This window comes from Delphinapterus leucas, chromosome 1, assembly GCF_059928025.1.
Source record: "Delphinapterus leucas isolate spDelLeu-1000000601 "Yukka" chromosome 1, BTC_Dleu_Yukka2, whole genome shotgun sequence".
NCBI lineage: Eukaryota > Metazoa > Chordata > Mammalia > Artiodactyla > Monodontidae > Delphinapterus > Delphinapterus leucas.
Window position 1 is genome coordinate 92,479,209 of NC_143129.1, and position 144,179 is coordinate 92,623,387.

At 40.5% G+C, this 144,179-nt stretch overlaps 2 protein-coding genes and 2 pseudogenes across 4 annotated transcripts in view; 2 read left to right on the forward strand and 2 right to left on the reverse strand.

The window, feature by feature from the left end:
* The window catches only part of INKA2 (inka box actin regulator 2), a 14,102-nt gene extending 6,578 nt beyond the window's left edge, over positions 1 to 7,524 (forward strand). Inside the window, exon 2 of the mRNA XM_022584077.3 lies at positions 4,065 to 7,524. Coding sequence (XP_022439785.1) covers positions 4,065 to 4,907 — 843 coding nt within the window. The 3' untranslated portion in view covers positions 4,908 to 7,524. The remainder of the gene's footprint in view (positions 1 to 4,064) is intronic.
* Positions 7,525 to 17,323: 9,799 nt separating this feature from the next.
* On the reverse strand, positions 17,324 to 91,141 carry RAP1A (RAP1A, member of RAS oncogene family). Of its 3 annotated transcripts, none has more exons than XM_089917980.1 (8): positions 91,041 to 91,141; positions 39,461 to 39,544; positions 36,135 to 36,203; positions 34,066 to 34,122; positions 30,976 to 31,116; positions 29,375 to 29,518; positions 24,262 to 24,377; positions 17,324 to 18,017 (listed from the first exon to the last, which is right to left on the reverse strand). In XM_089917980.1, the coding sequence occupies exons 2-7, from the start codon at positions 39,515 to 39,517 to the stop codon at positions 24,291 to 24,293; spliced, it is 555 nt and encodes a 184-aa protein (XP_089774106.1). In that variant the 5' UTR covers positions 39,518 to 39,544; positions 91,041 to 91,141; the 3' UTR covers positions 17,324 to 18,017; positions 24,262 to 24,290. The 3 variants fall into 3 exon arrangements, with proteins under 3 accessions (XP_089774106.1, XP_089774114.1, XP_022439786.1); XM_089917988.1 differs by lacking the exon at positions 91,041 to 91,141 and adding an exon at positions 82,757 to 82,840; XM_022584078.2 differs by lacking the exon at positions 91,041 to 91,141 and adding an exon at positions 51,695 to 51,715.
* On the forward strand, positions 90,325 to 91,286 carry LOC149750681 (uncharacterized; annotated as a pseudogene).
* Positions 91,287 to 129,086: 37,800 nt separating this feature from the next.
* On the reverse strand, positions 129,087 to 129,460 carry LOC111179883 (thioredoxin pseudogene; annotated as a pseudogene).
* Between the last annotated feature and the right edge of the window lie 14,719 nt (positions 129,461 to 144,179).

Consider the following 144,179-nt stretch of genomic DNA (forward strand, 5'->3'; position numbering starts at 1 on the left):
TACAAACCGTAGGAGGGTGCCCGGGGGGCATCCAGCTCCACCACAGGGAGGAAGCCAGGGGCTGGTTTAGATTGCAGTGGGAGGATTAAAGTTTGACAGGAAGAAAATGTTTAGAATGAGACATTTGGAGGCCCAGAAGATGCTGGGGGTGGGAGATGGGCTGTGGGGTGGGGTGGATGCAAGGAGGGTGGTGAGACCTTTCTCAGAAAGGGTTCGCACAGCCGTCTCTAGGATATGCTTATCACGGGTGTTGTGCTTGGCGGTGGAGCAGGCTAGCTCTGTGCCTGTGTGCACACGTGTGTGTACAAGCGTGTGTGAGTGTGTGTGAGCTGGGGTGGAGAAAGACGGTAGTGCCTGTTAGAGCCATTCCCACTCAAACGAATCAGAACTAATTAGGCCTTCTTGTGACTTTTCCACCTGAGCCCTGAGGGCAAGTTGGGTATGACTTGGCACCATCCTGAGGCACTGGGAGGCCAGAGAGGAACTCATCACCTACAGCATGGGATTTAGTGTTCGTTTGTAGCTCGGGACTTTCTCAGGTTTGGCGCCTCTCCTTTACGCCCACCCCACGTTGCTCTCTCTTCTCCCTCTCGGCCAGAGAAACCTTGGGATCTGAGCGGGTCCCACGCTCTGGGGAAGACAGCAGCCTGCCCTCTGGCTCTTTCTCCTTGGGTGACATCACTCCCCCGGGGCTGGGAAAGGCAGCTCCCTTCTCCATCAGGCGCCCCAGCCGATGCTCCTGCCTCCCCACTCCCTGGCCTCCCCGTTTCCCACACTTGGGCTTCCTTCTTCCATCCTCAGCCCCCTCACGGCTGCCTCTTGCGCTCCAAGGTCAGCGCTCTGTGGCCGGCTGACCGAATCTGGCTGGACTGTGGGCAGGAGGATGCGAGGCTTCCCTTTTCCTTCCTCTGTGTGGTGCCAGGGTGGGAAAAGGGACCAGACGAGACGTTTCTCCTCAATCAGACCAGACAGGTGAACGCAATCCTATCACTACTGCGTGTTCAGGTTCACTGAGGAAGAAATGTTCTGGAAGTTCTCAGGAAGTCTTAAGATAACAGCCAAAATCCACCTGTAGGCCACGCATAAACACACATTACCTCATCTCGTCTGTCCAAAGTTGGACCAGGCAGGAACTCTTATTCCCATTTTAAAGAATGGAGAAATTGGAGTTCCCTGGCGGTCTAGTGGTTCGTAGGAGGCAGCACGTTCACTGAAGTGGCCCAGATTCAATCCCTGGTGGGGGAACTAAGATCCCGCAAGCCGTGCAGGGCGGCCAAAAAAAGCAAGAATGGAGAAATTAAAAAACAATTTAAATAGCTTGCTCAGATCACACAGCTATTACATGGCAGAGCTGGGATTTGAACCCTGTTCCGTTTGTCTCCAGAACCCAAGATCTTAACCAATGCACTATCATTTTCCATAGGGCTGCAACTTCAGCTCTTATTTACTTAAATGGGGCCTCTGTTTTATGGGCATCCCTGAATTCATACATACCCACACATTCATTCTCACTTTAAAAAGGTAGAAAATGTCAGCATTATTTCTTAAGGATTTTTCCATACTGGAAGGGATTGAATGGGGTCATTTCATTCCTCCCACCGCTTCTGACCTGGACTGTGTTTAGCCTTCTGGAAGGAAGCTGGCACGCTCCGACTCTGTGCCTCTTGGTGAAATGAAACCTTGAGAAAGGTTCCTGACCCTTCCTCCCTGGGTAGTGGCTTACTGAGGGCAGCAAGCAATTTGGGGTGCTCAGTGGTACTCAGTGTATGTTTTATGGATATGTAGTAAGTGCAGAGGTGCTAGCTGGGTTCTGGGGCAACACAATGATGTGTAGATCTCAGTCCCTGCCCCCAAGAGGTAGATGCTCAATGAATGTTTCATCAGTGACCCAGCACTTAAATGCACAGAGGAGCTGTGAGTAGCAGGACGACAGGGAAGAGCGTTTTAAGTATCACAGAAGAGGTTCTGATGGGAGTGTGGGGTGTATACGGGAGTAGATTATGCTTCTGAGTGGCGAGTGACAGGGTCGGAGGTGTGTGTCGGGAAGCCTGATTTGGTGGCCTGCAAGGAGGCTTCTGCAGCATTGCAGGGGGTAGAAGGGCAGATGTGCAGCATCTGGGGACAAGAACGGCCAGTGGGGTGGGAAAGCCAAATATGACCCTGAGGTTCCAGGTTGGGGTGAGTGGTATGAGGCAGGGGGCAGAAATAGGAGAGTCGGTGCAGCAGTTTGCCGGGAAGGGACCTTGAGGAGTTTGGTTTGGGGCTCAGAGTCTCCTGACTCTGCTCTGGGTCTTCCAGTTGTGGCTGAGCTGCCTCCAGAAGGAAGGGGTCAGGAAGGTAGAAGCCAAAGAGGCCAGAGCAGGGGGCCGTCAGCAAGCGTGGCCACGCCACAGGCTGTGTCTCCTGCTGCTGCTGCTGCCACTCAAATGGAGCATGCTTGCCCAGCAGCCTGGCAAACCCCAGGCCGTGAGGCCCCGAACCACCACTTCTTGCAGAGCGGGGGCAATCCTACACTCAGCAACGGCTTCCTTGCCCTCAGCGACAGTCAGTCCTCCACTGTCTGTTAGCACTGCTGGCTCAGGAGAGCCTGGGCTGGCCCCTAACCCCTACCAAAGCCCGAGTTGGCAGGGGAGGGTGTGACCCTAAAGCCTGAGAGGGTCAGCTGCCAGCACAGCGCTGCAGAGCCTCTGCGCCTGCCCTCCCAGGCCCTGCACCCCTCCACGCTGTGGGCTTAGCTCTGTGCGTTAGGACAAGGCTGGGAGGTAAGATGATCCCGGTGGGTCTCTGGGGGGCTTAAGAAACAGATGGTCCCCTTGCCTGAGGTTTGCCGTTGTAACATGAGCAGATCTGGGGAGGGAGCTGGCGGAACCAAGGCAGCTTGGGCCCGGGGACGGGAACCTCGTGAATGTTATCAGACAAAGCATCCCCTGCCCAGCCTCCAAACTCGGCCCTCACCCAAGTCAATCTCTTAGCCCCTTCCAGCTGGCGCCTGGGACTCGGGCCTTAGACACCCACAGAGGGGCTGGGGAACTGGCCCCCAGTGTCCCCACTCTTGGCTAGGACAGCAGAGCCAATTGGGCCAAGAAGGCAGGAAGAGCACTGGAGCCAAGTTTGAGAGCAGCTGAGAGGGGACAGGTGTTGGGAAGGGAGAGAAGGGCTGGGCAGAGCTGGGCAGGGGTCTCAGCAAACAGGAGCTTCATGGCTCCTTATCTGTCTCCTGACCTGCCAGATGTGAACAGCAGTGAAAGGAAACCCCAGGCCTACCCTCCCTTTCTCTTAGGGAATCTGAGCCCCTCCTCTTCCCTAGCGTCCCTCTCAGCCCTCCTCCACTGCCCAGCCATCCTGAGGCAGTGCTTGGTGGTTAGGACTCTAGCATTTGGAGTGAGACGTCCTGTGTTTGAGTCCCAGCAGCGTGAGCCATGTGACCTTAGGCAAGTTACTTCACCCTCACCGTGGTTAACTCATATGTTAACGTGAGAATTATAGTACCAGCCTCCTAGGGTTTATATAAAGATGCAATGAGGTGATGTGCACGGGGTACTTAGCTCAACTCCTGTTACATGGCAACTGCCCACAAATCGTTGTTGTCTTCATCATCCTCATCTCAGGGAGGCTCAGGAGGAGAGGGCACAGACACAGAGGACACAGGTGGCCACTGGAACTTTCTGTACCGTCAGACTGATCTCAGTGCCACCTCTTACCGTCTGTGTAATCTTGAGCTAGTTACTTACGTGCCTCAGTTTCCTCACCTGTAAAATAGGAACAATAATACTACCTCACAGAGTAGTTGGGGAGATTAAATATAGATTAGTTATACATATGCATATATGTATACATATATGCAGCTCAGGATGGTGCTTGTCTTAGCAAGCCAGCTGCCGTTTATAGTATTTCCTTTATCCAGCCATATCCGTGTCAAAATTCCTCCCCTCCCAGCCCTGATCTGCAGTGTACTAGGCTGTACAGAGATGGGGTCAGTGGCAGGCTGGAATGACCCTGGAGGTGTGTGTTTGGGGAACAGCCCTTCCCCCTGGCTCACAGGCCCTGTGCTCTCTCCCCTGCAGATGTCCATGAAGGAAGTGGGCGATGGCTTGCAGGATCAGATGAACTGCATGATGGGGGCGCTGCAAGAACTGAAGCTCCTGCAGGTGCAGACAGCACTGGAGCAGCTGGAGATCTCTGGAGGGGGTCCTGCCCCAGGCTGCCCTGAAAGCCCCCGGACGCAGCTCGAGCCCCCTCAGTGGGAGGGTGGCAGCGGTCCTGCCAGGCCTGCGGGCTGCTCCCCCTCCAGCCAACCCGCTCTGGGCAGCAGCGCCAAGCTTCCATCTCCTAGGAGTGTGTGTGGGAGGGATCTGGCTCCCCCGCCCAGGACACGGCTGCCAGAGCACCAAAGCTGTGCCCAGCGGGGGCCAGAGCTGGTGGAACCGGATGACTGGACCTCCACGTTGATGTCCCGGGGCCGGAATCGACAGCCTCTGGTGTTAGGTGACAACGTTTTTGCGGACCTGGTGGGCAACTGGCTGGACTTGCCGGAACTGGAGAAGGGTGGGGAGAAGGGTGAGACCCGGGAGGCAGGAGCCCCCAAAGGAGGTAGGGGCCCGCCGCGGGAGCTGGGCCGCAGGTTTGCCCTAACAGCAAACATCTTTAGGAAGTTCTTGCGTAGTGTGCGGCCTGACCGTGACCGGCTGCTGAAGGAGAAACCAGGCTGGGTGACACCCACGGCCTCTGAGCCCAGAGCCGGACGCTTGCAGAAGGGCAAGAAGCGGGGCCATTCCAAGGGCTCTGGACATTGCCCCTTCCCAGGTACCTCGGAGCCCAGACGAGGGGAGAATCCTTCCACCAGCTGCCCCAAGGCCCTGGAATCCTCACCCTCTGGCTTTGATGTTAACACAGCAGTTTGGGTCTGAATCCTAGAGGTAGAAATTTGACTGACCCAAAAGGGCCAGGTCCCAGTGCTGGGCCCCTGGGAAAGAGGCCAGGTGGTATGGCTTTCAAAAGCCTAACTCCAAGTCCCTTCCGCCGAGAAGGGAGGGAGAAGCAGCAGAAGGTCTGGAGCAGAGCTGACAGGCCTGTAGTTGGGCGAGGCTGTGCTAGGGGCTGGCTGGTGGGGGAGGCAAGAGTCCCTGGACAGAGAGAGAGAGAGAGAGAATGTGTGTGTATGTTGCTTTGGGGCTGGAGGTGACAGCAGGAGAGGGGCAGGGGGAGAAGACCAGGAAATCCTTCTGACATTCCTTCACTGCCCCCAAAGGCCTCAGTGTAACATTCTGCATGGATCGGGCACTGGGGCCACAGGTTCCCCAGAGACATCGCCAATAAAGACCTTGTTTCTCGTGTCCCCAGCCTCATAACTGTTCGCTTCCTTGGCAAAGCGCTGCTCCAGGCACAGGTAGTAAAGCCTGGCCCTCCTGGGAGTGGGAGCAGAGAGGCAAATTCCCACCCCCTTCTGTTGCCCTCGAGATTTCAGCCCATCCCTGGACCCTGAGAAACGGCTGACTAAGGAGTGTGTATAAGGAGTGCTTGGGGAAGCCCCAAGCCTTTCCGGAAGCACAGGAAAGGAAAGCTACTATTTGTATAGCACGTTAAATGTCTGAAAGCCTTTTCATATCCATTATCTCCTTCGTAAATGGGCGAGAAAGGCAGGTATTATCCCCATTTTCCAGATGAGGAAGTAAGCCTGGATGTGCTACCTGTCCAAGTACAGGCCGCAGGCAGGGGCTGACTGAAGAACAGACGCCGGGCCCTGGAATCACACACACTCCTTCCCCAACACCCTGTCTCCAGCTCAGAACCTCCACCCAGGGCACAAGAACATGTGAATTCACCAGTGAGGCAAGGTGAGCCAAGAAGAAATACGCACTCATTTTAAAATGCCTTTGGCCTCATCTTCCCACCTTGTCCAGGATAACCCAGGGTGGAGGGGCAGCAGCTCAGCTCCGGCACCCGTGGCTACACCTAAAGCCGTGCTGGGCACGTGGCCGGAGAGCAACGCTGCCAGATCCAGGGCCCGCCTGCCTGTCCCTCCCACCCTGGCAGGGAACGCCCACTGGCTGGGAAAAGACAATGTGGGTCCCTGTTTGGGCCGAGCCTGACCAGCAGGGCAATCCGTTTCTCCTCCCTCACCTCTTCCTGGCTGAACTCCCCTCTGCCTGATGGGGAGTGACAGCTGCAATTAGAGGCAAGCCGCCTTCCCGCCCTCAGAGCATTTAATACCAAATTGTAGAGGAAAAAAATAACAAGAGAGGCTCTTCCTGAATCCTGGACCCCTGGGGGCAGAGATGGAGGGAGGGGGCTTAGAGCGAACAGCCCCACAGCTCTAGTTGGGAAGTGATTAGGGTCACCCTCAAATTCCCACGCAATCAAATGGTAGATGTGTAGTTTTCGGTGGCAGAAGCTACGAGAGGAAAGGTGCTTATTAATTTTTGTGTGTGTGTGTGCGCGCGCAATGGCTATCGGCCAGGCAGTGTGCACGCGTCTTTCAAACTTCAAAATGACCCTAGAAGGTATTGTTAATACCTGGTAATTCAGTGGAGGCTCTTAGGGGTCCTGTAAGCTGCCCATATGAGGTTACTAGCAAATGAAAGAACCAGGATCTGAAACAGAGGGATGTCTGGCTCCAAAGCCTGTTCTTTCCTCGTGTCTCCCTGGAGTTTACCAACCGAGCTAGCCCTTTCTGGAGGAGGAAGCCCCTGCCCATCCTTCCTGTCTCCCCACAGAAATCTGAAATCCATCCTGGGTGAAGGCCCATTGGCTGTGGCTGCCTTGGGTGGTGGAGTGATGTGTGTGTGTGTGTGCACACGTGTAGAATGTGTGTGTGTGAAGATTCCACCTACTGAATCGCTGAGTCCGGAGAGGAGGGAGCCATGGGCTGCTGGATGGGGGAGAAGTTATCCAGCAGTTATTAAAGAAGGCACCAGCTCCGAGTCAGGAATGATCCTACAGGAAACCAGGTCACCTCTTGGCCATTCATCTGTGACGCATCAGTTTTGTGGACAGTCATTGCGATTCAGACCAACTGAACAAAACTTTCTGAACACTTCCCAGTGCCAGGCATTGTGATAGGAACTAAGAACAGAGCAATGACAAGGACCCAGTTCCTGACTCAAGGGGTCCAGTAGGAAGAAAGAAGAAACTCTTAACCCAAAGGTTAGCCAGAAGGGATCCAAGGGAATGAAAACTCACTGTAACGTGGGCCAGAACTAAACAATGAGTGACACATGCTGCCACAAAATCCGCAGGTGTTGGGCACTGCCTGCTTCGTGCTCTTATTTCCTTACCACATTCTGGAAATAGCTGCTGTTACTCCTATTTCACATGGAGAGGCTCAGAGAAGTTTAGCAACTTGCAGAGGGTCCCAGTGCCAGAGCTGGGATTGAAATAGTTCCAGCTGACTTGCAGGCTTGCGCTTTTCACACCGCCCCACAAACTGTCCATATTTACTCCAAAGCCAAGTCAAGAGGAACAACAACAAAACCCATCCTCCCCGCATTATCCACGCATGGAGAATAAATGGAATGCTGGCTGCCAGTGGCGGAATTTTGACCGGGTCTTGACAGGGCTGATGTAGTGCCCCGTCCCGTGCTTTGACGATGAAAGATTAGGGCCGATTCATGTGTGTCCCCCCACCCCCATTATTTTGCCTTCTCCGTCCCCTTTTGGGCTCCTGCCTGGAAAATGATGGAGACTATTTTACTGACGCTGAGGGGAGAGGTGAATGGGAATGCGTGTGGCCTAAGTGATACAGGAATGTGGGGGGGGGGAGCCATGTGTGAGGGGAAGTAGTGGAAGGAAGCTGAGAGAAATTGACAGCTTAATGCTGCCCTTGGGGCTCATTTTATGGTTAATTAGGACATGCAAATAAGCTGGAAGTTCATTTGATACCCTCCCTGGCATGGGGTCTGCCTCACACCTGGCCCACTTCCCTGGCAGGTACCGGGGTCCCCTGATTGGCTCAGGCATCTGCTCAGGACCCCACCTGCTTCTCTGTGGCCCTGAGACCAGAGTGTGTCTGTAGATGATCCCTGGCCACAAGCAGGAGCTAGAAGAGTCCCTGTGGCTGGAGGGCCTGCCTAGTCCCTTTCTCTTCCCATCCCTTCAGCCCTGGGACCCCTCTTTCCCAGAGGGTCCCTCTTCCTCAAGCACTTCCGCTGCACCACCCCTCAGGTGGAGAGCCGAACTCAAACTTGCCCCGAGGACCAGAGACCTGACTCAGCTCTGTCCCCGCCACGTGGCCCTGTTCCGCAGAGTGCTGTTGCAAGCGGGGCGCCCCCATCTTTCCCGAGTCACAGCAACACTTCCTACAGGGCCTCCATAAAGCGGGAGCACAGCCTGTCTCTCGGTGGGTATCTGGCTTTCAGCGCCCACCAGGTGCCTTCCCCAGCCAGGGCAGTCACGGCACTCCTGCCGGTACCCGGGCATGGGCACTGGATTCCGGAGTCAAACAGGATAGGAGACCCACTTGCCCGTCACTGTGTAAGCTTGAGTGGGTGGCTTAACCTCCCTGAGCCTCACTGTTCTTGGTGTGAAATGGCGAAAACACAGGGCTGCTGTGAGATGTGAAGGACGTGAGGCACCTCGGGCTCTAGAACCCAGCAGAAGCTCAGTATGTATCAGATGAGCAACCGTCACTTCAGGCGCGGACCAAGTGACCCAGGGCAAAAAACACTGAAAGATCAAGAACAGCTTTCTCAGAGCCTTGGTCTCCTCTTCTGGCCCTATTACCTCACAAAACTGTAACAAGGATCAGAGAAGACAATAAGTGTGAACATGTTTTTGTACATTGTAAAAATATTACCCGGATGGGCTATTTGCCAAACGGCAAACAATTTACACTTTTCCGTGGAAGGATATGTGTGTGCACGTGTGTAGGGGGCTGGGTACGGAGGGGCAGCAGCATAGGCTGAGCTCAGGAATGGTGCTTGAAGACCCCCCACTGCCTGAGGATGTGCTCTAGGGAGGACCCCCCCCACCCCCCCCACCCCCCCACCCCCCCCACCCCCCCCCCCCCTCACAGTAAACCCTCAGGGCCCGCGCATTCCTGGCAAGGACTAGAGAGGTGGACGAGCCAAGTTCTGATGGTTTTGAGGAGTCAGTGTCGCCACCCCACACTCTCACCCACATCGCTCTCTGAAAGCGTCTTTGTGTTACTGGTCAGAGAGAGGCCTCCAAGGAACAAAGAGGGAGGGAGCCCTTCTCGGGCACCTAATCCTCAACACAACACTTGGGGCAAAAATAATCTGGCAGGGAGCCATGACTGCACCTCACACTCCTCCGCCTTCTCCCTGCATCTTGGCCAGGCTGGGCCCTGGGTCGGGGAGGGAGCAGGGTCTCTGACTCTCCACCAGGTCTCAGGCCACAGCTGCCGCGCTTCCGCTCCCTGGCTTCCACTCCACTGAATCCATTCCCTGTACGCCCCTCTGGACCCATCCCTCAAGACAGCCGCCCTGTTCCGGGGGCATAGGAATCACTGCCAAAAATGCCCTCCTGTGTGCTCTGCACCTCCGGCAGAAGCCCACCACGACCCAGCTCTGGGCTCTCCGCCCTGCCCCCTAGTTCTTCCCACTGGCGGGGGTTGGGGGGGGCGGGGGGCAGGTTCAGGCACAGCAGATGCCACCTGGTTTTTGGGGGAGGTGCCCCCATCCAAGGGAAGAATCAGGTTTTGTTTCCCTGTTTCCCCCGCTCTGCACATGTTACTCCCCTGGCTGCTTTCCCTTTCCTCCTGTGCCTCCCCCTCAGGCCCCTTCCTCACCTCCCCCTGCCGACCGGAGGCTGGAGCCCGCAGCTGCAAGGAAATGCTGCCTGGGCTCTGGGAGGACAGAGGAGGTGAAGGAAGTGTCTTCAAGATCCTGTGACTTCATCCTCATTGGGCCTGTCTTCCGTGGGTGTCTGGAGGCCCAGTCCTTCCCAACAGACCCCAATGGACTTTCTCAGCCTTACTTCTGGGCACATCCCACCCCCCAACTTGACGCTCCAGGGAGGTGAGCACTTTGCTCCAAGCTTGGGGTTTTTATGCCTCTAGGTCTTTGCATTGCTGTTTCCCCACTGCCTCTGACCCGCTGACCTGTTAACGTACCTTTCAGTCTGCAGTTTAGAGGGCATCTCCTCTGCGAAGCCCTCCCCAGGGGCTTTATCTGAGCCTGTACCCAACCACAGGACTTACTTTGTAAGTCACCCTAGCAACTCCTCTCCCACCACTCCTGTACCTCCAGCACCGTGGAGCACAGGGCTCTCGACGTGACCTCCACTCCTCAGAGTGAACCCTCTGCTGAGCCCGGCTCCTGCATCTCCTGCTTTAGGCAAGACCAGCAGTCAAGGCCCCTCAGCTGCCTCCCCAGGCCCACTTCTCACTCCACTCCCCAGGAGAGGGGAGCTGGGGCCAACATCACTTTCAAGAGAGTAAACTCCCCATCCTGAGCCCCCCTCCCCAAACTGTTGTGTGGTGCCCTCTGTCCCTGGCCCGTTGCTTTGGCGTCTCCACCCTAGCTTTCCAGGCCAATTCTACCGTAACACGGGCTGTCTGAGGAGCCCTGGCCCTCCCCCTCCCCCTCCCACCCAGCTCCCTGCCCCTGGCATGCTGTCATCCAGCCGCCCAGAGCTCAGGTCCTGCAGATGACCGCAGCCACTTCTCTTCCATGCCTGCTCAATCCCAGTGGCTCCCTCTTTCCATCCTGGAGGACATCGCTTTTACCCCAGCCTCCAAGTTTTATCCCCTTCTACTTGCTCCCTCTCAACAGGTCGTCCTGACCTGGCTCATCTCCTTGTCCTTTCTGGCAACAACATCTGGCCCCAGACTTACCCTACCGTAGTTTTTCTTAACCTGCTTTGCCAGGGATCCCCGCCCCTGCTGGGGACATCGAGTCTGCTAGATTCTGCTTGCCCCATTGTAATTGTGGAGGGTCAGGGTGGGGCAAGGGGGAAGGAAGTTGAGAGCTGGGTGCTCAGCGCCTTCCCTCCCTCCAGCCCCACTACTGGCCACACTCCAGACATTGTCTCCCAGCAAGGCAGCATGCGTATCAGTCGTTTGTGTAGAAGTGGTGGGAAAGGGGAGGGTATCAGGCATAAAAAGTTTTCTAAAAGCAAGAAGTAGCAACATTTGGAGGTTCCTCCAAATGGTGTTCAAGTACAGCAACTGAAATCCCTGCATAGACTCTGCTCCTCAGGCAGAGGTGCCAAGGCTGGTGACTTCATCCCGGACGGCCACCAAGTAGTCACTCAAAGCCTCCTACGTGCACTGCTTAGGGACAGGCCTAGGGAGCTTCCTCCTCATCACAGGGAGCACCGGGCAGACTGACTCAAGCAGGTGTTAGAATCCCCGATCTGAGGTTCCAAGCATCTGTTCAAATAAGTCAATTTATATTCCAGAAAATAAGGGGTTAGGGGACTGTATCAGTGATTTCAAAGGCCCGAAGAATTCCAAAGCTCCTGGTCTTGGCTTCGGGACCCTACAGGGAACATAGGGATCAAATATCTTCTTTAAACTTCTCCATTAAATGTATCCCCTCCCAGGGAAGGCAGGCAGGGCCCAGTGCCTAGTCCCACAATTCCAAATCCTACTCTCCATAATGGGAAGACTGCATGCTTAGCATCACTTAATGCCGGTGGCTCCTTCAAACTCCCCAACCCACCCAACTAGAGAGATACTAGTGATGCAAAGGGCAAGGGAGACGGGGGCTACAGAAGTGCGGCTTGTGGCTTTGCTTTCACCCGCAAGGGAAGGCCTGAATGATAGGGTCTTGGTGGGAAAGTTGGCACCTACCCAATAGGAGTGGATTAAGGAAAAGAGCCTTCTTAATCAAAATGGTAGATCCCCAGGGAAAGGAAGGGTCTGAAGGGCCAGAGGGGCTGCTGTCTCCTGCTGTGAAGTAACAGTAAAGAAAGGAAAACTTGGGAGGGTGTGAAGGTGGGAACTAATTACCCACCCTGTAGGTACCAAAGGGTCTGAGGGGAGAATTATGTCAAGTGAAGCAGAGGAATACAGAGCCAAAAAATGACTTTTCTCTTCAATCCTCCCTAACATCTTTGAGTGCCAAAGTGTTAATGCGGGTTCCCTTCTAAACGGAGCTTTTGTTTGGGAATGATCAAAACTATAAGTCTCAGAGATCATCGTCATTAGAGAAAGAGGGAAAAATGAAGTGCGATACGAAGCCTGGGAAGACCACTAGAATCCGTGGGGAGTAGGCCTCATAACCTCGTAATTGCCAATCCTCTTCACTTCTGAAATCCTCCCATCCCTGTCCTCTCCAAGTCACCCAGATGATGCTATGCGCTTGTTGTTTGCTTAGCTCAACCTACTAGTTGCTGTTTCAAGGCCTGTCATGATAGGGCTCCAGCCTCTTCTCTCCACATTAACACCAACTGAAACCAGATCACTCCTGGTTCCTGTTTCCTGCGCTTGCTTTTTCCTGCAATCTGCCTGTAACACCTGTTGAAAATTCCACCCTTTAAAGCCTGGTTCAACTCCCCTCTCTGGAAGCATTTCAGATCTCCCAGAACAGAAAGCATCTGTCTCTTCTGTCTCATGCTACTTTGCTTAAAACTTCTTCATGGTACCTTTTATTAGTTCTTTGTAACCTACCAGTTTCTATCCCACATTCTGTTTGCCTTCTGCCACTGTAGCCGCCCATGCCCCTATCTGGGTCAGCTTCTTCCCTTACATGCCTCCTCAGTGGACCACTCCTATTAGCACACAAACCTGCACTGTTTCATCCAGCTCAACAGTAATCCATGCCTGACATCTCCACTGTCTTTCTTTCCATTTTCTCCTACACCTACTCCAGACACTGTCCCCTACCACTCCACTGACAGCCCGTCAAGGTCACCAGTGACCTCCGCGTTCTCCTTTGCTAATTCTTCATCTCCCAACCTCATGACAGAATCCTTGGATCGCTTCTGTCTATACTCAACCCTGGTGATCCTATTCAGCTTCATGTTCTTAAATATTAAATGTAAGCCTCCTGTCCAGACCTCTTCCTCTGAATTCCAGACTCATATCCAACCACCTATCGTACAACTCTAGAATGTGACACACTTTTCACACTTAGTATGTTCAAAATCGAACTCCTGGCCCCCTCCCTCTGCCCCTTCCAAACCCGCTCCTGTCATAATCTTCACTACCTTACTGGCCAAAAATCTTGGACTCATCTTTGACTCTCTCTCTCTCTCTCACACACACACACTCTCTCTCTCTCTCTCTCTCTCTCTCTCCATGTGTCAGCATTTCCTGTTGGCTCCACTTTCCTACTTGATTATTCAGTACCCTAACTGGCCCCTCTGCTTCCATCCTGGGCCCTCTGTAGGCTATTCTCAAATAGTATTCCTCATGGTAGGCCGAGTCAGACCATGTTTTATCCTCTGCCAAAAGCTCTTCTGTGGATTCCACTTAGTAAATGCGGAAGGATGTGTCTTCCCCCATCCCACTACCTCTCTGTTACCTCCTATTACTCTCCTCCTTGATCCCTCTGCTCCAGACACACTGGCCTCCTTGCTGATCCTTCAACACACCAGGCATATGTCCACCTTATGGCATCTGCAGACCCTTCCCACTGCATGGAAGGCTGTGCTTTCCCCCAGGCAGGTGTATGGGCTACATATTTCCAATATTTATGCAAGAGCAACTTCAGTGAAACCTAAACCTGTGACCCACTACCACCACATTCCTTCTGCCCAGCACTCCTGCCCCTTTACACTGCTTAACTCTTCTGCATAGTACTCATCTCACACACACACACACACACACACACACACACACACACACACAGATTTTGGTTTGTATTATTCCCCGGTGTAGCCCCAACACGCAGACCAGCACCTGGCATACAGTAGAGGCACAATTAACTATTTGCTGGTAGGCCTATAAGGATCATGCCTTGTTCTGCTCTGTAAGCCTTACAAGAACTTTTACATGGTTAAAAGTAGGCACAAGAACTTGCATTTGGTTAAGTTTAAAAAAATGCACTGAAAACAACAGCTCAAAATAAGAGTCACATCACTGCTTAAAATGGGAAGGTTTATTAAGGTTTTTCCTCCAAACGAACAGCCAAGCCCATGCTTCTTAAGAGAAGCGATTAGCAGGAAATGTATGTCACACCTTGGGCCCAGAACCACAGGAAGCTTCTTAACAAGCCAAAGAACTTGCATCCCCAATTCACTTTTAAAGCTCTTGTTGATGTCTGCAAAACACAATCCATGTTGCCTCCCAGAAAACAGAACTAGGCACCCAGTTCAAAGTCTCCAGCTGTTCTCAACAAGAATATTTAAGCAAGGTATGGCATTAAATAAGTGCACTACACATTCAACACATTCAACAAACCCAAGATGAAGTTATAGTAAGAAAAATCCATGTTCAATGCAATGTCTATGCTACATTTTCAAGAATAACTTGCATGTTTTTACATTTTTGGGGAATAGAAATGCTAAAAGCTGGGTGGTTAGACTGCCTCAAAGCTCACATTCATTTCCTCCCCGGCAAGATGGGCTCCTTCCAGATCCCGGACAAGCACCCAAACCACTCTGCCCTTTTAAGTTTGGAGCTGAGTCAAGAGGGGCTATTTTAACACACATTTAAGTAGCACCTTAAATAAGTACAAGACCCAAACAAACAAAAGGTTATTTTACAAGTTATTTTCCTCCTCCGAATACCTGACAATTTCTTCACACTTTGGTTTCACTACACACATATTTATGAGTGTATTTTACGCCCTCTAACATTCTACTATGATTGCTTACAAAGGAAAATACTGAGGTAATCTTTGTATCTTTCTGTCCCTCAGTCCTGAAAACAAAAATCGGATACGTGAACTGACAAATATATGTGTACCTATGAGGATAATGAGGCAAACTATTTGAAACTGGGCAGGTCCAGAAAATGCAGAATGTTCATATGTGGAGAAAAACAGCCTCAGACCAAGTAACCTATGTTCATAAAGTTGGTAATAAAGATCAGTATCTTCCCAAGGATTGACTTTTTCCAAGTACATTCTAACTCCAAAGACGCACACGGTTTCACCAAGGAGTAAAAGGCAGCCAGCTATGATGGCAAACCAAGCTGCCAAATACAGGTTCGTTCAAAGTTGTAGGGGAAGAGAAAAACACACCAATATCCATCTCTCTCTAAACATTCCTAAGAGAATTTGCCCTGTGGCCACAGTTCAATGAATTACAATGCTATACATATCTCTGGCGAATTTCTTATATCTTCTCTGCCCAATTAAATTGCAAACTCTTGAGGGAGGGCCTTCACACCTCTTTGTGAGGCACACAGTATTTATAGAATAGATGGCTTGAATATCTACTTTTAATTCAAAGGTAGAAGTGTTAACTGATACTGAAGCTCCCCCTGGTGGAGGGTAAAATTATAGATTATGTATTAACTTAGTTTCTAAAACTAAGATTGTTTGGGGACACTATGAAGCCATTAAAGTTGTTCGTATTCTAGTGGAAAAATGCAAACTACCGACTGTGACATCAAGCCTCCTTTAAATTAGATATTACTCATATAACCAAAGTTAATACATTTTAAATAGCCATAAATACTGATATGGTGTCAGTTCTTGAATATTCACCATATGAGATTCATATAATATCCTTGAGGACTTTTTGATTTTTCTGCTATAAAAATATATCGTATTTTCAGGCACCCTCCCCTCTGGAACCAAGACTAAGGACTTCACATAGGGACAATATAAAAGCACACCTATCTCACTTTCTGACAGGATACCTTTCCATCTTGCTCAGCAATGGCAGACTTCTTTGAGATAACAATGCATGTCTCTGAATTCAGCTGGTCCTGCTCTGCACACTGTGTGCCACAAGGGCATTTTTCTTCACAGTTCTACCTTTATCCCAAGTAGACTGTGTAAGATGTAACAAAGAAATCCAGTACCTGTCGTCTTTTCCTACCATGTCCTAAAACAGAGGACATCGAGTTATGCTCCTAGTCAAGCAGACTTTAACTTGGGAGTTATTCTTACTTAAAATATTTCCTACTTAATCTGGCAAATAACGACACAATCTATGTAACAGGTAATATTTAGAAATGTTTGCTCGCTTATGAGATGTTTATCTATGATTTTAAGTCCAAAGGAATGTTTGAGAGGTGACTTTCAAAGCAGAATGACTTTAGAGGACCTTAAAATATGCTACACTGACCTGGACAGACTGGCCCTAATGCTTCACTTATTTTTTTTTTTAATTTATTGCATTTATGAGATTTTTGGCCCCTCAGTCCCAGACATATGTATAACTGAATCAGTAGAAGGTAAGTATTAGGTAACTAAGTTTATTAGAAACTTAAAAGAATACAATTTCCAAATTTTCTGTTTACAATATTTTAACATTTTCTCAGGTTGGTCAGAGATTACATTTGAAATCTGATCTTTAAATTTCAACTAAGTAACTGATGGGGCTGACCACACTCCTAGGAAGTCTCAACAAGGCATGAACACTACTTCACACCTAGTTGCCACGAGACAGCATCTAGATCCCTGAGCAATGATTTAGACTTTCTAGGACTGGTTTCCTCCTCAACATTCAGGGACAAGGCACAGGGTTTCCTAAGCTTGTTTATTTCCTTCTCTAGCACTTAAGTGGCTAACAAGCTGTTTTGCTCTACCTCTATGGTGTACATAAGTCATATCACCCTAGGTCCATGTCCTACTTAAGCCCCACTTTTTGTAAAAAACAGAAAAAAAAACTGGGAAGGAAAGGAAAAGCACCACTATATAGCCAGCTAAAAATTTAACTTAGCAATCTTTTCCATATGACTACCAACCACTATACTACTTCATATACAGTTGAAGAAAAAGCAACTGACACATCCTTTATATGCTTTTTCACTTTTACCCACTTCTCTTAGATTCTTCGATCTATTATAAAGCAAACTTGAAAATATTTACATAACATTTCATTGGTGGACTTATACTCAACAAATTAACAATGGCAAAATGATTCCCTTGAAATTACAACCTGTGGAAGATCTGAAGTAGTAAAAGTTAAACCCTGATACAGTATTAAACTTATCTTTTTACATATAAAAATAATACACAGTGGGATATTTTATTCAATAAGATACAATCTTTAAGATCAAGAGAGAATATACAAAACTATTGTATGTAGTCTGATGTATTTTACTGTATAATAGGAATAAATATATATAGAACAGAAAGTGCGAGGTCTGTTTGTAGAGAAATCACCATTTACTTAGGGGTTTAAAGCCAAGTGTTCTGCAGGTACCAGCCAGGAAGGAGCTACTGCTGCATTTAAAACAATGTGATCATTATAAAATAAAGGCCTTAAATCTATAAACAATAACAAAAACACACAAACCAAATGAAAATGTACTAAAATTTAATCATCCATAAAAGCTGTAATTTAATCTGACAGTAAAACACAAGAAGCAATATTAGAGGTGGTTTAGTATATTATATATTTTAGCTTTGAAAGCCATAGAAATCAGTTATCCCAGTTTTTTTCTCTATAAAAGACCCATTTTTCCAAAGCATTATGCACAAACAATTTTAATTAGAATATAATGACAGAATGATATTTCATAATTTTTTAAATATAAAATGAAGTCAATGACTCAAAAAAGTTATCTGCTGCAATGAGTCTGAGGGGAAATTTTCATAATCTATATCATTACAGATATAAAGTATAATGGTTCAACTTTTTAGTGCTTGACAGGGAGGAAACATGATAAAAAGGTCAATATGAAATCATTTGATTATAGTAGCAATATCTAACATTTGAAATGCATCCATGCTCTTTTGTATAATCATATTAGAGTCAAGTATATTTATTTTCACATCTGTTATAACTGCTATTGCAAAGGAGAAATACTATTGTCTTATTTTCCAAGAGATATACACAGAGCAATTCTTTTCTCCAGGGAACTTGTGCAAACCAATATAAGATCTAAATTCTTCACATAATATATAAAACAGGAGAAGCCTCTTCAGATTTATTTTTTGAAGTCTGGAATGCTGGCACTTTCCAATTAGGCAACAGTTCTTCATTCCTGTAATCTAGAACATTGAACAGATACAGATATATATATACTGATATATATGGTTAACCTTGATGTCAGAAGATGATAGTAAATAAGTAGATATCTAATAATACAGAGAGAAATAATGATTTTGGCTGATCATTATTAGATAACTAAATTATATTAAACATATATAGTAACAAGGCTATTTTAAACTCCCTTTAAAAATGTTTAAAAAATAGTTTTATTGTACTTAGTGTTTCACAATATATCTGGCAGTCCTGTCTGTAAAGAGGAAAACAGTGATTATTTCATTTCTACTCCATTATCATCTTATTTTTAAAGGTTCCTTTTCCACTAAGGAAACAACTCATGCCTGCATCAAATTCCCAATGGAAATTCTTTATTCAACCATTTTATGATTATTTATATTAGGGTTACCTATTCCAATTCAGGCTAGGACAAGAAGAAATGATACAGAAAGAGCTGATGCCCATTTTCAAGGGCAGAAGACTCAAAGTTAGGTTTACTGCTCAGCGGAAAAGAATTAGGTTAAAGGAATAATTTCCTGAAGATGAATTTCTTTCCTCAGTTTTCAAAAGTAGGACATATTAGAAAGAGACTAACACGCTTCAGTATGATTTTGCCTAATGGCTAGGGCTAGGTAAGCTGCCCTTAAGGTTCACATACTCTTACTAAAAACATTTATAGTGGCTATTTAAATTTATTCCGTATCTCAGTACTTCTTAAATGGGATCAACATGGCACTTCAAGTCTATAAACACAGCAAAATGCTCTGCAAAGTATTCTGATTACTAAGTGATCTATTATTTGGTATTATCAAAAATATGCACAGAGATCTCAGGTAACATTAAATAAACTGTAAGCTGAATTACCTATCAGAGCCTAAGAATTTATGCAACCAGGATGAAAGTCTTATTTCTAGATTTAGGTCAAGATTTCTTTCCTCTAAGGTAAAACTCATAGTAGGACACTGTAGGGTGTACGTGAATGAATTTTCCCAACAGGCCAGGAGATGGCACCTCTTCCTTTAGACATAAGCTAAAAGGACATTTTCTGAGAACTGGACATTAAACGAGGGTCAGCTAAGATAAGGATAAAAATGAGCCAGTCAGGGGCTTCCCTGGTAGTGCAGTGGTTAAGAATCCACCTGCCAATGCAGGGGACACGGGTTCAAGCCCTGGTCCGGGAAGATCCTACATGCCATGGAGCAACGAAGCCTGTGTGCCACAACTACTGAGCCCCGCACTCTAGAGCCTGCAAGCCACAACTACTGAGCCCATGTGCCACAACTACTGAAGCCCACACGCCTAGAGCCCATGCTCCACAACAAGAGAAGCCACCACAATGAGAAGCCCGCACACCGCAATGAAGAGTAGCCCCCACTCGCCGCAAGTAGAGAAAGCCCATGCACAGCAACGAAGAACCAAAGCAGCCAAAAAAAAAAGAAAAAAAAAGCCAGACAACTAACTGTAGAAGAGTTAAATACATTTCAGAACAGGAACTGGAGTTCTCATTTTTTTCTACCTTTGTACCCTTACCTAAAGAAACACAAATACTATCAACTTTAACAATAATCACCTTCAAGGAGCTGATGATTTATAGTTACTGACTCAAGGTTTCACTAAAAGCCTAAGCAAGCATTTGGCCAGAAGCTGTTTTTCCAAAATCTCACTATCCAGAGGCAATCTGTGACCTTTACTCCTTTCTGTCTATTTTCCCTCTACTTCATTTCAAAAAGGGGTACAATTACTCAGTTGTTTCCCCTAAGAGAGTTTCATTCATATCTCTAAGGAAGCACATATTAGTTAATTTGATGCTCCAGAAGATGTAATCTACTAAACAGACCCAAGAGACTTACAAGAGTTTTAGCACAACCAACTTTCCTCTAAGCGGACCCAGTTTAGTAACAGTCCCATAATTAGCATCAAATTACACCATAAATCCACTCCATGAAAGTATTCTTTTATGGTAATGTTTACAGAGTTGATGAACATAAGTAAAAACTGTTCAGGGGATTTAAATATATAATTAAAGGAAAACAAATGGTCCTACATGGCCTGGCTGCTTACGTGATAGGCAGCTTCAATGCAGCCACTAATTTCTCTCCAATGGGTTCACTTAATGAAAACTTAAGTGGTACTTAAAGTTGACTACTACCTACAGACCTACAGAAGAAACATTTGAAAGAAGTCAACCCACACCTGGGAGGAAATGACTTCTAAAACTACACTGACATACCAACACACATCCAGCAGAATGTCTCAAGTTACAAAGACTGACAATACCAAATTTGGGGAGGATGTGGAACTCGTAAACTGCTAGTAGGTGTGTAAACTGGTACAACTACTTGGAAAAATTTCTTAGCAGTATCCACCAAAGCTACCACATATATAGTGTATAGTCTGGCCATTTCATTCATACACACACACGCACACACACACACACACACACACACACACCAAACAGAAATGCATGCACATGTACATAAAGACTTGTACAAGAAAGTGCACGGGACAGCTTCATCTACCACAGGGCAGACAGCAGAAGCAAGAAGAACTACAACCCTGAAGCCTGTGGAACAAAAACCACATTCACAGAAAGATAGACAGGATGAATAGGCAGAGGGCTATGTACCGGATGAAGGAACAAGATAAAACCCCAGAAAAACAACTAAATGAAGTGGAGATAGGCAACCTTCCAGAAAAAGAATTCAGAATAATGATAGTGAAGATGATCCAGGACCTCGGCAAAAGAATGGAGGCAAAGATCGAGAAGATGCAAGAAATGTTTAACAAAGACCTAGAAGAATTAAAGAACAAACAAACAGAGACGAACAATACAATAACTGAAACGAAAACTACACTAGAAGGAATCAATAACTGAGGCAGAAGAACGGTAAGTGCCTGGAAGACAGAATGGTGGAATTCACTGCTGTGGAACAGAATAAAGAAAAAAGAATGAAAAGAAATGAAGACAGCCTAAGAGGCCTCTGGGACAACATTAAACGCAACAACATTTGCTTTATAGGGAGGGGTCCCAGAAGGAGAAGAGAGAGAGAAAGGACCAGAGAAAATATTTGAAGAGATTATAGTCAAAAACTTCCCTAACATGGGAAAGGAAATAGCCAACCAAGTCCAGAAAGCACAGCGACTCCCATACAGGATAAACCCAAGGAGAAACATGCCGAGACACACAGTAATCAAATTGGCAAAAATTAAAGACAAAGAAAAATTACTGAAAGCAGCAGGGGAAAAATGACAAATAACATACAAGGGAACTCCCATAAAGTTCACAGCTGATTTCTCAGCAGAAACTCTACAAGCCAGAAGGGAGTGGCATGATATACTTAAAGTGATGAAAGGGAAGAACCTACAACCAAGATTACTCTACCCGGCAAGGATCTCATTCAAATTCGACAGAGAAATCAAAAGCTTTACAGACAAGCAAAAGCTAAGAGAATTCAGCACCACCAAACCAGCTCTACAACAAATGCTAAAGGAACTTCTGTAAGTGGGAAACACAAGAGAAGAAAAGGACCTACAAAAACAAACCCAAAACAATTAAGAAAATGGTCATAGGAACATACATATTGATAATTACCTTAAATGTGAATGGATTAAACGCTCCAGCCAAAAGACACAAGCTTGCTGAATAGATACAAAAACAAGACCCATATATATGCTGTCTACAAGAGACCCACTTCAGACCTAGGGACTGAAAGTGAGGGGATGGAAAAAGATATTCCATGCAAATGGAAATCAAAAGAAAGCTGGAGTAGCAACACTCATTATCAGATAAAATAGACTTTAAAATAAAGAATGTTCCAAGAGACAAGGAAGGACACTACATAATGATCAAGGGATCAGTCTAAGAAGAATCTATAACAATTATAAATATATATGCACCCAACATAGAGCACCTCAATACATAAGGCAACTGCTAACAGCTATAAAAGAGGAAATTGACAGTAACACAATAATAGTGGGGGACTTTAACACCTCACTTACACCAATGGACAGATCATTCAAACAGAAAATTAATAAGGAAACAGAAGCTTTAAATGACACAACAGACCATAGAGATTTAATTGATATTTATAGGACATTCCATCCCAAAACAGCAGATTACACTTTCTTCTCAAGTGTGCATGGAACATTCTCCAGGGTAGATCACATCTTGGCTCACAAAATCAAGCCTCAGTAAATTTAAGAAAACTGAAATCATATCAAGCATCTTTTCTGACCACAACACTATGAGGTTAGAAATCAATTACAGGGAAAAAAACGTAAAAAATACAAACACACGGAGGCTAAACAATACATTACTAAATAACCAAGAGTTCACTGAAGAAATCAAAGAGGAAATCAAAAAATACCTAGAAACAAATGATAATGAAAATACGACGATCCAAAACCTATGGGATGCAGCAAAAGCAGTTCTAAGAGGGAAGTTTATAGCTATACAAGCCTACCTCAAGAAACAAGAGGAGTCTCAAATAAACAATCTTACCTTACACCTATCTAACCTTACATCTAAAGGAACTAGAGAAACAAGAACAAACAGAACCCAAAGTTAGCAGAAGGAAAGAAATCATAAAGATTCAGAGCAGAAATAAATGAAATAGAAACAAAGAAAAAAATAGCAAAGATCAATAAAACTAAAAGCTGGTTCTCTGAGAAGATAAACAAAATTGATAAGCCATTAGCCAGACTCATCAAGAAAAAGAGGGAGAGGACTCAAGTCAATAAAATTAGAAATGAAAAAGAAGTTACAACAGACACCACAGAAATACAAAGCATCCTAAGGGACTACTTACTACAAGCAACTCTATGCCAATAAAATGGACAACCTGGAAGAAATGGACAAATTCTTAGAAAGCAATAGAAAATATGAACAGACCAATCACAAGTAGTGAAATTGAAACTGTGATTAAAAATATTCCAACAAGGGCTTCCCTGGTGGCGCAGTGGTTGAGAGTCCGCCTGCCGATGCAGGGGACACGGGTTCGTGCCCCGGTCCGGGAAGATTCCACATGCCGTGGAGCGGCTAGGCCCGTGAGCCATGGCTGCTGAGCCTGCACATCCGGAGCCTGTGTTCCGCAATGGGAGAAGCCACAACAGTAAGAGGCCCGCGAACCGTGCAAAAAAAAAAAAAAAAAATTCCCACAAACAAAAGCTCAGGACCAGATGGCTTCACAGGTGAATTCTATCAAACATTTAAAGAAGAGCTAAAACACCCATCCTTCTCAAACTCTCCCAAAACATTGCAGAGGAAGGCACACTCCCAAACTCATTCTATGAGGCCACCATCACCCTGATACCAAAACCAGACAAAGATACTACAAAAAGAGAAAATTACAGACCAATATCACTGATGAATATAGATGCAAAAATCCTCAACAAAATACTAGCAAACAGAATCCAACAGCACATTAAAAGGATCATACACCAGGATCAAGTGGGATTTATCCCAGGGATGCAAGGATTCTTCAATATATGCAAATAAATCAATGTGATACACCATATTAACAAATTGAAGAATAAAAACCATATGACCATCTCAAAAAAAAAGAAAAAATAAAAAGTGCACAGGCACCATACTTGTTCCTGGAAAGAACCCAAATGTCCATCAACAGCAGAATACATAAATATATTGCTAGTATAGTCATACAATAAAAATAAACTACTGCTGTATGCAACGAGGATTATTCTCAAAAACATTTCTGAGTGAAAGAAGCCACACATAAAATAACACATTAAGTGTTTTTGTTTCTGTTAAGTTCAAAGAGAGGCAAAACTAATCCATTGTGTCAGGAATCAGGGCTGGGATTACATCTGAGGAGGAATGACTATTACTGATATATATGTGTGCTCACTTTGAAATATTTCATCAAAAAAAAAATTTATTTTCAGATAAACCACTGTTCCACTTCAATTCAGCTTGAACTTCGGTGTGACCTTGGAAGGCTTTCTATTCATTGAACCACTATTGTTTGAACACCCATTCTGTACCAGGTACTGGGGATGTACTGGTGAGTAAAACAGACATGATCCTTGCCCTCCCTCAGACAGCTTAGAATCTCATGGAGAAAAAGACAAATTATCCAGTAGATGAACATATCTATAAATTATATAAAACATTTACAAATTACAGAAGCCTGGAAATACCCTAAGAGGTGAAATGGGAAGTGGTTAATGTTGGGGAAAGCCCCAAATAAGAGGATGAGAAAGGTATCTGCTCTGCTTTTAGCATCTTACCTGGCTCAGAGCTGCTGCTTATTGTGGGTCTAAAGCAGCAGACATGATTTCTTTTTAGGCTTCTTCTTTTCCACTGGTGTTTTTCTATTTATCTGTCTGACCAGGTCATAAAATATCTAAATAAAAACAAGAAAAAGTACTTATTTAACCAATATTTGAGACCTTGTTCCACAAAACAATCTTGATTCTGTGAAATACTATTCTGCTCTTGGATCTCTATTTTGCTGCTTTGTTTTAACAGCAGGTTTCTAAGAAGCCTCAGTTGATTTTCAGTCAGGGTAAAGCACAACTTATGTACTTACAATGAGGGAAATACACTTGCTTTTAGAGATATTCAATAACAAATTAGTAAAAAGAATTAGTAGTTAAAAAAACAAGATAGTGAAGTGGAATCTTTGATGCTTCAAAAACCTAATTATTAAGAGAATAGTTAATGCTTCACTTATATCTTTATACTTGCTTTATTTTTTAAAAAGTTCAAACTTACAGAAAAGTTGCAGGTACCAAGAACTTATGTATTTTCTTCACCCATATTCACCAGTTAGTAATATTTTGCCAAATGTACATTTTTCCAAAGAAGAAATGCAGATGGCCAACAGGCACATAAAAAGATGCTCAACATCGCTCATCATCAGGGAAATGCAAATCAAAACCACAATGAGGTATCACCTCACACCTGTTAGAATGGCAATTATCAAAAAGAACACAAATAACAAATGTTGATGAAGATGTGAAGAAAAGGGAACCCTCCTACACTGTTGGTGGGAATGTAAATTGGTGCAGCCACTGTGGGAAACAGTATGGAGGTTTCTCAAGAAAACGAAAAATAGAGCTACCATATGACCCAGCAATTCCACTCCTGGGTATATATCCAAAAAAACCCAAAAACACTAATTTGAAAAGATACATGCATCCCATGGGACTTCCCTGGTGGTCCAGTGGGTAACACTCCATGCTCCCAATTCAGGGGGCCCGGGTTCGATCCCTAGTCAGGAACTAGATCCCACATGCATGCTGCAACTAAGAGGTCCGCATGACGCAACTAAAAAAAAAGATCCCTAGTGCCATAACTAAGACCTGGCGCAGCCAAAGTAAGTAAGTAAGTAAGTAAAGAAGTAAATAAATAAATATTGTTTAAAAAGATACATGCACCCCAATGTTCATAGCAGCATTATTTGCAACTGCCAAGATATGGAACTGTCCATCAACAGATGAATGAATAAAGAAGATGTGGTGTATATATACAATGGAATACTACTCTGCTATAAAGAAAGAAATTTTGCCATTTGCAGCAACATGGATGGACTTAGAAGGCATTATGCTAAGTGAAATAAGTCAAAGACAAATATTGTGTGATATCATTTATATGTGCAATCTAAAAAATACAACAAACTAGTGAATATAATAAAAAAGAAGCAGACTCACAGATACAGAGAACAAACTAGTGGTTACCAGTGGGGACAGGAAGAGGGGAGGGGCAATATAGGGGTAGGGGTTAAGAGGTACAAACTATTAGGTATAAAATAAGCTACAACGATATATTGTACAACATGGGGAATATAGCCAATATTTTATAATAACTATAAATGGAGTTAAAACCTTTAAAAATTATGAATCACTACACTGTACACCTATAACATATAATATTGTACAGCAAACTATACTTCAATTTAAAAAATAATGGTCCTAAGATTACAAGCCTAAATTAACTGTTGAAGGGAGGACCCCTTCATTTACCCCCCTTTGGGATAAACAGATTTATCCCAAAGCTATTGATTCATTTATATTCTTTTCTTTCTGGTCCATCCTACACACTCTCCCATTTTCTTTCAACCATTTAATTATATTATCTTATTTCGAAGAAAGTTGAAAACATAAGAGTTTATGAACAAAATGGTAGTTTCTGTTTCACAGCTCCAAAGCCCTTCAAGAACTTAATGTTCATAAGCCATAAACAAAATCTCATTAGTTCCCCAGCCTCAGTGCATAATCTATAAGTGAAAAATAACAAAAGGATAAACTAAAATAGTAAATTAATCAAAACAGCATGTTTCTTCATGGTAGCCATGGGTTTCTGGTACTAAACAAAACGGTAACTGGTTTTGTGGTATTACCCTTAAGGATTTCCTTGGCAAACGGTGCCTACCTCACAGCAGCAGTGATGAGGGCAAGTTCGAACTATAGTTATTTGGTTAGATATGGTGAAAGCCCTCGGTCTAGGTTCTTCCTCATCCTTCTTAACTACAGAAAAATCTAAAGGGAACACAGAATAATTTCTCAATCCCTCTATCATTCCTTAATTGGGATGTTTTGATTACAATTATTATTCCAGCATCAGCAAAGAACAATTAATTCTTGATTAAGACTGATGTGATTCTGATACAACTATGTACTACTTTCAAAACACAACAAAAATGATGAGTTTTTTAAAAAAATATTTATTTTTACTTATTTATTTTGGCTGTGCCGTGTCTTAGCTGTGGCACGTGGGATCTTCGTTGCAGCATGTGGGAACTTTTTTTTAAGTTGAGGCATGCGGACTTCTTACTTGCGGCGTGCATGCGGGATCTAGTTCCCCGACCAGGAATCAAACCTGGGCCCCCTGCATTGGGAGAATGGAGTCTTACCCACTGGACCTCCAGCGAAGTCCCAAGAGTTTTTTTAAAAAAATTATATATTCTCTGATATAGATAGTAGAGAATTAGAGGGCAATTTAGTTAAGCAGGATGTCCCTGTATGATTTCAAACTTGAGTCCAAGAGTTCAATCATGTGAAAGTATGATCTCTCTATCTTCAGGCACTCAGAAATCACACACATATTTTCAAGGCATTAGCTGTCTGAGGAACTATTAACTACCCCCAAAACTCCATAGTTGGATTATTAGGCTATCAAGAGAGAAATATTAAAAGAAAGAAATTATTACACTCTCAAGAATTTCTAGCATAAAGTTTGTATCTTTTCCAAAAGAGTAAAGAACCTTAAGTAGCTAATGTATTTCATTTTGTTGTATTTTTTTCTATTTTTGTTTTATAAACCTTCATGTCAATGGTTGATTTCAACGAGGCTACTGTGAAAAAGTACCTCTGCTGCATGGGAAACTGAAACCCAGAGGAGGGAGATCTAGTAGCATGTAAGTTCCCACAAACAGGTAATGCTTGAAAGGTAAGGAATACCTCCGGTCCACTGTGCTCACTGGACCCTGGCCCAACTCAACCTCAGCCGAGCCCTATGAACTTGGTGGTCGGGTACCAGTGAGGGTGATCACAGGACAGCAGGAACTATATCTCTAAGGCCAATCATCCTGCAGATGGTGACCGTGCACTACTACTCCCCTAGCCAAGCTCATCGTTTTACCTCATGTGTTTATGTGTTTTACCTTAAAGTTCTCTCTCTTTTCTTTTTTGGTGGTGGTATGGGGGAGACTAAACCAAAAATCAACATTTTATGATCAGCCATGTTTTTCAGGATAACATCTATGAAACTGTAATTCCACAACAGAGGAAGTTGAAACTGGAAGCATTTCATACTTCCTTTCATTTACTTGGCAGTGAATTACAAATAACTGTTGTTGAAGATCTCAGCAGGACTTGTTCCCCATTAGGATGTAAACTTCTTGAGGGCAAGAATAGTGTCTGTCTAAATGACTGTTACCCTGGTGCCTAACACAGTGGAACATAAGAACACAATGAATATTTGCTGAATAAATAAAATTTATGAATTTCTTATTTTTATGTATTTATTAAAACTGGTTTTACCTGAAAGACAAGCTTTGACTTATTATTTGTAAAACTTATTCATTTATTTATGGCTGCGTTGGGTCTTCATTGTGGTGCGCGGGCTTCTCATTGCGGTGGCTTCTCTTTGCTGTGGAGCACGGGCTCTAGGGCGTGGGCGCGTGGGCTCAGCTGCTCCGCGGCATGTGGGATCTTCCCGGACTGGGGCTCGAACCCGTGTCCCCTGCATTGGCCGGCGGATTCTTAACCACCTCGCCACCAGTGAAGTCCCACAACCTTAAATTTTCTTCGTGCCACACGTTCAAAGTAATTTGGTCATTTAAAAAGTCAAATAATAGTCTACAACCATAATATCAGTGAAGGAAAAGTGACCAAAAGAACCAAAGGCCAGAGAGGAATTATAAGCAAAAACACACCAGAGGACTCTGATAACCTAAACCAGTCTTAACTCTCATCTATGTTGTAAGTGTGCTGAACTCTGACTGATTACCTGTGATGCTACAAATGGCAAGCACACTGGCAAATGAAGACTTTTGTACTACTGGGAAAGGAAAGCCTATTCTGCTTTTTTCTTTTTTTTTTTAAGAAAAAAAAAAAGGCTTATGTTAAAATAAACAAAAAGCAAAGGAAACTCTTAAGATTTTGTTTGGATGTAGTGGTCGCAGTTGGGGATTGCACTAATCTTTTAGGGATCCGGTAAACTATTGGCCCTTTACATCCAGGCAGGCAAGCTTACTTGTTAAGCATTCCTGTCCCCAGCTATGTTCTCAGGATAGTGGAGTAGTTAAGTCACGGACAAAAAAAGCCTTGTGCAACCTGCTGTATCAGGCCTAAAAGACCGAGTGAATTATAGTTCTGTATCCATCCACACTCACACAGATTCTTCCCTTTGAGTCATGCACCAAAGGGAAGCAGGACTCAAAACACCAAATTCCATGATATCTTTCTGTACAATATAAGTTCATTACAGTAACTACTTCTATTTTTTTATTTTTCTACTTGACTTTACAACCTTTTTACACACATCTGTATAGGTAATTGTTATAATACAAGGGTGATGTGACAATTTTCACACACCACTTTCTGGCTTATCATTTAGAGGCTTAGCAGGACTTTAAAAAACATATTCTTTAACTTAAACCACCTCTTTGCCAACAAGGTAAATATAAGTGTCCTCATCACAGCCAACAAAGTGATTTCATATAAGAGAAGGAATATGGTTTCTAGGAATTACTTAGTGTTTTCCATAAATTGATAGATAAAAGACTACTTAAAAGAACACCACTTTTTCTTTTTAAAAAAATGTTTTTGGCTGTTAACTTGAAAGAAAGGAAACTAAAAAGGCACTTATTTGTGCTGCCTAGCAGCTGTAGTTTACCTCATTAACGTTGATCTTCGACTTTGCAGAAGATTCTAAAAAGGCACAGTTACACCACTGTCTTGCTAAATTCTGACCCTGTTCTTTGCCAACTACTCGCTCATCTTCCAGGTCACATTTATTACCAACCAAAATCATTGGAACCTGCGAGAAGGAAAAAATCATATAATAAGCCCTAACAAACTTGTTACTCAGACTTTTATAAGTAAGCAACTACCAGCCACCAACTGAAATGTCTTAATTAGGACTATAATCTTCATCAAGTGCTTAAAAAAAGGTGTACGTACGTGCGTTGGGGGGAAAATGGAGGGGGAAGAGACAGAAAAAATATGGACAAGATTCTACAACACTGATCTGCTAAATTATTTTAAGACTATAATCCCAAAATGCTCAGGTGGACTAATGCTAATGGCTGAATTCCAAGTAGAAAAATCTGAAGGAAAAGGAACCTCCTGCAATACTCATTGTCTTGGTGTGTTTTAAGTGCCTCATTTCACAGGACCAAAAAATGCCAATAGCAGCGGCAAGACCAACACGTTAATAAGTTTTACTTCTACAACTGACATCTAGATCTGAAGACTAGCTTAGGTGAGATATTAAGGAAAAGAATAGAAATACAGCCACTGAGTAGCTATGTCTTCATCTACAACTCAATCTTTAGTTTATTACATGGGATAAAGAGATTAACATTACCAGAATTCAGTGATTTGCATGTAATTGCCTATGAAAAGAGAGCTCTCTTAGATGAATCAGTCATGGGAAGAAAGAGAACTATTCATTAGGTTATGGTTGGTCATGAGTCATATGGTGCAAATTCCTCCCGCCTACAGTATTACCCAAAGTTGAGGTCTTAAGCAGGTGCCTATGTTCCCATTAATAATGAGAGAGAACACACAAAAACAGAAAAGAAGGTACAAATGAAATTTTATATCCTAATTTATACAACTTTTGAAAAAGGAACTTTCTGTAGCTCAAAACTGAGACAAACGTAAAATATACATTTAATCTTTGCAAAAAGGCAAAACAACAAGGATGCTATTCATCAAATAAGACAAGAATTCTAAAACAGTATATTTTACAATAAAAAATTAACATTAAAATAAGAATTCTAAAACAAAAACAAAAAAAATATAAAAATGTAAGTTAATTAAAATCTTTAACATAATTCAAAGGAAAAAACTAAGTAAAAACTGTACCAACAGAATTTTAGAGATAGGAACACAGCATTATGGTTCTTAATAATGTTCTCTGAACACTGTTTCTGACATAACTACCAACTTTCCAAGCCCAACTGGAGTCCCCCTTCTTCTACCAAGTACTCTTTGATTCTTCTTTCTCCACTCCACTTATGACCCACATAGCACCATGTAGGTCATAAGTGCAGTAGAGAAAGAAGAACTTTACATACGTGTCCTTCTTTTCTAATCATCTCAGCGTATTATCTGTAGGTAAATTTAGAAAGCTTAAAAACGTTTTTGGTCACCAGGGCTCTTAGGCGCATGGTAAATACCCTCTAAATCCTCTACTGATAGAGAAAATGGACACTTATTATTTGGCCACAGAGAGATGGCAGTATGCTATATATAGAGAGAAATACTTACATCTTCTGTGTCCTTAACCCGTAAAATCTGTTCCCTCAGGTCTTGTAAGTCATTAAATGTGGACTGAGCTGTAATAGAATATACTAGTGCAAACCCTTGGCCATTCTTCATATACAAATCTCTCATCGCTGTAAACTGCTCCTATAATAAAAAATATGCAATTATAAATATGACTTCTTAAATGTATATTGAAACAATTTAAATCAGAATAATCACAAGTGAGCTACTGAATTTTTTTTTAATGTATGTATGTATGTATATATAAATATTTTTTGGCTGCATTGGGTCTTCGTTGCTGCACGCGGGCTTTCTCTTGTTGCGGTGAGCGGGGGCTACTCTTTGTTGTGGTGCGTGGGCTTCTTATTGCAGTGGCTTCTCTTGTTGCGGAGCACGGGCTCTAGGCACACGGGCTTCAGTAGCTGCAGTACGCAGGCTCAGTAGTTGTGGCTCGCGGGCTCCAGAAAGCAGGCTCAGTGGTTGTAGTGCACGGGCTTAGTTGCTCCGCGGCATGTGGGATCTTCCTGGACCAGGGCTCAAACCTGTGTCCCCTGCACTGGCAGGCAGATTCGTAACCACTGCGCCACCAGGGAAGCCCTGAATTCTTTATTACATGTTATCATGACAGGAAACATAAGACGTGATACACGGTTTCTGGAAAATTTGACATGAATGTTCCTGTCCCCTACGTACATGACTAGAAACAACTACAGAATTAGAACGGAAATCTTAACCACTTTAATTTGTTTCTGTGTGATTTAGAAAAACTGCATATAGTTCCTTTTTATATACAGATTTTAATTATTTTGGTGCTACAAAAGATGATGTCCAAGGTAGTGGTTTTGGAAAAGAGAAGTCCAAGTACTGAACCCTGAGGCCCTCCAACATTAAGAGGTTGGGGAAATGAAGACAAATCAGGAAAGGAGACTTAGGAGTAACGAATCATACAGGGAGAAAAGCAAGCAAGTGTTGTTTCCTAGAAGTCAAATGAATAAAATTTTTACAGATAAGGATAATGATCTACTGAGTCAAAGGTTGCTGAAAAGTCAAGAAGGTTGAGGATATATCCGAGGGATTGATTATGAATGACAGACCATGGACTTGAAGCTGTATAAAGAGGGGGTTGAGGATATGATAGATAATCAAAGATGTTAGATTTAACAGACTGCAGATTACAGTCAGGTTGAAAGGTATGAAAGGAAGTGAGATGGAGAAACAAGAGATGGTTAGTAGAGAGTAGGACACTTGAAAATGAGATTTAAGATGGTATTATGTTACTGGTAATCATATAGTCTAGGGTAAAGAACACGGGCATGAATGACTGAAGCAGGGTGGAGGTCAAGGAACTGAGAGGCCAAGCTACTGGATCATCTATATTACCCGTAAAGATTCTATTTGGATACTAAAATCACCAAGAATTCGGACTAAAGCAGTGTTGGAGAAAGTAAGCAAAAATCCTCAAGGAGTAAGGAGTGATCTAGAACAAGATCAAAGAGCATCAACTACTTTCCAGACGTTATGCAAGGCACTGGGGACAGAGAAGTAAACAGAAAATTACAACACAGCATGCTGAGTGCTAGGATGGTAGAAATACAAGATATTTGAGAGCACAAGCCGAAGATCTCTGCAGAAGGGGAAAATTTTAATTTGGACAAGAGGAGGAAGAAACAATGCCCTCACACTTGTGGAGGCTGTGAAAGGAAGAAATAGAAAGTTTTTTTTTTTTAACTGTTGGGGTCTTTGGGAACAAAGGAGAATTATTGCTGATTCAGAAGCTACGAAATTTGGGGGTTGGACGAAGTGGCAAGAGGGGGAGGTCTCAATTCAGCTGATATAAGAAAGAAGGCGTTCCAGTGATCCAAAGCTTCCTGTTGGAATCAAGATCCATTTTCCCACAAAAGAATAGAAAAATATGGTATAATTCATACTCTAATTGCTCCAGTCTGCTTAAGTTTTTTTTTTGATCTGAAGCTTTCTTACCATTTATAAAATTATAGTGGGAATATTTGTGCTGAATTTTAAAACAACTTAAAACATTTAAGAATACCATCCAGGGCTTCCCTGGTGGCGCAGTGGTTGAGAGTCTGCCTGCCGATGCAGGTGACACGGGTTCGTGCCCCGGTCCGGGAAGATCCCACATGCCGTGGAGCAGCTAGGCCCGTGAGCCATGGCCGTTGAGCCTGCGCGTCCGGAGCCTGTGCTCCACAACGGGAGAGGCCACAACAGTGAGAGGCCCGCGTACCACAAAAAAAAAAAAAAAAAAAAGAATAAGAATACCATCCATTTTAAAGCTAGGAATTGCCTAATAGGTAAAGTCTACGTATATGGAGAAAAAAAAAGAAAAGAAAATCATTTAATGTGTGCATTTTTTGTGGTAGTATAATTGTGGCAGAATAAAACCATCATTAATTAAACAATTAAAAAGGTGAGGACAAATGAAGACAATGAAAATAAAAGCAAATACACAGAGCTCATACTATATAAAAGACATTTTGTGCCAAGTGATTTATAATCACTATCTCATTTGATCATTATAAGCACCCTATAATGTACTAAACGTCATTATACTCATTTAAGCATGTGAAAAATGAGGCTCAAAATAATCCTAAAGATTTTTGTCAGAACACACGTATCTGTCACCAGTCCCTTGAGATGTTAAAATGCTAATAAAAAGCAAAAAAAGTTTTTTAAATAAATGAATGACCATGGTGTCAAGAGTTAGTCCTATTTAAACCCAGAGAAATACCTATTTTAACTAAAATTCTGTATTTAAAATACTTTCCTTTTGTTTGTTCGTTTAAAGCACTAAGAGCATAATCCTTACCTCAATACAGGGAAAAGAAACTCAACACACAGATTCTGTAGGTGAGCGCAACATACAATTTAATAGTGATATGTGGGCATTAAGTACATCATAGATAGTTTCACACACATAAGAAAATTTAGGAGGCCCTACGTTTAGAGACTTAACATTCTTAATCAGAACAAATGCTTTTACTCACAGAAATCATTCAGGTGACCATACACTGTTCACAAATGAAAATCTGTCCACCCACCCCACCCCCGCCAAAAAAAAAGAGAAAACTTCCTTACTGTTCCTGCTGTATCCAGGATTTCGAGCATACACTGTTGGCAGTCTACTTCAACTTGCTGTTAGGGTCAGGGCAGGGGGGTGGGGGGTGGAGGGGGATGAAAAAGTAACATCAAAATGTCAGTCTGTTTTCCTCCCACCTCTTCACTCAAAGTCCCTATTAACAACTACAAAGCCTTTCTCTAGCAGTTTGCTGTATTGGTGGAGACTAAGTTGGTACTACAGTAAAGAACAGGAGGTCTCAAACACATTCTATTAATAATACAGAAGCTAGGACTGCTAATCCTGAGTTTGGATATTTTTCTGACCACTATAAACTCTGAGTAATGATTGCTGTTATTATTAGAAGCCAATGGTCATATTCTGCAATTTAAGGAAAAGCTGCAACAAACAGGTATAGTTCTAACAGTGAAAAAAAATGTATAAAGTATGTATATTTATATTATCTTCAAAACAAAGCACAAAAGCAGCTCAAAACAGCCAATATCTGGGGGGTAAAGAAAACTTTGCCAACTTACCAGATTCAAGTTGTCAAAGTTTTACTAAAATATGCCCAAATTTAATACAAAGGAAATTCTTAAGAGATAAAGGGAACACAATAACACTGAACCTATAGAGTTCTCAAGACTTTAAAAAAAGGTACTTCTTTGGAAAAGCTGTGTGTATAAGGTGAAATTTCATATACTGAATTCTACTTTCCCAGGGCTTTATAGAAGAGAAGGTTGTCCTAAAGAAAGTATCAACTATTAGCTGTGAGGAAAATGTTTAATAAAGAAGGGATTAAGAAAAGTGCTTCAGCATTCAAGGTACAGATCTCCGTTTGTAGTTAAAGCTTTAACCAGCAACTTATTTGGGGGAAATTTCAGTAATGCAACATGGTCTTCTAAAAATAAACATATTAACCCAAGGACTATTTTAAACTCTGCTTCTCTGTCAGATCAGGAATTGATGAGGAGCACCACAGGTGGATCTACAAACTCACTATCTACCACTTACGGGACAAGTATGATAACAACCTGCACAATCTGTGAATGGGCATGTTCAATGAACAATGAGTCAGGTCTGTAGTTTCTCAATATATATCACAATTTTGTTTCCAATTTACAGATAATGAAACTGCTCTGCCAGTAGGCTTGATGAACTTAATTCAGCAAAAGTTATAGCACTATTTAAAGGTAAATTCTAAAACATCTACCAAAGCAACCCTTTCTTATTTGTTGAAAGGCAAGTTAATCTTTTTGGGGGGCAGTGGGGTACATCGTTGGTTACTAGGCTTTCTTACAACACTGTCTCTTCCCCCCCATAACATACTTGGGAAATAAAATCATGAAAATTCTCCACAATTCTAGCTAGTCTTATAGTTAAATAAAATAGTATTTTTTGTCAAGACCAACTATTAAAATTTTTTTTCCTTTTAAATAAGCTTTATTTTTTAGAAAGCAGCTTTTGGTTCACAGCAACACTGAGCAGAAAGTACAGAGTTCCCATACACCCTTTTCCTGCTCCCTGCTAGCCTCCCCCACTATCAGCATCCTGCATCAGAGCGGTACACTTGTGAGAATCAATGAACCTTCCTGTATCAACACACCATTAGCATGCAAAGTCCACAGTTAGCAATTTTACTCTTGGTGTTCTGGTGTTACAGAATCCAACTCTTTAACTTTTTACAGTTTAAAGGAGAAATATTTTTTAAGTTATTATACAACTAAACAAAAATAACTTTCAGTTACTGTATAACTTCAAGCATAAAGTGTTCTTAATTTTAGTTCACAAAAAGAGTAATCAAAAATATACCTATTTATATGCAATTTTTCTACATTAAAAGAATTCCCACCAGGAAAATGTGTACATTAAAGAACAGATTACTGATCAGTAACAGAACATGGAGCTCTCTATAGCTAATAAGCAGTGTTCCACGAAAAGTATTTTGTCTTGGTGAAACTTTTAAAAACAAATACAGAACATCTGTATCATTTCTCAAAACTATTTTCAAAAAAGCAATTCCATGGATCAAGTTTTAAAGTCATAAGAAACTACTTGTAAGCATGTGTATACAAGTTTCATATTTTACCTTTCTGTAGGAATCTTCTATCGTTGGGTCATATTTTTCAACAAAAATTCCCTGAACAAATTGAACTGTCTAGAAATTTAAAAAAAGCAGACAAAAGTTAAGGACTTAAAAGAAAAATCAGCCCCTCTTAAATGTTACTTAACTTAGCAAAGTGGTAAAGGTTAAATGTAATTATATGAAAACTCTGTGTAAACATGCAAATGTGAAGTGTCATTATTTTTCAATATAAGGATACATTCATAATTAAGAGTACACTTATGAAAGGAGGTGGTCATGTTAAAAACTGTCATCAATGCTGCTGCTGACATTACACTGTTAAATAATTACTATATTAAGTTTTAAAATACTACCAGGATACAAATAAGGACATGGATTCTAATTTACTAAAACGTGAAAATTTATCAGTATTTAAACTCCTATTACACCTCTATGTATCTATAGCAAGTTTTATCTCATACCCTCAAAGGAGAGAGACAAAAGGTTGTAAATTTTAAAAAGTCTTGAACAGTCTTTCTAATTGTGAGGGAAAACAGAAGAGGGAATTAAAATTTATTGAGTTTATTAAATTTATAATCACATTCAAATTTCATATTCACCCCAGAAGTAGTTATTTTTCTGATTTGCCAGCTGAGATTCAAACATATGCCTTCCTGATTCCAAAGCCTTACTCTTTGCATAGGAAAACATTACCTACTCATCTTTTTCAGATTATCTACTTTTATCTCTAAAATTTCTATAAGCAAAGATGGGAAACTAGGTATTTTACCATTCAGTAAACGAAAAGAAGTACAGAAGATGGTTGTGAAATATTTCCTAGATAGCTTTAGAACAGGGTCTGGTACATCACTGCCTAAAAGCAAGGGTAAGAATGTGGACTGAGGTCATTCACACTTCAATTAGCCAGAGGAATATTTTATACACTATTTTAGCTTGAATTAAATAGATTAATTTGAATATAGTAAACTTCCTCAGCTATCTATAATGGTGGTTCCATTTCCTCAGCTCTCATTTACTCTTCAACCCACCCCAGGATGGTTATGGCATCATCACCTTACTGTAGCTGCTTTTATCACATCCAGCTACTATGCTATGACTTCTGAGCAGTCAAGTAAAGGTACATTATTTACATTCAAGTACAAGATACATTCTTCTATGCTGGATCCTCCAATCCTACCTACTCTTTAAATGTTGAGAGGTACTCAGAGCCCAGTCCTGAGTACTCTTCTCTCTCTAGTCTCTCCCTAGACAACCTCATTAATTCCTATGGATTTTAAATTAATTTATTTATTTTAAAAAGGTAATTCATGGACGTAGGACAAAATGCAAAAGACACAAAAACATATGTAATGGTAACTAATTCTATTTACCATCTTTTCCAATTCCACTCCCAAGGAAGTAATTGATATGTTATCTGCAGCTTATTGAACCTTGCAAAAATAGCCTCTGTTCTTTTATAATATCTCCCCCCTCATTCTTCCTTTCTTATAAAACACATATGGTACTCTACACTGCTTAGTATCTTTTTCCTCCTAAGTAATACAGCTTAGATATCATTAATTATCAGTATATACAGAGCTGCTGCATTCTTTTTAATGGTTTATAGGATTCTACTCAAAATACATATTAAAAACTTATTTAGCCCCTACTGGTAGACATTTAGGTTGTTTCCAAACTCTTGCCACTGTAAAGAATGTTGTAATAGACATCCTTGACCATGTCATTTTGTATATGTGAACTTATGTGTGGGATACATTTCCAGAAAGGGACTTGCTGAATTGAAAGTTACATGCATTTAAAATAACGGATACCAAGAGGGAGAAGATATGGGGACATATGTATATGTATAACTGATTCACTTTGTTATAAAGCAGAAACTGACACACCATTGTAAAGCAATTATACTTTAATAAAGATGTAAAAAATTTTTAAAAACTAAAAAAATAATAAAATAACAGATACTCGCAAACATTCACCACAGAGGTACTAAATTACACTCCTAACAGTAACATAATTCCCATAAAATAAATACCATAGATATATTCATGGCAACCCAAATCATACCACAAGTCTCTCTTTTAAGCTATTGTCTTGAGGATGTGATGTTTATTTGATGTATTTACTTGAACATCTCACAAGCACATGACATTTGATATGACTCTTGATTTTCACTCTCAAATCTGCTCATTCTCCAGTGCTTTCCTTCTACTTCTTTAATGGTCCATTCATAAAATCAGTAGCTTGACTGTGAAATTTGGGAGCCACCCTCGACAGCTCCTTCTCTCCTAGTCCCCATATCAATCTAGCACTAAGTTAATTGTCAATTCTACCTCCTATTTAACTCTCAAAACATCTACTTTTCTCTTCTTCACTGCTAATATAAGCTTCCACAAACAACAATGTGGTGTATTGCATTAACTCCCAACTTTTTTCCCACATCTTCTCTGCCTGTCTTCTAAATTACTCTTGATAGAACAAAGTGCTCTCTTTAAAACATATATCCAATTCTGTCACCACCACCACCCTCCAAAAACCCTACCTTCAACAGCTTCTCATTGTCATTAGGAATAAATTCCAAGTTCTTACATGGTCTTCAAGTCATGATCTGGCCCCTGCTTATCTCTCACCTCATTTCCCTCTACTTTCTTCCCGGTTCACTCCTATCCCAGCAACTGTGACCCTTCTCAGTTGTTCAAATGCTAATTTAGGTTCCCTTGTCATAGAGGTCTCTTAACAATATATACTTTTCTTTCAAAGTATCTCTCTCACAATTATAATCAAGTAGTTCTTTGATTAATTGTGTATCTATTACATCTCCTCCACTATAATGTAAGCTCTGTGAGGGAGACTGTGACTGTTTTTGTTCACTGTTGTAACTTTAGAGTCTGACGTTATAGAAGCTCAACGAACACTTCCTAAATAAATACAGCATGTGTACAAAACAATGACCTTTATTCCACTTAAGTCTGGGATGGGGGTAGGGTAGGATTTACTCCACTGGTACTTGTAATAATCAGTCTCCCACACTAGAATGTAAGTTCCTTAACAATGAAAACAATTTTTATTCCTCTTTGAATCACAAACACTAGTGCTTAACATAAAATAGGTAGCCAATAAATATTTGATAAATGAAAGAATGAATGAGTCACCATTATAAAACTACACATCCATGGTTACTGAATGAGTCCTTGTACCCTGGTAGGCCAGATATTAGGCATATAAAACATACTGCCACCTTTTCTCTTGAGCGACTAGAAGTTGTAAAGCAAGAAAATATCACCGTTCTTCTTGTATTATATTAATTAATTATAGTTAGGTGGCTAACTTACCAGAGCAGACTTCCCCACGCCTCCTGAACCAAGGACCACTAGCTTGTACTCACGCATGATGTGGTCTTTTTAAATACTGACAATCTGGGGGGAAAAAAAATCAAAGATTAATAAACATGCTAAGAATAGCCTAAGAATGTACAACTGTTACATGAAATAACATGACATTTTGTTTTTTCCCTTAAAACTATCAAGAGGAAGACAGAGGCTATACAACAAAACCATGAATATTTTAATATAAATTTATAGGACCACTGCCAGGCATTTTAGTTCATTACAGATTATCTTTGACTAGTCATCAATCATTAGCCTGTTCATGTTACTTCGTATTTGGTCAGAAAATAAGATGATTAAAACTAGTAGTTATAGCTACAATCACGAGCCCAACTCTTTACGAAGCTATCACTTAAACTTACATACTTTTTTGAAAAGTTCACTCATGAGCCTGAATATAATGAAAATGCTATTTTATTTGCTTAAAATAGCATATGTAATTCTATACTGTTTTGTTCATTATTGTATTATTGGTGAACCACATAAACTGTTACCTCAAATATTATTATGATACAAATGGGAAAATGTAGATGAAATTTTTGAAACTCTGTAGGTAGGTACTGCTGGTTTATTTCATAAGGCCCAAATTGCTGGGACGGGGGGGGGAATAAATATAAACTTTATTTTTTATCTCCATGATTATCTTAAAAAGATACAAAAGAATTTCCAATGACCATGATGGTGTAAATAGGAATGAACTTTCCATCCCACAATAAACAGCTAAAACACCAAACAAAATATATGAAACAACTGTTTGCAAGACATGGTTGGACAATAAGCAGTATAGCACTGTGATCTCTGAGAGGTGGGAAGGAAATGAAGTGAGACCTACACCTGCCCTGGCTTTCTGCCTAGAGGTACTTTTCAGATTGTGATGCAGGGAGAAAAAACTCAAGCAGAGAAGTTACCAGAGAAGTGGGAGTTATGCACAGAAAACTCCAGAAATCTGCACAGGGGTCCACCTGAGTCTGCGGCCAAACACTAAGCCAGGCATGCAGGATGAAACTCCATGAGGTAAGGCAAAGAATAAATAGGAATCTGTAAGCTGAGCAATTCCCAGAGTGCTGGGAAATATTGACATTCTGACCAGAAGAGTCTTCTTTGTTGAAAAATAGGCAATTCACTTGAAACCCCAGAATATTCATACTTAGTACAGGAGTAAACAAACCCTAGAGTAAAAAATACTCTACATACTTCCTAAAAAGGCCTAAAAATAAGCCTCAAAAGGATTGAGTCAATCCATAGATAACAACTGCCTGTCAGAACAAGTCCAAGATTTTTTTAAAGAAAAAAAAATTCCACCATTCAACAATATAAAATTTTCAATGTCCACAGCATCCAATAAAAATTAATAGACACATAAGAAAGAAAGAAAATATGACCTGAAACTAGGGTGGAATGAGTCAACTGAAACAGACCCAGAAGTGAGATAATGGAATTAGCCAATGAGGACTCTAAAACTGCTATGATAAATATGCTCAAGGATTTAATGAAAATGAGGAGAGAAACGGTAGACATAAAAGAACCAAAATGAACTTCTAGTGTTCAATAACAGTATCTGAAATGGAAATATAACCAGATGGGATTAACATTATATTAAATACTGCAGAAGGAAATTTCAGAGGAACGAGATGAAGATAGAAAAAAGTTGATGAGGAGGGTAAAGAGTGGGGAGATGGAAGGAGAGGGAGAGAGAAAAGAAAAGGAAGAAGAAAAATAAAAGAAGAAAGAGGAAAACCACAGCTATCAAGTATATGTGTGTAACTGGAATGGGGTGGGGGTGGGGTTGAATAATAAAATACTTTCAAAATTTGATAAAAACTATAAATCCACAGATCCAAGAAACTCAATGAGCCCTCTCCTTAGTATAAATACAAAGAAAAGCACAAGGCACAATAATCAAATTCCTGAAAAACTGTCAAAGAGAGAAAATCTTACAAGAAGCTAAAGGAAAAAGTTTAGCCACAGAGGAACAAAGTTAAGAAAATATATAGACTTTCTCGAGAAGCTATGCAAGACAGAAGAAAATACATCTTCCAAATGCTTAAAGAAAAATATGGTCAACCTAGAATGCTAAATACAATGAATGTATCCTTCAAAAATGAAAGTGAAATAATTTTTTTTTTCAGATCCAAAAGAAGAAAGAAAAGCTGGGAGAAGAAATAAGTTCACCAACCTGCACTTAAAAAAAAGCAAAAAAAATTCTTCAGGTGGAAGAAAATGATAACAGATGGAAATGTGGATCTACATAAAGAAATGACAATTGGGGCTTCCCTGGTGGCACAGCGGTTAAGAATCCACCTGCCTATGCAGGGGACATGGGTTTGAGCTCTGGTCCGGGAAGACCCCACATGCCGCGGAGCAACTAAGCCCGTGCACCACAACTACTGAGCCTGTGTGCCACAACTACTGAAGCCCGCGTGCCTAGAGCCTGTGCTCCACACAAGAGAAGCCACCACAATGAGAAGTCAGTATACAACAAAGAGTAGCCCCCGCATGCCACAACTAGAGAAAGCCCGTGCGCAGCAACAAACACCCAATGCAGCCAAAAATAAATAAATAATTAATTAATTTAAAAAAAGAAAAAGAAATGACATTACTAAAGAAATAAAAAGTACCAGAAATGGTGAGAGTAAATCTACAAGACTTTTTTGGCCTCTTAAAGCAAAAATAACAATGTACCACAGGGTTTACAACATACATAGAAGTAAAATATATCACAATAATAGCACAAGAAAGGGAAGGGAACTGGAAGTATAACGTTCAAGGTTCTTTCAACCAGACAGATCCCCATATCCTTAACCCCCTTTCGAGGCCCCCAGTGATTCTTAGTCTGAGGATTGCTGTCATTTTAACAAGATATGAATTCATCACCTCTCTCATCCAAAAATGTGTACCTTTCGAGAGGGAATCCTAATATAGTAAGGCTTATTTATGCTCCCCAAATTGCCTCCTAGGGCAATAGAATTTGGGGAAAAGCACTCAGAGATTGCCAAATTATTTTGGGTACCCTGTAAGAACAAGATATTTGTCCCCTGTTACTCAACTCGAGGGGTAAGAGAGTCGACTTCCAAAATCATTTTTCATACATACTGTATGCATAGAAAATTATTTTCTTTACACCTAACAAGTACCACGGATTATAGATGTATATACATATGCACAAATGCAGATACAAGAATAATATAGCTCAGATAAGAAAACACATACAAATACCCAATGAGGAATAATGTAGATTAATATTTTCTTTTTAAAGGGGGTTAGTTCTAACTCATTACTGCCAAGTTAGAAAACTACTATGTTCTTCCAAGCAAATCCCATGCCTTTTTATGGAAATCTCTTGTGCCGTGCACTCCCAACACAGCACCAGAAAATTTCTCACTCTGGTTAAGATTCCCTGACAAATAAGGAGGACAAGAATAAACATTACACTATGTTTACATTTTAAGTCAATCTTGAATCCCTAACACTATGGTCTAAGTTATAACATTTTTTCACTCTTCGAACTTCAGCAAAACTACTTCTAAATTTCATAAAGTAACAACTTGATTTCTTTGTGATGCAAATAGACCCCAACTTTGTTGTTTCTGTTTTTAAATATTTAAACTAATTAAAAGATGAAATAGTTTCTCCTGCACAACTGAACCTATGAAACAAAATTCATTAAAGGAAATTTAGTTGTGACAAGAAATTTTGGAGAAAAAATTTTTTACATTAAGGAACACTGAAGCTTAACAAGCAGTTATACTGCTGGTTATATTTAAATATTTACAGAAGCTGTGAATATTTTAAATGTGACAACTGACCACAACATGTTGGGGATGGGTGGGGATGGTGGTGAATAAATATGGAAATGATGGTAAGACTTAAGTTTCTAAAATAAAGAACAACGTTCCTCATAGTACATCATAGTGCAACATCAACTGTTTTTGTAACATAAAATCACATTATCTCACTGAGAGAATATCTTCCTTGATACCTTTTCCTCTTATTCTTCTCAAGATTAGTATTTTGGGGAGAGGATGTACATAGGGATAAAGTGATCAGACATAATGTACTTATAAATGAAGTTTATAAATTAGTCTTCACACTCTAAAACCAGGTATACTCAGCCCAATAGCACTTCCTACCCCTTCCCAAATGAAAGAAGGTAAGCTCCTGTAAATAGAAGAGGCCAGTAGGGATTCTCAAAAAGAGCAGACAATTAATCACAGATTTGAGGAAAACACCCTGACAGAGGCAATAAATTCAACAAACAGAACAAAAACCAAAGAAAACAGAGTTAAGAGGGCCTATAAAATGCTATAAAATAAATGTAATATCCTTAAAGAAACCTGTGAAGTTATTAAATCTATGTAAAAGACACTTTGGAAACCTAGAAAATAAAAATATGAGCATCAAAAAAAAGTTCAGTAGATGGGCTGAAGAGAAAAATGGATATAGCTGAAAAAAGCAGGTTAGTGAACCAATATACTGAACCCACCCAAACAGAGAAGAACAAAAGGATGGGGAGATGGAAAGTGTGAAAGAGGTAAGAAGGATAAATCTCACCCTAAAAAACTTCTAGAGAAAAACATATTCCTCTCCCCTTGAATATGGGCAGATTTAATAAAATACAGCAAAAGTGGTGTTGTCTGACTTCTGAAGCTAGAAAGGGTGCCAGAATTTCCTCCTGGATCTTTCTCTTTGCAGCCATGCCTTTGGGCCCAGGCTGTAAGGCTGCCCTGAAGCTGCCACTTTGGAGAGACCACAGAGATGGGACAAATTTGCTGGAGGAACCCCAGCTGTGAGTCCTCCCAGACCTGTGAGTGTAGAAGATGATCCCAGACAGCCACCATTTGACTGCAACACCCAGAGGAGAGACCTTAGGCCAGATCTACCTAGCTGAGCCACTCCCTAATTCCATACTCAAGAAACAACGGGTTGTTTTAAGCCACTACATTTTGAATGGTTTGATAACTAAAAACAGAAGGAATAAAGGAAAAAAAGGAAGGAACAAAGAAGAGATGGACAAATTGAAAATAATGGACAATCCAAATATCACTAATTACGCGAGTAAATGTTCAATAGGAAAAATTAAAATTAAAATACAAGACAAAATACATACAGCAGAAGTTGACAGAACTAAAGGAAAAACTAGTCAAATACATAATCATGATTAGATTTTAACATAACAGTATCTGATAGAAAAGGAAGATAAAAATCAGTACGGATATGTAAAAGATTTGACCAAATAACAAATCAACTTACTCCAGTAGACATATATAGAACACCACACCCAACAACTGCAAATTACACATTTTTCTAAATTGCACACGGATTATTTACTAGAACAGACAATGCTGGGCCATAAATCAGGTCTCAACAAATTTCAAAGGACTGAAATCATACAAAGCGTACATTCTAACTACAATACAATTAAACTAGGAACCAATACAAAAATATACATAATCTCAAAATGTAAGTTAAACAACATAATTCTAAATAATACATGGGTCAAAGAAGAAATCAAGATGGAAAGTAAATAATTAGAATTAAATGATAATAAAAATACATATCAAAAATTACTAGAAAAACAAATACCATATGCTAACACATATATGTGGAATAAAAAAAAATGGTTCTGAAGAACCTAGGGGCAGGGCAGGAATAAAGATGCAGATGTAGAGAATGGACTTGAGGATATGGGGCGGGGGAAGGGTAAGCTGGGATGAAGTGAGAGAGTGGCATGGACATATACACACTACCAAATGTAAAATAGATAGCTAGTGGGAAGCAGCCGCATAGCACAGGGAGATCAGCTCGGTGCTTTGTGACCACTTAGAGGGTTGGGATAGGGAGGGTGGGAGGGAGGGAGATGCAAGACGGAGGGGATATGGGGATATATGTATACGGATAGCTGATTCACTTTGTTATACAGCAGAAACTAACACACCATTGTAAAGCAATTATACTCCAATAAAGATGTTAAAAAAAAATTACTGGAGTTGGTACTCCAACACAAAAAAGGAAAATGATTCAAGAAACAGAAAGGTGTAAGAACAAGAAATATGCCAAGCAAATAAATCAGGAAAAATTATAGTTCGGTATCTAATTATCACTGTAAAATATGTATAAAAATCTGGAAATAAAACTGATTATCTCAACCTTTTTGTTTGGGAGGAGACAGGAAGAAAGGCATGTTAAAGGTTTTCTCTTCTTGGGAAAAGGATAAAGATACTGAATCTCTCTTTTTCTATACATTAAAAAAATATAAATCTAAACATGTGAAAAATGTAATGTCAACAACTAAATCATATAACTTAAAAATCACTAGAGGAAAAACGAGCAAAGAAAACTTGACCAACTCAACCAGAGTCAGAATATGAAAAATAAACAGGAAAGAAAGGTATCATTTGCAAACCACAAATGATAAAAGCTTATTCTATGAAGACTATGATGACAAACTTAGAAAATAATACATTTATAATTTACATGTAGCAAATCCTATAACATGTTATATGAATAGCTGGTTTTGTCTTTTCTTGTTTAAAATACTGAAGTCAGTATTTAACAACAGAATGCCTGAACCATAGTAAGTGTTTCTTTTGTGGTAATTCACTCTAAAAACATCTCCAGATATGGTCATCTAACCCTTTGAATTCTATGCTCACAAAACAGTCCATTCCATTTCTGGATAACCTAATTGTTAGAACGTTCTTTACATTGCTGTTTCTTTGTAGTGGCCACTTACTGGGTCTCTGTTTCTAATGCCAAACAGAAAAAAGAGAATTCCTCTTCCAGTCTACGCTCCTTCAAATATTTGAAGACAGTTATTCCACCTGCCATATCTTCTTTTTCAATAAGCAGTCCTATTTCATTTTTCAGATGATAGTTTCCAATTCTGTAATCATTCTGTCTCCTACCCAAAAGCTTTAGGTCTTACACTCTATTAAACTAAAAGTAATATATGCTAATTAGTACTACTAGCAGGCATTACAAAAAGGCTTATAACAAAAAAGAGCAGTAACTATATCCCCTTAACCTACTTCAAACTTCTAGCTCTTTCTTTGAGTGCTCTCCATACTTCTAAATAAGATATTTATACTACTATCTCTTGGTTTTTAGTTTTACATATTGCTCTTATGGTAGATGAGAATTTTAGCTCTCTTAAATAACACATAGCAAAGTAATATATTAAGATTACATTTCCTTTTTCATATAACTTTTGTTTATTCTGGAATTGTCTACCAACATATTTTCCACCCAAACCTGCCAGATAATCTATGAATTTCATTCCCTTCTCCCCACCCTCCACCCCGCAAAAAAAAAATCCTTCCTGGAGCTTGCTGTAATCTGTACCAGCTGCTCTCCAGGCCCACAGATGTCTGTCAGCCTAGGACTTTCTTATGTACTGGTGTGCTTCAGAGTGCCTATCCACAGAGGTTACCACTACTATTTCTACTGCTCCTCCAGAAAATAAGGCACTTGTTCCCGTAAGTCAACATCTTCTCTAAGCACACTGTTTAAATCAATAGAACAGTGTGAATATGAACTACTGGGCTGGTGACAATATTTTTTTAAAAGAGAAAGAAAGAAAAGAAAACACTAAATTATAGATCATTTTCAGTACTGTGGCATCACTTTTTGGTACAAGTATCTAAAACTTTAAAAAAAAAAACTTTTAAAAGCACAAGGTTTCCACAATTCTTAGGTTCTTACATTTCCTTTTTGACCCACCTCCTAGAGAAATGGAAATAAAAACAAAAATAAACAAATGGGACCTAATGAAACTTCAAAGCTTTTGCACAGCAAAGGAAACCATAAACAAGACCAAAAGACAACCTTCAGAATGGGAGAAAATATTTGCAAATGAAGCAACTGACAAAGGATTAATTTCCAAAATTTACAAGCAGCTCATGCAGCTCAATAACAAAAAAACAAACAACCCAATCCAAAAATGGGCAGAAGACCTAAATAGACATTTCTCCAAAGAAGATATACAGACTGCCAACAAACACATGAAAGAATGCTCAACATCATTAATCATTAGAGAAACGCAAATCAAAACTACAATGAGATATCATCTCACACCAGTCAGAATGGCCATCATCAAAAAATCTAGAAACAATAAATGCTGGAGAGGGTGTGGAGAGAAGGGAACACTCTTGCACTGCTGGTGGGAATGTGAATTGGTACAGCCACTATGGAGAACAGTATGGAGGTTCCTTAAAAAACTACAAATAGAACTACCATATGACCCAGCAATCCCACTACTGGGCATATACTCTGAGAAAACCAAAATTCAAAAAGAGTCATGTACCAAAATGTTCATTGCAGCTCTATTTACAATAGCCCAGAGATGGAAACAACCTAAGTGCCCATCATCGGATGAATGGATAAAGAAGATGTGGCACATATATACAATGGAATATTACTCAGCCATAAAAAGAAACGAAATTGAGCTATTTGTAATGAGGTGGATAGACCTAGAGTCTGTCATACAGAGTGAAATAAGTCAGAAAGAGAAAGACAAATACCGTATGCTAACACATATATATGGAATTTAAGGGAAAAAAAATGTCATGAAGAACCTAGGGGTAAGACAGGAATAAAGACACAGACCTACTGGAGAACGGACTTGAGGATATGGGGAGGGGGAAGGGTGAGCTGTGACAGGGCGAGAGAGAGGCATGGACATATATACACTAACAAACATAAGGTATTAGCTAGTGGAAAGCAGCCGCATGGCACAGGGATATCGGCTTGGTGCTTTGTGACCGCCTGGAGGGATGGGATAGGGAGGGTGGGAGGGAGGGAGACGCAAGAGGAAAGAGATATGGGAACATATGTATATGTATAACTGATTCACTTTGTTATAAAGCAGAAACTAACACACCATTGTAAAGCAATTATACCCCAATAAAGATGTTAAAAAAAAAAAAAAGAATATATCCATGTAGACTTGAAGTTAGGGACCAGCTGGTGTAAATTTGTGTGGTTATCTCCTGACCTAAACTTTTAGCTTCTTTTTGTTCCTTGATTGTAGTTAAGCTTCATCTTGCCTCAGGGCCTTTGTATTTGTTTTTCCCATGTTTTGGAAATATTATTTCCAGAAAAATTGTCCATAAATGATTCTTTCTATTCTTTGGCACTCATCTCTTAAAGATATTTTTTCCTTGATTGTCCTACCAGCCTAACTTAGTCCCAATTTATCAGATTACCCTACTTCTTTCACAGAATAATAATAAAAACAAATATTATCTTTGGTGGAAAAAAAAAACTTTTAAAAGCACAAGGTTTCCACAATTTCTTAGGTTCTTACATTTCCTTACTAAATGACACTTCCCTACTTCTTCTTTATGTATCAAAAAAGGAACACAAATTCTACTGCTTTAGAAGACATTGACCCATCAATTATCCCCAAACAAATTTTTACTAAAACCTTTAGTAAATTATGACTGAGGCAGTTATCCCATTCATTGTACCCTTGACATTCTCTAAGAATTCAGGTAAAGGATTAAAACATTTAATCCAACCATCTTACTTTTTCAGGAGTAAAAATTTTTGGCAAATTTGACAAGTGGTCTTGAAAGGCTTATTGTACTATTATGATAACTCATGCAATAACCTACCATTTGAAATTATTCCTTAAAAAATGTATTAGTGAGTATATTTTTCTTTTATAATAATCTCTGTAGCATCTGTAGTTACATCTCCTTTTTCATACTTATTGTTTATTATGGCTTCTCTCTCTTTTGATCAATCTTACCAGATTTGTTAACTCTATTAGTCTTTTTCTAAGAATCAGCTTCAGCTATGTTGATCCTTCATTGTTCACTTGTTTTATATTTCTTTATTTCTACTTTTATGTCTATTATTTCCTTCCTTTCTTTATTCTGTCCTGTTTCTAATTTAGATTGAATTCCTGGCTCGTTAATTTTCAGCCTTTCTTCTTTTCCAACAAATATCTCAGAGCCTCCGTCAGAGATCTTTTTCCTTCTACCTAAAGTGTATCTTTCTGAATTTGTCTTAATGATATTCTACTGGAGATAAAAATCTGTTTTAATTTTTCTGAAAACTTTATTATGTACCTACACTCTTGAAAGGTATTTTAGCTTTAATAGTTATTTCTTTTCAGCACACTGTAGTTATTCTTTTCTTCTGATTTCAAGTTTTTCCTTTCAATAAACCAGTCTAATAGTAGATATTTTGAAGGTAATCCGTCTTCTCCCTCTGGCTATTTATTTATTTATTTTATTCATTTAATTTTTGGCTGTGTTGGGTCTTTGTTGCTGTGCGCAGGCTTTCTCTAGTTGCAGCAAGCGGGGGCTTCTCTTTGTTGCGGTGCATGGGCTTCTCATTGCAGTGCACGGGTTCTCGTTGCGGTGGCTTCTCTTATTGTGAAGCACGGGCTCTAGGCGTGCGGGCTTCAGTAGTTGTGGCTTGTGGGCTCTAGAGCGCAGGCTCAGTAGTTGTGGCGCATGGGCTTAGTTGTTCCGCAGCATGTGGGATCTTCCCTGACCAGGGCTCGGAGCCACGTCCCCTGCATTGGCAGGCGGATTCTTAACCACTGCGCCACCAGAAGCCCATCCCTCTGGCTATTTTTAAGGTCCCTGACTATATGCAAATTTAACTATGAAGTGTTTAGGTTTAGTTTTTTCTCTCCTGTTTAGGATTTGACTTCTTGAATTTGTGCCATTTGCAATTTTAGAAATTCTCAATTATAAACTCCTCAAATATTATTTTTACTTGACTTTTCTTCACATCTATATTCTGCTTTGATAACTGGTAGATCTTCTCATGCTCTTCCTGTATTAGTTAAGACTAATACAAGACTAGGCTGATGCAATAAGAGACTCTACAATTGCCTGAACAAAATTCAAGGTATTTTTCTCTCCCACACGACAGTAGAATGGGACAGTCCAGGGCTGGTTTGGCAGCTTAGCAGTCTGAGAGAGCTAAGCTCTTACATCTTGTTGCTGCTCTGTCATCCTTATAGTATTGCCCTCTTCTGCCTAGCTAAAAATAGTTCATCACTGTGTCCACATTCCAGTCTAAGGGAAGGAAGGAGGAGGTGGGAAATGGAGTATCTCATTCCTCTTATAGGCATAAACCGTAAGGCTTAAAACCTATGCACACATAACTTCCACTTGCATCCAAATTGCTGAAACTTTGACACAGAGTCAAATCTCACTATCAGAAAGGCAGTGAAATGGAAGCTGTAGCTGGATAGCAAAGCATCCAACTAATACAGTTATTGCTTAAAAGGAGAAAGAAATCAAGGAAATCTAGCAATTTCTGCCCCAATTTTCTAATTCTCATTTCTTCTCTTACATGTTATCCATCTGTGTCTCTTTATTTTGGTTAATTAATTTTTCAGGTCATCTTCCAGCTCATGAATTCTAATCTATTGTTAAACCTATCTATTGAATTAAAAAAATTTTATTTATATTTTTCATTTCCAGAAGTTCTTTTATTATTTTGTCAAAGCTATTGGTAATTGTTCATAATCTCATTCTGTTTCTCACAGCATTATAGTGAAATGTTTAAAAGCCTGAACTTATGATCCATACTGCCTGACTAGAATCCTGCTCTACCACTTACTAACCTCTGTCTACAACTTGTCCTCCTAAATGCTGAATATTGGGAATGCCTCTATTAAATAGAAGACGGGAGACTATCACATTATCCAAAAGTATTCCTTACTCTGTGCCTTTGAGCAGGACATGTGCTCCATGAGTTGTAAAAGAAAAAAAAAAGTAAGCACGTATTCTTTTTTAGCAACAGAGTAAATCATCAAAAACTACATCAAAGCAGACTGCTTTTTATATGTAGTACAATCTACTTAGTAAGATGAATATTCTTTAGCAATCTTTATCATCACAAGCAAATAAAACATTTGTAAACCATGAAGAAAATTTTATAGGCTGTGACTAATACTTTCTATGTTGACAAAAATTTTTTTTTCCTTAAAAGGCTTACTAAATTAATAAGTTTACTAATTTACGCAAAGTATATCAATTCTAGAATCCTGATGGATACATTTCCATAAAAAGAGGTATTTAACTTTATCCCCTTAAGGGCACTGCCACATAAATTATATAATCATAATTTTAAAATTTAAGACTAACACTAAAGCAAGCCATAGCTAATGAAAAAGTATGAATCTAAAATAATTTCTAAAGCAAAACAGCATACCTGTCACAAATTTCTGAAATCTTTATTCTTAAAGACTACTTCACTTCTTATAACCAACTGAAATGCTGAGATCCTTCCTGGAAGGAAAAGTAAAATGATGTGACCAATAGCAACTAACCTCTATATAGCATTTTATCATGTACAAAGCTCTTTCCTTTATATTTTTTAGTTCACCAAAGTCAAAACTGTATATGATTTCCCCCACTATAAAGATAAGGAAACCATCCAAGGTCTAACTTGAGTTAAATGACTTAGGGGCAAAGTAACTAGGCAGCTATACTCAAACCTATCCTGATATTAAATGCCATTCTCTTTCAATGTATTACGCTTTGTTACATAACAATAACAAAGAATATTAATAGCATACATTTACTGAGAGCTTACCACATGCCAGGTACTGCTGTGAGAAATCCTCACAAAAATCTTATGAGGTAGGTACTAGCAATTTGCCCAAACCACACATCTAGGAAGAGAATCCACAATTCAAACTTTGGCAGCCTGGTTCCTGAGTCCACACTCTAACATGCTAACTTGCCTCTACTCATATATGTGCATAGAAACTTGAATACACATAGAATACCTTTGGAAGGAAACTGAGGAATGAGGGGACAAGGAAAGAAGGGAGATTTTTCACCGTATGCCTTACATATATTTCTTGAAGGTCAGGCAGAGGAAGGGGAGTGGGGTAGGAGTATTACAGACATGGAATTCCATGGAAAAAATGCACAGATTCAAGAGAATGAAAAGTCTAATTAAAAAAAAACTATTACGAAAAAGTCTAGGTGGCTTGAGCATTTACAGTGAAAGCTTGGGGGAAAGGTAGGGGGAAAGGAATGAGTACAGATGTGGTTTAAACAGTAAGCAGGCTAGCAAGCTACCAAAGTCCCTGTATGACAGCCAAAGAACTTGAAACTTTCCTATCAGAGGAGGAAAGTCACCTAAGGTTTTTGAATAGATAATTTGAGGGGAAAAAAAAGAAAAAAACCCACAAACTTTTATGAGAACTGTGGATGTAGGAACAAAGGGAATGAGAAACTGGAGCAGGGAGTCCAGTTAGGAGGGCAAGGAATGGGGCTTGGGACTTGAGACATAGAGAGGGTTAGTCTTAAAGTAAGGGACATAGTTCAGCAACTTTGCTGTGAACACCAAGTGAGATAATGCATACACAGCTCTTAGCACAGTGCCTGTATAAAAAACAACTACTACTACTATCACTGCTTTACTACTGTAACTACAGTGTTACTGGTATCAATATTTTGAGAAGAATTGTGGAAAGGTAATGTAAGACAAGAGTGGATAGTACTGTCAGATTAGGAACCCCAAATCAGGAGGCAGCATAATAAAATTTATTTATTCTGAACCTTATTGAATTGAAGGGTCATCAGTTCTTTGAAAATGTAAACACATAGGGAGAAGTGGAGACCGAGGAACCCAAACTAACAACCCCTGATCGAAAGGAACCCCTGGCGTACCTGGATCCCTGTGTGAGCCTGAGCAAGTTATTTGTTAATATGTAATTTCCTTATTAACGAAACAAAGCTGGATTAAGATACCTCACTGGTTCCTGATAATTAAATATACATATTTTAGGTACCTATAAAATGCTTAAAACATGGGAGAAGTTAAATGCTTTCCCCTCCTAAAGTGAAAACAGGATCAATATTTTGGTTTGATGAAAACACTGCCACATTAGAAAACTACTGCTAGGACCCTAGTTTATTAACCTGTTTGCTTTACGAACTTCAAATCTATCTTAGCATGGCCAGATAGTCATGAGTTTCTGATTCTCAAAAACTCTGAAGGTTCCCGTTGCCAGAGGTTACTGGCTTTGTGAAAAGAAATAATACAGGCATAGACACCTTTGTCTTTAAAATATCCTGTTCAGGACAATCTTAGTTCTAATCAAGTTCTTAATATTTGAGATGAGAGGAGGTCAGAAAAACGTAATAAGAAAATTATTTAAAGCTTGCTTTCATAAGACAAATCAATTTGATCAGGTCTAAAAATTGGCCATTAAATGAGAATTAAACTTAATCAGGGATCTTGGACTCTGTGCCTAATGCTAAGAAATATACCAAAAAAAACACGTGACTATTGATTTATAGAATTTCTAGGATTTATTTTCAAGAAGAGTAACACTGGGTGAGAGATTTTTATTTTCTCATAATGGAACTAAATGGAGATTCTATAAATGGGAGATCTTAATTTAGCAATTAAGAGTTATGAATTGCTGACCACATATGTTTATAAATGGATTTCTTGATAAGAATCAGTTCCAAACATTCTTTTTTGGATGGACATCAACCCCCCCCAGTAGACTAAGCTATCTAAGTTTATACCTAGATCACTGCAATAGCCTCTCATTGGGTCCCTTCACATCTAATTCCCCTCACCCCCCCAATCTTTTTCCCATAGTGAAGCTAGAATGATCTTTATAAAAATACTTATTTAATCATGATAGTGACCCTCTTCCCAAATCCCTCCAGTTAAGATACTTCAGTGATTTGCCACTACCCTTAAGGATAAAGCCAAAAAATGTTAACATGGCCTACAAGAGTCTGCACAGTTTGGTCCCTAATTCCCACTCTAGCTTCATTTCACAATGTTCTCCCTCTCGCTCTCAATGCTCCAGCCAAACTGCCTTTATTCCATTTTCTCCACTGTGCCATACTCTCTCCTGCCAGACACAGGTCAGTTGGTAAAGTGTTCTGGAGAAAAATAAAGCAGGAAAGGGGGTATAGGGAGTTCAAAGGGCAGGAAGATTTGTAGTTTGAAACAAAGTGATGCCCAAGTAAAGACCTAAAGGCAATGGTAAGTAAGAGAACAGAGTCATGCAGACATCTAAAGGAAATCGAAAAACCTTGAGATGTCTAGTGACTTCTATAAAGAGAAAGGATGGCACCCTAATTGGAGGGAAGTAATGAGATGATTAGTAGGAGGTAAGGTAAGTGATGAAACAGACAGCTTAAAGATGGCTTTTAGGTCATAGTAAGGACTTTGGCTTTTACTTGGTATGAGATGGGAACTCACTGAACAGTTCTGATCAAAGGATGACAAGTTCCCACTGAACTTTTAGACAGATCTCTCTAGCTGTCGTGTGGTGAAAGGAAGAGGAGGTCAAGGCCAGAGGCAGGGAGAACTATTTGAAGGCAAATGAAACCCAAAAGATGGCAATATGGACCAAAGCAGTAGCAGTGGAAGTAGTAAGAATTAGTTATCTTCCGGATATATTTAAAGATAGGGCCAAAAGGAGTGAAGAGTTGGGAGAAAAAAGGCTACTAAATAATAAACAGAAGACAGATGCCAAACAGAGAACACTGAGCAGGATAAATACCAAAAAATCTACACCTAGGAATATATTCAAACTGCAGAAAATCAAAGACAAATATTGAAAGAAGCCGGAGGGGGAAAAAAAACACCCAACTTCTAGAGGGGCAAGAATGAGAATTACCTGAGACTTCTCTTCAGAAATTACACAAAAATAAGAGAATGAAGTGAAATATTTAACTGTTGAAAGAAAAAACCCCACCACGCTACAATTCTGCAAATCCAGCAAAGTTAGCCTTCAGATGACAGAGAAATACAGACTTTCTCAAACAAAAATTCAGTGGAATTTGTTGCCACAGATCTGCTCTGCAAGAAATATTAGAAGAAGTTCTTTAAAAGAAGGGAAATGATTTAAGTCAGAAACTTGGACCTAAATATGAATATATGAAGGTAAAATAAAATCTTTTATTTTTCTTATTCTTAATTGATCTAACAGACAACAATTTTAAATAATAGCAATAATGTATTAGATGATTATAGTTCATGGATAAGTAAAATGAATGACAGCACATTATAAGGGATTTTAGGAATTGGAAACTGTTATAAAGTATTTGTATTATCTGTGAAGTGGTATAGTGTTATATGACACTGGGCTTGGATTAGTGGTAAATGTATATTTCAAATTCAAGTGCAACCACTAAAAAAAAAAAGTATAATTGATATGGTAAGAGAAAAGAAAAAATGAAATAATATAAAATGCTCAGTTAAAACCAGAAGGTAGCAGAAAAAGAGTAGAAGACAAAAAGGAAACAAGGGCAATGAACAGAAAACAGTAACACCTATGGGAGCTATTAATCCAACTACATTAAAAATCGCTAGTCAAAAATCAACTCTAAATACACCAATTAAAAGAAAGAGACTGTCAGAGTGGATCAAGAAACACACTTTGGGGACTTCCCTGGTGGCGCAGTGGTTAAGAATCCACCTGCCAACGCAGGGGACACGGGTTCGATCCCTGGTCTGGGAAGATCCCACATGCCGCAGAGCAACTAAGCCCATGTGCCACAATTACTGAGCCTGCGCTCTAGAGCCCGGCTCTAGAACAACAAGAAAACAGATGAACAACAAGGAAAAACGGATGAATCTACCATTATACCCAGAGACTCCAACACCCCTCTATCAGTAATTGATAGATACAGCAGGCAGAAAATCAGAAAGGACATAGCTGAACTGAATACCACCAATCAGTTGGACCTAACTGATACTTTTACAATATTTCATGAATAACAACAAAATATATATTATTTTTAAGGGCATATGGAACATTTAAAAAGATAGACCATAATCTGGACTATAAATAAGTCTCAGTAAATTTAAAGAAATTTAAATCATACGAGTATGTTTTCTGATCACGCCGGAATCAATAATAGAAAGACATCAAGAAAATCCCCAAGTATCTGGAAACTATAATAACATACCTCTAAATAATCCTTGATTCAAGGAAAAAAATCAAAAGGGGAGTTACTATTTTCAATAGAATGAAAATAAACACACCATATCAAAATTTGTAGAATAAGAGCCCAGAAATAAACCTTTTCATAAATGGTAAAATGATTTCTGACAAGGGTATTAACACCATTCAATGAGGAAAGGGCAGTCTTTTCAACATATGTTATTGGGAAAACTGGTTATTCACATGCAAAAGAATTAAGCTGGACCCTGACCTTACGCTATATACAAAAATTAATTCAAAATGGATCAAAGACATAAACGTAAGAGCAAAACTATAGAACTCTTAGAAGAAAACACAGGGAAAAGTTTCGTGACATTGGATTTGGCAATGATTTCTTGGATATTACATAAAAAGTACAGGCAACAAAAGCAAAAATAGATGAACTGGACTACATCAAAATTTAAAACTTCTGTGCATCAAAGGACACAACCAATGGTGTAAAATGGCAACAGATGGAATGTGAGAAAATATTTGTAAATCATATATCTGATAAGGGGTTAATATTCAGAATAAAGAACTGTTAAACCTCAACAACAACAACAAAAAACCCCCAAACAAAATGAGCAAAGGACTTGAATAGACACTTCTCCAAAGAAGATACACGAATGGCCAATAAGCACATGAAAAGATACTCGACATCACTAATCATTAGGGAAATGTAAATCAAAACCACAATGAAATACCACTTTACATCCATTAGGATGGCTATTAACAAAAGAAAACAAAACAAAACAAATTTAGAAACCAGAAATAACAAGTGTTGGTGAGGACGTGGAAAAATTAGAACCTTTGTGCACTGCTGGTGGGAATGTGGAAAAACGTATGGCAATTCCTCAAAAAAATTAAAAATACGATTACCATATAATCTAGCAATTCCACTTCTGGGCATATACCCAAGAGAGCTGAAAGCAGGGATTCAAACACATATTTGTAGTACATCCATGTTCACAGCAGCATTATTCACAATAGGCCAAAAGTGGAAGCAACCCAAGTGTCCATCAACAGATGAATGGGTAAACAAAGTGTAAGTATGTACATACAATGGAATATTATTCAGCTTTAAATGGAAACTGCGATACCTGCTACAACAAGCATCAACTTCGAGGACATAATAAGTGAAATAAGCCAGTCACAAAAGGACAAATACTGTATGATTCCACATTCATGAAGTACCTACAGTAGTTAATAATTAAATTCATAGACAGAAAGTAGAATGGTGGTTGCCAGGGGCGGGGAGATTGGGAGTTAGTGTTTAACAGGTATGGAGTTTCAGTTTGGGAAGATGAAAAAAAATTCTGGAGATGGATGGTGTTAACAGTTTCACAAAAATGTAAATGTACTTAATGCCACTAAACTGTACACTTAAAAATGGTTACAATGGTAAGTTTTATGTGTATTTTATCACAAGTTTTAAAATAATGTAATTCACCATACTAACTTAAAGTAAATCATAGGCAGAGGTGCCAGCAAAGGAAGACCAGACGCAGCAGCCAGTTAGGTAAGGGTAAAACCAAATATGTGGTTTCTTGGAACAAAGAGAAGAAGACAATTCAAAGAAAAGGAAGTGATTAACGCTGCTGACAAGTCAAGTAAGATAAAGACTGAGAACTGACCACTGGAGGTCACTGGAGACTTGATGAATTCATTTCAGTGGAATAACCTAGGTCCAAAAGACTGAGCGGGTTCAAGAAAGACTGAGAGATGACAAACTGGAAATAGCATTAGACAATTTTTTCTGAGGAGTTTACTTAAAGAATAGAAAAATGGGGTGGTCACTAAGACAAGGCAAAGAGGATTTGGGTTCAAAAGGAGTTTTCTTTATACTATTTCCACAGCAGGTAGAAGTTCAGTACATCAAACATTCAAGAGCTACTTAGTAAATCTTTGTCCACAATGAACTATTCTCAAGACTAGGTTTACTGCTTGACACTAGAGGGCACAGGGCTGCAATTTTGAATCCTTCTTCCCTCCACCTCCCAAACATTCGTTATCTCATCATCTTTTTCCAAGGTCACTGAAATTTTTAATAACTCTTTATCAAATAATATTGCAATAAGTGTACAATAATTTAACTATCTTTTTGTTGGATATGTCCAAACATTCTGTTATAATAGATAACCCTGCAATGAATCTGTGCATACATTTTAATCCAGAATTATTATTTTTTCTTTGGGTTACATTTTCAGATGGATCATTACTAGATTTAAGGTTAGGAACTTTTTGAAGGTTCTTCATGGAGATTAATAGTTTTATCAATTTACATTCCCATATCAAGAATATGTGGGTCTCGGGAATTCCCTGGTGGTCCAGTGGTTAGGACTCGGAGCTTCCACTGCAGGGGGTATGGATGGGTTCAATCCCTGGTCGGGGAACTAAGATCCCACATGGTCGAAAAAAGAAAAAAAGAGGGGCGTCCCTGGTGGCGCAGTGGTTGAGAGTCCGCCTGCCGATGCAACGGACACGGGTTCGTGCCCCGGTCTGGGAAGATCCCACATGCCGTGGAGCGGCTGGGCCCGTGAGCCATGGCTGCTGAGCCTGCACGTCTGGAGCTTGTGCTCCGCAACGGGAGAGGCCACAACAGTGAGAGGCCCGCGTACCGCAAAAAAAAAAAAAAAAAAAAAAAAAAAAGAATATGTTGGGTCCCATTTTACCACATCCCTAATAACAGAGTTTCAACTTAAATTTGCTTATTACAATTTAAATGTTCTTATTTTGTTAATCATGTCATCAGAGGTGTATTACCCTGCTTTAGTTTAAATTTCTTTGATTAACTGATGAGGTTAAACTGTTTTCCAAATACTTGTCAGTCACATCTTCTTTCTTTTGTGAACTGCCTATTCTGTTCTCATTTGTTTTGAAAAAAGTTATTTTTCCTATCTATCAGTCTAGTATGTTTATTAATTAAGGACAGTCACCCTTGTGATTACTGCAAGTTTTCCCTGCAGGTGTTACTTACTTTTAATTGTTTATTTTATCATATTCAAGTGAATTTTTGTTAATTATGTTAAATCTGTATTTTCCTTTGTCATTTTCCCTTTTCATAATTTGGTTTATAACTACTAAGGAGTGGCTATCAGCAGATTGAAGCAAAAGACTTGGTTTAGGAATTAAAGTTCTGTTGTAAGGAAGTTAGAAAGTTTCTTGCGCTATTAATATCTGGTTTACTATCTAGTCACCATTTAAATGAAGGTTTATAAATGTATGAGCAATACATAAGTAAGTATATAATAAAATCTGGTAAAAGCAACTAGAAAAATGGTACTTGAATCTAGAACACCTGTAATTAGGTGCTGGCTCTACCACTTATCAGCTACAAGACTTTGGACTTCTTAACCTCATTCAACTCTCATGATCTATAAATAACAGTATTTTTGAGGGCTTACTATGTGCCAAGCATGACTCTAGGAATTTTACTTTTGTCACTTATTTAAATACAACTCTATGATATTATAATTACCACTTTACACAAGAGAAAACATATAACCTAGAGAGGTTAAATAACTCATCAAAATTCAAACACAATTAGTAAACGGCAGAACCAGGATTTGAATCTAGGCTTTCTGACTCCAGTGCCTCCATCCCCGCTCCTAATCACTCTATTATATGGCCTCTTTCATATTTAAAATGGGAATGATACCATTTATCTCATAGGTGTGGTGAGAGGATTAAATGAGGCAATACACATGAATGAATTTTATAGTGTAAAGTGGCAAGCATAAGGAACAGTTATTATCAAAGATTTTTGTTCTGAATATCAACAAAAAAATCAGATAGATACTTTGTATGACTTAATAAAACAAAAGAGATGATGGCAAATTCTTCAACATATATACTGGGAACTAAAATCCTTACGGTAACCTGTTAAAAGTACCATGGAGACAGCCCTTAGGCTTTTGCTTTCTGGCTGGAAAAAAAAAGTCTGTCTCAGGCTAGAAGAATATACAATTTATTCCATGAAAATGACAGCACAAAGAATGATCCCAAATCAGTTAAATATGCACGTTTAGAAGCCCCATGAAAACAAGAGACTCAGTTTGTCTTTTTCCCTCTTAGTCTAGCCACTTCTTCCTCTTCTGTGTAACACAAATATCTTGGTTTATACCCCTTACGGTGTTATGCCATACCCACTTCCTCTTTTTCTATCCAAATCCTCCAAGCTCTTCAGGGTGCATTTCAATCCCCAACTTCAAAGTTATATCCATTAACTCATGCCTGTAGCCTTCTTTACCTGACCTCTCATTACTTCTTTTATAAAAACTACTTAGTCTCTGGTTACATTTTCTTTTGTTGAGATATAATTCACATACCATAAAATTTACTATTTTAAAGTATATAATTCAGTGGTTTAAATTACATTCACAAGGTTGTACAACAATCACCACTATCTAATTCCAGAACATTTTTACCACTCTAAAAAGAAACCCCTATATCCATTAGCAGTCACTTTCCCATTTCCCCCTCCCCCTAGCCTTTGGGCAACCACTAATCTACTTTCTGTCTCTATAGATTTGACTATTCTAGTTATATCTATAAATGAAGTAACAGAATATGTGACCTTTTGTGTCTGGCTTCTTTCACTTATAATGTTTTTCAAGGTTCATCCATGTTGTAGCATGTACCAGTACTCCATTTCTTTTTAAGGCTGAATATTACACTATATGGCTATACCACATTTTGTTTATCCATTCAATGGATATTTGACTTGTTTTCACTTTTTGGCTATTATGACCAATAATGTTATGAACATACTGCACAAGTTTTAATTGTGAACCTGTTTACAATTCTCTTGGGTGTATACCTAGAAGGGAATTGCTTGGGTCATATGGTAACTCTATGTTTAACTTACTGAGGAACTGCCAAACTGTTTTCTACAGTGGCTGTACCATTTTACATTCTCACCACATCCTTGTCAACAGTTGCTATCGCCCGTTTTTTGATTACAGCTACCCTAGTGGGTGTGAAATGGTATCTCACTGTGGTTTTGATTTGCATCCCCTAATGTCTCTGGTTATATTTTATTTTATGTGACATATTCCTCTAATTCATCGTCACCAAGCTTTTTCTGTAAAGGGCCAGACAGTAATGTTTTATGCTTTGAGGGCCAGGGATGGTCTATGTTACATATTCTCCTCTGGTTTTTGTTTGTTTTTTAAACAACAAAAGCAAAAGCCATTCTTAGCTTGAGGGCCAAACAAAAATGGGCCTCAGACTATAGTTTGGCAACCTCTACTCAGATTGTTTCGTAATTAGCCTGGCGTTCCCTATCAATGTCAACTTCGTTGAAAGCAAGGGAAGGACTATTTTATGTTCCTTCACAGTGATATGCACAGAGCCCATAAATACAAAAGCAGAGGTTTTAAAAATACTTGAACTGAACGTCTTGCACAAAGAATGTCCCCAATTAAAAAAATACATATGCATCTTCCCATAGGTATTTACACAATATAAATAAAGCATACTAGTTTTTAAAATGAGTACTAAAAGTAAAACATAATTTTTCTTTTGAAATTGGGCAGCTTGACTATGAATATCCTAAGAATCAGAGAAAAAAATTTTTATAAATGCCCTTTGAATCAAAATTATATTTAGAGGCAATTAACTTTCTAGCACCAAATGTATTTTAAGGGCATACTTTTGACTCAACTACCTCTAAATCCTAAAGCTACAAATAACATTAAAGTTATACTAATATACTATGGCAGAACTTGATATCTGTTCCTCTAACTTGATTACTGGCCAAAAAACAAACGAGCAAACAAACCAAAACAAAACAAAAGGTATATACTTCTGGCAAATGTGAAAATCCGGTAATTTCAACAATTTGAGTTTTATATTCTGGAAATTATAAGTTGATCTCAAAGAAGGAATTGATTCTACATAGAAACTCTCAGACACAGAATGAAAACTAAAGTATCAGAGAGCAGACAACTAGCTATTTATCTCTGGAAGTCACTGAACTTCTTCCAAGTACAGATTTCTCATCTTTAAAAGTAGGAGTGATTCCATCTGTCCTACCTTTTCCACAGAATTGTGACGATCAAATGAGACAAAGTTTATAAAATTTTATAAAAAGCACCCTACAAATAATATGACTCATATACTGTTAGAAGAATTCTAAGCCAAAACCAAGTTTTCACTACTGAAATAAGCATAAACAAGAGTTCTCTGGGTCTTTAGAGGTATAACAAGTATTTTTCCTAATCGTCCAAATGACATCAATGAATACTATGGTCATTCTTTTTTTTAAGTCTTTCTAAAAGAAGAATGGAAATCAGCACAAACTGGTCTTACAATCTGAATGGCACAAAGGTTAACCAAGTGCGTAAAAGCATTCAGACCAGTTCCCCAGGTCTTAGGAATCTAAGACAACATTCATTCTTTTGCATCTTTAGCTTATTCTAGCTAAAAGGAATAGTGTACTAAATATTCCTTTAAATACCAAGCTGCCTGCTAAAAATTCAATGGGAACCAAACAGTAACCTCAAAGGTGAAGCCAGAATCAGCAGTAAAGTTTTGATCAGCAGAAAAGAAGGAATAATAAAGCAATGATAATATATAATATTCCATGCTAAGTACTTTATACAGACCATACCATTTGATTTTTATGACCATAAAGTAGGGCTACTATTATTATTCATATTATAGCTAAAGAAAGTGAGGCTAAGAAAAATATTTTACCAAAGCTCACAGTAATCTGCATAGCAGGGATTAGAATTCAGACAACCTGACTCTAGCGCCCACATTCTTAACCTAAAGTAAGATAAACTGTGTTTAACAGACTTCATTTTCTATAGCAAAAGCAAACCAAAAACGAAATCCAAGAAAAAGGCAAAACTTCCAAATGTGTGCTTGAACTCATTTTCTTTCCATATCCAAGTACTCAAAATTGATAAAAAGTAGTTAATGACCAAAAGACCACATAACAAAATAAGGTGATGGGTGAAGGGTTGAGATAACATATTCTACACATACTCATTCTAACATTGGCTTCTAATTTTTTTAAGTCCAAAATTAAGCCTTGTTTCAGTAGGTTTTGTCCCTCACAATGGCTGAATTCTTTTAAGAAAGCCCATTCCAATGACTTTAAATCTGTAGTCACTGTGGTTGAAAATGCACTAGATTACTTGCTACAGAGGAGGAGTACATTAAATATTTGAAATTCTGTTGGCAGAAATGATCACCAGGAAATATTTGTAACCCAAGTCCACCCACTTTCCATCAGCATAACCAACTAACTTTACCTCCACTTTCCCTAAGCCCATTTTTACTTCTATGTACATCATGTAAGGTCTGGTACACAATGAGGTTACATGTTTGCAGAAACCAATATATTATGAGTCTCCTTGAAAATGCAATTCTGATCAAAATTTTTTAAGTTATTAATTCTGATCAATTTTTTTAAAGTCATATCTGAATGATTTTTATTTTTCTTTTATCTAAAGAACATAGTATGGGGGGGAAAAAAAAACCCAAATCTTGCATCTGACATCAGTATGTTGAAGGGCAATGATGAAGGGTCACAAACATGGAAACATTTAAGGATATTAAAAGAGTTGCCAAAGAAATAACATTTAATAAAATAAAATTACAAAAACAAAATGTAGGGGTATGGGAACAATCTTTAAATTGTCAAAAAAAGAAATATTTCCATTATATATGATAAAATTTCTAAGCAACCACACACACAAAATACCACAAGAGAAATTATATCACAGCTGAACAGTGATTTTGCTATATATACCTGAAAATATAATGATTATACAGCAATTTCTATGTAGAATTAGTTCTAGACACCTAGTATACCAGCAATTTTCACTGAACAATAGAATTCTCAATACAGTACAGACTAAAAGACTAATAATGTTATCTACAACATCCGTACACATTCACATTGATAAGGAGAAATTTCTCAGTATCTAGACCTACCTTAATCCTTTGTCATATATGAAAGTGTCAGAACATATACAAGTCGTGAAATTTGAAAAATTCTACATACAAATAAATCACCAACTCCTAACACTGTGTTTGAGTCTAATACTTTGGGACTCACATGATTCTCAAGGGTCTTCAAAAATGAATTACTACAATTTTTTGTTGTTATAGTATAATAAAAAAAACAATTTAAATAACTTCATATTAGTTAAAAGATATCAATCAATAAGAAATAAGTATTAAAATTCTCTCTACAAGCATATAAAGGGCTAACTTTGAGGCCTATCTCTGGACTAAGCTTGTTACCTGGGAGACAGTATTTACCGTCAAATCAAAAACTACCTGAATACGGAGACACCTTAAGTATTACTAAAGCCTTGAGGGGCAGGGTTCAAAGGGAGACACTACAATTAAATATCTATAATTAAATTTTCCAGAAGTTACAATCTTAGATCTAGAGCCCTGTTTCTAACAATGCCTTTCACTGGCTGGAAGCGAATAATTTAAATATTAGCCTGAATCAATCTGTAAGGCACACCAAGCAGAGCAAACCTCAAACTTACCTCACTATCTAGATTGATACAGAAAAAAAACAATACTACAATGGTCGCTAATGCCACAAATACCTATTATGTTTATCTGCTAAAAATGAGACAATGAAAGATAAAGGAAGATAAAGCCAGTTACCCAAATTTAACAAGAAAAAAATACTATAATCCCATTTCTCAAAGTGTTGGCTTGATTAACTTATCAATTATATAGTCTGTAGGTAACAAAAACTGTTGGAAAAAGCCAAACACTTTTCAAAAAAGCAAACTGGTTCTGTGTTGAGAAGATGCTCCACTCTAAGGGGTGCATTCATTTTTTAATTCTATAAGTCTACATTTGCTGAAATTTATTTACAAATTAGGCACCAAGTTAAAAAAAAAAAAAAAAGGAAATATCATGGAGAACTTAAAAGACAGAGAGACACATGCTGTCTTTCCAAATTAGAAAAAACCACCTCTAGCTCTAACTGGCAGAGCTCCCCTACTAAGTAGGCAGAAGTATACTAGTGGATACAAACAGACAAAAATGAAAAAGTCTGCCAAGTTAATGTTATGAGAGGAAAGAGAAAGAGTAGAAAAAATCTGGTCATTTACTAGGGTTCTGTCAAAACTAGGTGGTGGAGCATACAAAAGGAAACAGAGAGGCTGACTTTTACAAGAATATCTTACTATTAGCACACAAAAATGGAGCAAAAACTATTGTGCAGTCCAAATATGACTCATGAAAAAAGCTACTCATCATTAAGAATTATTGGTAACTGTCTAAATAAATATCCTTTTTTTCAATACCTGGCCTGGTATAATCATATGTGCATGTGCGTGTGTGTGTGTGTGTGTGTGTGTGTTTTGAGGAAACCCCCACAGCATTTTTTCCACTTCACTGAAACTTCTGACACTGTGATCCCTTCGTCATCTCACACACTATCATCTTTCCTTCCCTCCTAAACATGGATTCCAAGGGTGATCATCAGTGTAACTTAATAGCAGCTAAGCACAGACTTTGAACCTAAGTTCCTGGGTTTGAAGTCCAGCTCTGACACTTGCACTGTCATATCAGGAATAGTAGCTAAGCACAGACTTTGAACCTGTGAACACTGTCATATCAGGTAATGTCTTAACCTCTCTGTGCCTCAGTTTCATCACGGGGAAAACAGTGCCTACTTCACAGGGTTATTCTGAGTAAACGAGTTAGCATCTTTAAAGCAAACTTGTAACTGAGCCTAGCACAGAGTAAGGACTCTAGAAGCGTTTGCTCTTTACCATCATCACCATTTTTGTCTGAGTTATTCTTTGCCCAGCACCCTCTGTGTCATGTATTCCTCTTTCCCCCCAAATCAGCCGGTAACATCAACCATGAATGAATCTTAAAATCTCTCTTCATTGCTGGAGAAAATACCATCATGTAAGCGATGTCACTACTACAAATTTCTGATATGAAATCTCACCTGGGCCCTCAGTACCGCATATCAATCCTTTTACCAATCTCTGCTCTACTTCCTCTCTCATTCCCTCCCCTCACTGATAAACTTACCAAGTCCAGTCACTATCAAGTCCCACTCAGTGGATAAAGTTGTCCCTCCTCACATTTAAGGTTATTTTTGCATGTCTAGTATCCCTTCCTCCTCTTTTTGGTTATCCTGACACCCTGTGGGGAAAAAGCCTGTTTCCCGCACAGTAGTTTTGGTGGGAACGTCAATCAAAGTATTCCACCCCCGACTAGGCAAGGGAGATTTCGTACCAAGGGATGTCGAGGGATGCCAATTAGGCTGAATTTCTTATGATGCTGAATCTCGAGCACAATGATGTGAAGATGGAAAATGGTTAGAGCTGATTCATTCTGACTGTGGTACACTACTGAAGACACTGTTGTTCGTTGCTGCTACCTAGGTCCTGATCCCTGCAAACTGTCCTGGTTCTTCTTGGGGTTTCCTGAGGCCTGCATACTTTTTTCTTACGTAAATTCTGTTATTCAACATCCATCATATAAATATCTTTTTTTCTGCTTAAATTAACCATTTCAGCCACTTGTTCATCCTTTTATTGGAAAAGTATTTATTGAACTATGTGATGGTTAGCTGTATGTGTCAACCTGGTTAGGCTATAGTAGCCAGTTATTCAAACAAACACTAATCTAGGTGCTGCTGTGAAGGTATGGTGCTGCTGTGAAGGTATTATGTAACTGTTGTTAACATCAAGTAAAGGAGATTACTAATAATGTGAGGAGGCCTCCTTTAACCAACTGAAAGCCCGTAAGGGCAAAAATGGGGTTTCACTAAAGAAGAAATTCCGTCGTGAGAATTTCTGCCAAAGCTTCCAGCTGGTCTGCCCTATAGATTTGGACTTGCCAGCCCCCACAACCATAGACGCCAGTTCCTTGAAATAAACCTCTTTATTTTTACACACACACACAAAATGTATGTGTATATGTATAATGCGTGTGTGCGCACGCACACGTTGTAATCCTACTGGTCTGTTTCTCTGGAGAAACCTGACTAATACAAACATCTGCTGTATACTGGTGCTGAGAACAAGACAAAGTCTGTTTCTGTTGCTTGCAACCAAAGAAAGCCCAGTACAGTTATATATGTCACTGTTTGAGAAAGAGAGTCCACAAAGATTTCACTGTTTGACACATGCGCTAATAGTTTAAGATCAAAGCTGTGAGTAGAATTTTTAAATTCTAAACCTACTGGCAATAAAACTAATTTTCTAGATTCCTCCAAAGTACAGGGAAATTAAAGAATGATGGCATCCTTAAGAAAGAAAGGGTGTCTAAAACAGCTGTCAGAATGTTCAGGTTCCTTTACTCTAGTTCAGGGATCAGGAAACTATGACCCATAGGCCAAATCCAGTCCACTGCCTGCTTTTGTGTGGCCTATAAACTAAGAATGTTTTTCAAATTCTTAAATAATTTTTTTTAAATCAAAAGAAAAACAGTACTTTGTGATATGTGAAAATTATATGAAATTCAAATTTCAGTGTTCATAAATAAAGTGGACACAGCCATGCACATCTGTTTACATATGGTCTATGGCTGCTTTTGCCCTACAACAGTAGAACTGAATATTGCAACACAGACAACATGACCCTAAAAACCTAAAATATTTATCATCTGTCTCTTTAGAGAAAAGTTTGCTGACCCCAATCTAGTTTATCAAAGAAAAGCATTAACCTATCTTCAGGAGGAATGGGTAACAGAAGGGAGGAAATGTTAGAAAGGAGGATACAAGAAAAGGAATAAATTAATTGTAGCTATTATTCTTTGAATCCTCACCATGTATGTACAAAACACTGTTTGGAGCACTTTACACATATTAATATTTTTAATCCTTACAACATTCTTATGAGGTGGAGACCATTATCTTGATTTTATAGATGAGGCAGAGAGGCTAAAACAAACCTGCCCAAGTGCAACAGACATAAATTACAGAACCAGGATTACAACCCAGGCTGTTTGCCTAGACTGTTTGCCTCTAGCATCTGTGTGGTTAACCACAACATTATACTGCTTTATCACTCATCTTCTTGTCTATCTAATCTGCACAGCATTAATGATGTTGGTTTTCCTTAAAGTATTACAAACTTTGTAGATGAACCAACAATGGAATAAATGAAGAAGTTTGTGGCAGTGTATTCCTCAGAGAACTTGAGGGATGACAAAGACCTATGCCTATCTTCCTGCTTGAAGACAGAAAACTCAGGAAGATGCCCCACTGGATTCAATCAGTGCCTCCCCCAAACCACACTTGAACTCAGAAGCTCAGGCAAGCTTCAATATGAAGGCTAAGATAAAGCACGTTCTCCTTCCACATGTCTTGCCTCATCATGATCAATTAAATAAGAATCTGGATGGTGGAGCTGTGATGTGGATATTTCTTAAAACTCCTCAGTTAATTCTAATATACAGCCAATCCTGGGTTGAGACCTACCACAGTATATTTCTCTCCTTTCAAGGAGAGTGTGATCAAAAGAAAAGAATACAGGTGAGGGGAGGGGCAAAGGTAGAGATGGGGAAATTTGACAAACTTATCTTCCAAGAATGGAATTTTCATTTAGTACCACAGCATGCTAGTAAAGTGCATTTCTAGTCTTCATGTCTCAACTCTACATCTAAAAACTTAAAAAAAAAAGGCAGGTATAAAAACAAAACTAAATATGTTTACATATACAGGTATATATGTTTACACAAGAAATTTCTGTAAGATACATAGCGAACTGATAACTATTATTTTTGCCTTATCTGTATTTTTTACTCAATCTGTATTTTTGTCACATGTATTTCTTTTTATAATGTATTACTTGTTTAATTAAAAATAATTAATTTTTTAAAAACAGTATGGCTAAAAGGATGTTCAAGGATTACTTTAATTATACTTTGAATACCAAAATAATTACGTAAAGAGCTAGTAAAAATTACTTGATACCTTCCTAGAAAGCAGTTTACTTTTTGTCAGAGCGCAAGACATAAAATCTCCCCAACCTTTATGTGCAGCAGAGATGTATATTCTAACAAATCTATTAAAGAACCTTTTCTACCAGATTACTATTACTAACTGAAGTTTTACTGGTACTAATCAAAATACTTAAACATGAGGGGAAATATTTTAAATAATAAAAAATAAAATGGAAATATTTCAAAGTTTTACAAACACAAATGTCTATTATACATTCTAGTTTTTATAATCATTTATAATGATCTCACATTATGTTTAGCTAAAATCAAATATCCTCCTTATATGGACAATTCATTTAAATGAATCTGAAGTTTTTAATATGGCTTCAGGCTTCAGAAAAGAAAGTAGGCAATGGGGGTGGTTAAGATAGTATCCAAGCAATCACACAGGCTCAGGCAAATGTGTAAGTCATAGTGAGGTAATGCTCAAGCATGGCTTGTCATTTGCTTGCTACTGTGATTCTGAGTAAAAGATTCAGCTCCGTGTACATTAACAAAGTGTTTAAGTTAAAGTTTGCACCAAAGAATAAAATCTCAAACCTGGTTAAACGGTAAGCCTCAAGAGACAAAAATCACATTTGAGATGTCAATTTTTTAAACATAACTCGCAAGAAAGACCATACCACAAGGGAAGATGGTTGGTTTTTCACTTGGCTAGATGAAGAACCATGACCCAAAGCAATGTGAGCCTCTGTAATGAGCCTAAGCTAGCTGTGGTAACAACTCAACTCCAAGAGAGTCTACTCTTAGAAAACAGTCCTGTCCGAATTGCCTAGGTACTGAATATCATTTATTCTATTTATTATGATTAGTTTTTAACCTGGGTGAACATAGTATTCTCAGGAGAGATTTTTCATTACAAAGGTAAACTAAGTCTTCCAGAACACTAAGAGCATTTGAAAGTCTCACTCAAAAGTGTGTCTTAGGGAGTTCCCTGGCGATCCAGTGGTTAGACCCCATGCTTTCACTGCCAAGGGCACAGGTTCAATCCCTGGTCCAGGAACTAAGATCTCACAAGCCATGCAGTACAGCCAAAAACAAATAAATAAATACATAAATAAAATTAAAAAACAAAAGTGTCTTAAGAAAAAAGTTAGGTCATAGATAGAATCATAGTAAGTAGGGTCAGAATCAACATTTAAAGATTTTAGTAATGGTGTGAGCAGTTAAGTTTAAATTTAAAGGAGACACTGTCTCAGAAAAAAATTAGTGCCTTAAAAAAAAAAGCCTAGGGGCTTCCCTGGTGGCGCAGTGGTTGAGAGTCCGCCTGCCGATGCAGGGGACATGGGTTCGCGCCCCGGTCCGGGAGGATCCCACATGTCGCGGAGTGGCTGGACCTGTGAGCTATGGCCGCTGAACCTGCACATCTGGAGCCTGTGCTCCGCAACGGGAGAGGCCACAGCAGTGAGAGGCCCGCGTACCACAAAAAAAAAAAAAAAAAAAAAAAGCCTAAAAACACTTCTACTTTGAAAACCAAAGCATAGGGGCTTCCCTGGTGGCGCAGTGGTTAAGAATCTGCCTGCCAATGCAGGGGACACGGGTTCAAGCCCTGGTCCGGAAAGATCTCACATGCTGCGGAGCAACTAAGCCCGTGCACCACAACTACTGAGCCCGCGTGCCACAACTACTGAAGCCTGCATGCCTAGAGCCCATGCTCCACAACAAGAGAAGCCATCGCAATGAGAAGCCCACGCGCCACAAGGAAGAGTAGCCCCCACTTGCCGCAACTAAAGAAATCCCGCGTGCAGCAACAAAGACCCAACACAGCCAAAAATAAATAAATAAAATAAATTTATTAAAAACAAAGAAAACCAAAGCATAATTCTTCTGCAACGTTTAATAGATCTATTCTCATATATTTTGAACTTTATGAACTCTAAACCTCAGAAAAATGTATGAATAACTCTGAAGACAATAATATAAAGGAACTCTGTAAAAATAAGCAGAAAAAGCATATTATGAGATATCTAAAATAAATACATTACCAAAAATGTACAAAGAGAGAGAGAATACATCTCCTTTTAAAAGGAATAAAAGTTAGATAGCAAAGAGTATATATTCAAGATACTTCAATCAAAAAACCAAAGATTAAAAGGCATACTGGACAGAAATGTTGTGGTTCCAAGTATTTCCATAGAACTCACAGCTCAACAACTTGTCTACTTTGCAACTCAGAGGTACTTTTAGAGTTCTGAATTACTGCCAGGCACTTAAAGTTCTCAAGCCTAAAAATGTCAATCCTCAAAAATTTGTATTATTCCAATCTAGTTAAAATACATATATCAATACTTGTGTCTTAAAAAAACAAAGAAACAAAATCTAGCCAAACTTAAACTGTAACTTGTAATCTGAAAAATATACAAAAGCACATCTGCCTACTTAACAGAACTTTTTCTATTTCCAGATATAAAAGTACAACACTATAAAGTACAGTAATGAAAATCTAGTACCAACATCAGAGTAGGCATGTAAAGGAATGAAAAAGAAGTGAAAGTCTAAAAAGAGACTCAAGCATATAATGCAACTCCAATTCTTAAGTGACCTGGCAATTCCACCATAAATGGGAATTTATGATACAGAAAAACACAAGCAAACAAAGATGTATGCCAAAAACAAAAAGAAAAAAAACCCAGGAAACAAAAGGCCCTCCAATAAAAGAATGGATAAATGTACATCAGTTCAGAACACTGCTAAAAAGAAATGGGTTAAATTACATATAGTGATATGAAAAGACGACCAAAATGCCTCGGGCAAAAAAGCAATTTGCCATAGTTCAAGTTCAGTCTATTATTCTTTTTTAAAAGAAAGATAGGGACTTCCCTGGTGGTCTAGTGGTTGGGACTCTGTGCTTCCAATGCAGGGGGCGCAGGTTCAATCCCTGGTGGGGGAACCAGGATCCCAATCGTGGTGTGGTGCAGCCAAAAATAAATACATTTTTAAAAATAAAATAAATTTTAAAAAAAGATAGATACAGGTTTATAAAACTACTTACGTTAGAATATACACAGGAAAACGCTGGACAAATATTCACATTAATAGTGGTTGTCCTTGGGGAAAGGGACTTTCGATAATTTATACATATCGAAATACTAAGATATTCAGAATAAAATAATTCTGCTTCTTGGAATTCATCCTAAGGAAATAATTTAGAATGCCTGGAAAAATTCAACTACAATGATATTCATAGCAGAGCTTTTATAATAAAAAATTGAGGGACTTCCCTGGTGGCACAGTAGTTAAGACTGCGCTCCAGATGCAGGGGGCCCAGGTTCGATCCCTGGCCAGGGAACTAGATCCCACATGCCACAACTAAGGAGCTCATGTGCCACAACTAAGGAGCCCTCGAGCCTTAACTAAGGAGCCCACCTGTCGCAACTAAGACCTGGTGCAACCAAAAAAAAAAAAAAAAAATTGAAAACTATAGGGAATAATTTTTAAAAATGACTGCAAATTCACATAACAGAATACACCTATTGATATTATTTATCCATTAGATATAATATAAAATATATTCATTTTCACAAAAAATTCACAATATTTTTTTAAAGGGAGCATGAACTATTATGCATCCAATCTCATTTTCTGAAGGAAAATAGATAGATATGCACTGAAAACCACTGGGCAAGAAGTATACCAAAATGTTAACAGACTGGGAGGTAAAACTAAGAGTGTTTTTTCTTTTAGCTTATTGTATTCATTCTCAACAGGGGCAATATTGCTCCTAAGGAGGTAAAAAAATCTTAACTCTTTTAGTGTACAAAGCACAGATTAATGTACAATAAATAAACAAATATACAGGATAATACCTGTGGTATTAAAATTTCATTAGGGGGACGATTAGAAAAATATATATATAAAGACTGGAGTGAGAGGAGCAAGTGATAATAATAAAAAGGCTGAGAAACACTGCCTCATTGGTACTCTCATTTTTTCTACAATGAACTTGGTATTACTTGGGTCTGAATAAGTAATACATGCACATTGAACTACTTAAAGTTAAGACATAACATTAATTTTCATTATTAAATATAAAGTTTATTCCTATAGTCCTAAGGCTTTAAAAATACAATACAGATTTAAAAAACAATAATACTAAAATGAAAACATAGAGTAAGAAATTGAAAAAGTACTGCATCAGAATTATCTGGGATCCACTGGCAGAGTTAACTACAGATTCCTTGGCCCTACTGCAGATAATAAAATCAACATATCTATGGATGGGACTAGTAGCTTTTATTAAATGAGGCACACTTATATCATCATACCACTCCATGGAAATATGAAATCCAGACAGATATATATTTTAATCTGGTCTAAGAAATTTTTTAAATTATGTACTTAAGTGATAAAAATAAAAATAACCTAAAAGCCCGGAAATCTAGGAATTCCTGCTAACTTCCTCCTTTTCCTTTAAGGAACCTGGAGATTCAAATTTCTTCACAAACTATCAAACACACCCTATTATCCATTATTTCTACTGGGTACAAGGCACTGTGAAGAATATAAAAGAAATAAGCAAAATTCATAAATTTTGCCACTAAAATAAACTCACTTCAGTTATATCTGCAAAATCCAGTATTAACTACTGGCCTTCTCAGGGCATCATTCACAAAGAAACACAAGTTTTTAATCCCATGATGAAAATTAAACAAGTAGGGAACAAAAGTCACTGTTAGGTAGTAATAACTGGGATGCTGTCAGCTACATTCAATTTGCTAGTTAATAAACGTGTTTGGCATGTCAGCCTTGAAATATGCAAGATTCAAAATTCTGCCTACCCCAAATTACAAACCTCCCATGTTAAAGACTCTGGGTTTAAAATGTTAAACCACAAATGCCAAGATTTACTGTGTACATAAATAATGAATCTACCTAAGTGTACAGGTAGTAGTCCCACTTAACTAAAAGGGAATACACTGGGTTAGTCAAAATGGATACAAAGGATTAAGACGGTGCTTCAGTTCCTAGTGATCTTCTCCAGTTTCTTATAGACATCGATGCCAACTTTTGGTGGTAGTAATAATAGCGGCAGCAATGATATTTAAGTGCTTTTTGTATGCCAGGCATACTTATTCAATCCTCAAACATGTCTTTTTCCATTTTACAGATGAAAACAACTGGGAAATAAAGAGGTGAAGTAACAGCTGGTAGATACTATATACAAACTTTCATAGTGTTTTGCCTGCTGACCACAAATACAGTATCAAATAACCAAATATTCAATGTGAGATTTGGCATATCATTTATATAAATACATTTATATCTTGTAATTAAACAATTATCTATAAAACAGTATACAAATGAATGTAACTGAGGCAAACCTGAGTTAGAAGAATCAAAAGTTTTCCAAGTCATCATATCAATAGTACACTTTTCCCATTTCTCTCACTTGCTACACCAAGAAAAGGAACTTAATTTTGCTTGTTTTTGTTTTAAAGTACAGATTTTGTCATTATATATAATTCCATCTCAGGAATGCATTTGTTTAATTCATCTGTAAAGCCTTTAACTCATTTTATCCCCAAAGAATCTTCATCTGTAAAAGCTTTATTAAATTTAATTTCATATTCTATAATGAACTCACCTTAGAACCTTCATTTTCTAATTATAAAATATATATATGAACAGTGTATAAAATTCAGAAAAAAGTTTAAATTTAAAAAGGAAAATAAAAATCACCTGTAATCCCAACTTCACGATAACAACTTTGATCCTACTGATGTTTCCTTTTTGCCTATATTCTACATATGAATAGAAACTTGTAAAAAATAAGAATTGAAATCATACTATATAAACATTGTTAATCAACTTTTTCTCTCTTAACAATAGAGCATTTCTTTAAATGGTGCAGACAAAAGCAATTACATGATTGATTTTCTACAAAACACTTTGGCTTATAGGACTAAAAAAAATAGTTTCTTATACTGTGAAAATTAACCACAAGGTGGAGAGAGGATGGTTGGTCCTTCATATAGAGCCATCTCTCTTTTGCAAGTATTTGAATGCTTTAAAAAAAAAATCATTGAAAAATTTTACTGATTAAATAGGCATTCTCTTTGTACTACTAAAAAACTTCACATGTCCATCTTCAGCACATCAACACACAGAAGACATTAAATACGTGGCTATGGAAATGTTATAGCTGCAAAAGATCAAAAATGTGACAATTCACTATAGACACAAGCTCAACCCAGTACCGCTGAACCTAAGCAGAGCCAGTTTGGAACACCACAAAGCAATGATTCTTTATGCCCAGTATTAAGGCCTCCTGCTTACATACACACACAAGCAGATGGCACTGAGTGGTGACACAATCTCAAGCTTGTTCTACTGATGACAGTAGTACAAGTCTAAAGCATAATGGAAATAAGAGAATGACTACATCACCTAAAACCCTCCTACCCATAGTTTCAACTGTACTTGAGTTATAATGCTGTCATATTTTAAAGTAAAAATTATGACATTTGACTACTAGTGAGAAGTTACCAAACATTTATTTAAAATTCAAAAGAATGTCTTACAATGGAGTTTGTCCCAAGTGTGAAACTCAATATTCAAAAGGCACAGGAACTTTCTTTTAAGTTCCAGACTTATCATCTGGATGTAAAAGACACAACATCAAAATAACCTAATATCTGAAGATCTAAACAAATAAAGGTGGGTCTGAAGACATAAGATTCACCTTCCAACTGACTTGCCCATGGTTTTTCTTAAATTAATCTAATATTCTTAAATAATTAAATTTATAAAAGTGTCACTTACATCAACTTTTAGATATACACATCAACAGGGCAAATTGATACTTGTACTTTATATGCAAAACAATTTTCTGAAGCGTGAAAATCTCATGCCAGGGGGTTACGTATGTCATTACTAAACTGATTATATGATTAGAACAAAGCGCAGCAGCATACAACAGGTGAGCAGTTGAAAGCTGTCACACAGAAATCTAGCCCCCAAAACCCCAAAAAACAAAAAAAGCGCTTTGAGGATACCAAGAACCAAATATCACCTGAAGTTATCTTTTATAGACCCGTCATATTATAACCTTAGTCTCAGACAGCTAGAGACAAATTTAAAAATATGTTCCTTCTTCACAAAAACAACGCTCTTCATTCTGTCTAGGTTTATTGTACTTTGAACACAAATCAACAAGACAGATCCCATCCTTCATGAAGTAGTGATACTGCCACAAATGATGAGATTCATCATATCCTGTCAGAAGGTCCCTGTAGGCCACCATATCTAACCTAAAGTGTTCTTTCTACCCTTCAATGTTATTTATCTCCTTTTAGCCCTCATTTCATCAATTTCATTTCTCTTTTGGTGAAGATAAATTTCTTTTCACAGTCTAGCATAGCAACTTCCACGTGTTATCCATTTCCTTATGGTAAATCCTGTATTATAATCCCTTCCCTTTTGCAACCTTCCACTAAAATAGTTTCTTTCAATCTCTCGATTATCTGCATCTATTTTCATCTCTTAGGTATCCATTCATATTAAGTATTCATTTAAAAGTACTCTAAACTTAATTTATTAAGATATTAATTCATTTGGGGCCTTCCCTAGTGGTGCAGTGGTTAAGAATCTGCCTGCCAATGCAGGTAACACTGGTTCGAGCCCTGGTCCGGGAAGATCCCACATGCCGCAGAGCAACTAAGCCCGCGCACCACAACTACTGAGCCTGTGCTCTAGAGCCTGCAAGCCACAACTACTGAAGCCCTCGCGCCACAACTACTGAAGCCCGTGTGCCTAGAGCCCGTGCTCCGCAACAAGAGAAGCCACCGCAATGAGAAGCCTGCGCACTGCAATGATGAGTAGCCCCCGCTCACCACAACTAGAGAAACCCTGCGTGCAGCAACAAAGACCCAACTCAGACAAAAAAAAAAAATTAATAAATAAATTTATATAAAAAAAGATATTAATTCATTTGAAGGATTAGAAACTATAAATATGAAGTTTAGAGAGATCTCATACTGCTATTCTGCCTGAGTATTAACATCAGTCAAGGAAAAAAAATCCCCATTATGTATGTTTTTAACCCTACTAACCATTAAATGCCCTGGAATTATCAGTTCATATTTCTGAACAATAAATCACACACTATGGTGTACTAATAGAAGACAGAAATAAACACCCCCCCACACTGAAACAGTTAGAGATTACGTGGACAACTAATGTTGGCTGCATAAACATTTTGATTACTGTTGTTCCGCCACCTCACTTCACAAAACTACAGTAAAATTTTAAACAATTTAAGAGATAGAAGCAGAACCAAAATAAGATGATATCTTGAATGTGAATGCAAGGGTCTAAAGCAGATTTCTTTTAAAGCTGAAAACATTAGGGACTACTCAGGTAGTTAAAATCTTAGTGAAAATTATACTTTCTGAGTTTCTGGTCTTTATTTCCCTCCTTAGAATTTTTACTGTGTGATTTATTTTAAGTAATTTAAGCTACATGGGGGGAGGAATTTTGCAGAGAAAAAAGATAGGTGAAGTCAATTATTTCTGAAGAGTTTTTGAGACTCATCTAATAGAAGAAAAAGGGTGTGCTGCACTGAAGAAAAGATTAGAGGGATAGAGGCAGTCTTTCGTCATTCACCTACTCATTCATTCATTCACTCATTCATTCATTCATGTTTGCATGCAAGCAAAACACAAATATTTACTGATCATTTATTTTGTGCTTTGTACTGCAGCAGTCCTTTCCTCTAAAAGTTTGCAGGCAGCATTAACCTCTACAATTAAGAGTCTGTGGACTTCCCTGGTGGCGCAGTGGTTAAGAATCCGCCTGCCAACGCGGGGGACACGGGTTCAAGCCCTCGCCCGGAAGATCCCACACGCCGCAGAGCAACTAAGCCCGTGCGCCACAACTACCGAACCCGCGCACCACAACTACTGAAGCCCGTGCACTCTAGGGCCTGCGTGCCACTACTACTGAGCCTGTGTGTTGCAACTACCGAAGCCCGAGCACCTAGAGCCCATGCTCTGCAACAAGAGAAGCCACTGCAATGAGAAGCCCGCACACCACAACGAAGAGTAGCTCCTGCTCGTCACAACGAGAGAAAGCCCATGAGCAGCAACGAAGACCCAGCACAGCCAAAAATAAAAGGAAAAAAGACTTAAAAAAAAAAAGTTTGTGAATTTTCATAAATTATATAATCACCTTGGGTTTCATCATCCGCAGAAAATGAACTATACCCATTTCACAGATTTGCTGCGCAGATGAGTGTGATGTAAGGGTCTCCCTTCCCCCCAAAATACTGGTTCCTTTTTCCCTGTAAGTCCCTCTAGAGATTGGGACATTTATCTGTGGTTCTCAACCTAACTATGAAAAACCCTTTATTCTCCACAGATTCCATGTCTTTAAAGACTTTTGTGTATCAAATGCACTCACGTTTTATTAATCAGTTATAATGGCTAATTAGAACTCTCAAACTGTCAGACATAAAAACTAATGAAACTCAATGCTGGGTTTCTGAGGGGTAAGCACAATGTTTTATTTCATTAACAGCCTGCAAATCACCACAATGTAGGATAATGATAATGTGGTAATTAGCCTCAAAGATTTGAGTCAATATAATTATTGGTCAAAGCAAATATACATAATATTTCACCTGTATAAATCTATTGAGAGCAAACACACAATTTTCATTAGGCTCTTTGCAATACTAAAAAGAATTCACTCTTATTTCTGCAGACCCCTGGAAAAACATAATTTATGTACCATAAATTGGTGATTTTCTATGTCTGGAAAAACTACTGGTTACCCTACAGATTTGTTTTAAGCCAGTATCATTAGTAACACCATCTTCAAATTCAAAAGTTACACATATTTATCCATAAAGGTAGGTAGTGATATCCTGCGTCTTCCCTTTGTATTTATAAGAACAAAATCCAAACCCTTCACCATAGACTTCTGTGATCTGTCCCTTGCTAACTTCATCTACCAGTCTCCCCTCAGCTTACCACAACGGCCTTCTCAATCATGACTAGCTGCTTCCCAGTTTAGGGCTTTTGCACCAACTGGCCCTCTTGTCTGGTTCACTCTTCTTGCAGATCGTCACATGTCTGGCTTTTTGTCATTCAGGTGTCAGATTAATATCATCAGGGAATTTTTCCTCAACACTCATTCTAAACCCTTCCATCACTATCATTTCTTCCTGTTACAGCTTCTTCATAGCATTTGTGACCTCTGAAATTATCTGTTCCCTTATTTGTTTGTTTACTGTTTCTCTCCACAATCACCAAACCCCACAGGTATAAAGAACTCCAGAGAGCAGTCTATTCACTGCCCTATCTTCAGTTCCTAAAATAGCACCAGGTACCCAATAATCACTCAATAAATATTTGTTGGCTAACTAGCCAAACTGCTTAAGATTATTTTGGGGAAGGACTCTGATTTCTTAGTCAAGAACTTGCATTTAGCATTCAAAATTGCTTATTCAAAAGGAGTAAGAAAAAATGTTCTTTCAATGAAAAAAGAGTAAGAAAAATGTACACAATAATCTATTCAACCAGTGGGCTTTATTTTCTTTTATTTCAATCTTTTGGGATAGAAAAATATGAAAGTCTACTCGTGTTTCACATACCTCATATGTCGCCTCATGTAAAAATTGAATAAATTTTCTTTTTTTAATTTTAGCTTTATTGAGGTCTAACTGACATTTAAAATTGTGAATTTTCTTATAATAGTATACCATGAGCTGCTAGCCACTCAATCTAATAACTTATTTTTGCTGCCAAGAAGCAAGTAGGCTTCGAAGAATGTAAGAAGTACAGACTGGGAAGGCTATATCTGACATCATAGTGACAGTGCCAGCGTGGCCCAAATCAGGGAAGATTCTGTTCTCAGCTATGCTTGGGGAGAAGGAGGGAAGGGTAAGAGTCATCAGTCCTAGGGAATGAACTGTAGTTCTGATTTCTGTTGATCAACAGGAATATCTTCAAATCAATTCAAATAGACTCAACTGGAATCTCATAGTTTTGAGACATTAAATCCCTGTTTTGAATATCTGAGGTCTCTAGTAAATGAAATAACACTCAGTTGACCAGATCTGGGTTTTTGCAGTTTCACATTAAAAAAACAGTGTTTGTAAAAAAAATAACACATATACAATCCTCAATACTATGTGCTACATTTGCTTATTAATTTAAAAATATTTTCAAGGATACTCTTAAAGGGGAGGGATGTGAATAAAAATAATAATAAAGACTTTATTTCTGAGTTTAGAAAATATTTGAAACCTAAAAGAAACATTAAGAAAGGTATAAAACTCAATGGTTTAAAAAATGCAAACACCTTACATGTGTCACAAAGCTGTATTTATTTTTTAAAAATTAGGGGTTGCTTCTTTTTTCAACTGGTAACATAAAAGGAAGACAGCAAGCAGATAATTCACAGCTCATGTGAGTTTACTTATCAGTCAAAAAGAAATATTAATATAAATCTTTAGGCTAACTTGCTTACATATTATTCAGCCAAGTGGAAAGTACAATTAGCGTGGAGCTAGAACCAGGTACCAGAATGACTAAGAATGGCATTTGCTAACTCATTTTTTTTTAACTTAAGAAATTAAGAAAGAAGTACTGAAAGTGATATTTTTTCTAAAGAGCACATCCTCAGTTTCCTATTTTTTATTGCTCCATATTTTACTGCCTTCAACATGCTAAGCTGCTTAACAAGAAGTCTAAACTGCACTTTTCATCACTTCTGCTCACAAAGCTGATGTTTCTAAAGTCCAGTTGCATTCACAAAAGCTGGAAAAACCACACAGAGAAGAATTTCACCTTATAGTGAAGTATTTTAAGATAATACCTTCAGAAATACAATGTCTAAAAGTGAGATTCCCTGTTAGCTAAGAACTCAAAATGTTAGATAAGTAAATTTCTACAGGAGACTATACATTTGTCAAAGAAATAGCATAAACATATGATTTTTATTGATGAAAAACAGGAATCTTTTACCCTTCAATTTTTTTAAAAAAGGTAGCAACAACCAAAGTGTACACACTGAGTCTTATCTTCTCTCAGAGGTTACCTAATTCCATGTAACCTATTCAATAGACTCAGACTCTTTCTTTTGAACTTCATCTCCAAACTGGGTATATTTGAAGATCCAGAGATCTTCACAACAGTGACTCCTAGCAACTCTCCCCAAAACCTTCCCTCTTGTTTTCCGTTAAACCCTCAGATCTTGCCTTACCTATGTGTTTAAACCAGTCTCCTTATCTTCAGTCTCTTTCTTCCTCAATTCATTCTGTACTCTGTACCTAGATTCATCTTCCAAAAGATGAATGCTCTGATCGGATCATTTTCCTCATATCAAAACTTCTTGTGCTCCCACATAAAGCCTATACTTCTCAACCTAGCATTCAACGACTTCCAAAGTCTAGTCCCAATCAATCTCTATGCCCTTATTGCCATTATTTTCTAATTATACAAGCCTAGGCTTCTGTCAAATCAATCTCCTATCCTCCAACTTGTCCTGAACTTTCTATCTTGGCTCATGCCACTCCTACCACAAAGAATGCCTACCACTCCCTTCCAGCTGCCACTGCTCAAGGCCCCTTTGCATCTCTGCATTTATTTATGTAAATAAGGACACACGAAAGATATGTCCTGCCCCACCCTACAAAACTGGCCCAAAACTTCCAAACCCAACAACTGCCAGCTTTTATTAAACGCCTACTATGTGCTCAGCAGTCTTAAACAGTATTTCTAATCCTCTCAACAATCCTATAAAGTAGGTATTATTATTTATTCTCCTTTTAAAGATGAGAAACCCAAAGCTCAGAAACATCAAATTATATATTTAGTAGGTTACCTTAAATTGTACACTCAGTAAGTTGCCTCAAATGATATACTTAGTAAGTGGGAAAGCAAGGATTTGAACACAGGCTGCTTAACTCTACAGCCATTGCTCTAAACACTAAGTTGTGTGGTGTTTTTTTTGTTTGTTTAAGTCTGAATCATGTGACTATCCCTCTCATCTATCTGAAACAATTTAGTTTTACATTATAGCTCTACTTATTGCATACTATAAAATAAGCTTTCTCATGTTTGTTATTTTAGTAAAGAGAGAAGACTAAAATGCTATTTCTTTCCAATATAAGAACAATACTCAACTTGCAATGTCAAGGAATATCTTTTTTGTTACAAAGATTACTTTTACCTAAAATATTTTCAAAGAAAATCATTCCAACCAACTTTTTCAAAGACGACTGCAAATTAATAATCATACACGCTGATGGTTTTACAGATTATTAGTAATATGAGGATTTTGTGATTACCACCCAAGAATTGTAACAGATATCTATCAAATTGGCAAAGATTGTAAAAACTGACCTACTCAATGCCATTGAAGGTGCAGTGAGACACACACTCTTATACACAGGGTAACCACCCTCTGATCCAGTTATCCCACTTCTGGGAATCTACCCTAAAGGAAGAAAAAAAAAACAGAGATGCAATCAAAGATAAATGTACAAAAATGTTTGCCCCAGTGTTATCTAAAATAGTAGTACTATAAAGATCAACCTAAGAGTCCCACACTAGGAGAACAATACCCTGTTCAGAGAAAAAAGTAGGAGCGAAACTGTATGTATAGAAATATAATTCCAATTTTTTTTTTAATTAAAAGAATCTGTACATGTGAGGAAAGAACTAGAAAAATGTACATTAAAATGTTAGTAGAAATTATCTCTGGGTGATAGGTTTATAGGTAATCTTCAATTTCTTCTTTACATTTATGTTCTTTTCAAAATTTGCCACAATGCAGCATGAATTAGTTTAAACGAGAAAAAAATGTTCAAACAGTTACAACCCCTGAAAATGGTCCTGAACCTAACAAGGGCATATTTCTTGTACTAGAAACTACACTTCCTACTGCAAAGAAAACATGAAATTTGTTTTGTTTCCAGCTTCTATTAGGCTCAGGGGTACTTTCAGATTGTGTAAAGAATGTCATCCAAAACTCAGTAGTACTCATGAAACTGCACAAGGCTCACTATCTAAAAGTCAGCCAACGCTCCAACAGAAAGCACCACAGTTAAACGAACTGTTTTACCGTATGCCTGTTGAGAATAATAAATGTCCAATTAATCCTAACTCAAAACATGCAAAATGGAAAAACCAGAAAAAGTATTCTCATTTTGCAAATTAACTAAATATACCGTTGTTGCCTTATAAGCACATCACAGGTCTGGGAGGAACTTGAAAATAAAGCTGGCAAGCTACCAACAACATTCACTAAAAACGCACACAAATGCATTTTCTCTATATGCACATTTCTGTTCTATTGGACAGTTAACTTTAGTGGCACAGGTTGATTTTAATCAGTGTAGAAAAAATATTAAGCTTTTCTTCAAAAGAAAAAAAAATCCAAAACTTCTCACATTAAACACAGAATTAAAACTGTTAGCTGAACCAGGAAAAAACTTCCCTACAATGTGGCATATATGCGGAAAAGCAATTTGGAAAAAAAAAAAAAAAAAAGGAAAGAAAAGACCTTTGACGGAAGTAAAATAGGCGGTTGAGCAAGCAATTCTTATTTTACTGCACTTTAACCAATGGGAAACTGGTTTGCTCTAATTTTTTTCTTGTTTAAAACATTTTTTTCTTGTTTAAACTAATTCATGTTCCATTGTGGCAAATTTTGAAAAGAACATAAATGTAAAGAAGAAGTTGAAGATTACCCATAAACCTATCACCCAGAGATAATTTCTACTAAAAAGCTGTTAGAAAATAAGACCACAGAAATAGTTGTTCAGCAACTAAGAGAGAATTAAAATATCACATAGATTTTACTTAGAAAATGAGTATCATTCTATTTTTACTCAACCATGAAAATACAACATTTATTTAAAAGACATATGTCAGGTTCTGGGAAACAAAATAAATTACTAGACTATATATATAGACTATATACTTAGAGTAGAAACTACAGGCTCACATCTCAGTTTCTGTCAAACTGCCAAATACTGGGTCACCCAAACTTCTGTTCAATGGCTGAATCTGAAATCTAATAATCAAGTTATGCAATATTTTCACAGCTAGAGTTTGAAAGATAGTTCAGGGGGCTTCCCTGGTGGCACAGTGGTTAAGAATCCGCCTGCCAATGCAGGGGACACGGGTTCGAGCCCTTGTCCGGGAAGATCCCACATGCCGCGGAGCAACTAAGCCCATGCGCCACAACTACTGAGCCTGCGCTCTAGAGGCCGCGAGCCACAACTGCTGAGCCCGCATGCCACAAGTACTGAAGCCCAGGCACCTAGAGCCTGTGCTCCACAACAAGAGAAGCCACCCGCAATGAGAAGACCACGCACTGCAACGAAGAGCAGCCCCCGCTCGCCGCAACTAGAAAAATCTCGTCCATAGCAACGAAGACCTGACGCAGCCAAAATTAAATAAATAAAATAAATAAATGCATTAAAAATAAATAAATAGATAAATAAAAGGTAGTTCAGGGACTCCCCTGGTGGCTCAGAGGTTAAGAATCCACCTGCCAATGCAGGGGACACAGGTTCGAGCCCTGGTCCGGGAAGATCCCACATGCCACGGAGCAACTAAGCCCGTGCGCCACAACTACTGAGCCTGCGCTCTAGAGTCCACGAGCCACAACTACTGAGCCCGCGTGCCACAGCTACTGAAGCCCCCGCGTCTAGAGCCTGTGCTCCGCAACAAGAGAAGCCACCGCAATGAGAAGCCCGCGCACCGCAACGAAGAGCAGCCCCCGCTCGCCACAACTAGAGAAAGCCTGCACACAGCAACAAAGACCCAATGCAGCCAAAAATAAATAAATTTAAAAAATAAATTAAAAAAAAGGTAGTGCAGGAACTTCCCTGGTGGTCCAGTAGTTAAGACTGTGAGCTCCCAATGCAGGGGGTCCGGCTTCAATCCCTGGTCAGGGAACTAGATCCCGCATGACGCAACTAAGAGCCTGCATACTGCAACTAAAAGAGACCACATGCCGCAACTAAGACCCGGTTCAGCCAAATAAATGAATAAATAAGGTAGTTCAAAAGACATCAATGATTTGGAATAGATACTGAAAACTACATAAAACCCAAAGATTAGTGTTAAATGTCAGCTGCTAAAATAATTAAGTTATGGTTGATTGCTTAATGTCCTATAAAACAGCCAACATGTCTAGAACAGAATGATCCTATTTATAAATGAATTTAAAAATATCACTGAAAACAGAGTGAATGAATTTACTCTCCGGATCACACATCTGACAGATCTGAAATGTTCAGTCTGCAATAAGAGAGAATTCTTACTACTACTAACTTAGAATCTTACAAGCGGCATTTGGGCTTTGTCCAAAGAAACAGTTGTACCCAGTTCTTTGTGTCTCTCCAACTTTACACTTTTGTCATTGATAACTAAGCCACAGTTCTAGCCTAAGCAAAGTTATTTCTTACAACCAAAATGAGTGAGTATAACACAGCATTGCAAACAACCATGCGTGTTATAGGTATACATGTATGTATACTTGTGAATTTGAAGTAAATCAACTTAAGTTTTAATTAATCCAACAGTGTCTTTTATCAGTTATGTGTTTAGTACATTCCTATCCTTATGAGATATGGCCTAATATAAATATATTCTGAAACCAAACACAGAATTACATATTTAATTCCAAATTTGGTTAGTTTTACCATTCTACACTTCGAACCACTCTCTATCAATGTGAACTAAATAAATATGCTGAAGATAGGAAACTTATCTCTATCTCTGGGAAAACTGGATATGCGAAGAAATCTTTTCCAGATTTATCTAACCTAAATTTATATAGCCTAAGTAAGTCATCTGAACTTAAAAAAAAAAGCCATTAGTCTAATGATTGAAATTAATTTCATAGAACATATTTAATCCTGAGACATTCCACTTATAAAAGTATACTATTTCTTATTTCAATTCCACCTTAATCATCATACACAATTTCCTTTTTCTATTGGTGCATACCTGTACCTTCTACCTCTAAAAGGCCTATTTTCAAGCAAAAATGACAGAATGGCATAGTTCTCTGTTGAACTGCTTAACTGATCAGAACATCATGGTAAGTTTATAGGTTCAAATTTCACACACAGAAAAAAGGGGAAAAAATGGATGTTTCATCTGTCTCAGTAACATAAGAAAGCTTAAATATCTTTATTTTTAACATTAATCATTTCCATAAGATATGAATTTGGCATTAAGTCATGCAGCAGTATATGACATGGGAACGAGCAGAAAATACTTGGCAATATGCCATAACTTTTTAAAACTGATGAGTTCAATCTGAAAGGAACATTAGGAGGAAGTAAGTTTATGTTCACAATTTTAAACTCACCACAACATTAAGATATAAATGCTTTATACAAGATATTTTTATTGACCTTCTAAAATAAGAGAATTTTAGAACTGGGAGCTTAGAGGTTATCTGAGGTTCAATGAACATTTACTGAGTCCCTAGCTTGTGTCAGACACAGTGCTAGGTGCTTGCAGGTAACTCTATTAGTTCAACCCACTCAATTCATAGATATTGGAGTTTCCGCTCATGCCAAATCAAGCCATGTAGACGCCCAGTGCTATGACTCTATCAAAACAGACTGGTATCATCCTCCTTTATAATCTAAATAAAATTTCAAAGATGCAGTGCTGACCTTATTTAACAGAAACAACAGTCTCTGTGTTTTGAATAACTTATAAAGAATTACAACAATTTAAAAATTCAACTGTGAAAGTCCTCAACCAAGTACTAGCTGCGTAATTTACTGCAAAGAACAAAACATGGGGCTATCAGAGATGTATGATTCTAAAGACATACAAAACAGAAATTAAACAAATTGCAGATGCCATTTAAAAATCCCTTTGCAAAAAAAAAAAAAAAAAAAGAATTATCAATATGAAAAATTAGGTGCTTGATTGGAATGTCCATTCTATATAAAAGATCATCAACCATATACTAACAAAGTTCTTGAGTATCAGTAAACACTGGGAAGATCTGAAGTTATTTAACTATCACATTATGTAAAACTCCCTGAGGGCAGAGATCCTTTCTAATTCAACTATGTATCCCCAACAGTTAGCACCAACAGTTAGCACGCTGCTGTCAAATGTTAAAGAGAGAGGTGAGCTAACTAATGAACTCACGTGAGCTACTGGAAAATTCAATCTAACAATCTAAAAGGTCTCTTTTTTATAACTCAAATTATTTTTTAAAGTATTAAATAATAATATTCAATGCAAGTGACACTGCATGAAACTTAAGACCAACAACTGTCACTTTTAACTAGTACAATCTACTCTCTGAAGGAATTAATAGACACACCAAGAAGACAAGTATATTTATATACTTTGATTCAGCAGTACTTCTGGAAATCAATTCCAAGGAAATATTCGAAAAGAAAGAAAATGTTGCATACACAAAAGTGTTCATTTCATTGTTATTTTCAATAGGGGGAAAAGGAAACTACCTATACGTCCAAGAACAGGTAGATGGACTATTTTGCAACCACGGAAAAAGGTTTAAAATGAAGATTAACCTCCTAAGGTCTTCCTGCTTCTACTCCCACCCCCCTCTCCAAGTTGATTTCCACACAGCAGCCAGAACATTTCCCACAAACGTAAGTCAGAACAGGTCTCTCTTCTACTCGAAACCCTCCAGTGGTTTCCCATCTCATTCAAAGTAAAATCCAAAGTTCTGACCATTGCCTAAAAGGCTTTATAGTGGCCTCGGGTACTTCTTTAACCTCAAGCTCTCTCACTTTCCCTCTTGCTTACTGGCCTTCTCCAAAAGGCCAAGGCAAAGACTCAGCAGTCTTTGCACTTAACAGTCCTCTCTGCCTGTAACCTTCTTCCCCAAGCCAGCATATATCCCTCACTCATGTCTTCCCTGACTACCCTTCCTTGCTACTGTTTCTCTTTATCCTCTTACCCTACTTTACTCTTCTGCATACCTCTTATCATCTGACTTATTCTATATTTATCTGGTTATGGCCCACCTCTCCTGATTAGTATATAAGCTCTATGACAGCAAGGACTTTGTTTTAATAGGTATTTAAAAAGCACTTGTTAGATTAATACTGGATGTTGATAATTGTACAATAATTATTAACTACATGAAAAACCATGCATATAAACAAGCTTGGAAGAGAACAGGAAAAATGATCTATGAACATTTTCAAGTGCTGATCATATTGCTAAGGAGTTTGCACAATAAAAATCATAAGTCAGTCGTGATTATGATTTTAAGCTGTCAAAAGTGACTGTAACAATCTTATTTCCTTCAAAGCCGTTTGTTTAAAATTACTAGTTCAGGGGCTTCCCTGGTGGCGCAGTGGTTGAGAGTCCGCCTGCTGATGCAGGGGACGCGGGTTCGTGCCCCGGTCTGGGAAGATCCCACATCCCACATGCCGCGGAGGGGCTGGGCCCGTGAGCCATGGCCGCTGAGCCTGCGCGTCCGGAGCCTGTGCTCCGCAACGGGAGAGGCCACAGCAGTGAGAGGCCCGCGTACCGCAAAAAAAAAAAAAAATTTAAAATTACTAGTTCAAAATTATTGGTAAAAGTTATTAATGAGAACTTTTCCACATAAAATTGTAATAACAATCACTCTTAAATCTTGTTCCCAAAGACCCAAAGTTTAGTCTGTAAGGGCAGACACTGTCATTCCTGAGGTCACACAGAAGGTGAACAAAGGTATTTGAACAGTTTTAATATGGAACTGAATAATACTCAGGATTCCAGTTTACATTTAAGACAAGCACCCATGGTTGGTTTCAGAGGGTCCCTGAAACTGAATGTGAAATTTTGTGCATAAATGTCTATTACCTCTTTCTTGAGGAGAGAGTCTATACGTATATTTCACTATATTCTCAAAGGTGTCAGTGGCCCAGAAAAGGTTAATAATTAGTATTTTGTATATTGGAAGTGAAATGCAATCTACTAATTTGAGCTACCTCTCAAAAAGATAGATGATATGTAAAACTGAGACACATCTTTGTAATCAAACAATTCATTCAAGAAATACCAAGTGCCTACCATGTGCCGGTGGGCACGGTGTGATCCTCAGTACCTTACACCTAAGTATATTTTGTAGCACATAATTCAAAATGCGGAGTAAACAAGATTCACTGAAACACCAGACTAAAAAGAATTTCAACCAACACAAATATAATTTCAAACAGAAAGTGTTATAGGAAATCATAATAAAGACAGACAGGGGCTCAGGGCCTGATTTAGTGCTTATTATGGCAAAATATCGCAGGTATCAGTTACATCAAAGGAAAAGAAAAACTACACACACGTGTGCCCACCCCCACACACTCTGACAGGAAACCAAAATAAAGTTTCCAAATCCTGTTTCCAGCAGCATCCCTTCTGAGACTGCCCTTTCAGCATGCTTTTGAAGGTAGGAGCCCCACGTTAAAACTAAGAGCTGATCCTTCATTTTTACTGTGATAAAAACAGGAAAAATCATCATCTCACACCCAGGAAGCAGAAAACAGTGGCCACCTGTACGACGGTGACCCAATAACCTCCTGCCCTGTTATTCCCTTCCTTCTTATAGCCACCTCCCTTCAAAGCAGTGACAAAACGATCTTCCCTCCCCAAACGGAATACATTAACTCCTCAACGCTAGTTCTTTTTCCAAGAGGTCAAAAGGTCCCCTAAACTGGTTCTTAGCCCTGTGAGTTGATGTCTTCCCCTCATCTTTCCCCTATAGCAGTAAATTACACAATTTATCCGAAGACACTGTCCTTAACTTCCTGACCGAGGGGGCAAAAGACACTCCTACCAGTCCCCGTTTGAAGGAAGACAAGAAGAATCACACAGTGACCTCTTCCCTAACAAAATTCAGGGAAAAAGCAGAGATCCAAGAAAGGCAACGCTCAAAAAGCGAACACATGGCATGCTACGGAAGACGTGGGGGAGAGAGGGCGGGAAAGGAGCTGAGAGGTGGAGTGGGGTGTAGAGATGTCAGCCCTGTGCACTGGGGGAATGAAGGAAGGAACGGGAGACCCCGAACCCTAACAAGGGAACAGAGAAAGGACACCGCTCCCGTCTACCCGCACCTCTCCAAGGAGCCGAGGGAGGACAGAAAATTCACCCAACCCTGCAACCCCCTTCTACGCGTGCCCCCCAAAGGGTGAGCTGCGTTTGAAAGAAGATCTGACCCTAGTCTGGGGACAAGCAAGAAGAAAAAAAATGCAGCGATGTCTAATCTTCTACCTCTCTCAGGCAGCGAGGGGCGAGGGCACTATGTCCGGGGAGATGGCGAGGGAAATGGGCTTGTGCCATGACACCTCAGGGAGTTGGAGGGTGGGGGACACAATGTCCTCTTTCTCTCCCACACCCGGCCCGGGCCCCTCCCGTCCCTCTCCCGCAGGCCCAACCACAGTCGACCGGCTCGGTCCGCGGGCGTGGTTGGCTCTGGCCCCGGGCGGCAGCGGCCGGGCCTCCCCGAGCCCTGGCCCCTCCCGCCGGCCAGGCCCCCGGGCCGCCGCCCCGGACACCGAGGGAACGCGGAGAAAGAAGGGGGAGCCAGGGGACTGACCGGCGACAGGAGCCGCCTCAGCCCGGGCTCGGCCGACCCGCGCCCCCTGCTCCCTCTGGGGCCGGCTCCGGCTCCCCGCCCCTCACTCACCCCCACGGTCCGGCGCCTCCTCCACCTCCTCCTCCTCCTCCTCCCTCCTCTCGGCCGTGGCTCCTGCTCCGGCTCTGCGCGGCGACGGCGGCGGCGGCCTCGAGAGCGGCGGCGGCGGCGGCGCCTCCAGAACGCGCACGCACGCAGCACGCAGGCCCCGCCCCCTAGTTCCGCCCCGCCCCTTCGAGTCAGCGTCGGCGAGGTTTCGGCCCCCCCCTTCCCCGCGGCTTTCCGGAGTCCGCTTAAAGGGGCCGCGCTGGAAGGCGGTGGAAGAGCTAAGAACGCAGAGGAAAGAGCGGGGAGTTGCAGCTTTGCCTTGCGCGGGGTGGTGGTGTGGGAGGCTGGAAAGGAAATGAGGAAGGGTCTGAAGATTCAGGAGAATAGAATTTTGGAGGGAATGCAACCATTTGATAAGTACTAATTGAGCATCTAGTAGGTGCTAGGCACTGTCCTAGGTGCAGGGAATAATGCCTTTGGCAAGCAAAGGCCCCGTGGAGCTTGCATTCTAGTGGGAGAGAGGAGACACAACAAAGTAAACAAAAATTTCGGGAAATGATATTGTGTGAAGAAATATAAAGCCAGGAATGGGATGACTTTATAGATGGCCAGGTATTGCCCCTCAGAGGAGACCTTTGAGCACATACATGTATGATATGAAGGGGTGAGCCTAGCAAATACCTCGGGAGGAGAGGGGTAGGGGGGTCTTTCCAAGCTGAAAGAACATCAGCCATAAACTCAGAAGTGGGAATAGCTTGGCATGTTGCAGGACCAACGAAAGGCCAGTATGGCTGAGTGTAGTCAGTTAGCCAGAGAGCAGTAGTAGTTAGGCTGAGAGAGGTGGGGAAGAGGTCAGATCCTATGGAGCCTTATGGGCTGTTAATAAGAGCAACAGAAAGCCATGGGAGGGTGAGCAGAGGAGTGACCGCATCTGATTCACATTTGAAAAAGCTACTCTTGCTAATGTGTGTAAAATACACAACAGGGAAGCACAAATGTCCTCAGGGAGACCAGTAAGAAAGCTGTTTATGGTAGCTTGGACTAGGATGGCAGCAGAAAAGGGGTGAGAAGGGATGTTTCGGGATGTATTCAGATACATTTAGATTTGGAATGGATTTGGCAGAGAGTGTGTGAAGGAACAAAAAATCATGAATGATACTTAGGTTCAGGGCGTAAAGGATAGGTTAATGGTGATACTATTTAATGAGGTGGGGAAGATTTAAAAAGGAAAAAAATCTGAGGTGGGGGAAATCAGGAATTCTGTTTTGCACATGTTGCATAAGGTGCTTGTTCTACATCCAAGTAGAGATGCAAAACAGTCGGATGGATATATGAGTCTGAACATATGAATTTGGGAGTCATCGGCACATAGATGCTTTTTAAAGCCTTAGGTCTACGTAAAATCACTTAGGAGGGAGAGTAGCTAGAGGGGAGGAGGAAGATAAACTTCAACCTTTGGAAAGCCTGAAGAAGAGGAGAAGGAGCTACCAGGCGGGAGGAACACCAGGAGAGGGTGGAGTGTTGGAAGATAAGAGAACTGTTTCAGGAAGGTGGGAGTGGTCAGTCTTATCAAATGCCGTTGAAATAAGCAAGATGAGGACGGAGAGTTTGAACACTGCGTTTGACCTGATGCAGGTCGCTGATGTCCTCGACGAAAGCAGTTTCAACAGAGTCATTGGGCAGAAAGTCTGAGTAGTGTGAACAAGAGATGGGAGGTGAGGAAGAGAAAGTGTTTATAGCAAGTCTAAACAGCTCTTGAGGAGCTTTGCTGTAAAGAACGAGGGAGAGAGAGGAGTACTTGGGATTAAGGGAAGGTATTTTAAAGGTGGGGGATGTTTCCTTATGTTGGTATTCTGGAATGAACCTTTAGAGAGGTGAAGGTGATGACGCAGAAGATAAGAGGAGACAGCTGGAGAAAGCTTGTCCTCCAGTAGGTGAGAAACAATGAGACCTAGTGTAGAAGTGGAGGAGTTGGCCTTGGATAGGAGCAAGGACAGTATGTTCACACACTCTTTTTGGAGAGGAGGCAAAGTCCGTGGGTGCAAATGCAGGTAGGTCAGGTAGTACATTTGGTAGCCTGTTCAGGCCACTGACGTGCAGGAGGCAGGTGAGAGCTGAAATCCAGCCCCTGTTCTGCCAACCAAGTTTGAGGCCAAATCAACCTGCAGGAAGGGGCACCTTTTCTAATTGCTCCAACTGCAGAGGTGGTGCCTTTTAGCAAATCCTCCACATCACACACACACACACACACACACAGACACACATGTGCGCGCGCACACACAGCCTGTGTGCACCTTTTCCCAGTTTGCACCGAATATTCTTTGTTGTGCGGTTGCCTCAGTGGGTTTGATAAGGTCGATTAGGGCTGTGAGCTTTCTTTTATTCTAAGCAATATAAAGCTGTGAGTGGGGTGGGGCTGTTGGCTCTTTAAGGAGATAGAAGAAGGTGAGAAGGAATTCCCTCAGAGTGGAAGAGTTACTGGAGAAGTGTAGTATGGACAAGGCTGAGGGCCCTCTTGAGTCAGTGGTCCTGTATCTAAAGTGAGACCACTCAGCAAGGCTGTGTGGTTTTTATCCAGCCACATTCCTTTGCTTGCGGGGTTGAAGGAGAGGTGGATTTGGCCAGGGCTGGGTTTTGCTGACGAAAGTCATTAGAGGGGGGAGGGGTACAAGCCAGGGAGTGGTTATAGTGATAAACCTTAGAATCTAAGCTGAGAGGGAAGAGAGGGCAAGTAAAAAAGCGGTGTGGTCAATGGTGTCGTGGTTCTTGTAAGAGAGAAGAGTTCAAGAGGAAGCAGTCAAATAAGTGGGATCAAGGGGACTTTCCAAGGATTGAGCATAGGGAAGGCTGAGTGAGGCAGTTGGGAGAGAGGAAGCGAAGGTATCTGTGAGAAATGAGGATCCAGGCAGGCGCCTCAGAGCGGAGGAAACAGTAGGCTCTCGGGCTCCTGCCTTGTCACAGTTCTTGTGAGCCGCTGATCTGGGGGAGGTTGAGGGAGCCGCCCTAGCTGGGGAGAAACTGAGCCCAATAGGGGATAAGCCAACTCAATACTGCAGGGAAGGGGAAGTTGGAGGACGGGGAATCATGTGGCTTGACAAGGCTTGGGAGAGCCCACTCATGCCCTGCTCTACTCACCTGAGCATTTGTGTAGATGCTTTGTCCTGCCTGGTGTTTGACAGAAACTAAACGACATCTTTCCTCCTCACTTCCCCTTTCCTGCTCTTGGCACTGTCTTTCTCAGTTACTCATCCACCAAAGCTCAGCCACCTTTAATCCATCTTCCCCATTCCTGTACCCAATTGGTCCTCAAAGTATATCGATCAGCACCGTCCAACAGAACATTCTGCTGTGATGGTAATGTTCTTTAGCTGTATATTTAATACAATAGTCACATGTGGCTATCAAGCATTGATTGAGGAACTAGATTTTAAATTTTATTTAACTTTAGGGTATTTAAATTAGATTTAAATAGCCACATGTGTCTGGGGGCTACCATATTGGACAGACACGTATAGACCTTTCCTACCCAATGTCTCTTCCATCTGCCCCCTCCTCTCTATCACCATTGCCACTGCCCTAGGTCAGGTACTGATTACCTCTTCTCTAGACTTTTGTTGTAGTTTCCTATTTGGTCTCCTGCTTAGTTGCTTTCCCTTCAATACATTTTGTGTTCTTTCCAGAGCCATCTCCCTAAAGCAGTGACCAGATCACAGCTCCAACCCTATTTTAAAAATTATTTTCCCTGTCAAATTAGGTAAAACTGCTTAATCTGGCATTTGTCCAGTTATATGTCTCCATTCCCCTTTTCCAGCCTTACCCTGCACTGCCCCTTTACATAATATAGAGTTGGTTCTCAAGCAAAATTGAACTGCTTGCCATAATTTCTACCAACTTTTTACAAAGCAGTCAACGCGTTTGCCTAAATTGTCTTTGCTTGGAACAGAGACAATTGCCTCTAGGCCCCAAATTTGTTGAAATTCTCGAAGGCCTGTCTTGCATAGCAGTTTATATCTGGAAACTTTTCTTTTTTGGCAGGATGGGGGTGGGTGCCGCATGTGGCATGTGGGATCTTGGTTCCCGGACCAGGGGTCACACCTGCGTCCCCTGCAGTGGAAGCGTGGAGTCTTAACCACTGGACCGACAGGGAATCCCCCCTGGAAACTTTTCTGATTTTTCATCTCCTCTGAAATACAGTTTCTGTGGGGTTTTTTGTTTGTTTTGGTTTGGTTGTTTTTGGCTGCGCTGCACGGCTTGTGGAGATCCTAGTTCCCTGACCAGGGATTGAACCTGGACCCCAGCAGTGAAAGCACCGAGTCTTAACCACTGGACCGCCAGGGAATTCCCTACAGTTTCTGTTTTTACATTACCTGTGGCACTTATATGTTGCCTTGTTATGTATTTTATGTATTCATGGCATTTCCGTTACAAAATATTCCTCCTTGCAGATCACTCTAATTGTGTTAGTGCCCCTTCAGTGTCAGTCTTGCACCTTATATATATGTGGTACTCCTCAACTAGCCACTGCATTGAGTTCTACAAGAGCATTTGTGCCTCTCTCTGCCTCCAAGAGTAATATCTCTAACCCTGAAAGAGAATGTCTGTATACCCTGGGAGAAACAAAAAGAAAAAGAAGCAGAAGAAGCCAAGAAGTACTCCTGTTACACTTGAGAATTTCTTAAGTTGGAAGGCCAAGTTTGATGCAGAATTCTTGGAAATTAAAAAGAAATGAATGAAAGAGGAAGAACAAGCAGGAAAAAGTAAAGTGGGAAACAGCCATTTGAAACAGAGCATAATTTTGACACATCTGATATCCAGTTCTTGGAGGATGCTAGAAACAATGTGGAGGTAGGTGATTCTTTGTTCCAGGATCTGGAGGAGAGTGAGGATGATCCAGACTGCAATCCTGCTGACCCCGAGAGTGACTTGACCAACTGATGGGCTGCCCCCATCCACAGAGAGGTCTGACTGCCACAGCATCTGTGGCTATGCTGAGAGGGTGGTAATTTTCCTTTCTCTTTTTCTAAGAAAAAATCATTTTCAGGAAAATATTCTTCTGATAGCTTTCATCATTGAACTTAATAAGCTGACCTTAAAATTAAAAACAAAAACAAAACTAATATGAGATTCCAATTTTTGAAAAGAAGCAACTTGACTATATTTCTTTTCATGTTACCATTTGCTGAGAGTTTCTTCCAAACGCTTCCCTACTTTTGCAGGGTACTTTTACAACTCAGTTCTAGCTCATAACCCTAGAGAGCAAGGGCATGCTTAGAACTGGCAGGACCAGCATAGCTACTCCTAGGGTCAATTTATGGAAAAGACCTTTAAGAAGCATTCAGATGGTGGTACAAATCCATAAAAAGAGGTTTCCATCTAATAAGTGTTCAGAATATATATTTTTAGGCCTCGGACTCTTAGAAACCTGTAACCCAAGAATAGAATTACATGTGCCATGCTCTGCAGTGCCAAATATACTTTTCCTGTTGGTGCAGTGGTTTTAAGGATTTGAAGAGCAGTTATAACATTTTACACAAAAAACATAACTCAGATGTATAGGACCTTAACATCTATTTATTCAGCAAACCTTAACCGAGTGCTTGTTACTTGCCAAGCAGTTATGCTTGTTGCCCGGGATACAAAGACAGGAAAGATACGGTCCTTGGCTTCAAGAAGGACACGTGGTAAAACTGACCTGACGTTGGTATATAACTTTAAAGTTTTCAAAATGTTTCCACAGTACCTAATTTAATCCTACCAACAATGTCATTAAGGTAGGTATCAGGCTTATTTTGCACTAGGGAAAACTTGTTCAGGGGGATTACATGAATTGTACAGAAGCACAGAGCTGTTAACTGGCAAGATCTTGAGCTGGAACCCAGAACTTTTGGTGTCAAAACATTGGTTGGATTAGAACATAAGTCCCCTGAGTACAGGCACTTGATCTGTTTTGTTCATTGCTGTATTCCCAGAGCCTAGAAAATTACCAGGCATACAGTATGTTCTCAATAAATATTTCAGGAGTGTGTGTGTGTGTGTGTGTGTGTGTGTGTGTGTGTGACTGTGTGTGCGTGCGTGTGTGTTGTTGAGAGAGAGTGAGGGGGGGCAGTGGGTGAGGGAGGGAGAGAGAGTATAGCCAACCATCTAAATCATTAGCATATTTTTATATTTTAGTTATGTGCTAAGCTGATCTTTTCTATATTAGTGCTGTTCAAAGTGTGGTCCACAGACTGGTTCTGCTCCATAGAATTGTTTCATACCAATTGTTGTAGTTCGTTGGGGCTGCTGTAACAAAATATCACAGACTGGGTAGCTTATAAACAACAGAAATATATTTCTCACAGTTCTGGAGGCTGAAACTGAGATCACAATGCCAGCATGCTCATGTTCTGGTTAGGGCCTTCTTTCTGATTCATAGCAGCACCTTCTTGCTGTGTCCTCACCTGGTGAGAGGGGCTAGGGATCTCTCTGGCATGTGTTTTATAAGGGCACTAATCCCATTCATGAGGGCTCTATCCTCATGACATAAGTACCTCCCAGGTGCCCACCTCCTAATACCGTCATCTTCGGGAGTTAGGATTTCAACATATGAATGCGGGGGTGGACACAAACATTCAGACTATAGCCCCAGTTGACCTTAAGATAAGTACAGAAAATGACAGTAAGAATTTAGAATCTTTTGTGGCTACTTATATTGCTGTGACATACAAGTGAGTGGTCAGTAGACCTGTCTACTTGAGCAGGGTATAGACCAGTGCAGGTGTTGCCCAGCTTGTGTAGTGAGTCACATGAGGTATAAGCTGTATAGTAGTCAGACAACATCTAATTCTTTTTAACCTTTTGACCCCCTTCACCCATTTCTCTCACCCCCTCCATCTCCCACATCTGGCAATCACCAATCTGTTCTAGATATCTATGAGCTTGTTTGTTTTTTTGGATTCCAACTATAAGAGAGATCATACAGTATTTGCCTTTCCCTCACATATCTCACATAGCATAATGCCCTCAAGGTCCATCCACATGTCACAAATGGCAAGATTTCCTTTTTATAGCTGAATAATGTTCCATTTTATATACATACACCAGATTTTCTTTATTGATTCATCCATCGGTGGACACTTAGGATGCTTCCATGTCTTGGCTATTGTAAATAATGCTGCAACAAACATGGGGGTGCCTAAATCTTTTCAAGTTAGTTTTTCATTTTCTTCAGATAAATATCAAGAAGTGGAATTGCTGGATCATATGGTAGTTCTATTTTTAATTTTTTGAGGAACCTCCATACCATTTTCCATAGTGGCTTCACCAATTTATAACCCTACCAACTGTGCACGAGGGTTCCCTTTTCTCCACAACACTTGTTATTTGTTGTCTTTAATAGCTGTTCTAACAGGTGTGAGGTGATAGCTCATTGTAGTTTTGATTTGCTTAATTACTGTTGTTGAACACCTTTTCATGTTTGTGTTGGCCATCTGTATATCTTTGGGAAAATGTCTATTCAGATCTTCCGCCCATTTTTTATTCAGGTTGTTGGTTTTTTGCTATTAAGTTGTTTGAGTTCTTTATATATTTTAGATACTAACCCCTTACCAGATATATAATTTGCAAATATTTTCTTCCATTCAATGGGTTCCCTTTTTATTTTGTTGAAGGATTGGTTCTGCTTCGAATGTTTGGTAGAATTCACCAGTGAAGCCATCTGGTCCTGGACTTTTGTTTGTTGGAGGCTTTTGATTACTGATTTGATTTCATTACTGGTAATTGGTCTGTTCAGATTTTCTGTTTCTTCATGATTCAGTCTTGGTAGGTTGTGTTTCTAGGAATTTAATCATCTAAATTAATACTAACCACTTTGGCTATTTGCCACCCACCTTCTTTTCCGCCTGGATATTCCTTACTTTTTCAGAAAGAAAGCACTTCATGCCTTTGGAGTGAAAGGGTCAGCAACAGATTGGAAATTTTTTAAAAACTTCTTTTTCACCACAGAAGCTGTATCTACCGATCTTATGCTGTGGAGGCATTATTGCTCAGTAATTAAGCATATGGTCTTTGGAGTGAGACTATGTAGGTTTATTTTTAAATTTTTTATTATTATTAGTTTTTAATGCCTAACTTACTTTTTTACTTTTTATTTTTCTGGCTGTGTTGGGTCTGTTGCTGTGCGCGGGCATTCTCTAGTTGCGGCGAGTGGGGGCTACTCTTTGTTGCAGTGCACGGTCTTCTCATTGCGTTGGCTTCTCTTGTTGCGGAGCACGGGCTCTAGGCATGCGGGCTTCAGTAGTTGTGGCACGTGGGCTCAGTAGTTGTGGCTCGCGGGACCTAGAGTACATGCTCAGTAGTTGTGGCACACGGGCTTAGTTGCTCCGCGGCATGTGGGATCTTCCCGGACCAGGGTTCGAACCCATGTCTCCTGTGCTGGCAGGTGGATTCTTAACCACTGCGTCACCAGGGAAGTCCTATATAGGTTTAAATGCAGGTTTAGCCACTTACCAACTGTGCCACCTTGGGCAAACTACTTAACCCCTTTCAGCCTCAGTGTTCTTTTTTGTGATATTGTACTACTAAAAGTACAAAATATCATAGGGTTTTGGTAAAAATTTTAGCAATCAGGCATATAAAATACTGTTTTCAGGGCTTCCCTGGTGGCGCAGTGGTTGAGAGTCCGCCTGCCGATGCAGGGGACACGGGTTCGTGCCCCGGTCCGGGAAGATCCCACATGCCGCGGAGCGGCTGGGCCCGTGAGCCATGGCCGCTGAGCCTGCGCGTCCGGAGCCTGTGCTCCGCCAACGGGAGAGGCCACAACAGTAGAGGCCCGCGTACTGCAAAAAGAAAAAATACTGTTTTTAGAACCTGGCACATAATGGCAAAATGTTGGTTTTATGTTATCATAAATATTATCTATCATTATTACTTTATTTTAAGTTCATAAAAATTCATGTTGTTTAAAAGATTAAAAAAAAATCTTGACTATAGAGGTAACTCTGTAATCATCCAAGCCTGTAAATGGATGGTCACTTTTCAATTATCCACATTATTGAAAGATAATAAAGATAAGCTAATTCAAAAGTCCTTTATTTTTTTTTAATGCATTGTGTGATCTAGGGACAATATATTTGTCTTCTAAGTGACCATTAAAAACAGTTTCTATTTCCAAGGAGAACTTTTTTTTTTTTTTTTTTTGGCTGCACAGCATGCGGGATCTTAGTTCCCTGACCAGGGATCAAACCTGTGCCCCCTGCAGTGGAAGCCTGGAGTCTTAACCACTGGACCACCAGGGAAGTCCCTGCATGATATACATTAGAGTGGAGAGTACACACACTGATAAACGTGAGTGTTCGTTTGGTGGTGTGTGGATTGCCTATTTATATGTTTTATACAGCAGACTTTATATGCAAGGTCCCTTTCTGCTAAGCCAGCTCATTCTTTTCCATTTCTTTCTGTGAACATTGTCATTTGGGAGGAAGCAGCTACTCAACCATGCATCTCTGAAACTCCAAGAAAGAATCAAAGATTTCTGCAGCAAGGAAGTTGGATAAGGATGAGCACCAGGCAGAAAACTTCTGGCCACTGAAGAGAGAGCTCAATATAGGCAGGAGGCCAGAATGTGCCAACAGTAAGCAAAGTCTTCTGTTATCAAAAGAGAAAAGCTTGCACTTAACTGCCGTATCAAGGATAAGACTGGCCCCAGACCAGACCAGCCTTCAATAAATGGAGGGTAAAGGAATCCAAGAGGGCTTGCTCTAACTTTGTGGATATGAGTTAACATCATTTCCTATTCTGTAACAAAACTCAAGCATATGTAAACCACAAATTAAGCAACCCGTGTAGATACAGACATATGTATGCATTTTTAGAAGGCAAAATAATGTGGTTAGGGTTGCTAGGTTTAGCAAATAAAAATACAAGATGTCCAGTTAAATCTGAATTTCAGATAAACAATGAATATATTTTTAGTATAAATATGTTCCACACAATACTTGGGGTTCGTTTATCTGAAATTCAGACTTAACTTGGCATCCTGTATTTTATCTGGCAACCCTAAGTGTGATTAAACATGTAGGCTCTGGAGTCACACAGTGTGACTTCAAATTCTGACCCTGCCACTGTGGGACCTTAGACATATTAGTTAACCTGTTGGAGCCTCAGTTTCTGTATATGTAAAATGAGGACAGCATTTACCTCATAGAGTTGTTGTGAAGATTGAATAATACATAAAATTTATAATGGTAACTAACATATAGTGAATGCTGAAAAAATACTAGTTGTCTGTATAGGAAAGGTAAATGGTTATTTGATAACCAAACATCTTCAAAAACCTGGCATTATGATTTCAAGTGCCTTTTAAAATATTTATTTATTTATTTATAGCTGTGCTGGGTCTTTGTTGCTTTCTCTAGTTGCGGCTAGCGGAGCTACTCTTCGTTGCGGTGCACGGGCGTCTCATTGTGGTGGCTTCTCTTGTTGTGGAGCATAGGCTCTAGGTGTGCAGGCTTCAGTAGTTGTGGCTTGCGGGCTCAGTAGTTGTGGCGCACAGGCTTTTTTGCTCCGCGGCATGTGGGATTTTCCCGGACCAGGGCTCGAACCCACGTCCCCTGCATTGGCAGGGGGATTCCTAACCACTGCTCCACCAGGGAAGTCCTCAAGTGCCTTTTTTAAAAAAAAAATTTAGGCAGAGATTTTTTTCCCCCTATTTTCATCCTACTTTCAATTTTGTTTACAACAAATTAATACAACTTTTAGACCCATTATCTATGGCATAAAGGAACACACAACCAGCATCTTACAGTATCATCAGGCTTTCTGTTCCTTCCCTTGATGCATAACGCTTGGACCCAATCTTGGAGATGTCCTAAGCTCCAAATTTCCAGTGAGAAATTTATGTAAATCTTTATAAAGTATTACTTGAGTATTTACTAGATGGGTATTTACCCAGAAGCCAATGCCAGCTCTAGAATGGGGTTTCATCAGAATGGTACGTACTCTTAAGTAACATACATGTCCATGCTCTGTATGTTACTTAAGAGCAACTACCTTATACAGAGAGTTCCACTTCTTACACATAGGATTTTATTAGCACAAAGTTAAAAAATCAGACAAGAGAAAACATGGTGAAATGTGAAGAACAGTAGACCTGGAATCCAAAATTCTGGTTCTACCATTCAGCAAAAGCCACCTTATATTTTTAAACATTTGCTTCCTCATTTATGAAATGAAAATATCATTAAAGAGCAAGAATTAAGTTAAATGAGCTAGTATAATGAACAATACAGTACTGGGAACAAAATAAGTACTTGGTAAATATTTGTTAACATGAATCTGCTTATTCACTAGAAAGAAGACCATATCCCAGAGCAGCCTCACAGAAAGATTAAAGCCTGGGGTACGTGCTACTTTATATGGCTAAGCTAAAACAGTAACTCCTTACTCTGTCCCTGTCTGCTTCTGGATGAGAACCAATCATTTCCAAACAGTGATACAACCTAAGGGGAATTCAAGAAAGGACTCCATCTTTCCCATCTCCAGTGACTTGTATGTCTGTGTGTGTGTGTGTGTATGTGTGTGTGTATGTTGGTGGCAGGCAGTGGTGAGATAGAAGAGAGGCCAGAAAAGGAGTTGGAAATTTCCTTTCCATTTTCATAATTAGTTGAGCCAGATCCTAAACTGTGTGTGTAAAAAACATAACTTTGAGGCCAGAAAGTGGAAAACACTTCTAGTACATTTAAAATATTAATTTTGAGTTGAGGGAGCAAATCCCAAATTCAAACCAGATTCAGAAATTATGACCTCAGCTTTTCCAGAGTTTATACTGATTAGACCTGTTACAGATTAACCAGAGGTAGGCTGTATTAGGGGGAAAACATAGGAGAAAAAAATAGAATTCATGAGATTACTCAAACTCATAGAATGAAATTTCCTGTCTTAGTGCTTGCTGCTAATAAATGAGATTCGAGCAAAGGAGTGTAGTATTTTCTAAGGAGGACTGAAGGGGTGAGGTTTAGGGTTTTGCCAAGGGGATTACCAAGGGCGTCAGTTGTTTTGGGCTGGAAGGTCATGGGGAATGCATAGTTGTGCAGGGTAATACAGAGATGATGGTAAACTAGGGAAACAGAGCTGGTAGTTGTAGAATGAGCCATATATGACTCTTTTGAAAATCAGTTAATTACCATTTATATACTGAGTATCAACTATGTACTCAAGAGCTTAATAAACATTCAGGGGATCCAATGGCACAGAAAGCAGAGCGCCCAGTATGCCTAGTTTAGGGGAAAGTAGCCTATGAGCCTAGGGAAACAGAAGAAAAAGATAAATGGAAGGCCCTGGAACCAGAGGGTTAAGAAATCTTGAATGACTAACAATTTGAATTTCAAAAGTAAAGGCTAGATTCTAAAACAAAGAATAGAAATAGATTTCCTACCAAAGAGGAGCACTCTTGACAAAAAAAGATTCATTAAGGGTAAGACATGCTGGGGACATGATTAAAGGCCTCGGCCTGGGCTTTGAACTTGGCAAAGGATAGAGGGGAAGGATTTCTCAAGCCCTTCCCTTGTCTCTTGCAGAACCGAGGTGCATGGTGTAAAGGAAGAAAAGCCAGGGCATGTGCCTCACTGGACAGGCACCTGAAATGCATCATAATCTTCCTGCTGGGAGCCGTAGGGTTTCTCACCTCCCCTCTCTTCACCCTTTGAGCCATAATTGCCGAAATGGACAGATTATCACAATTTCAGCCTGTGCAACTATCTCACTAATGCTCATTTGCTGACTTTACTGAGTTCCAGAACCAATTTGTGTGATCTTACAATCAGCTCAGGTTTATCACTGAAAGAAAGCGCTGTAAGTCTCGGTAGAGAGATCAGCTTTGCAGAATGCAGATCTACCGATAGGAAAATGAATTCAAATGAATTATTGCAGCATTGTGAGGCGTCAAAGTTCCCCAACACCGTTAAACACAGAAATATTAGATGCTCCCTGTCCTGATGAGCTGCCTTTTGTCCAATACCTGTCTTGCAAACTACATTCAAGTATCCTTTTGTTCTCTCTTCAAATTTCACAGCTTCCTCTGCTCTGCCTAAAAAGGAAAACGCATATCTTCAAGCTGTTACAATAAAACTATTGGCAGCGTGTAAAGTGAGAACAGATCCTTGCCTTAATTTATTGCACCATGCAGATTTATTACACATCAGGGTAATAATAACAATACCTAACAACACTGTGACTCGCTGCCTGATAATCTCCTCCCCTGCTCCAGTAGGAGTGCGGTGGAGGGAGCTTGGAGGGCCCCCATAGACTCCCTGTATGGTGCTAAGCGCTGCTGGGCACACTCTTGGCTCAGTGCCAAGAGATGATGTGGTACTAGTGGGCCGCGCGGTGCCAAGATGTAATGCAGACCTGGTGAGGGGACGCAGTGTTTGGACAGAAAACACTGAAATCCATCTGCCGGGTCTAGAGAGGAGTGCTTCCACAATTGCTCATTGCTGGGGGAATAAGCATTCTCCTTCTTCCCATAAGAGATTCCTCTACCTGAAGTGTAATGAGAACACAGTTTGAGAATTGTAGAGGTGAGGGAGTCCTGCACGGGGCATTTGACCTGCCTTTAGGCAGCACCACACTTAAAAGAGTCTGGGACCTTGAAAGTGAAATCTGCTCAGAGTTTCTGAGGAGCAACTAACAAAATGCGGGGTTAAAGATAGTCACCCCTCAGGCCCAGGGTCTCCTTCAGGACACCAGTGTCACTTCCGGGCTGCTCCTCTGTCTCTTCCTCGTGGCTTCTGAGTCCTGGGGTGCCCCATCAGTCTTGGCTGCTTCCAGGGAAACTGCTCTGATGCACGTGGGCACTCAGCTTGCCCACGGCGACAGTGACATCCTCACAGAAGACAGCATGCATCAGACGTGCCCTCCTGCTGCACTGCTCACTCTGGAAGCCTCTCATTAGGGTTTCTAAGTTTTAAGATAATAGGAACTTAATGGGGATTATTTTGATTTTCTCTCACCGGGGCTTTGTATCCAAAGCCCTGCTGCCCGCAGCTGCACTGCTTGAGCAAACTGCCTTGTGAGCAAGCAAAAGCCGTGGCCCAGGAGACTGCTCACGTGACCTCAGAAACACACAGTCTAATCCTATTGCCCAATTTTCTTTTCTCTTATGCCAAGAATTTTGCCTGTCACAGCATTTGGATTTCTGGCCACCTTGGTGACCACGTTGGACCCTCCTTCTTCCCCCGACCAAGTTTTAGAGAGAAACATCTTTAACAGAGCATCAATGACCAATCAATTAATACTAAGCATTTGGGAGGCTCAGGCTGCAGCTCCTCTCCTCTTTACCACGTTTTATAAAAATTAAGAAATTAGTCTGGCCACAATCCATTACCTGATTGTACTCTAAGACAAAGATTTACCTTCCAAGGGTAGTTTCAAGACTGGAATGATTGGAAAATTATGTATGATTAACCCTCACAGGAATCAAATGACCTCAGTAAATATCTTTTGAGACCATTAGGCCCTGGGGATCCAAAGACATTATCCCTGTCTTCTCGCCAAAGCTTTGGTTTTCTTCTCGATAAACAAAGCTAAGTTTTGTTGTTTGTTTTTTTGTTTTGTGTTTTTTAACTGTTAAGTGGCGGTCAGTGGGGTAAATTAGCCCTTGGGGGTTTGCATCCTGCCAAAATAATGGCAAAACACAAAGATGGGCAAACCACCATTCTTAGTGGAATGACTGTGCCCAACAGCTCACAGGGTAGGCTGGCTGGGTTTGGACATCCCCTCCCTCCGTTGGCTGTTAGCAATTAGGACCACTCGGCAAATCCTGAATCTTGAAAATCACTTCAGTCCCGGGGTTGCTTATTCCTGGCAGGTCAGAAACCATGTCAATCTTCTGTCTGAGGCTCAGCGTAGTATTATGACTACCAACTTGAATTTTGCAGTAAGTCTTCACCTCACGACTAACCCCAAAGCAATCTAATAGTATGGAAACCGGAGAGTCAGAGAGGTTGATGAGTCATAGAAATGGAGAGAAACATGGCCCTGGGGTATGTTCAGACACGAGACGGGCTTAGACGTTTCAAAGAACATTGCTGATCTTTTCTGATGGAGGGCCCAAGAGTATTTTAACTGAGCAATTGTTTTGAGGATGAATTTGTAAGACAGGCAATTCACCGTCCAGCCATTTTGTGGGATGGTTGTCAATGGGTTGGCCCAAAGGGAGGAAGAAGGAAAAGGGCACCAAAAAAGGCAAATGACGATGCAAGATGGGAAGTAGGTAGAAATTGTCACATGGTAAACAAATCAAAAAATCAAAATTGTCAGAAAGTGGAGATTCGTTTTTATTTATTTTAGTGATGATTATTTTTTTCACTTTTGTTTTGAAGGCTATAAGCTAAACTGTGGACAGCCTGGCCACCAGGGATTGATTTCAAGTAGAACCAGCATGTAATAGGGACCCTGAGAAGAATTTGGATCAAAGCGTGGTGGTGAAGGGGGCACATGTAGGAGATGAGAATGAGGCAGAGGGTTCAGCTCCACAAGGAACTGTCGACTCCACAGGGTGCCTGTGTTACCGACAGCATGTAGGAGTGCAGACGGTGTGCAGAAACTCGGCTCGACAGCCCCTGATGTGGCCCGATAGGGCAGTTGCATGGTGGGGCACCAGGCACAGACCTGTTTGCTACCTCTGTCAGCCTGTAGGTGCTGACTTTGCTGATAGAGTCTCCACCGCAGCCCCGGGGCCTCTTCCCACTTCCTCCTCTTCTGGCTGCTCTTCTGTCAGAGAAGCCAAGGCCCACTCTAGCCTGCTTTGCATCTCTTACATCAGAGGTTTGGGATGGCAAGTTGCACATGATCATTGCAATCTTTTCCTTTTGTGCTCTTGACATTTGAACAGAGAGGCAAAGAGTAAGTGGCCTAGGAGCAAATAAATGTCTACATTTCCAAAATGAGTCTGAAATGAAGCTCATCAGAAAATGTAGGGGGAGGCAAAGACAGCTGTCAGGGCAGAAGCTGAACAGGATCTCATAGACTCTCAATCTTAGAAACTTTACTTGTTGGAAAGAGAAAAAAAAAAAACCAAAAAGCTAGATACTAGCCCCTTTGCATGGCATGGTATGAAGAAGAATCTAAAAGATGTTCAACTATTTTTTAAATTGCAGTCCTGAGCAGTTCAACTGGGAGGAGTGGTTTTGTATTCCAACACAGCTCTTTTTTTTTTTTTTTTTGCTGTACGCGGGCCTCTCACTGTTGTGGCCTCTCCCGTTGCGGAGCAACAGGCTCCGGACGCGCAGGCTCAGCGGCCATGGCTCACGGGTCCAGCCGCTCCGCGGCATGTGGGATCTTCCCAGACCTGGGCACGAGCCCGTGTCCCCTGCAACGGCAGGCAGACTCTCAACCACTGTGCCACCAGGGAAGCCCCTCCAACACAACTCTTCATGCCTCAGACGTGGAAGGAGAAATGTAAAAGTATTTTACAAAGGAAAAAATAAAATAATTCTTACCGAAAAATTTCTACCACGGCAAAAATTAAAGTTCAGTCTACAAGCCAAGGGAACATGCTGTCAAAGCTTCACTGCATCCCAGCTGACACCCTACTGCTTGACTCAGCTCTGCCTAATTCTGGCACCTTTCATCTCAGAAAACACAGTAAATACTAATTACTTTTCACAGCATTCTGAAGTCGGTTGAGTCATTCAAACTTATAGTGATGACAACTTGGGCAGTAGGTAGCAATTTTCCTTTGTTGTCATTACCCTTCCCACATGCTGGAAAACTGAGGCATGGAAGGCTTCAAGTTTCTGGACCACATCAGTGGTGTTCCAGGAACCAAGCCTTGAGGACTTCCGCCATCTCTAGGAAGTGGCTTTTTGATTCAGCAGTGGTACTTTCCAATGTCAACACTTGTGTGTGTCAGCAGCTAAGATGACTCCTGTCCAAGGGGCCCCAGATTCTTGGCCTCTGCTTCATCTTAGAAAAGTTCTCTGGCAGTTGAAGAAAACAGAGTGGGTGGGGAATTACAGCGAGGCCTTGGTGAGTTTGATGGTTGGGTGCTTGAATGGATGTTAGCAGGGAAGAGAAGGGCTCTGTGACTATGAATTGGTATAACTGGAGGGGATTGGACTGGACACTCAGCTTTGTCCTTAGAACTCCGATAAGAAGCTGGCAGGACTTGTACTACCTCCTCTATTGATAATGAAGCATCTCAATGCTGTGGCCACTTGTCCTGCCCCCTTGGGTGTTGCATACATCCTGTAAACTCTGGAAAGGGGCCATATTGGGATGGATTTGCTTGAGGCCTTATTTGTTTCCACCTTCAATAGTGATCAACAGGACACTTACTCCTTGGTTGACCGAGGCAGTCTTAGAGTAGCTAGATCGTTCAGTATCAGCTGGACTTTGATCATTGTTCTAAAGTGCTAGAGGAGAAAAATGGGCAATTTCCACTGGGTAGAAAAGATTAGACCAATCTTTTCTTGATGGGTGATTGCTTCTTCCCATCTTCGTGATCGCTTGCCTCAAAAAAGTGGGAGAACAATAAACTGACACATCATTTGATGAATGCCCCCTTCCCACAGAATAGCCCAACTCTGTATCTCAGCAAGAAAGGAGGAAAGAGGAAGCAGGAACTGACATTTGAGTGCCTTCTTTATACTGGTCACTTTAATTTAATTTAATCCTCCCTCACAAGACCCTACGCTATAGGTATTATCTTCATTTTTAGAAACGACTCTCATAGGCTCTCACAGTTAGGAAGCTAGGAGGCCAAAATGGAAAACCCAGGACTTCCTAACTCCACATTCTTTCCATGACTATTGTTTTAATGCTGAAGTGCCCATTTTTTTTTGTTTTTGTTTTTTTTTTGCGGTACGCGGGCCTCTCACTGTTGTGGCCTCTCCCGTTGCGGAGCCCAGGCTCCGGACACGCAGGCTCAGTGGCCATGGCTCATGGGCCTAGCCGCTCCTCAGCATGTGGTATCTTCCCGAACCGGGGCACGAACCCGTGTCCCCTGCATCGGCAGGCGGACTCTCAACCACTGCGCCACCAGGGAAGCCCTGAAGTGCCCAGTTTGAATGAAGGCTGATTTGATCCTGAACTCAGCCTATAGGAGGAAAAGGACAGTATTTGGGTACTGTCCTCTTATATAACATGGTTATCAGAACATCCTTAATGATAGGAAGTGTCAGGATGTCAGTTTTGTTTCAAAATCCTATTTGGCTGAAGGCTGATTCACTGAATGAATACCTTTCTTTCCAGGGTGTGGGGTACAGTTCCTTGCAAAAGGTGATTGGCCTGTGGAGGGAGAGACTCTATGACTTTGTTGAAAAATTCAGTTAGAGTTTACCCTTAATCATTTGTCAGTAAATTTAAGGATACCTTAAACTAGAAAGACCTCCAAAATCATACTGCTCTTACCCTTGTCATAAAAGTAATTATAGCCAAATTTATTGAGGGCTTATTATGTACTGGGAACTGTTCTTTAGGCTTTATATATGTTATTTAATCCTCCAACAATCCTTTGAGGAAGGTATTATTATTTTCTCCATTTGACAGATGAAAGGCACAGAGAGGTTAAGTAACGTGCCCAAGGTTACACAGGAAAGCAGTGGCACAGCTGGGATTTGAACTTCCAAACCTGGGCACCTATCAAGTACACTTTTTGCTGCTTGCCATCAGGGAAGATTGTACATAGATAAGGGTCGGTTCTGTACTTGGCAAAGAGTCTTTTCTCATTTTCTGTTTCTAGAGGAAAAGGAACCTTCTGCCACATGAAGTGCTAGGTCCCTCTACCCACATTCATGTTAACCTGCTGGAGAAGCCTGCTGAGTTCAGCTCCTCACCTTTCATTGCAGAGCTTGGCTCCTATTTTTCTTCTCCTCAGCTGGTCTTCAGCATCTTCCCGATGTGATGGGAGTGAGGGGCGACTGCAGACGAGGATCTTCTTTCTCAGCTGTGGGTTACCACCCTCTGGTGTGGTCATTGTCCTGGACACCCACAGGCAGTAAAAAGTGGCCAACATCCCACTCCTTGGACATGAAGGATCCCACCGTCATCGTGGGCCTCAGCAGAGAGAGATCGGCAGTTTACCCGCACTGAACATTGTGGGTGAGGCTCATGAACATGTCCTCATGTTGTCTAAATATAGGCACGTGGACCTCACTGGGGAGAGAACAGGTCTTCAAAGAAAGGTCTTGGGGAGCCCACCCCTGCTGCTGTGGAGAGGGAGTGAGGGGGACTGCAGTGGCCTCAGCTCTGATTCTGACTACTGAAACTCATACCTGCCTCCCCTTTCCCGTGTAAACCAGGATTGTAAAATTACTCACTCCACTCAGATGTGTAAAGAAAACACAGTTTCTTTTTTCTCTAAGTCACTCTGCTATCCCTGTGAGCCTCCACTTGCTGGGTAGCAAGAGGGAAAAAACGAACTTTAGTTCCATAAGTTTTAAAATTTCGTCATTCAATTATTGAAACACTTTCTTTAGGCTTAACTCTGTGTCTTTGGGTTAAGGCTCTGTCTTTCAGATTCTTCTCTTCTGCTTGCTTCTCTGTAAATGGTACTACTCATGCTTCTGAGACCAGGCCCCTGACTCCCTCCCCACATTGCTATGCCTTCTTAAACATGGTGCCTTAACAAAGGCGTTTACAGGAAAGGGAAACAGCTCTCCTGCCCTGGATGTTCTTTTAATTTATTTCATTCTCTTCAGGCAGAGACCTGGAGAGGTGGGAGAGGAGGGGACAGGGGGACCCGGGCCTGGCGTGCGGCCATCCACTCCGTCTCCTTCTAGCATCAGGCTGCACGGGGAGGCCCGCTAACCTTTATCGCAAGTAGAAGAGTATTTTCTTTATACTAAGGGGGAAACTCTAAACTGCTTGGTTCTTGAGCTTCTAAAGAGTACATATCCAGTTCGTTTTTCCAAGCTTGTTGCAAGTGACTGTCCTGACCTGCCTGAGGCATTACACCTCCAGGCTAGGACCCTGAGATGTGGGCTGCAAGAAGAGAGATTTTGAGAGGAATTGAAATACAGTCTTTCCTCAATAACAACAGGGGATTGGTTCCAGGACCCCCTACGGATACCAAACTCCAGGGATGCTCAAGTCCCATATATAAAATGGTGTCATATTTGCGTAAAACCTATGCACCTCCTCCTGTATACTTTAAATCATCTCTAGATTTCTTAATACCTAGTACAATGTAAATGCTATGTAAACAGTTGCCAGGGCTGCAAACTTGTTTCTGCTTTTTGGAACTTTCTGTTTGTTTGGTTCTTCCTGAATATTTTCCATCCACGGTTGGTTGTATGCCTGAATGTGGAACCTGCAGATACGGAGGACTTACTGTACTGTGTTTACTGAATATTGTCCCCGTTAAATCGACGTAGGCTTGGGGTGGCTGAAGGGGAGGCGGGATTCTGGAATGCGTTTAAAAGCGCTCCTCAGAGGAGAGGCAGTGTGGTGCAGTGCTTAGAAGCATGGCTTCGGGATCCAGACTGGGCTCTGCTCTTTCCTTGTGATTTGGACAACTTCATTTATACGTAAACTCAATTTCTCCATCCTTAAAATGGGATAAGGGTAGTATCCACCTCCTAGAGTGATTACAAAGTTTAAATCTGTTAACATATATAAAGAACTTAAACTTTGGCCTATCTCATAAACACTCAACCAATGTTAGCTATTTGTTTATTTTATTTTTTTATTATTTTGCCACGCCACTCGATTTGTGGGATCTTAGTTCCCCGACCAGGGATTGAACCCAGGCCCAGCAGCGAAAGCACCGAGTCCTAACCACTAGACTGCCAGGGAACTCCCTGATGTTAGCTATTTAGATTCCGAACACATATAACATTGGATTTTAAGCCTTAGAAGCTCCTTGTGTATGATATAGGGGGGAAAGCATGGATTTTTGAAATAGACAGCCTGAGTTATGTGATGTTGCACAAGTTATACGGCTACTGTGAGGCTGGGTCTGAAGGACGAGGATGACAGTATCATAGGAGAGCTGTCAGAATTAAATACTGAAATACTGTGTGTGAAACACTCAGCAAAAAGTTAAGTGGATAGTTGAGGCTCAACCAATGTTTCTTCCCTTTTCTCCTTAGGTCAGTAACATGCTCTTTTATAATTGTTTACTGCTGTATCCTTAACCAGGAATCTTAAGCTTTTATAATTCCCTAACTGGCTAGTACACAGGAGAAGCCCAACAGATTCACTGACAGACGAAAATAAGCCTCCAAATCTGGAGCTCAAGACCCAGAACTTCTCCCTGTCAAATGCAGCTGGTCAGAGGACAGTTTCTGTCTTCTGCTTTTCAGATCTTATAAGGTAGATATACGTATTTCTCCCTTCTCTTTATTACAGTTTCACTGAGGTCGGCTGGAGGCATTTGCATCTGCTTTCCTCATATTGCTCAACCCACACTTGGAGAGGATTGTGTTTGCATAAATACTAGCAGATGAATTTTTTAAATATCACTTTTTCTCTCCTGGCGCTCTGTGAGAGAAATGAGCAAATATAAACAGAAGAGTATCAGACTAGAAATATAGCAGATGGGTTCCTACTGGGGATCTGGACTTTCCTGGAGTTTACACATTTGGGAGATACAGGATTATGACAAAAACCACTTGTAATGCTCTTGCTTTTTGTTTCTTGAACACAATATTAATTGCTTGATATTAATGCACACTTAATTAAGCGGGCTTAATGTACACTTTCCCCCTGACTTTTCCCTTTGGGGAACAAGCCTGAGGCTGTAAGCACTGTCTGTGGGAGGGATTCTCTTTGAAAGCCTAGCATAAATCCAACTTGATTGAGGAATCAAGGAGACAAGGAAAAAAAGTTTATCTTCAGTCCACGATGGAAGGGCAGGGGAGAAAAGGAAACACTTCATTTCCCATGTCAAATGGCCTCATGCTTGTGACCAAGAGTTTATTAAGGATATTAAAAAATGGAAACAGATTGCCCAGGCTTCCTGACCAATCCTGATTTGGGCCACCTCAGTTTAGACTACACATCCTGAGAAACACATCTATATCCGGGGAGTTGATCATGAGCCATCCTTAACTCCAGCCTACACCTTTGGCCCACACTTGATTAGATATTATTTTCATTCATTCATTCAACAAATTTTATTGAGCATCTATTATTGACTAAACACTGCATTAAGGGTGGGAATATAGCAATGAAGAAAATAAGTATAGTCCCCTACTTCACAAAATTCAAGTCTAGTGGGAACACAGACACTTTTCTTATGATAAAGTCATTCTATTACACAGGTATTAAAGAGCACAGTAAATCAATAATTTCTATTCCGTAATGTGTCCCAAGGACTGGCCTTGGAGAAAATGGGAGGTGGAAGCTCCCTGTGGCCTTCTGTTGTCAGAACCTCCATGGGGTCTCTAAGACCACCCCATGAAAGAGCTCCTTATACACTGTTGGACCCCTAGTCTTAGGGTCTCTCAAGAGAATGCTGTGAATGACTTCTGGATCTCAGAGAAAGCCCCATCTTTAATCAATAAGTATTAGCTCATTTTTAATTACAAGCATGTTTACCAATAGATAAGCAAGGCTGGGCTTCCCTGGTGGCCCAGTGGTTAAGAACCTGCCTGCCAAGGCAGGGGACACGGGTTCGAGCCTTGGTCTGGGAGGATCCCACATGCTGGGAGCAACTACGCCCATGTGCCACAACTGCTGAGCCTGTGCTCTACAGCCCACGTGCCACAACTGCTGAGCCCGCGAGCCACAACTACTGAAGCCCGCGTGCCTAGAGCCCGTGCTCTGCAACAAGAGAAGCCACTGCAATGAGAAACCCAGGCAACGAAGAGTGGCCCCCGCTCGCCACAACTGGAGAAAGCCTGCACACAGCAACGAAGACCCAATGCAGCCAAAAATAAAAAAAAAAATAAATATAGTTTTAAAAAATAGATAAGCCAGGCTAAACAAGTGAGGCAGCATGACGTAGGGCAAAGACCACAGGCTTTGAAATCAGCCCTGGGTTCTAATCCTGACTCAAACATTTATTAGCCATGTCCCCTTAGGTGACTTATTTTTCTTTTCTATGGTCTAATGACCTCATATACGAAATTAGGAAAAGAGCACTTGACTCTGGATTGTTGAGTTTCTTAAATGAAACAATCACTAAAAAGTACCTGGCATGAAGCACATTCTCCTCCATTATGCTCAGGAATGGTGTTCTATATGATGCAGGACTTGCCTTTGAAAGAAAACAGCATTTTCATGCAATGTTTAAAGACAATCATACAACTATGAGCTATTTGGTAAATGATAAATTATACCCGTAGCTGACTCTACCTGTCCTGACTAGTGCCAGCTCTTTCTGCTTCCGCTGCCCTAGTTCTGCAGCTCAAAACATCTCTCTCCAGCAAGAGCCCCAACCAGGGAAGCCCACAAGAAATCAAAATGCTCCACTAGGAAATCAGAAGAAGAAGAAGATGCTTTATAAATGTTTTCAAAGGACAGCCTCAGCCTTGTCACACTGAGTGTAGCCCCTGTCCTTCATTTTACTGTTCTTTTCTATTATCTGTTGTCTTCAGGATGCTTGAAAATGTGGGGCTGGAGATGGAAATGTGGGCCACATGTGGCAGGAAATACACAGCTAGATGCCAGTGACATTGCCTTAAGCAATTTCTATGTCCTTCAGGACTCCTGTACCAGAAATCCGTGAGTCTTACAGCTGAAGAGGGTCTAGATCCCTGAAGAAGACTGACTGGCAGCTCCCTCTGATTAGCTGTCCTATAGATTCCTTCCAAAGCCCTCGGGTTACCAACTGGGATATTATTATGATTTACCACATGGCTAAGTGATGGGGCTAATGTGAAAATCTCCAAATTTTGTACATTAATTAAATACAGGCATAGTTTTAAAAAACTGGAAGCACAATAATGTCCAAAACATAATCTATGGATTATATGTCAACCATTAATAATTATGGTTACAGATTTTCCATGTGATACCAGAAAAAGATATGTTTAGCAAAGAGTAGTGTACAAAATTCTATATACAGAATGAGAGCAACTGCGTGAAAGAATAGACCAATGCCTATGAAAGGACTGGAAGGAAACACACTAAAAAGTTAACATTCTGAGAGTGGGAACTATGGCTGGCTTGTTTGTTTCTACTTTTATTTTTATAACAAGCTTACTTGCTTATGTCATCTTAAGAAAATGATATTGTTCATTTTGAAATGAAGACTTCTGAGGCTAAGAATATGGACTTCCCTGAGATGATTTTCACAAATCATTTCCAAAGAAGATTTTCAGTAATTCACCTGTTGGCACAGCTGAGGATGAGTTGAACTGAGCAGAGGCAGCCCTTTTCAGGAACTTAACAGGGATCAGAAAGTTTGCCTTGATCAGGCCTTGGGTTCTGGTCTTTCTTCGCAGGGGCTGTAATTCTCTTTCTAGCTGTCCAGCCTGGTTAGCGTTAAGTCCTCTACTTCCTCTCAAGATCAATCTTTGCTTTTCCCAAGTCATGGCATCTGCTTGTGCTCTTCTGCAGGGTGGGGTGGGGGCGGGGTCTGCGGGAGACAAAACCAAAGGCTGAGTCCAGCCCCCAGTGCAGGGTCAAGTGGGGCGGAAAGTGGCTGCAGACTTAAAAACCCAAAGCAGCTTACGTTGTTTTCCTCTCTTTCTAAGGTAGTCCCCAAACTTCCAAACAGCTTGTGAGCAAACCCTGTCATCCTCATGATCTGAGACAGCCTATCTCAAGAAACATTTTATATATACTTTTTCTTCAAAAGATTCTCCTGGCAGCCATGACACATTAACAGTCCTAGTTGCATCCTAGCCCTTGTCCCTTATCCTTCTGGCTCCTTGTGACAGTTTAAAAGTCTTTGGGAAGGACTGTGGGCTGGCCAGGCAGATCCCCATGAAATCAGACCACTAGACATGTTCCAAGGGCTCAGTCTACTCCATTCCCGTTTTTACTTAGAAAAGTAGAAAAAGTAAGAGTCATGTCCTAAGCTTCCAGGACACATGCCCTGTGGATTCTAAGCCAAGCTGATCCTGATGGGGCAATGTCCCCGGATCTCTCAGCAGAGTCACAGCCTTAGCTGCCCATAGTGTTCACGCCCAGTGCAGCCTGGAGCCTTGGCCTTGAGCTGGCCATCCAGCTCTACTATTATGCTTCAAGATAAGATTTTGGGAAAATGATGCATTCTAAAAAAACCCCAACAAACAGAAAAGTACAAAGAAGCAATTTAAATTATGTCTTGACTCTTGTCACCCAGATAACGTATGACCAGAAAGGGAATGGCCCTGGAGCAATATCACTGGGTCCCTGATTAAGCAGACTTGCAGCAACCTGGACAAAGAGTTGCAAGCCCTAGGACTCAGAACTTGTAAACCAGAGAGGACAGCGGTCAGCTGACTTGTCCAGCCAGGTTTTACTAGACAGTCCAGTGTTAACAGGTCCAGAGGGGGCTGCACTTAGCTTGAGTCAGCCAGGGTGTGACAAGCCACGGTGCCGATCTCACCTTTGCAAGCCAACCGAGTTCCCTGCCCCCTCCACCCACTCAGCTGCTGTCAGCCACCTCAGCCAACTTGTTCATTTTGTTTCTGTTTTTCTCCGTCTCCCTCTCTCTCTGGGCAGCCACCTCTTCTGCTATTTAGCTCCCAACACACCCGCTGATCTTCAGAACTCTGCTGTTGAGTGTGGTGACTCATTTGTTGCTTAGGTATTTTGGGTTCATTACACTTCAGCCACGTTACCGAGAAGAACCACACAGAGCCAAAACAGAGAAGAGAGGAAATGGGGGTGTGCAGATGGGAGGAGATGGGGCAAAAATCCAAGAGCTGCTATGGAAAAATTTAGCGAGGTGCTGTTGTCAAAACTCGGACTCAGAGAACAAGGCCATTCCAAAAGCAACAACGGGGAGGAAGCAGTGCTTTGATTAAAACTTCATTGAGAGTCCTGGCCACACACCCCAGAGCTCTCCCACAGGGAGACGGCGTGTTCAGGAATCCAAAAGAATCGTCATTGCTCTTTGGGAATATTTACGAGCAACCACACCCAAGCTGTGTTGACTTGGCCAAAGCAAGGTGGAAGGGTGCAGTTACAGGACAGCCAAGCACCACCTACAAAATACAATGCCCTAAACTTTGTCTCCCACTCCCCAGTAACCATGTGCCTTTGGCTCAACTATCTAGATTGGCTTTGTGGACAATATCTGGTGTGGAGTTGCTGCTGTCCTGAATAGACAGACACTGCTTATGTTGTGAACAATGGGAAAATTACATGTGATAGGTCAGCCAGAAAATTCATGAATATATATATTTCAGAGGCTCCCAGAAAGTTGTTGTTTCAAGATTAATTTTCCTGAAATTGTTCCCCCAAGACTGTGCAGTCCGCGATGCTTCTTCTTGTACTGTAAGCCTGCCTTGTTCTAGTTCCAATCTCTTTAGTAAGTGTATCGAATTACTGTTTGTGACATTTGCCATCCATTCCTAGCTTGGGACTTGCAAGATTAACAAGCTGGGAGATATTCATTCCTTTCTAATTATGTATTCTTTAATTTGACAAATATTTCTAAATGCCTAACGTTGGAGGCAGCTCTTCAGGTCCAGAGCCGGCGAATGAGATGGAGCAATTCCAGAACAGGATTCTGAACTCTGTCTGAGAGAAAGAAGGTGATGAGGATAGAAGGAGGACTGACTCATGACAAATCTCCTGATTATTGAGTTTGGGCTGTTAATTCCTTCTAATGCAGCATGGTATGTTAAATGAGATCATTGTACCTAACGGCTGCTATATGGAAACCATTTACCTGGGAACAGTAAGAAATTTTAAAAAGGTATATTATGGAAGTCATGTATTGGGATGATGGAGCAGAAAGATAGAAGGATCTAAGTCTCTGATGGCATCATGCCACCATCTTAGCCCAGACAACAACAAATCAGTAATCACATAGACCACATTCTCTGATCTATAAAACAAAACAAAACAAAACTTTAAAACTTACTTTTAAAAAAATTTACTTATTTCCATGAATTAGGAAATCTAAAGATTCTTCTAAAAAACATTGGGAATAAATCATAACTGAATAGGCCAAAGGAAAAAAATCATAACTAAAATCAAATAGTATAGAGAGCTAAATAATAAAATATATCTCAAGACTTATGTGATACAGTAAGAACTGCAGAGAAATTCACAAAAGCTTTAAAATGCTTATTTAGAAAAGAAGAAAAAGTAGAAATTAATGAGCCATGTGTCCAACTCAGGACACTGGAAAAAGGGACAACAGAATACACACAAAGAATAAAGATGAAAAGAACTACTGTAGAGGAGAAATTAATTAAACAGAAAGCAAAGTTTCAGTAGAAATGATCAAGAAAAGAAAAAGCCGGTGGTTTGAAAAGACTAATAAATTCACAGATTAAAAAAGAAAATCACTACATATATAGGGAAAATCACTACATATATATAGAATTTTTAAAAAATAAGAGAATTTTATAAACTTCATGCAACGAAATTTGAAAACTTATATGAAATGGCCAGTTCCCTAGAAAAAGGAACTTACAAAAACTGACTCAAGAAGAAAAAGAAAATCTAATTAGACAGCTATAGCTATTTTTAAAAAGTTGAATTGATAGTTTACAAATGAAAATGAAAACACAACTATCCAAAACCCATGGGACACAACAAAAGCAGTTCTAAGATGGAAGTTTTTAGCGATACAAACTTACCTCAGGAAACAAGACAAATCTCAAATAAATAACCTAACCTTACACCTAAAGGAACTAGAGAAAGAAGAAAAAAGAAACCTAAAAGTTAGTAGAAGGAAAGAAATCATAAAGATGAGAGCAGAAATAAATGAAATAGAGATGAAGAAAACAATAGAAAAGATCAATGAAACTAAAAGCTGGTTCTTTGAAAAAATAAACAAAATCGATAAACCTTTAGCCAAACTCATCAAGAAAAAAAAGGGAGAGGGCCCAAATCAACAAAATCAGAAATGAAGGAGGCAAAGTTACAACCGACACCACAGAAATACAAAGGATCGTAAGAGACTACTACAAGCAACTAAATAAAATGGACAACCTAGAAGAAATGGACAAATTCTTAGAAAGGTGCAATCTCCCAATACTGAACCAGGAAGAAATAGAAAATATGAACAGACCAATTACCAGTAATGAAACTGGATCAATAATTTAAAAGTTTCCAACAAACAAAAAATCAGGACCAGATAGATTCACAGGTGAATTCTACCAAACATTTAGAGAAGAGTTAACACCTATCTTTCTGCAACTATTCCAAAAAATTGCAGAGGAAGGAACACTTCTGAATTCCTTCTATGAGGCCACCATCATCCTAATAGCCAAATCAGACAAAGATATCACAAAAAAAGAAAATTATAGGTCAATATCACTGACGAACATAGATGCAAAACTCTTCGACAAAATACTAGCAAACTGAAACCAACAATACATTAAAAGGATCATAGAACATGATCAAGTGGGATTTTTTCAAGATCCCCAAATCAGTCAATGTGATACACCACATTAACAAACTGAAGAATAAAAGCCATACGATTATCTCAATAGATGTAGGAAAAGCTTTTGACAAAATTCAACATTCATTTTTGATAAAAACTCTCCAGAAAGTAGGTATAAGGGAACATGCCTCAACATCATAAAGGCCATATATGACAAACCCACAGCTAACATCATACTCAACAGTGAAAAGCTGAAAGCATTTCCTCTAAGATCAGGGACAAGACAAGGATGCCCACTCTTGCCACTTTTATTCAACATAGTATTGGAAATCCTAGCCGCAGCAATGAGAGAAGAAAAAGAAATAAAGGAATCCAAATTGGAAAGGAAGAAATAAATCTGTAACTGTTTGCAGATGCCATGATACTACACACAGAAAAATCCTAAAGACACCACCAGAAAACTACTAAAGCTCATCAATGAATTCGCTAAAGTTGCAGGATACAAAATTAATATATAGAAATCTCTTGCATTTCTATACACTAAAATGAAGTATCAGAATGAGAAATTAAGGAAACAATCCCATTTACCATGACATCAAAAAGAATAAAATACCTAGAAATAAACCTACCTAAGGAGGTAAAAGACCTGTACTCAGAAGACTATGAGATACTGATGAAGGAAATTGAAGATGACACAAAGAGATTGAAATATATATGTTGTTCTTGGATTGGAAGAATTAATATTGTTAAAATGACCATACTACCCAAGGCCATCTACAGATTCAATGCAATCCCTATAAAAATACCAATTCCATTTTTCACAGAACTAGAACAAATATTTTAAACTTTGTATGGAAACACAAAAGACTCTGACTAGCCAAAACAGTCTTGAGAAAGAACAGAGCTGGAGGACTCACACTCCCTGACTTCAGACTATACTACAAATCTACAGTAATCAAAACAGTATGGTACTGGCACAAAAATGGACACATAGATCAATGCAACAGAACAGAGAGCCCAGATATAAACCCATAAACTTATAGTCAATTAATCTATAACAAAGGGGGCAAGAATATACAGTGGAGAAAAGACAGTCTCTTCAATAAGTGGTGTTGGGAAAACTGCACAGCTACATGTAAAAGAATGAAATTAGAACATTCTTTAACATCATACACGAAAATAAACTCAAAATGGATTAAAGATCTAAATGTAAGACCAGAAACCATAAACTTTCTAGAGGAAAACACAGGCAGAACACTTTTTGGCATAAATTGCAGCAATATTTTTTGGATCTGTCTCTTAAAGCAAAGGAAATAAAAGCAAAAATAAACAAATGGGACCTAATTAAATTTAAAAGCTTTTGCACAGCAGAAGAAACCATTGACAAGACAAAAGACAACCTACTGAATGGGAGAAAATATTTGCAAATGATATGAATGATAAGGGATTAATATCCAGCATATATAAAGAGCTCATACAACTCAACAACAAAAAAACAAACAACCTAATTTTAAAAATGGGCAGAAGAACTGAATAGACATTTTTCCAAAGAGGAAATGCAGATGCCCAACAGGCATATGAAAAGATGCTCAGCATCACTAATCTTCAGGGAAATGCAAATCAGAATCACAATGAGATATCACCATACACCTATCAGAAGAGCTCTCATCATAAAGAACACATATGGGCTTCCCTGGTGGTGCAGTGGTTAAGAACCTGCCTGCCAATGCAGGTGACATGGGTTCAAGCCCTGGTCCGGGAAGATCCCACATGCCGTGGAGCAACTAGGCCCATGCGCCACAACTGCTGAGCCTGCACTCTAGAGCCTGCGTGCCACAACTACTGAAGCCCACGCGCCTAGAGCCCATGCTCCACAACAAGAGAAGCCCCCGCAATGAGGAGGCCACGCACTGCAACCAAGAGTAGCCCCCTCTCGTCAAAACTAGAGAAAGCCTGCGTGCAGCAATGAAGACCCAATGCAGCCAAAAATAAAAAACAAAACAAAACAAAAACACAAATAACAAATGTTGGAGAGGATGTGGAGAAAAGGGAACCCTTTTATACTGTCGGTCGGAGTGTACATTGGTACAGGAGGTTTGGAGGTTTCTCAAAAAACTAAAAAACTAAAAATAGAGCTTCCATATAACCCAGAAATTCCACTCCTGGGTATATATATCTGGAAAAAACAAAAACACTAATTCAAAAAGCTACATGCACCCCAATGTTCATAGAAGCATTATTTACAGTTGCCAAGGTATGAAAGCAATCTAAGTGTCCATCAACAGATGCATGGATAAAGAAGATGCGGTGTATATATATATATAGACAATGGAACAATACTCAGCCATAAAAGAAATGAAAATTTGCCATTTGCAGCAACATGGGTAGACTTAGAGGGTATTATGGTAAGTGAACTAAGACAGAGAAAGAAAAATACTATGATATCACTTATATGTGGAATTTAAAAAATACAGAAAACTAGTGAATATAACAAAAAAGAAGCAGCCTCACAGATATAAAGAACAAGCTAGTGGTTACCAGTTGGGGGAGGGAAGGAGGAAGCGGCAATATATGGGTAGGGAATTAAAAGGTACAAACTGTTATATATAAAGTAAGGGACTTCCCTGGTGGCACAGTGGTTAAGACTCCACACTCCTAAGGTAGGGGGCCGGGTTCAATCCCTGGTCAGGGAGCTAGATCATACATGCATGCCACAACTAAGAGTTTACATGCCACAACTAAGGAGCCAGTGAGCCGCAACTAAAGAGTCCACCTGCCACAACTAAGGAGCCCGCCTGTTGCAACTAAGACCCAGAGCAACTAAATAAATAAGTAAATAAATAAAATAAGCTACAAGGATATGTTGTACAACACGAGGAATATAGCCAATATTTTATAATAGTTATAAGTGGAGTATAACCTTTAAAAATTGTGAATCACTATATTGTACACCTGTAACTATAAAATATTGTACATCAACTATACTTCATTAAACAAATTAATTAAAAAACAGTTGAACTGGTAGTTTAAAATCTACCTACAGAAACAAAACAAAATACGTAAGGGCCAGAGGAGTTTGCAGGCAAATTCTGACAAACAGTTAAGAAAAAGAGAACCATAATCTTGCACAATCTATTTCAGAGAACAACAGCAAAAGGAAAGAATGGCTACAAATCATTTTATGAAGCTGACAGAATTTTGATATCAAAACCAGACAAGGATAGATAGGAGAAGAAATTATAGACCAATCCCTCATAAATACAGAAGTAAAAATCCTAAACAAAATAGTAAATAATTAAATCCAGCAATGCATTAGAATTAAGATTCCTGATCTGTTAGGGTTTATCCCAGAATTCAATACTAGAACATTAGAAAATTTTTCAATATAATTCATTATATTTATATATTACTACATTACTATATGAAAGGCGAAAAAATAATTATCCCAATGTCTGCAGAGAAAATATCTGATAAAATTTAATTCATGGTAAAAATTCTTAGCAAATGCATTATAGAAGGATCTTCCTTAACTTGATAAAGAGTGTCCACCCAAAATTTACAGCAAATAACACATTTAATATACTTAATGATTAATTTTCTAGAAGCATTTCTTTTAAAGTCAAGAATAAGACAATGATGCTTATCATCACTACTTCTATTAAATTGAGTACTGAAGGGCCCAGCAAGCAACCATGAGATCAAAAGAAATTAAATGTATAAGGATTTGAAAGGAAGAAACAAACTGTTATTCACAATTAATGTGATTATATAAAAAAATTCAAGACAATCTACATACTATTAAAATAAAAGAGTTTGGCAAAACCCATAGATACAAAATCAAAATGCAAAAATCAGCTGTATTCTTATATAAGAGAAACAAATAATTAGAAACCATAATAATAAAAACAACGATGATGTTTCCTAGCAGCAAAAAATTAAAAAAAAAAAAAAAAAAAAAAAGAATATAACCAAAGATGTGTAACACAGTTGTGGAAATAGTTATATAACCATATTGGAACACATAAAATAATACCTAAACAACTACTGAAAATTAGAATATCAGCAAGACACCAAAATATTAATAATAACTGTATTAATATACTTATTTAAGAGAATAATACCGTTTAGAGAAAGATGCAAGTAAACAAAGATATCTAATTTCATGAAGTGCTTTTTTTCATACTTCTTTTACTGTTATCACTCCTTAGTTTATCCACAATTTCTCCTCTGTCTTGAGTATAAAACAACTTTTTTAAATTGAAATATAGTTAATTTACAATGTCATGTTAATTTCTGCTGTACAGCAAAGTGATTCAGTTATATATATATATATATACTTTCTTTTTTAAAATATTCTTTTCCATATGGTTTATCATAGAATAATGAATAAAGTTCTCTGTGCTATACAGTGGGACCTGGTTGTTTATCCATTCCACATATAATAGTTTGCATCTGCTAACCCCAAACTCCCACTCCATCTCTCTCCCACCTCCCTCCCTTTTGGCAACCACAAGTGTTTGTCTTTCTGACTTACTTCACTTAGTATGATAATCTCTAGGTCCATCCATGTTGCTGCAAGTGGCATTACTTCATTCTTTTTTATGGCTGAGTAGTACTTTACTGTCTATATGTACCACATCTTCTTTATCCATTCATCTGTCAATGGACATTTAAATTGTTTCCATGTTTTGGTTATTGTGAATAGTGCTGCTATGAACACAGGTGTGCATGTATCTTTTAGAATTATAGTTTTGTTTGGATATATGCCCAGGAGTGGGATTGCTGGATCATATGGCAGCTCTACTTTTAGTTTTTTGAGGAACCTCCATACTGTAAAACAACTTTTTATTCACTTATTTTTAGACTTGAAGGCTCAGTGATTCATTTGTTCATTCATTCATTCTACTAATATTTATAACAACCTAAACCAAGTAACACATGGTCCTTACTTTCTTGGAGCATAAATTCTGGGACAAGACTTATATATAAACCAGCAATGACAATAGAGGTGATAGAGGTGTGCACAGGATGTCTTGTAGAACAGAGGAGCAGCAGCTAATCAGGGAGTTAAGGAAGGCTTAGTAGAAGAAGAGATATTCAAGCAGGATGTTCAACAGTTAGTTAGCTGGACCAAAGAGGAGAGCATAGGAGAGCATCTGAGGAGGTGGCTCAGGGGCATGAAACATCCTGTGCATATAGTTAAGTGTGATCAGAAAAAAGAAAGTATTAGGGTATTTAGCTGAATAAGGGCCAGAGATGTAGGCAGGGGCACGTCTAGAAGGATTAGTTGTTAAGGTGTTTTAATTTTGTCTTGAAAGCTCCTGGGGAGCCATCTAAGTAATTTAAGCAGGGAAATAATGTGATCTGATTTGCATTTTCGGAAGATTATTCTGGCGGTCGTGTGGCAGGTAGATTGGAGAACAAGCAATTAACAGACCACTATAATGATGCAAGTGACAGATGACAAAGGCCTCATTAAAGCAGATGCATTGGAAATGGATCAACAGATGCTAGGACGCAGACTCTAGAAGCCTAAGTAACTGATCAGATGTGCAGATGACGGAGGGATGAGTCCAAGGGGATGGCCCCATTTCTGGCTTGACAACTGTGGGGATGGTGACACTCATCACTGAGGCAGGAGGAGAAACAGGTTTATAGGAGAAGATGATGAGCTTAATTGAGACCTGTTATCATCAATGTGGAGAGAAGTTTGAGTTGAACACATTTGGGACAGATTTGGGGCTGAGGGTCATATGTGGAAGCTGAAGCAGTGTATTTGATAGAAGACCACCAAAGAGATTTCGTCAGTAGATCAGAAGAGCAAAAGGCTGAAGACAGAGACTTCCTCTGTCTGGTCAAAGAATAAAGCAGAGAAAATATGAAAAAGGAGGAGAGAATGGTGTCTTAAAAACCAAAGGGGAAGAAATGTCAAGGAAGGAGATTCCATAGTATTAATGTCTGCAGAGAGGTAAGGTGAGATACCGTTGGCCACATGGCAGTCACTGGTCAGCTTAGAGAACAATTTTATTGGTATAGGAAGGATGTTTCCCAGATGACAGATGGCAGTAGACTTTCAAGTGACTGGGAGATGAAAGTGCAGACAACAATAATAGGTAGACTTTACAAACTTTGCTTTGAAGGAGAGAGAAGAGGCTAGAGCTAGGAGAGAGGAGGAGTGTGTGGACGAGTAAAAGTTGTTTTTTTAGAGAGAAGAGATGAAAATATTTATATGCTGTCAGGAAAGATCAAGTGAAGGGGAAGCTTAGCATAAATGAGATGAAAGTGATGATTAACAGAGTAAGAGTTTCCTGAGGGGGAGCCGGAGACCAGATGGAGGGATTAGTCTTGAACTGGAGAAGGAGTCACCCTGAAACAGGAGAGAAGGAGGAAAGGGTAGAATAAGTGTTTTTAGTTCTTAGGTTCTGGGGAGGGAGCTCAGGGAGTTCCAACCTGATGACTTTTAATTTTCTCATAGGATGGAAAGTAAGATGATTTGCTGAAAGTGAAGATCTTGAGGGTTTGGGAAAAACAAAGGGTGAAAGAGCTGTTGAGAAGAATGGCAGATTGAATAGAATAGGTAGAATGTTATAGAATGGTTGAAATACACGGATCAGGAAGAAGAGGGCTGGGAGGTGGCGGCTGGAGAGGATAGGAAGGCAAGGCCACTGGTATTGAGGAGTCAAGGCCGTGTAAGATCACGTGACACGAGTCTTCCACGTGAACATTAGAGCTTCACAGTTTGATAGAGATGTAAGAGGTTGTAGGGGAAAAAAACGGAATGTGAACCAGATTCCAAGTCCTAGGTGAAAGTTGGGAGATTCATGATACCAGCCAGCTCTGGTGATTCAGAGCAAAATTTACTATAAATTATCATATTTGACTTGATATTGAAGTTTTTGTTTATTTAACATGGTAACAAGGTTTCAACTCCTTAAGGATAGTATATAACTTAAAAAAATAAATTTATTTATTTATTTTTGGCCACGTTGGGTCTTCGTTGCTCCGTGTGGGCTTTCTCTAGTTGCGGCGAGCGGGGGCTCCTCTTTGTCACGGTGTGCAAGCTTCTCGTTGCAGCAGCTTCTTTTGTTGCGGAGCATGGGATCTAGGTGCATGGGCTTCGGTAATTGCAGTACGTGGGTTCAGTAGTTGTGGCTCGCGGGCTCTAGAGCACAGGCTCAGTAGTTCTGGCACACGGGCTTAGCTGCTCCATGGCATGTGGGATCTTCCCGAACCAGGGCTTGAACCCGTGTCCCCTGCCTTGGCAGGCGGATTCTCAACCACTGCGCCACCTGGAAAGCCCAGTATATAACTCTTTTAATGATGTATTTCAAGCAAATATATTTTAAGTACAGAGAATAATACATTGGTGGTAGTTTGCCACCAAATAAAAAACAATCTGAAAGAAGGCAGTAAGTGAAGTGCCTTTGCAGCATTCCCAATTAGATACTTGTTTGTTCATTCCTCCTTTCATTCCAATCTTTCAACAACCAAACAATATTTATTGAACATTTACTCTGTTCCAGATCCCCATCACCGGGCCGAACAGGACATATCTCAATTCATCAGTTCTGAGACACACTTTTCCCGCCCTCCTTCCAATTTTTTAATATCTCTGAAACCAATTGGGATACTTCTTACACTGATGTCAGCCAGGCTGTAGCCATGATGTAGTTGTCATGGTCTGCCCAGGCTCAAACTTACTCATAGCTGTTCACGGTGTCAGTACTTCAGTTAAGTACACTGTTGGTAATAACATGTTGAGCTTGGTTGCCGTTTAAATTACAAAAAATTACACTTTCATTTGACATTGACATGAAAAGTGATTGTATCTGCAGAAGGCATGAAAATAGTGGGACGTGAATCTGACATTAGTGAAGCAGGTATTTACCATTGGAGAAATTACCACAATTCCATATGTTACTGCACAAAACAAGAACCAAGTGTTTTATGGGACCTATGAAAGAAAAAATACCCACAAGCAAATAAAATTGTGTTCTGTTTTGTTACTGGTATATGCACAAAAGAATTGCCCAGAATAAGCCAAGCAACACGATTGAAGGCAGGGAGAATTGTTCCATATTTCAAAGTCATGAGAGCCTGGTATGACAGATTCCTGGTCATAGGGTTATGGTTAAGGCATTGTGTCAGCATTTAGCTGGCAAGATTTTTTTTTTCTTAGTGAAACACAAAATGATGATGTGTCTTAAATTAAATGTGCCTTAGAATGAATGTCCTAGAACTATGTAAACATTTCGTTTTAGAGAAACAGAATGTCAGGCCTATAAGAACAAATTCCCTCCTTTCCAAATGAGGAAACTGAATCTCAAGAGGTAAGTAGCTGGCCCGGGATTGCACCACACAGCTTGTTAGAGGCAGAGGAAATTTATTTACTCAGGGGATATTATTGAGTCTTCTGGCAAAGGAGCAAGAAAAGATAAAAATTACATAATGGCTTAATGGCCCAGACCTCCATTAAAAACCCTATGATTGCTTTATTTTTTTTTCCTATTGGAACAAGGATAAACAGGTTTAGTAACTACAAATCTTTGACAACACGCTTCTGATTTATGCCCATCATCTGTATCAATTTAATCCCCTTAATCACTGGCCTTGCTGGTTTTATGGTTTAACTATTTCATAGAGCACACAATCTCAGTGTCCCTTTTTCTTTTTTTTTTTTTTTTGCGGTTCGCGGACCTCTCACTGTTGTGGCCTCTCCCGTTGCGGAGCACAGGCTCCTGATAAGCAGGCTCAGCGGCCATGGCTCACGGGCCCAGCCGCTCCGCGGCATGTGGGATCTTCCCAGACCGGGGCATGAACCCGTGTCCCCTGCATCGGCAGGCGGACTCTCAACCACTGCGCCACCAGGGAAGCCCTCCCTTTTTCTTTTTGTCAAGAAAAATTCAAGACATATAAGGCAGTTTTAAAGTAGACTTAGATAGCAATCTACCTAAAAAACTAAGTTGCTTACTGTTAGTCCTCCCCTGGAGCTGGGATAGTTAAGGAAAGCAGGTGTCCAAACTTGAAAGGCACAATTAAACCGAGAACAGTGGTGGTATCCACCTGTCCAACTGATGAAAGCACCGTGGAATAACTAGAGAGTTATCACTTCCTTACCCTTCCTTTGGCTCCATGCTGTCAGAGAAGCCAGCTCGTTGTTTACCATCCACAGTTCCTAATATTGGTAAGAAAATATAGTACAGAGTGTGAAAATAAAGATGAAAGTACTTAAATTTCTAGTTTTGCAGTGGAAAACTGCAGACTCTTATGGTGAGAATTTTATGGCTAGCAGTTGGAGTACTTTAACCAAATAAGATTCTCAAAAAAATATTTTTGTTTGTTTGTTTTGGTTATAATAGCTGCTACTGTTTCTATTCTTACTAAATAATGGCATTCTGGTCACCAGTCACACTAGTCAGTTATAAATTATTCCCTATTTATAAATGAGTCGCTCTAAAGGCATTAGGAGGATGTAGAGACAGTAGGAGAGACCCTATTCCTCTCTCCTCCCCTCTTTGAGGCTCCTTTTATCTTTAAGAGTTTCCAATGTAGGAAAGATTTGCCCTTTTTTCATAGTAAAATCAATCCATAGTGTATCTTGCTATTCATCCTTCTGATCTTTCTTTTTTGTAAATAAAAACCTTACAAGTTGTAAGCAGCCAATGGCTGCTTATATTTTTAGAAAGCAGGGTTAGATTAATTCATTAATGGTGGCTTCAAGTTTTTCCTTATTAGTTCCAGAAAATTCACCCACCTTTGGTCCCTTTTAAACAACTGGAAGGTGGGCATGCATTTGACTTCACACTCTGAAGCAACATCTGACAGTCATCCACATCTATGTCAAGTTCAAGGGACACGACATTGGAATACTTTTTACAGAGGGAATGAAAGGAAAGCTTGATCAGTTTGCAAGGCCCACACCACGTGGCTAAGAAGTCACCTGCTCTGAGTTTATCTCCTGCATGTTGATGGCTTCCTGAAAAGCATACTTTCTCTCCATCTGCTTCACCACTTTGACTGCTGGGGTCTGAACAAGCAACTATAAGAACTGATGGAAGTGGGAACGTCCCTGGAGGTCCAGTAGTTAAGACTCTGTGCTTTCAGTGCAGGGATATGGGTTTGATTCCTGGTTGGGGAATTAAGATCCCACATGCCGTGAGGCCAATGAATAAATAAATAAAAATTAAAAAAAAAAAAAAAAAGGAACGGATGGAAGTGGATCCAAAGCACTGGACCAAGCTTCCCGATCCTTTCTCTATGCATGTTTTTCTCAGTTAAAATACCAGTTGTGTAAACAATTGCTTATTCAACATTATTATATAAGCATTTTCTTATGTTATGAACACTTTTTTTTTTTTTTTGCGGTACGCGGGCCTCTTACTGTTGTGGTCTCTCCCGTTGCGGAGCACAGGCTCCGGACGCGCAGGCTCAGTGGCCATGGCTCACGGGCCCAGCCGCCCTGAGGCATGTGGGATCTTCCCAGACCGGGGCACGAACCCGTGTCCCCTGCATGCGCAGGCGGACTCTCGACCATTGCACCACCAGGGAAGCCCATGAACACTCTTAAGTAAAATTATTAATAGTTGTATAATATCTCACTGTGAATATATCATACTTTTTTTTAAAACCTATTCTGTGATTATAGATTTAGGGTGTTTTCAGGTTTTTGCAATTGTAAATAATGTTGCAGTGAACATCTTTATAAATTCACCTCTTTCTGTGTGAAATGAGATTCACTTCTTTCAGGCTGGCTAGGTATTTTTTACTGAAATGGTAATTAGTGAATTAGTGGCCTAAAAGTAAAAAATGTGTTTAAATTGACTATTTAAAGTGGGATTTTTTTTTTCTTTTTGTAAGCATGTACATTTACCTATCACTGTTTTTTTTTTTTTTTTTTGGTACGCGGGCCTCTCACTGTTGTGGCCTCTCCCGTTGCGGAGCACAGGCTCCAGACGCGCAGGCTCAGTGGCTGTGGCTCGTGGGCCCAGCCGCTCTGCGGCATGTGGGATCTTCCCGGACCGGGGCACGAACCCATGTCCCCTGCATCGGCAGGCGGGCTCTCAACCACTGCGCCACCAGGGAAGCCCCGGTATTTTCTTTTTGTAAGCATGTACATTTACCTATCACCAGTGGACTCATTGTCCCAGAGAATAATTGGGCATGTGTTCAGCAGCCTGGGACAAAAACTGCCCTTTTGTCCTTTTCCAGAGCAGGGAAAGACATTGGGGGTGGGTGAGAGAGAGAGAGTTTGGAGGACCAGCAGTGACCTGTGCCTTGAAACCTCTTCTGTGTGACTGGGAAACACAGGAATCTCAGAAAAATACTTTGTGAATATCACTTTTTTTCCTGCCTTTCCAATTAAATGATACATTCCATGAAGACAGAGTAAACTCCAGACCTCCATGCACCCTTCATCCCCTTGCCGTCATTACAGGACTATATGACTGTAGGAGCCAGGAACCCAGCACTGCCAGGATCGGGGCCAGTAGACCAGCCTCTGGCCTGGGTGGGAGTAATCCCCTAGCTTGGCATCCAGTAGCTTCAAAGGATAATTTGATCCGAAAGCCCTTAAGTCACACTTTCTAACACAGCTGCTAGAACACACACCCTGTAAACAGGAAATGCCTTAGGAAGTACAACTGAGTACTTATTTTTATTTTTTAAGAAACTATTAAAAAGCCTGAGCAGAGGATGACATTTATCTGGCATTACAGTTAACAAGATGGAGGTGCTCCCTGACAGCCTTGGTTTTACGTTCTGGGCAATTGTGTACCCACTGCTGTTTAACAGGTGTTAAAATTCCCCCAGTTAATCTATAAATCGTATTTCCTTGTAAAGTGAGTGTCTAGTCAAGGGATTTGTAAGTTGCATAGTTCATTTTTGCTGTCATAGAAAACAAAAAGATTTACTAAACACTAAACCAATATATAGATACCTCTGTGCTTGGGATAAAGAAAATTTAGTACTGGGAAAAAGGAAAACCATGTAAAACAGAGAATGAGGAGTCTCTAACTGGTTGAATAGCAACAGGAAAGGCTAAAATTAAGAACTGCTTACTTCTGGAAATGACTTAGCTGTGTGGTGGCCACACTTCTCATCTACCCCTTACGCCATTTTTCACCCTTGCCCTGGCTGTGTTCCATTTATTTCAGTCACACCACCTCACCATCTAGGGTGTTTCACACCACAGGCCCTTTACACATGCTCCACAACACCTGGAATGCCCCTATTCTTCTCTTCTCCTCTCTTTGTTGAAGTCCTGCTCATCCTTGAAGGCTAACATGTCACTTGATTTGGTTATAGCATGAAGACAACATAGCGTGGTGGAGAGAACTTGGGACTTTACAGTGAGACATAACTGGGTTTAAATCTTGGTACCCTTTTTTACTAGAGTGGTGACCTTGGACAAGTTAACTTGATCTCTGTGAGTCTGTTTCCTCCTTAGTTAATGGAGTTATTACCTTACTCACTGGAGTGTAGTAAATATTAAGTCATAAAACTATATACAGTGCTTCGCCTACAGCAGACAATAAATGTCAATGTCCTTCTTCCATGCCCATCTTCTAAGCCTTCGTTGGTTCTCTAGGCAGCATCATTTTACTCAAAACTTAGAGTATGAGCCTGTATCTTATCTCTGAGTCCACAGAGATACATAGTATTCAAATTCTTCATGCCCTGTTTAAGTTATAGGGCTTCCAGATGGAATTTTTAATTCATTTATTTATTCAATAAATATTTATTTGATGATATCAGATGGCAGCTTGTCCTACTGCTTGTATTCTTTTTTTTTTTTTTTTTTTTTTTGCGGTACGCGGGCCTCTCACTGTTGTGGCCTCTCCCGCTGCGGAGCACAGGCTCCGGATGCGCAGGCTCAGAGGCCACGGCTCACGGGCCTAGCCGCTCCGCGGCATGTGGGATCTTCCCAGACCGGGGCACGAACCCGTGTCCCCTGCATCGGCAGGCGGACTCTCAACCACTGCGCCACCAGGGAAGCCCCTGCTTGTGTTCTTAATATGTTTTTTCTCCTTTTAGGATAGGGTTTCTTGGACTTCCCTGGTGGCGCAGTGGTTAAGAACCTGACTGCCAATGCAAGCGACACGGGTTCGAGCCCTGGTCCTGGAAGATCCCCCATGCCACAGAGCAACTAAGCCTGTGAGCCACAACTACTGAAGCCCTCACGCCTAGAGCCCATGCTCTGCAACAAGAGAAGCCACCGCAATGAGAAGCCCGCGCATCGCAACGAAGAGTAGTCCCCGCTGGCCACAACTAGAGAAAGTCCGTGAGCAGCAACGAAGACCCAACGCAGCCATAAATAAATAAATAAACAAACAAACAAATTTAAAAAAAAAGGGTTTCTCAACTTTGACACTATTGAGATTTGGGCCAGATAATTCTTTGTTTTATGGGGGGTTGTCCTGTACATTGTGGGATGTTGAGCGGCATCCCTGGCCTCTATGAACTAGAAGCTGGTATCAACTCCCCAACCTGGATGTGACAACCCCAAATGTCTCCAGACATTGACTGCTCTTGGTTGAGGAAAACTGCTCTAGAACTTTGCTCCCTTGGCTATCCCTCCTCTCCAGGATCTGTATTAAGCCTCTATTGGCACTTTTCTCTCATAAAAATATGCTGTATTCTCCAGTCTTTCAAAACAAAACAAATCAATCCAACAAAAAGTCCTCTCCCTTCACAGTCAAGCTTTCCAAAAGCATAACCTGCGCTCATGGTCCCTTTCCACCCATTCTTCCACCTGCTGCACTCAGGCTCCCCCACCCCCTTCATGAGATGCTCTGGCCAAGTTCCTGCTGATAAATGGCTAAAGCCTGTGTCATCTTTCCACTGCTCACCTTGCTTGGCCTCTGTGACATTAGATGCTCTATAAATTCCAGGATGTTTTTCTTTCCTGTTCTTCTTTGACCTTCTTTCATAAACCCTAGTGGGGTCTCGTTTGCTCTGCCTCTTAAATTTTGTCATTCCCCAGGCCTCTGTTCTTGGTCTTCTCTCTTCTCTCTCCCTGGTACATGTTCATCTATTCTCAAGGCTTTAGTTCTCACTTAAGCATCGATTACCGAAATGTTTAGTTCCAGCCCAGATTTCTCTCCTGTGGGTCTCACAGACATCTCAAAGAGAACTTATTCTCCTCAACTCCTCTTCCCAAAGTTGCTTCTCCTCCTACCCTCTCATGCCCCATCTCGTCTGCCCAATGGAGTGCAGTGTGTACTTTGGGCTTTGGTGATGCAGGTATTAGGTGGGCACTTCAGTAAAGATGTTCATCTTAGGTAACCTAGTCATGCATGGCTGAGCCAGTTCCTCAGTGGCCCTTCTTACAACCCTCTGTCTCTAGCCAGCATGGAGCAGGGAACCTTAGTGTTACATTAAATGAGATAACTTCCAGAAAGCACCTGGCACACAGTAGGTACTCAGCACATGTTAGCTCCCTTTCCCTGTTATTTTCTTCTGGAAGACACACTCTTGAACATTAAGAGTTGTGTATGGGTAGTCAGATTATAAGTGATTTTTTTTTTCTCATGTTCTCTCATTTTTTTCCCATTGAAAAGAAATTATTTTTGCAACTAAAGAAAAAAGTTTTGCTAAAACAAACACTCTTATACAGACAATTGATTATGCCACTTGCTTTTATTGGCTGTTCATTGCTCCTTGGTCAAGTCCAAACCTCTAAGCGTGACTTACAAGATGAGCTGTGATTTGGCCTTGACCTCATTATGTAACCTTATTTCATGCTCTACCAACCCTCCCTTTCTGCCATTACACACTCTGGCAACTCCAAACCTCTTCCAGATCCCTGAACAAGCCAGGCTGTCGCCTGTTTCTGCATAGGGTTCTCCCTCTGCTTGGTGGCTGACCCATGCCCCCATCTCTTCCCTTCCATCCCTCCCCTTCCATCCCACATCCATACACAATTCCACACTTAGACACTTAGAAGCATATCCTTGGACACCCGACCTATTCTCTTTTCTCAAAACTCAGTTCAAACACATCCTTGCAGAACGCTTTTTCTTTTTTTTTCTTTCTTTATTTTCTCTCCTTTTATTTAGAATGCATCCCCCTCAGCTTTATTTTATCTGGGTACCGGAGCCATTTTGCCTGCTAGACAAAATTGGTTCCATTTCTTAATTTTCAATAGTGGTTCTGTGCCTTCTTTCTTATGATAGTTTTTCACATGTCTGTTGAGTTCCACTCAATCAACCTCTCTAGGAGTTCTGATGTGGCTGGTTGGACACTCCAATAGCTTCCTTTATTTTTGTTAAAGAGAGGAGATTGGACTTAGACCCTCCTTTCCACAAGGCTGCAACAGATACTGGTGTATAAGCTTGTCCCTGAAAGTCCTGGCCAGCTTGAGTTCATTCTTGATCTGTGCAGGTTGATGATAAAAAAGTGTGATGGATCCACAAACACAGTTGTGGTGGCGGTGGTTTGTGCAGTGAGCATAAGTCCTTAGTTTGTGCTGGCTCACTCGGACTGTCTGTGGCTTCTGCCAGAGCCCAGGCACATGAACGGCCAAGACCCTGGGGCCAATCAGGTGCTTATAAAGGAGAGAGAGCCCAGTTTATTAACAGCCAGATGGAAGAGATGCATATGGCAAGGCGTGGGGAAAGGGCAAGGTGCTTCCATACCCTCTCCAAGGGTGTTACTCTTCCCAAATCTCCATGCATTCACCAACCCGGAAGCTTCTGAACCCTTTTCTTATCTCTTAAGTCTCCAAGCTGAAAGTAAACATGCTCTGCTTTTGCTCTTTGCCCATTTAGACGTTTATCAGGGCGCCTAGGATACTTGATTATATTTATTTGTTGACTCCTCTGTTTCCCTCTAAGAGACTGTGTTACTCCTTAAGGGCAAGGACTGTGTCTTTTGTTTGGCTAATAGAAGATGCTTATTTAGATTTTATCTCACTGAAAAGCACTGTAGTAGACTTTAGGATTGGAGGAGAGAAGGGAAGTAAGCCACAGCTCCTACGCATTTATGGGGCTTGCGATGGGATCATGGAAATGAATGTGATTAAGTGGGGTAAAGAAAGAAGAAATTATAATAAAAGCTAACAATTTAGGTGCTTTGTCTCTCACTTAATCCACGATTTACTTGGAAATAAGTACTATTATTTTGTAAATATGAAGAATTGAGACTTTAATGATGTTAAGTGACTTGACCAAGTAGCTGGTCAGCTTCCAAAATCCAAGGTCCTAATCTAAACACAATAATGTACTTGATTCTACAATCTGAATGAAGTCCTCAAAAATCTATTCAGGGGGAAATTGCCATCAGGGGTCATTTTGACCACTTACCCTACAAGAAACCTGGTTTCCTGCAAAAGAATACCCAGATGTCAGTTGATTAATCCAAGTTTCTAGGGACTGAGATCTCTGCTGTTCCTTCTCAATCCATCCTCCCACCTCCAACTCTAGAAAAACATTAAAAACAGAAGCTTCCTCAAGTTGCTGGATCCACATCTCCTTACCCTAGGGAAACTGCTGGGTCTCAGGGGGACTCAGAAGACAAGGAAAATCTGACCTGTGTGTGGTCAGGTACCTGGAAGGGATTGCTTCTTGGGGCACAGTTAGAGCAATAAGCCCTGATGATGCAGATTTGGGGGCTCTACTAAAGATGTTCATCTTAGGTTACCTAGTAACCCAAGGTTGAGTCTGTTCGTCCTCCTCCCCAGGCCCTCTTCCTAAAGCTCTGGCTGCAGGCTCACGTGGAGACCTACCTCCTGATAGCTTTGTTAATGACTTTAGAGTCTGATTGAGATCAGGTAGCTTCCAAGCTGGCACCAACACCCATTATACTCTCCAAAGATAAGGAAACCAAACATTAGCTAGCTGGTGGCAAACAGAGCCAGAAATGCGCCTACACCTTCCTCCCCTCACCCCTTCAAAGGAGCAGCAAAATGCCGCTCCTGGCCTTATTTGGACAGGGAAATAAAAAACCGAATAGGGGTGGGATAGGGAGGGTGGGAGGGAGGGAGACGCAAGAGGGAAGAGATATGGGAACATATGTATATATATAACTGATTCATTTTGTTGTAAAGCAGAAACTAACACACCATTGTAAAGCAATTATTCTCCAATAAAGATGTAAAAAAAAAAAAAAAAAAAAAGAACCGTATAGGACCTCAGGTGGACTATTTAAGGTGGCTTTAGTCCAGAGAGGTTCTCCTACAGAGAAAGTTTTCATTTCCCCTGGAATCAAGTGTCTTCCTTCCTTCCCCCAAGGATTCTCCAAATAACTTCACCTGCCTGAGCACCTTCACTCTCTGGCCCTGGATTATACATTCACTTAAATGGTACTGAGAACTCGAATCATTATATGTAGATATGGGATGCAGTTTAGAAAGTATTTTCTACTCCCTTGATGTATTTTGGTTTTAGTCTTGGCTATCCAAATAGTTCATATCGCCTTGAGATCTCGGGTGGCCTCGGCCTGCAGTGGCTTGAAGCAGGATTTTGGTTACCTGGACAGAGGTTGAAGTCAGGCCGCAGCAGTGAGCACGCTGAATCCTAGCCACTAGACCAGTGGCCAGTGACAAGGCCCTGGCCTGTCGGCTTTGTAGAAATGAATTCCCACCAAGAGATGGAAAGTAGTGAAACAAGTAAAGTGTTTATCACGAGGAAAAAGGATACATGTGAATAGACTCACATGGGTGGACTCAGAGAGAGAGATGCGCCCTCATGGTAGTTTGAACCACTTATATTGGGCATCCCTCCTGGGTTCCCTTTGGCCAATCACCTTGCTGTGCCTGGTTCTGAGTCCATATCTGGTATATCTCAGAGTCCTCCCATGTGTGTGCTTATGTCTTAGCCAAGATGGATTCTAGCAAAGAGGTCTATGGGTAGGTTGACGTCACTTACTCTGGGATGATGCCCCCTCCCTTTCGACCCCTGAGGAGCCTTTCTGTTCATGTGTAGTCAGGAAGGTCTCTTTGACCTTGAGAATGAGAAATATGTGGTCTCTTTATCTCTTATCTAGGCAGGGCTCAGCTCCTCTCTTGCTCCTGTGCCCCCTATAGGGGACAAACTCCAGCTTCTCAGCCGGGGGCCCATCTACCTCTTGCCTCACTTGGGACCAAACAACCTGTTTCTTCAGTGTTGCCTGGTGTGGTCTTCAACCGGCAGGCAGAGAATCACTCCAAGCTTATTAGAAATGCAGACTTGCAGGCCCCACCCTAGACCCACAAGATCCTCAGGTGGTTCACATGCACCTTAAAGTCTGAGAAGCTCTGGGCTAGAATGTTGTTTACTGACACACAAACTCTTCTGTGATCTCAGCATAGTGGTCATTATGCAGGGCAGGGGCAGTTTTCTATGTCCGCCCCCCCGAGATCCTCCAGTGTGGACAACAATTCTACTGATCCTTTTTGTATGGTTTTCTACATACTATATATTTTTTCAGTGCCCTGCACAGGTATTATTTTTTAAGATTTTTTTTTAAAGGAACTAATTTTTTTAAAAAATTTATTTATTTTTGGCTGCGTTGGATCTTCGGGCTTTCTCTCTAGTTGCGGCAAGCGGGGGCTACTCTTCGTTGCGGTGCGCGGGCTTCTCATTGCGGTGGCTTCTCTTGTTGCAGAGCACGGGCTCTAGGCCTGTGGGCTTCAGTAGTTGTAGTGTGGCGCGCAGGCTTCGTTGCTCCGTGGCATGAGGGATCTTCCCGGACCAAGGCTCGAACCCGTGTCTCCTGCGTTGGCAGGCGGATTCTTAACCACTGTGCCACCAGGGAAGTCCCAGGTATTTTTATTAATAGTAAATAATAAGAAGAACAAGAAATTTTACTGAGCATTCATGTGGAAGGTGATTTATGTGTATTATTCTTTTAATCATTATTGTCGCTAGGGTTGCTATAACAAAGTACCATAGACTGGGTGGCTTAAACAACAGAAATTAATTTTCCCACAGTACTGGAGGCTAGAAGCCCAAAATCAAGGTGCCAGCAGGTTTGTTTTCTACTGAGACCTCTCTCCTTGGCTGTCTTACTGTGTCCTCACATGGTCTTTCCTCTGTGTGTGGGTGTCTGGTGTCTCTCTCCGTGTATTCAAACTTCCTCTTCTTATAAATCAGATTGGATTAGGCTCTATCCTAATGGCTTCATTTTAACTTAATTACCTCGTTAAAGACCTTATCTCCAAACAACGTTACATTCTGAGGTACTGGGAGTTAGGACTTCAATATATGAATTTTGAAGGGATACAATTGAGCTCATAACAACTATAAAGTGGCTAATTATTATCATCCCTATTTTATAGATGAAGAGACAGAGGCCTAAAAAAGTCTATTAACTTGGTTAATGCCACACACCTAGTAGTGATAGAGCCAGAACTGGACCTTTTTGTTTACTCATGAGTTTACTCATTTATTTAGCAAATATATATTGGATATCTACTATGTCCTATGTAAGTGATAAGGATACAGAAATCATGGTTCTTGCTCTCATAAACCTGATATTTTTGTGGATTATTTTTTATTCTGGACTCTCTATGCTTGCCCTCTCAACTGTTATAGGGAATAATTTTTGTGTAACTCCACACCATTATTTATTGCTACATTCAAGAAAATAGTATAACAACCTTGCAAACAAAACCAGGCTCTGAATCTAGCCTCTGGGACTATATTTGTTTCAGGTCAGTCCTGGCCATTTCCTAGGGTGACAAACTCATCATCGCAGTTTGCCTAGAACTTGGGGCACCAAGCAGCCATCTTGGGGAGCACGGAGCCTGCCGTGCTCTGTAACGCTAGAGCCATTGGAATGTGGAGAAAGGAGCAAGGTAGCCAAATCCTACTGCATATTGATGACTTCAGCAGAGCCCTGCTGACCTGCTCTGGTACCTCCCTGGTGCTGAGGCATTTCCACTGCCCACTGTCTATGAGATGCAGCTTCTGAGAAGCTCCTGCCTGTGGAAATGGCAGGCTTCTCAGCGGCAGAGATGCCAAGTGCACTGTACACCAGCCTCTGCTTTTTGTCATCCTGTTAGTGCTCAAGGCTTCAATGAAAGGGTCAAGGAATAAGTAATAGTCAGGGAGCCTCATAATTAGTTAAATCTTTGGAAACTCCTAAATAAAAATTTAGCTTTTTAATAACAACAAAAGTGGCCCAAACGTATGCTGTTTTATCTGTTCTCTCACCAAATTCAAGTTGATGTATGGAACTGGCACCATACATTTTGGCAAAATGGCCTGTCACAAAAACAAGAGTCCTCCAGAAACTTTCTGATTTCAGGGAAAGGGGATTCCTTAGCCATATTTAATTCTTAATTATGCTTCTTGTACTCCAAGTTAGTCAAGGAGTTAACTGACACATGTTTCACTAAGAATATGTGTGCAAGGGCTTCCCTGGTGGCACAGTGGTTGAGAGTCCGCCTGCTGATGCAGGGGACACGGGTTCGTGCCCCGGTCCGGGAAGATCCCACATGCCGCGGAGTGGCTGCGCCCGTGAGCCATGGCCGCTGAGCCTGCGCGTCCGGAGCCTGTGTGTCCGGAGCCTGCGTGTCCGGAGCCTGTGCTCCGCAACGGGAGAGGCCACAATAGTGAGAGGACCGCATACCGCAAAAAAAAAAAAAAAAAAAAAAAAAAGAATATGTGTGCCATTGTGGTATGATAAAAAATATATGTTTAGCCTTTGTCTCAGATTCCTGACACAGAGTTCTTAAAACCCTTGGAATTTCCTGATAGGAGCATCTTTTGTTATTTATGAAGAGCCCCTTTTGATCACACCTGAGTTTTTGCTAATGAAGTGACTCAGGATGGGATGCCTAGACGGCTTCAAGATGGAGATTGGTCACCAGAAAGACCAAACTTTCAGCTTCACCCTCTGACCCCCAGGGAGGGGAGGGGCCTGGAGATGGGTTACAAAAACAAGGGGACCCAGGGAGCTTCCAGATTGGAGAACACACTGATGAGCTGGGAGGGTGCTGTACCCAGAAAGGACATAAAAAACTCTATGCACCCCCCACCCCCTACCTCATACTTTGCCTTATGTATTTCTTCCATGTGGTTGTTTCTGAGTATCTCTTATAATAAGCTGGTAAGCAGAGTGTTTTCCTGAATTGTATGAGTCATTCTAGCCAATTATGGAACCTGAGGGGGGTGGTTGTGGGAACCCTCAAATTTGCAGTTAGCCAAGCAGAGGTGTGGGTAGCCCCGGCACCTAATTTGTGTCTGGTGTCTGAAGTGGAGACAGATGTGCGGAACATGAACTTCAGGAGTTAGTGTCAGAATTGAATCAAATTGTTGGTGTTGGAGAATTGGAGCATTGATGTGAAGAACTCCCACACTTCTGATGTCAGAAAACATGCTTTGCAGTGAACATACTGAGTACCAAGGAGGAGACACAAAAATAGGAGATGGTCATTCAGGGCTTACTATCAATTGGGAGTTTGGATGCACATGAAAAAACGCACAATTCAAAGTCATTTTGGAAAGTGCCCAACAAGCGAATGGCTGTATCTCCTTAATTTGACCTTGAAGTCTCTTTCAACCTCAATATCATTTCAGTTTATAAATATTCTAAGGTGCACAAGCTGTAACTTTATAAGAAGCAAGATGTGGTTCCCACCTCCACATGGCCTCAAAGACCCTGGGTTTCAGACCCTGCCTCTGGGAGGGTCTTCCACCTTGACCAGATGAAATGCTGGCATGGCAGCGAGAACTGGGTGCCAGCCATGGTTAGCTCATATAGCATTTGAGTCCCCAAACCAAAATGAAGTTTAGGTTGGCCAACTTTTGCATGTTCTTTGGGAAATTAAGAAGCTTCCCTGCACCACATGCTCCGGACACAGCACTCAGCAGTTTCTTCCCTGACATTTTATGCTTTGTTTTTATTTTTTTCCAAGTGGAAGGAATACCACAGAGGCTCCTCCTGTAACTGGGAAAATACTTTTTATATTTCTTGCGAGTCAGAACCTTCCAGGGAAACCTCTGAATTCCAATACACTTGTGGCTTCAAAAGTGCTAAAAAGCAGGAGACTCTAAGACTTCTGAGTAGGTAGTACAGTTGCCTGTGCACCCAAGGGTGATTTGAAGACCACTGGGAAGGCTCCCTGGCCAGAAGTACCTCCCCATCTCAGAGAAAGAGTCCTTCTTGTGGGACCTGGAAGCATTTCTGTACTCAGAGGCCCTTGAAAGTGATAGAAGTTTAGAATCCTAGAATCCCTGAGGTAGAAGGGAGCTTAGGCATGATTTGGCCCATCCCCCTCATTTCACAGTTCAGAAACTGGACTTGATTTTCCTGGGGCCTTGTACCCAGGACAGTGGCCAAGCCAGGCTCTTTCTAAATATTACCAGGACTCATTCAGCCATATCAGGCTAGCTGCTTCATCCATGAGCAGAGTATCATTTGCTAACTATGAATGTGACCTTTGGGAGGATGACTCCAAGGGAGAGTAGCCTGGTGGGACTAAGGCATCAGGAAGAAGGAGGGCCCAAGAAGATAAGGGGACACCAGTCACAGTTCTTGCATCTCCCCTGGAAATATGGAGGGAGGCCAAGAACTGCCCCACTGCTCCTGGCTCTTCTGTCCAGGGGCAGGTGTAGTGAGAAACTGACCGCATTGCGCTGGAGGTTTGTCTTGTCTGTGCAGCTGCCATAACAAAGTACCACAGGCTGAGTGCCTTAAACCACAGAAACATATTTTCTTTCAAGTTCTGGAGACTACGAGTCCAAGAACAAGGTGTCAGAAAATTTGGTTTCTAGTGAGGTCTGTCTTCCTGGTTTGCCAGGGACAGAGGCAGGGAGATGGGAAGGAAGAGAAGGAGAGAGGGAGGGGAAAAAGGAAGGGAGAGAGGGAAAGAGAGAGAGAGATCTACCTATCTCTTCCTTTTCTTATAAGGATAACAGTACTATTGGCTCAGGGCCCCACCTTTTGACCTCATTTAACCTTAATTACCTCCTTAAAGTCCCTGTCTCCAAATACAGTCAAAAGGAGGGGTAGGGCTTCAACATACGAATTTTGAGAGGACACAGTTCAGTCCCCAGCAGTGTTGTCATTTTACCCTGGGGAGGATCTCAAGGTATTAGTAAGCCATTCATCTTGGCCGTGATGAGACTTTTTGCAAGAACTGGATTTGCCATTCCAGGCGCTTCTACTTTCAGTGAACAGATTTTTCAGCTTCATGGGACACAAAATGTTATGCACCCCCCGTCAGGAAGCCACCCCAGCCAGCTTGCCCTCCAGTGAGCCAGGGGCTCCTCTTCCCTGCACCCACAGCACCTGTGGAGAGAGCCTACATCTCATCTCATTCATATGTCTGTCTCCAGCACCCTGCTCGGTGCCCTTAACCTTTAGACATTTGATACATGTTTGAGGGATGAACAAAATGGTCTCCTAAAACTGTTGGTACCAAGGCAGACATACAGTGAAGCTAATGAAGCTTAAGTATCAGGGCCCCTCATTTGCATGAGGACCTATCTAAGCAATTTCAAAATCACAATTTGGTATTCTTTTCCTTAAAGAGATTGTTAATCCCACCCTCCCTCCAAAAACAAAACAAAACAAAACAAGACAAAACAAAAACTATATAAATTCTGGCTCCATAAAACCTGGGTATGGCCCTGGGTTGCTGAGGTAAGGTGTGGCTCTCTACTATATTTAATATTTCTTCCTTAACCTGTTTGACCCTGGAGGGGAGGGATGCACCTCAAATACATTTCTCTTTCCTGAGGATTTTTTTTTTTTTTTCCGGTACGCGGGCCTCTCACTGTTGTGGCCTCTCCCGTTGCGGAGCACAGGCTCCAGACACGCAGGCTCAGCGGCCATGGCTCATGGGCCCAGCCGCTCTGTGGCACGTGGGATCTTCCCGGACCGGGGCACGAACCCGCTTCCCCTGCATCGGCAGGCGGACTCTCAACCACTGCGCCACCAGGGAAGCCCCCCTGAGGCTATTTTTGAGAGATATAATCTTTTCACTAAGCCATCTTATTATTATTATTATTTAAATTTTTATTTTTATGCAATTAAGTTACACTCCATTTACGGTTATTACGAAAGATTGGCTATATTCCCCGTATTGTATCCTTGTAACCTACTTTACACCCAATAGTTTGTACCTCCCACTCCCCTACCTCTATATTTTCCCTCTCCTCCCCCTCCCCACTGGTAACCACCAGTTTGTTCTCTATATCTGTGTCTACTAAGCCATCTTTTGATCAAAGGAAATGAAAATAGTGGAGCTGTGTGCCTGGCATCATGGAATACACTGACTTCCAAAAATCATTAATTAAAGACAAAATAATATGCCCAAACATGATCCCAGGAGAGTTTTCTTCCCACCAACTATTACTCAGAGCCTTTACAGAAAGGGGAAGCACAGCCGTGTGGGGCAGCCCTCGCATCCTGAGTTCCTTTAGGAGCTTGGTTGTCTACCTGGCTTTAGAGAGCAGGAGTCCTCACATCCACTCAGTGGAAAGTCTAGCCAACCTGACCTCTCATTACCGTCTCATGTTAGCCCACTTCTCTCTTTGCCTCCAGTGTCACTGCCATGCTCTCTCGCCCGGTTATTGCACTAACTGGTCTTCCTCCTTCTGCTCTTGCCCTCTTCAATTCACCCTTCATACGATAGCCGATAGCCGGAGAGAACTTTTCAGCAATTCCAAGCTGATCATAGCTCTCATGCTTGAATCCCTTGTTGGCTCCCTATTCCACTCAAGATAAAGCTCAGATTCCATGGTGTTATATGCAAAGCCCTCAGGACCTTCCTGCTGTTTACCTTTCCCTCCTGTCTC

Bases quoted from the DNA above. Each gene is read 5' to 3' on its own strand.
- RAP1A (XM_089917980.1), bottom strand. From the start codon at position 39,517: ATGCGTGAGTACAAGCTAGTGGTCCTTGGTTCAGGAGGCGTGGGGAAG. The intron at 34,123-36,134 runs GTAAAATATGAA...TGACCCTAACAG, and splicing joins TAGAAGATTCCTACAGAAAG to CAAGTTGAAGTAGACTGCCA. The intron at 29,519-30,975 runs GTAAGTATTTCT...TCCTTCTCGCAG, and splicing joins GGGTTAAGGACACAGAAGAT to GTTCCAATGATTTTGGTTGG.